This window comes from Oncorhynchus tshawytscha, linkage group LG26 (assembly GCF_018296145.1).
Source record: "Oncorhynchus tshawytscha isolate Ot180627B linkage group LG26, Otsh_v2.0, whole genome shotgun sequence".
NCBI lineage: Eukaryota > Metazoa > Chordata > Actinopteri > Salmoniformes > Salmonidae > Oncorhynchus > Oncorhynchus tshawytscha.
The window spans coordinates 13,045,157-13,189,335 of record NC_056454.1 but is presented as its reverse complement, the minus strand read 5'-3'; the positions used below and the strand labels follow the sequence as shown (position 1 = coordinate 13,189,335).

Sequence of the window (144,179 nt, the reverse complement as noted above, 5' to 3'; positions counted from 1 at the left end):
AAATAAGTATCAAGTACTCATGGCCCACCTGAAATTACAAAGTGCAGTCCAGCTCACTAAGGGCTACATGGTCAACACGAGACCTTACACTGCTGCCTTACAAGCCCTACAGGACAAGTATGGTCAGTACTGTCTATCCACTCTGGTAGGCATGCTCAGGACCCTTGAGGGGCAGAACGGCTATGAGCTCAGATGTGGATCCAACATCGACCGGCTCTTGAGCAAGATGCCACAGAGCTACCGGGATGAATTCATTGAGTACTGCTTCGATCGTGGCATCCTCAGGACTGGCACGGACCAGACGTACACCCAGCACAACTTGTCAGCCTGGTTGCAGAAGAAATCCCAGGCTAGGCGCATATTAAGCAGAGCCGCAGCCCTCTATCAATGTGATATGCTTAAGCCATTCAAGAAAGACCACCATGACCTTGATTGAGCCTGCTCAATCCAAGGAGAAATCCAAACCCAAGCCATACTGTCCCCACTGTCCCCATGAACCCTTTCTCAACTCATGTAAAGAGTTCAAGAAGCGTAACACAGGACAGATTTTCAAGTGGATAAAGAATGGAGGAAAAAAAGCTGGACGATCCCACAAAGCTGATGCTTGCACCCTCAGACGACCTTGCAAGACATGTAAAGAGCAGCACCTAACGATCTTTCATGACACCATACAGGAAAACCAGAAAAGCAGGCTCATGGTGAGTGTCCCTAAGACCAAGGTATACTTGGACAGTCCCAACCGATCACAGAAAGTAATGCTAAAGTTCATGAAGGTCTTACTTCACAACGGAGACCGAGCCCTGGAGACATTTACTGTGCTCGATGATGTTCATCACCCGTTTCTTATGATGTGTTACAAATGACAATTTGTATGATATGTTACGAATTTGCAAACGTACAATATGTTAAGAATTTGCAAAACGTATGATATGTTACAAATTCTAGCTAGGTGGCTAACGTTAGTTAGCTTGCTAACATTAGCTAGGCTAGGGGTTTAGGAGTTAGGTTAACGAGTTAAGGTTAGGGAAGGGTTAAGGTTAGGGTTAGCTAACATGCTAAGTAGGCACAAAGTAGCTAAAAAGTAGTAAGTAGTTGAATTAGCTCAAATTCTAAAGTTGTCCATGATAAAATTTAACTCAAAACCTTTGGGTTGCTAGATGTTTGCGATATACACCCACCCATCATTTTTACTTAACCATACCAAACATTATATCATACTAAATCGAGTGTCTGAGATTTATGAATAGAATAATACGAAACGCTCTGAGACTGGGCTGGTTTGTTTTGTATTTTGATTGGTCCCTGAATCCATAGGTGGATTCACACCGGTGTTCCTCAATCGTTCCATTTATTGGAAGTTTAGTAGTCAACAGCTCGTTTTTTTTATCAATACATTGCTCTAGTGTTAGGCAATTATATGGCAGTGCTTCCTCGAGACTGCAGTGTCGTCACTTGTTTCCACAGCCACAAAGTAATAAACCTCGCCTATGGAGGGATGTACTGCTTGGAATCTTTACCTACGATAGAAATAAGCTGAAACATTTTTATGTAATTAATTTCATAATTCTTTTGGCCAAATTTCATATTCACAAGTGTAAATTTACAAACAAAAAAACACATTTTCTTACCTTACAAAAAAAAAAATCTTACCTTACAAAAAGAAATTGAACTGTATTTTAAGACAATTAAATACTCTACTAACAAAAAAACTGTTACAATTATAAGTGTATGTATGTCCCTTAAGGTGTAATGTGATATTGTACCCCCTAGCCCCGCTCCTAGCCCAATTGTCCATTGTAATATTATTCATATATACTTGTGTTCCCACATGTACTTCCTGTATTGATTTGTTGTTAATAAAAAATATATTTAAAAAATTAAATAAACCTCGCCTATTTCTACAATGTATCTTCTTAAAATGTTATTTTAAACCTAACCACACTGCGTAACTTATGCCTAACTCTAACCTTAAAATAAGACCAAATAGCTCATTTTAGTTTTCATTAATATTTTTACTTTGTGGCTGTGGTAACTGGTGGAAACCAGATTGAAGAGGGAGAAACGAAACTGAAAGTGCTTGCATTGACGGGAATAGAATCTCGATTGACTCATGTTGATTTAACTATTTGCACTGCAGTTAGCCTACTCTTCCGTGTGCTTTTCTACGTGACTCAGGACTTCGATGTGACCAGGCATTTCGTGTATATCTCTGATCAACCTGATCGATGGCCGCTGACAAAGATAACACCGCCAACATAAGTCTGATTGTGGACTTCAGGCCTAGGCTGCGGAAACTCATTGAAATCGAGTTTGTACTGGATCACCTGAACTTCTTAGACAATGACAACAAGGACTTGATCCGAACTAAGGCGAGAAAAGAGAGCAATCTAAAGGCAGTGGATCTACTTATTGATACAATCATCAGGATCCGGCCACTTCCGAAAGGTTGGTTCAGGGAGTTTGTGGATGCACTGTCAGCTGGGGGTTGTAAACATGCTGCCACCTACGTGGAGGATAGCCCTCCATGTCCTGCTCTGGAGGCAGAGAATGACAACTGCGTCAGACTAATTGAACTTCTGTCGCCAAGTCTTTTGGGGATGAAGACTACTGATGTTTGCTGGGACTGTTTTTCGAAAGGTATTCTCACCATGGAGGACCGTGAAATTGTAAGTAGTTGTATGTGCGTCATCCGGGTTTGGCCGGGGTAGGCCGTCATTGTAAATAGGAATTTGTTCATAACTGACTTGCCTGGTTAAATAAAAAAACGTTTTTTTATTTATTTTTTAACTCTTATTAAATCAGATTATTAATGATGACCTAAATGTACAAGAAGGGTGCAATTTCGGCTCGCAATCAGGGCATTCCTGCATGGCAATATTCTGGATATCCCCTGATTGTCTGTGCGATTTAAAATGTGGGTCAAAAAGGAAATAACAGTATGATCTGCGTTTTTAACTAGCTGTGAACAGAAACAGATATATAATAAATATGCTATACACGAGATAAATACACAGGCCCGAATAGATATTTGTAAAGTATGATTTGCAAAGCCAATCCGGGCCTAGAGAGACTGCATTGCTAGAGCGTGCACAGGGGTGCGACATATGGCTATTGGTCTGATTGGCTGAAGCCATGAGCTGGAGGTGATATTAATCTCTCATGTGAAGGCGAGAAAGGGTGAGGTTTGGTGGGAGTCAGTCAGCGCAGCTCCAGTCACACATAAACAACAACAAAACATGCAGGGGGATTCTGTAACAAGAGTGTTATGGGTGGGGGTGGTGGATGGACATAATCCCATGGCTCTGGTCCAAAGGTTGTTTTAATGTTTTAACCCTATCCCAACCCCATATCTTAACCATTTGGAATGAGTGCCGAAACTGAATATTTTAACCCTATCCCAGACCTTGACCCTTACCTTAACCATTCGGAATGAGTGCCTCAATTTAACCCTTAAAATTTGACATTTTGAGAAATGGAAACGATAGAGTGCAGCAGGAGCAACAATCCCATTACTCTGGATCAGAAGGTTTCGTGTTCGATCCCAGTCGTGGACACTGGTTTTAATTTTTATATTCGTGTTTTGGAATTTAAAAAAAATCTATTTGACCTTTTGGAGAAATTAAATGATACAGAGCAGCAGGAGCAAGAAAAACACTTCGAAATTTGACTTTTGGAGAATGTGGATGAATGTCTAATTCTGCAGTGAGACCTTGTTGAGCTACCGGTGTCGCCCCCACTACCCTCCTGCTGTGTACCAGAGTCCTTCTAGAGATAACTATCTAGCTAGCTAACACACAGTGTCCTTTGCTCCCGCCGGGAGGACACTGGTACACAGCTAGCTAGGACACTGATAGGCCGTGTCCTTCGCTCCCGCCGGGAGGACACTGGTACACAGCTAGCTAGGACACTGATAGGCCGTGTCCTTCGCCTCCCAAAAACTCAGAATGTATTATTTGTTTCCATTTTCACCCACATTTTAATAGCATAGACAATCAGAGAAAATCCTTTTTGAGCGTGGTATATTCGTCAGTGCAGAAAGAGAATGGCAAAAAATCGTCAAGATGACATGCGGGCCCCAAACAGGCAAATAATGGTGCAGTGTACAACGGTGTGCAGAACGGCATCTCTGAATGCACAACGCGTCGGGCCTTGTCACGGGTGGGCTATTGCAGCAGACGACCACACCGGAGTCGACTAAAAACAAGAAGCGTGGGCAGCTATCACCAACACTGGACAGTTGAGGAGTGGAAAAAGTTTGCCTGGTCCAAGGAAACCCGGTTCCTGTTGCGTCATGCTGATGGCAGTCAGGATTTAGCTAAGCAGCAGGAGTCCATGGCCCCATCCTGCCTGGTGTCAATGGTACAGACTGGTGGCGTAATGGTGTGGGGAATGTTTTCCTAGCACACGTTACATCCCTTGATGACAATTCAGCAATGTTTTACTGTCCCAAAGAATTCACGCTGTTCTGGGGGCAAAGGGGGATACATCCCGGTACTAGATGGGTGTACCTAATAAACTGTCCTCTTAGTGTATTTATGTAATATATCTCTGGACCAGATGAGGGCAGACTAATACCACTAACTGCACTGCAGCTTTGATGTGAGTACATAACGCTTACATTAGCCTATTTTTAACCCATTCTATTTCTGTTTTAGATTTTAGCTGAATGTCAAAACCGAGGAAATATGGGTGGTGCTCGTGAACTGCTCAGGAGAATCGTGAGATTCCCGCCCGGATGGTTCTCCACCTTCTTGAAGGCCTTACAGGTCACTGAACACAAGGACCTGTATAAAGAATTGACAGGGGAGTCACCTGGTGATAACTTGATAGGTAAGAATGTATAGATTGCCCATACATTGTCCTTCATGCTAGCCTAAGCCATGCTCCTTTGAACTTGAATAGTAGCTTTGAATAAGTTGTAAATATTGACTAGCCTATCCAAGTCTTTTTCTCATCATGATATAATTTATAACATGACCAATACACCAGATGAGCCAGGTGTCCTGATGGCTGTGAATGAAGCTCCAGGGAATGTGGATCCCATGGTGGAGGAGGGTCCTGTAGAAGCAGTGGGGAAATCTTTTCTCCCAGGGCAGGAGACATTGGATAGCAGTGTGACCAGCATGCATCTGGATGAACCTTCAGAGGCTGACTCAGAAATTGCAGGTGCAATATAACACAGTCATACCCTTTTACTGACCTTTACAGCATTGATCATGAGAGTCAAGGATGTAGTGCTGGGCCTTTTGTTCATAAAGCGTCTCATAGTAGGAGTGCTGATCTGGGGTCAGTTTTGCATTTTAGATTATAATTAATGGACACGGGCGACACGCCTGTTCATAGGTCAGCACTCCTCCTCTGAGACGCTTTATGAACACGGGCCCTGGTTGGATATTCAGCCTTTAAGGATAAATAAGTAGAGTGCTAGAGGAAGGTGCATTGGAGACACATTTTTGAAACACTGAAGCGGTACTAGTTCAAAGCATTAAATTCAGTTGAAGTCGGAAGTTTACATATGCTTAGGTTGGAGTCATTAAAACTCGTTTTTCAACCACTCCACACATTTCTTGTTTTACAAACTACTATTATTCTAACATTTCACATTCTTAAAATAAAGTGGTGATCCTAACTGACCTAAGACGGGGAATTTTTACTAGGATTAAGTGTCAGGAATTGTGAAAAACTGAGTTCAAATGTATTTGGCTACGGTGTGTGTAAACTTCCGACTTCAACTGTACAGTATTTATACTGAACAAAAATATAAACACAACATGCAACAATTTTACTGAGTTATAGTTCATAGAAGGAAATCAATCAATTGAAATAAATAAATTATGCCCTAATTTATGGATTTCACATGACCGGGCTAGGGTGCAGCCATGGGTGTGCCTGCAAGGGCATAGGCCCACCCACTTGGGAGCCAGGCCCAGCCAATCAGAAAGAGATTTTTCCCCACAAAAGGGCTTTATTACAGACAGAAATACTTCTCAGTTTCATCAGCTGTCCAGGTGGCTGGTCTCAGACGATACTGCAGGTGAAGAAGCCAGATGTGGCGGTCCTGGGCTGGCATGGTTACATGTGCTTGTGAGGCCAGTTGGACATACTGCCAAATTCTCTAAAATGACGTTGGAGGCGGCTTATGTTAGAGAAATTAACATTAAATTCTCTGGCAACAGCTCTGGTGGACATTCCGGCAGTCAGCATGCTCCCTCAACTTGAGACATCCGTGTCATTGTGTTGTGTGACAAAACTGCACATTTTAGAGTGGCCTTTTATTGTCCCCAGCACAAGTTGCACCTGTGTAATGATCATACTGTTTAATCAGCTTCTTGATATGCCGCATCTGTCAGGTGGATGGATTATCTTGGTAAAGGAGAAATGCTTATTAACAGGGATGTAAACCAATTTGTGAACAAAATTAGAGACAAATAAGCTTTTTGTGCGTATAGAAAATATCTGGGATCTTTTATTTCAGCTCATTAAACATGTGACCAACACTTTACATGTTGCATTTATATTTTGTGCACTACAAAATCTGTGTAAACAAATGTTAACACATTAAGCTGAAATTTTCACATTGAGATGGATGACTTTAACCTTTGAAAATTATTAACACGCCAGTTGTGTAAATAATTATTGTTTGATATTTTTAGACCTATATAGTGGCACAGAAGAACCAATGGAAAATGGGAAACCGGAAAATAGCTTGGATCTCTCAATGTCAGGTAATATTTAATTCACCCTTGTCCTGTTCTGTTTCATATGCAGGAATTTTTGGAAAATAGCTCAACCCCTAATCATTCTTTGACCAAAAGTTAGAAACTGTATCTGACATTACCTTAGAAAATAATGCAGTTGGATTACATGTTAGATTCTTTGCATAAGCTCTTTTTAAAACAGTTTGAACTATTGCGAGTCATCAGTCAATCACAAATATTGTCCTACTGTACTCCTCCACCATGTACAAAATGAACCATCAAAGTCACACTTGAAGGGCCATCCCTCACTCTAGTCTGCAGTTTTGGACTAAGTTAGCAGCACTTGTACTTTGTCCTTTAGCATTAATCTTGAAACGATAATGGTGGAATCAGTTGAACACTTTTGGGAATGAGTGATTGAATGCTGGAACTATATAGGAGAAGGAGAGGGCGCTTGCAAAGCTTGCTCAAATGAAGGCCAAATGTGCAATGAAATCCGGTCTGCTATTTCGTTCATACGTTTACCTCAAGTTCCTCACTCAGTCAAATTTCCTGAAAAGTTATTGTTGTTGTTTCTTCTCAACCTGCTGTGATGTTAGTCTTATGTTGCATCATGTCCTCGTGACATTCTCTGAAAGCTCTCTTCATTGTTTTATGGGTTTAAAACATTCCATAATATCTGTCAGGACCTCGACCAATCGCATTTCAGAACCAGGTGCTGCGCTGATGAATAATACAGATCCCTAAAAATAATTAGATTAATTTGTAATTCTAGTAAAGGTATAATAAGCATTGTTGCTTGTACTTTAGTTAACCTTTTGAATATGATAGAATGAAAGGAGCTTTCTATTGGTTTTTCCATTTGGAGGAGAATCCATAGTTTGGGTGAGAGAGAAATGGAATGAGAGACAAGTTTGAATGGAAGAGTTCCCTAGAGCCTATCCTTTTTGGCTCAGAGAGTATGTTCCATGTGTATCATGACAAGCCACACAGGTTAAAGAGGACGGAGCATAGCCAAAGCTCCCAATTGCAAACACATGCTATTTAGAGTCCATATAGGGACTAAAGGAAGAGTTGGATGTTGTTACATGGTTATGATTCAGTAATATGCCAAGAGTGCGCAAAGCTGTCATCAAGGCAAAGGGTGGCTACTTTGAAGAATCTAAAATCTAAAATATATTTTGATTTAACACTTTTTTTGGTTCCATATTTATTTCATAGTTTTGATGTCTTCACTACTATTCTACAATGTAAGAAAAAGTCAAATAAAGAAAAACCCTGGAATGAGTAGGTACTGTATGTTAGAAAGTGATGCCTTGGGTTGCCACATGTTTCACACGCTTGAAATCAATTTAAGTATGAAGGAATTTGCCCTTTTAGGGGCAACACTTTTAGTTTTCTCACCTCACATAAAAAAAGGTGACTGATTAGTTCACTTTAATAGGCTTTTTATAAATCAGCCAATTGATATTTATGCCATGATTCCGCCACAAGGGGTCTGTGACATCATGATGATGATGCGGAGTGATGAGTCATGAGTCATTCAATGTTACGTGGCAGATGAGCCAGCAGGAGGCCTCGGCCTGTTGAAGCCTAACACACCGACGCGGACAGCTCCTGTCACTCAAACCAGCCTCTGATGACACCACTGGTTGCCTGTTTGTATTGCCTTTAGTTTGAGTTACTCTCAATCTTGCTTGCATTACTCTGCTATCGAGACCGTGAGTCACCATATTCAGCCACATGTTGGAGATTTTTTATTTATTTAGCTACTCTGGAAGTTGGGCAGAATGCCTGATGTGAGCAGATCCAATACATATGGGGATCTGGTGCGTTTCCATAAACCAGTTGCATGTGTGCTCTGCGGCTTAAAGAAGACATTGGGAGTACTTCATTAAAATACAGTATATTGCATTCTGCTTTCTCCATCAGGCGGAAAAACACTCTGTGTGGGATTCAAATCTTATTGACATGGCATTAACCATGGTGGAATCTCCTCTCTAATAAGTCTGGGATTTGCTGATAAAAGACCAGGAGACCACAACGTTCACTGTCTATTTCCTGTTGAGTTTAGGACACCATATCTCTCCATTGGTTTTTGTTGCTGCCGGAGTCCAATTTAATAATGCTAGTTGAGACAAGAGACCTCTAACATACAATGTATGCGTAGAGAGATTAAAATGTTTTCCTTGTAGTTATACATGGAAGCACACCTGCTTTTCCCATAACATAGACTGACCAGGTGAATCCAGGTGAAAGCTTTGATCCCCTTTTATATGTCACTTGTTAAATCCACTTCAATCAATGTTGGTGTAGGTGAGATAAAGAAGGATTTTCAGGGTGCTGATGTGAACAACAATTTTGATCTGAACCTCGCTCCTCTGCTCTAACAGGCTGCATTGCCCCTGCTGCTGAAAGCCCCCCAAAAGCTGTCATTGTTCTTCGAGATTATCAGATGGACGTGGCCAGGCCCGCCTTGGAGGGAAAAAACATCATCATATGCCTCCCGACAGGAAGTGGTAAAACCAGAGTTGCTGTCTATATTACCAAAGAACATCTGGACAGCAGGAGGAAAGAGGGCCGACCAGGGAAAGTGGTCGTCTTGGTGAACAAGGTACTCCAGTTTCCCATACAATGTCCCATGCACACAACCTGTCTGTACTGTATGTGTGTGTATTGTAACCTACTGTAGCTAGGCCTATAGAGATCACAAAGAAAGCTGCTAGCACAGTACAGTACTGGGCATGACACAGTCTCTACTCTTCACAAATAATGACCTTTAAGAGTAATAGAATACACCACTTTACAACATTTCAGTTTGGCACAGACATTCCCATGTTCTTTTTCTATATTGGAAAGACCATTGTCATATCACATCTAGCACGGTTCACATGTCGGGTATGCTGGTACTCATTTTGGGTGCCGGTACGGTTAATATTTAAGTGCGGGAGCTTCACAATACTTTTGAGCTAATATTATATGAGGTGCATGAAGTCCAGCAGTAGAAAAATGTAGGTCCCCGTACTCAGCTCCAGTGAGCTCCTGCCCAAGTCGAGCACTGCATATAAACGACGCACACCCCTACAAGTGTGACTGTGTTATGGAGTTACTTAGTGTTCTTTTTCTCAGCATCTAAAATGTACATCCCGATCCAATTTGAGAAATTAATTCAATAAAACACACAACATGATATGCATCTTCATTTGAAGTAGAAATCACTTTTCTAGTGCTGTTTTTGGCAGGAAAGTGAGTACCTCCACAAACTCAAAAACACTGAATATGTCCTCTTGTTTGCACGCATTATTGTAACACACGTCCAATTTGTCAGTCTAAACCATTTTTAAAAATGAACTCTGTTCATAAGTTGTTGTACTTTTCAAACATAAAGAACGGTGCATATGCACCAGCTAAGTGCATACTGACAGTGAGAAATACAGTATAGCTTTCTTTTTAGAGGCAGACCCTCGCATATTGAATGTGAGTAACCTCTAGTCTTTCTAATAATGATATGTTCTCCTTCAGGTGCCCCTGGTCGAGCAGCATTACTCCACAGAGTTCTGGAAGTTCCTTAAAAACAAATACAAAGTTGAGAGGGTCAGTGGGGACTCTCAGCTCAAAATCTCCTTCACAGACATTGTCCAGAAAAACGATATTGTCATCTGTACAGCCCAGCTTCTGGAGAACTACTTGGAAAGGGCTCACAGTGGAGATGACGATGGGATTAAACTTTCAGGTTTGGCATCATTTTCTTGAATTGAGTTTCCTAATCACTAAATCTGGGATGGGAGTAATGTTAATGGGAAACGTATCTGCAGTAAGCTAGGCATGTTTATGTAAAACTTTGACCGTGGGTTTTTATCTCCGCCTTAGTCCAAAGTCAGTTTGCTGGCCACAGCTATGGACGTTAGCGAGGTTTCGAATTGGAAAGTAAACAGGACGTGTCTCCTCTGAGAATTAATTTGACAGGTTCTTGTCAGTCAGTTGCTTCCGGCTCTCCTGCTTGCTCTTGCTGGCACTCGCCAGTCCAAGGTGGAATTTCCCTCGGTGTAACATATGCTGTTTGTTGAAACGCCTGAGAGGGTTAGTTTTTTTTTCTTCTTCTGGTGCTTTCCAGGCCACACGTCTGTTCAAGCCATCAGTGTGTGGCTGATCAAATTCACATGAGAGCCTCTGTCACTGCATCAGACTGAATGTTCCACTCCAGACTCTTATGCCCTCAGGGGAAGGGAATTATAGCACTTCTGTTTTGAAGTTGTATTTGTGGATGTTCATACCTCGTCACACGTCTCCCAGTGCTGTGAAATACACATTTAAACCTTCCTGAGAAATGGACTCTAGCGACACAGCAGTCAGGCAGTGTGGTGGAAAATGCATCGGAGACTTCCTAGAAAAGTAGTGGTTAGTGTGGGAGGGCCTCAGACATAGAGCCAGACCAGGGAGGGTGTAATTTGTGAGTGTCAATAAGCCACTTAAGTATATTTACAGCACTAGCATTATGGGAGATCAAACAAAGGGAATGTTGAAATCAGGTAGTAAAGCTAGAGCCAACTATTGTTCCTAGGAGCCCTACAGCAATGTAACCAGACCCACGGCACAATGTAATGGAGGAGGAGACAAAGTGATCAGCAGACCAATCTGGCCTGGGCGGAAGCTTTTCTACAGTCTATGAGGGTCAGACTGTTTTAGATTGTTGAATGAGTAACTGCAGGAACGTTTGCAATTTGAAATGTACACCAGTTGTCTCCTATATCCATTATATGACACGTTCTTACGTTAAACCAATATGTTTCCTTTTGTCTTCCAACAATCACATTGAGTGTATTTGCTCCTTGTTTCCGTCGTGTAGATTTGTCACTGATTGTGATCGATGAGTGCCACCACACACAGAAGGGAGGAGTCTATAACCACATCATGATCCGCTACCTCAAGCAGAAGCACAAGAACGCCAAGTTAAAGAAAGAGCAGAAGGATACAGTGGCCATCCCACAGATCCTAGGCTTGACCGCCTCACCCGGTGTCGGGGGAGCCAAGAAAATTGATAAAGCAGAAGAGCACATTCTACGAGTAAATACCATACACTACTACTAGGCTACATCTCTTTTTTTCTCTCTCCCTCTTTCTCATTCTCTCTCTCTCTAGACACACACCCTCATCATTCTCATTCTTGCCCTTCCTCTTTTCATTAAGCACTTTCCTCCCTCCCTGTCAAGCCCCACCCGCCCTTTGTCCCTCCCTCATTCAGTCACTACTCTGCTAAGTGCTCACCCCTGCTCAGCCAATGTTCCACATGGCCTCCGCACTCCAGGCAGCCGTAAACCTCACCATGCCTTTTTTAACCATGCCTACGTTGGGCTCCTGAGGGGCGCAGCGGTCTAAGGCACTGCATCTCGGTGCTAGAGGCGTCACTACAGACACCCTGGTTCGAATCCAGGCTGGATCACAACCAGGCCGTGATTGGGAGTCCCATAGCGCGGTGCGCAATTGGCCCAGCGTCGTCCTCGTTTGGTCGGGGTAGGCCGTCATTGTAAATAAGAATTTGTTCTTAATGACTTGCCGAGTTAAATAAAGGTTAAATCAAACCTTTTTTCACCACACAGGAAAGAATTGGAAACAGCTTTTGGTTTTAACTCTCAATGGGTCACACTGAAGTGGTGATGCAAAGTAATGTTATTGTTATTTTATTTGAATATACTCAGTGGTGTAAAGTACTTAAGTAGTACTTTAAAGTATTTTTACTTAAGTTGTTTTTTGGGGGTGTCTGTACTTTACTATTTATATTTTTGACAACTTCTACTCCATTCTTGTGCTTTTTACTCCATACATTTTCCCTGGCAGCCAAAAGTACTCTTTATATTTTGAATGCTTAGCAGGACAGGAAAATGGTCCAATCCATTCACTTATTAAGAGACCATCCCCGGTCATCCCTACTGCCTCTGATCTGGCGGACTCACTAAACATATGTGCTTCATTTGTAAATGGTGTCTTGAGTCATTTTCTACTAAGGTATCTTTACTTTTACTTAAGTATGACAATTGAGTACTTTTTCCACCACTGAATATACTGTGTGATTGATTAATAGAACACTACTTTGGAAGTACAGTATTGCATTGCTAAGCTTTGTGACTGTATTACAGAGGACAGGTGGTTTCTAATAAAACCTCATGGAATTTGTTTTGATGTTTTTGCTCATTGGTTCAATTCATGTTCTGTCTTTTGTAGATCTGCGCAAACTTGGACGCATACAAAATAATGACGGGGAACCTTGGGGAAAACAAAAAAGAACCGCACAAAAGAATTGCCACTGCCGAAGAGAGAAAAGAGGTACTCTTTAAAAGAAAAAACATGTTTTTATTTTTATTCCCAGTAAGAGAGAGATGTGGATTTTCATGAAATAATATATATACATCATCCTGAGTTTTTGAAGTGTGTAAATGTATTTATGTGCTTACATCTGTTTAATTATCTCTTGTCAGGATCCCTTTGGCGACGTTCTCAAAGGAGTCATGAATGCCATTCACATCCATGCTGAACTGAACCCTACCTGTGACCTAGGCACCCAGAACTATGAGCAGTGGGTGGTCCAGAAAGAACAAAATGGTGAGGGAACACATTTATTTTCATGTTCTTTTGTACTGGAGGGCTACTAATAAGAGGCGTAATCGAAATATATTTCAACCGTTCTCTATACCAAGTGTCATAGTTTAATAAATAGACACCCTATTATACCCCAACAGTATACTGAACAAAAATATAAATGCAGCATGTAAAGTGTTGGTCCCATGTTTCATGAGCTGAAATAAAAGATCCCAGAAACTTTCCAGACGCACAAAAAGCGTATTTCTCTCGAATTTTGTGCACTCGTTTGTTTACATCCCTGTTAGTGAGCATTTCTCCGATGCCAAGACAGTCCTTCCACCTGACAGGTGTGGCATATCAAGAAGCAGATTAAACAGCGTGATCATTACACAGGTGCACCTTGTGCTGTGGGCAATAAAAGGTCACTTAAAATGTGCAATTTTGTCACACAACACAATGCCACAGATGTCTCAAGTTTTGAGGGAGCATACAATTGGCATGCTGACTTCAGGAATGTCCACCAGAGCATTCAATGTTAATTTCTCTACCATAAAACGTTGTTTTAGAGAATTTGTCAGTAGGTCCAACCGATCTCACAACCGCCGACCACGTGTAACTACGTCAGTCCAGGACCTCCAGAGCCGGCTTCTTTACCTGCGTCTGAAACCAGCCACCCGGAAAGCTGATGAAACTGTGAGTTTGTACAACCAAAGAATTTCTGCACAAACTGTCAGAAACCATCTCAGGGAATCTCATCTGCTGGCTCATCGTCCTCACCAGGGTCTTGACCTGACTGCAGTTCTGCGTCGTAACGAGATCCTGAGGCTCATTGTCGTGCCATTCATCTACCAATAACTCATGTTTCATCATGATAATCCACATCCCATGTCGCAAGGACACAATTCCTGGAAGCATAAAATGTTGTAGTTCTTCCATGCCCAGCATGCTCACAAGACATGTCACACATTGAGCGTGTTTGGGATGCTCTGGATCGACTTGTACGACAGTGTGTTCCCAGAATATCCAGAAACTTTGCACAGCCATTGAAGAGGAGTGGGACAACATTCCACAGGCCACAATCAAAAGCCTGATCAACTCTATGCGAAGGAGATGTGTCGCACTACATGAGGCAAAGGGTGGTCACACCAGATACTGACTAGATTTCTGATCCACAACCTTTTTTAAGGTATCTGTGACTAACAGATACATATCTGTATTCCCAGTTGTGAAATCTATAGATTAGGGCCTAATTTATTTATTTAAACTGACTGATTTGCTTATGTGAACTGTAACTCAGTAAAATATTTGAAATTGTTGCATGTTGCATTTATACACTGCTCAAAAAAATAAAGGGAACACTAAAATAACACATCCTAGATCTGAATGAATGAAATATTCTTATTAAATACTTTTTTCTCTACATAGTTGAATGTGCTGACAACAAAATCACACAAATGATCAATGGAAATCAAATGTATCAACCCATGGAGGTCTGGATTTGGAGTCACACTCAAAATTAAAGTGGAAAACCACACTACAGGCTGATCCAACATTGATGTAATATCCTTAAAACAAGTCAAAATGAGGCTCAGTAGTGTGTGTGGCCTCCACGTGCCTGTATGACCTCCCTACAACACCTGGGCATGCTCCTAATGAGGTGGCGGATGGTCTCCTGAGGGATCTCCTCCCAGATCTGGACTAAAGCATCCGCCAACTCCTGGACAGTCTGTGGTGCAACGTGGCGTTGGTGGATGGAGCGAGACATGATGTCCCAGATGTGCTCAATTGGATTCAGGTCTGGGGAACGGGCGGGCCAGTCCATAGCTTCAATGCCTTCCTCTTGCAGGAACTGCTGACATACTCCAGCCACATAAGGTCTAGCATTGTCTTGCATTAGGAGGAACCCAGGGGCCAACCGCACCAGCATATGGTCTCACAAGGGGTCTGAGGATCTCATCTCGGTACCTAATGGCAGTCAGGCTACCTCTGGCGAGCACATGCAGGGCTGTGCGGCCCCCCCCAAAGAAATGCCACCCCACACCATGACTGACCCACCGCCAAACCGGTCATGATGGAGGATGTTGCAGGCAGCAGAACGTTCTCCACGGCGTCTCCAGACTCTGTCATGTCTGTCACATGTGCTCAGTGTGAACCTGCTTTCATCTGTGAAGAGCACAGGGCGCCAGTGGCGAATTTGCCACTCTTGGTGTTCTCTGGCAAATGCCAAACATCCTGCACGGTGTTGGGCTGTAAGCACAACCCCCACCTGTGGACGTCAGGCCCTCATACCACCCTCATGTAGTATGTTTCTGACCGTTTGAGCAGACACATGCACATTTGTGGCCTGCTGGAGGTCATTTTGCAGGGCTCTGGCAGTGCTCCCCCCGCTCCTCCTTGCACAAAGGCGGAGGTAGCGGTCCTGCTGCTGGGTTGTTGCCCTCCTACGGCCTCCTCCACGTCTCCTGATGTACTGGCCTGTCTCCTGGTAGCGCCTCCATGCTCTGGACACTACGCTGACAGACACAGCAAACCTTCTTGCCACAGCTCGCATTGATGTGCCATCCTGGATGAGCTGCACTACCTGAGCCACTTGTGTGGGTTGTAGACTCCGTCTCATGCTACCACTAGAGTGAAAGCACCGCCAGCATTCAAAAGTGACCAAATCATCAGCCATGAAGCATAGGAACTGAGAAGTGGTCTGTGGTCACCACCTGCAGAACCACTCCTTTATTGGGGGTGTCTTGCTAATTGCCTATAATTTCCACCTGTTGTCTATTCCATTTGCACAACAGCATGTGAAATGTATTGTCAATCAGTGTTGCTTCCTAAGTGGACAGTTTGATTTCACAGAAGTGTGATTGACTTGGAGTTACATTGTGTTGTTTAAGTGTTCCCTTTATTTTTTTGAGCAGTGTATTTTTGTTCAGTGTACGTTCCTAAGCAACTATCGATGTTTTCCTACAGCTGCAAAAGAGGAGAATCAAAAAGTGCGAGTTTGTGCTGAGCATCTACGGCAGTACAACGAGGCCCTGTACCTAGGCAAAACCATCCGCATGTGGGATGCCTTCAGCTTCCTGGACAAATACTTTGACGAGGAGCTGAAGAAGAAAGTGGCCCCAGAGGACGAGGAGGCCATCATTAAGACTGATACAGAGCGATTCCTTTTCACACTCTTTAAAGGTAGCTTACTGTACATCTAATGTTTTTAGTACATTGTAGTGTAGCCCTACATAGATATCTGGGAGTTTATTTTTCACGTCTTTCTTCAAAATCTACTTTCTTGCAGATAGCAAAGTGAAACTGCAGGAGTTGGCTAAGCTTCCCCAGTATGAAAATAATAGCCTAGCTAAGCTGAGAACCAAAATCCTGCATGAGTTTACATCTAGAGAAAAGGCTAGAGGGATCATTTTCACGAAAACCCGTCGCAGTGCCATCGCATTAGCTCAATGGGTTCAGGAGAACTCCAAGTTCGAGGAGGTCGGAGTAAAAGCTTGCCATGTGATTGGAGGAGGAGGCCAGAGTGTCGTGAAACCAATGACCGCTGTGAGTGCACGGTTTCACATTTTACAAAGGCTGGCTGTCAGCCAAGTCTGCTTTTTATACTTAAATAGATCACCTTGAAAACATTCACTGTGAAAATGTACTTAAGTGGATGACAGTAGTATTACATCAAATTGGTTCATCTTTGTTTGACTAATTGCACACTGTCATACATCCTCTTCTGTGTAAAGTTGTGCTTAATTACATTATATTGAATAATATATTTTGCCCACGTTTGTGGTTCTCAGGCAGAACAAAGGGATGTTTTGAACAAGTTTCAGAATGCGGAGATCAACTTGCTGATTGCAACAACAGTGGCCGAAGAGGGTCTGGACATAGCAGCATGTAACTTTGTGATACGATATGAGCTTGTGACCAATGAGATCGCTATGATTCAGGTCAGTGATTTAAAGGTTAACTAGCTTTGCCAAAACCATGTCAATATCCAGTGTCATTATTAACTAAGAACTATGAACTTAGATTCTGTATCGTCTGCTAACTCTTTTGGTATGCGCCAAATAAATAGTATTCACTGGTTAGCAGACGATGTACTCACTGTATAACTCAATCCGCGTTATCATGCTGTTAGCATGACTTCAAGCGCTCACTGCCATGGTTTAATGAGAACATGTTTACTGTGTTTGTGTCTTGTAGGCCCGAGGCAGAGGCAGAGCTGAGGACAGTAGTTATACCTTAGTGGCAGGGGAGGGTTCTGGGGTCGCTGAACGAGAGAGTGTCAACGAGTACCGTGAGAAGATGATGAGCAAAGCTATCGATAAAGTCAAGAAATTAGATCAAGAGGAATATGAAAAGAGGGTAAGTCTCCTCTCAACTCTTAACTGCCAGCTTGATATTAAATGAAATATATTTTAAGATTTGATTTCTTAAACCTAGTTGAGTAACGTCAAAAAAAAAGAAATGATATACTAATTGCGTTTTAATTGTTTGTTGCAAGATTAAAGAATTCCAGATTCAGGCGATCATGGAGGAAAGAGTGCGAACAACCAAGAAGAAGCAGAAAGGAATGAAAAAGGAGAGCCCGTCCAAAGTGAAGTTCAGTTGTAGAAGCTGCAACAAACCAGTCTGCTCTGGGGAAGATGTTGAAATCATTGAAAATATGCACAGAGTCAACGTAACACCCCAATTTAAGTATGTTCTGCTGCAAACAGCTGTCCTCTTGTCAAAGTAACCCAACCTGTGCAAGTTTGTAGCCTACTATACAGTACACGGTTGTTGGTAAAGATGTGTAGTACACACGTTCTAGCATTAGAAAACTAAAAGATATACCCCAAACCCCTATGTTCACATTTTAAAATGCTTGCCTTGAGTCTGCATACAGCCCCTCAACCACAAATGTCAGTTATTATTGAAACCATGTCTGTTCTCTCTCTTTTGCAGGGAACTTTTCATTCAAAGAGAAAACACCTCACTTGTTAAAAGGCTACTGGACTACGAGACCAATGGTTTCATAGCATGCAAAGACTGTGGACAGGTAGGCCTATGCCCTGTCCTAATTCTGTAAAGAGAGAAAGACGTTGGTGTTGACCTATAATAGACAACAATTGACGTTAAAGTTTGAAAGGCACTTGCCAATCTAGCAAGTAAGGAGTTTTTTTTTTTTTTCGGTTGCCTGAAGATTTGCCTAAAAATGTACATTTGCTTTTTACATGCAGGAGAGCCACATATGGCCTACCTTACACCTACACATATGGCCTACCTTACACCTACACATATGGCCTACCTTACACCTACACATATGGCCTACCTTACACCTACACATATGGCCTACCTTACACCTACACATATGGCCTACCTTACACCTACACATATGGCCTACCGTACACCTACACATATGGCCTACCTTACACCTACACATATGGCCTACCTTACACCTACACATATGGCCTACCTTACACCTACACATATGGCCTACCTTACACCTACACATATGGCCTACCGTACACCTACACATATGGGAGGAATCAGAAAGATCAGTACTGGAATTATTGTATTTTGGTTGTTATCAGTAAAAGATTCTCAGAGCAGGCTCAACTTGTCCGACTGCCATAAAGTGTCTGTCTTTCACTTAAACAATTGGGAGAAACCCAAGTGATCAGTTTTAGGCTGCTAGAATTCTTTCTGTTTGGTTGTTTTCAGAGCAGGCTCAACTTGCGTGACTGCTTAGTTCATTTGCCCAAGGCAATAGGGCAACCCTTAATGTCAATCCCTGAATAGGTATTCAAACATTTCAATCTATATCCACTGTAAGTGCATGTTACAAAGCCAACTGTCCACTCACGTCGATTTCTTCCTGCAGAGGTGGGGTTCAATGATGCTCTACCGTGGAATCGAGTGTCCCTGTCTTCACGTCAAGAACTTCCTGGTGACGTATGATGAGAAGAGGAAGAACGTCAACAAGTGGAGCGAGCTGGGTATCCAGTTACCTGCCTTTGACTATGCTGAACACGCTCGATCTGTGGCCGAAAGCTCAGAGGATGAAGAATCAATGTAATAATATGGTTACGACAAGGATTGTTTTTTCGAAAAGTAAGAATCAAAACAAAGCCTTACATTTTCACTTGGAAGTTGCACACGTGCAAGCTTTTACAATGTGACTTTGCTCATATCTTTTTAATTGCGAAAGCCGTCATTGATGCAGTATGATACGGGGGGGGTTTCAGGTGTCTTACAAGCTGCTGCTTTTAATTGTCATGAATATATCATTGTATTATTCAATTTATTGTCAATGGCTATCAGTAAATGTTGAATCAAATGAATAATGTGCTTTTCTGATTGAAAAAAAAGATCGTGGAGAAAACATGACATTACTATGTGCCCTAGATATCTCCATGCTTAATCACTGATTGGGGAAAACGGGTTCAGCAGGAAGAGAGATTACTAGTTGAATATGGTGTGCAAACATTTTCTTTTAAAAACATTTCTAATCTGTGCTCCTAGACGAGCTGTTGTTGTGTCAGACACCGCATACATCATGAATGGGTCAAACTAAAGATGAAATTGAACTTCTCGACACACTTCCTCTCCCTTGGGATCCGCTGGTGTTTTCCCGGACCGTATGGTCCGCACCGGTCAGCACACGTTTATGTTTAGATCTAACACACTAGACAGGTGTGGGTTTTTTTTGTGTATTGTCGGTAAATTCACTTATCACTTTGCCCAATGCAACAGGTGTGACCTGTCCAGGGGTATGGTGATGTGTTGCCCTGGCTACTGTGACTTGATAGTTCAGGGAGTAATAAAAGGAAAGAATATGGGTGTCCACGTGATTACTTTTTTCTTCTTCGTTGTTTAGTTTAATCCTAAATTCATAGCTTTCAAAATATTTCCATAATACAAATGTCTGCCATGTGTGAAGTGTGAGACAATAAATTGGGCAGGCAATTTGCCTCAATGTGTGTTTGCTTTCAACCCTCTCTGTCACTTGGCACACCCCTGCATGGAATAAACTGTATATACTTTGCAGACATACAAATTAATGTTTAGTTATTCACAAAATGCCTAGAACTCCACAACTTGCGAATATATTCTATATAATTGCAAAGGTTGCCCATGTTCACTGATAATAACTGGACTACTTATGATATGTGGTGAATGGAAAAGCCACTTCGTAAATCTTGGCAAATTCAGCGCCCTTTGAAAGTTATTTGGGCTGCTGACTTCGAGGAGGCATCCCTGACTAGTATGCCTTACAATTTCCAGATTAATAAAGGATGCCAAGTGCAACTTTAATTGGAAGGAGTAACATATACTGTAAATATTTTTTTTGTGCTTAAGTTTGGATTTTTCTGCGTTTATGTTAAATATTTGACATCCAGAGAGTGTGCGATGAAGTTGACTTGTCATTCCACTAGCGGATGAATGCCTATACAGAATCGGTGCTACTACGGTCAGTAAAACCGTTAAAAATTATCTATAGGACAATAAGACAGAAATGTTACTTTTGAGAGACACGAGCAAAACGGGGTCACTTCAAAAAAACAAAACAGTTAATGTTGAGATGTGTCTGTTACTAGAACTTTGTGAAGCATTTATTTGGGTAGCAATCTGAGGTTGGTAACTCTAATTAACTTATCCTCTGCAGCAGAGGTAACTCTGTGTCTTCCTTTCCTGTGGCGGTCCTCGGGAGAGCCAGTTTCATCATAGCACTTGATGATTTTTGCGGCTGCACTTGAAGAAATCTTAAAAGTTCTTGAAATGTTCCGTATTGACTGACCTTCATGACTGTTATTTCCCTCTGCATATTTGAGCTGTTTTTGGCATAATATGGACTTGGTCTTTTACCAAATTATTTATTTATTTTTATTTAACCTTTATTTAACTAGGCAAGTAAGTTAAGAACAAATTCTTATTTACAATGACGGCCTACCAAAAGACTAAAGGCCTCCTGCAGGGACAGGGGCTAAAAGCATAAATAAAATATAAGTATAGGACAAGACACACATCCCGACAAGAGAGACAACACAACACTACATAAAGAGAGACCTATGACAATAACATAGCAAGGCAGCGACACATGACAACACAGCATGGTAGCAACACAACATGACAACAACAATGTAGCAACACAACATGGTAGCAGCACAAAACATGGTACAAACATTATTGGGCACAGATAACAGCACAAAGGGCAAGAAGGTTTAGAGATAACAATACATCACGCACAGCAGCCACAACTGTCAGTAAGAGTGTCCATGATTGATTCTTTGAATGAAGAGATTGAGATACAACTGTCCAGTTTGAGTGTTGCAGCTCATTCCAGTTGCTAGCTGCAGCGAACTCCTAACTTGTCACAATGCAACACAACTGATTGGCTCAAATGTGTTAAACGCATCAAACACATTAAGAAGGAAAGGCACACCTTTTAACAAGGCACACCGGTTAATTGAGATGCATTCCAGATGACTACCTCATGAAGCTGGTTGAGAGAATGCCAAGAGTGTGCAAAGCTGTCATCAAGGCAAAGGGTGGCTACTTTGAAGAATCTCAAATATAAAATATATTTTGTTTTGTCAAACACTTTTTTGGTTATTACATGATCACATATGTGTAATTAAGTTGATGTCTTCGCTATTATTCTACAATGTAGAAATAGTACAAATAAAATAAAAACTTGAATGACTAGGAGTGTCCAAACTTTTGACTGGTACTGTATATCTGAGAGCCATGAGAAAGATCAGGAAACTATTTAAAAATGTTTTTGCATGTATTTATCCCCTTAATTAAGGCACTAAACTATCTCCATATAGACTGGCACAGACCTTAAGCCAAACGGAGAACATCATCCTGTTAGTGAGTGTCTCATCTTTCAATAGAGGGGTCATAATAGTTTTGTTAGACCAAACCGTTCGGACGCAACAGACGTTTTTGTGAGGAGACCGATTTTCAGGATATCTCATGATCTTTCAAACACTGCTCTAGCTCTGCCACCTCTCAGGGCGATGTCAGCGGATCTGGTGGATTGAGACGCAGCCCACGCAACAACAAAAAACAACAACATATCTCTAGTTTCAACAGACGGATTTTGATGGGAATTTCTGTGTGATGTTAGTTATTCTTATTTCTTTAGGTGGTAGATCAGCTTTAATATTGCAGATAGATTGTAGCATCCATCAATGTGATTGTCTGCATCATTTCCAATCCTCCATATATTTTGGGGCAAATTTATATATATAGTGAACAACAACGCTTAGGCCTCTACTTCCAGCTTATATATACTATATACATTTAATGGACACAGTCTGTTTTACAATAGTTATATTCTGTTTGTTTTTACTCCTGTCCTTCTTCTACCCTCAACCTCCCCCATCTATTTCGGATGTCCATCCGGTTTGATGTCTATTTGCCATATATTTCAAACTGTGCTCTTTCACAAAAGTTCTTAGCCCATAAATGTTTTGTTGTTGTTTGTAACATTTGCAAAAAGCTTTGGGAACTTTGTATCTGTAGTCAACTTCATTCTGATTCTGCGGTCACAGTCAAACAGATACCTAGCCTAAACATCTTAATTCTATGTTTAGCGGAGATCTTCTGTGAATAAAGTAGTTAAAAAAGGGAAGAAGAAAAACATCTAACAATGTCATTTGGCTGCTCTATGAGTGGTCTGGATCACTCTTAGATGTGGGAAGGTGTTTAAGAGCAAAGTTACTAACGAAGGCTCTGGGAAACGAGGCCCTGATATTTCCAGCTTTTTTCCCCCCTAGAACATATATCAATATATCAAATTGTGCCAAAGGCCTGATGCCAAAGGCACATCTTATCTTTAACTTCCACCCAAACACCAGATGTGCTCTCTCTCCCATGTCAAGTATGGGCAATGGCCCTGAGCGATAAACATGCAAAAGCACAGTGGGGTTAACGCTGCACCAACCAAAATAATCTGGAATAGGAAACCACTGAAGAGGAAGTCCCAGTAGGCTGTCTCTAGTGTAAACTAAAGAGAATGGAATGCTGACATTAACTTGACTATCGGTCTCTCTGCCAGGCTTACGTCTGGAATTACAACATTTATTTGAAACCCAACACCACTGCTGGAGCCATGCAAGTCACCCATAATGGAAAAGATCATCAGATCCTTAACGGTTGCCCTGACTGGGCATATGAGGGTGAGTACTGAGTAGCATTGACACATGTTAGAGGGAATGGACAAGGTGGGTTTCATCACACACAAGGCTTTTGAGTAACGTGATATCTTCCACTTTTTTTCAGAGGAGGTTTTCTCATCCATTGAGGCAATATGGTGGTCACCAACTGGAAAGTGTCTGTCTTATGTTGATTTTAATGACACAATCAACTTCTTTTTGTATGGATATGGACAATACCTCACGGTGGTTGTCCCATACCCTAAGGTGGGATGTTGTAATATGTGCCCTTTTTAAAACATGGTATGAATGTCATAAGAATGATATATATACCAAAGACAGCAGGTAAGCAGTATACCGTGATCACACATTATGTGTGTGTTGTACATTGTACAGAGTAAATACAGTATTTGAAGTACAGTGGGGCAAAAAGTATTTAGTCAGCCACCAATTGTGCAAGTTCTCCCACTTAAAAAGATGAGAGAGGCCTGTAATTTTTATCATAGGTACACTTCAACTATGACAGACAAAATGTGGGGAAAAAATCCAGAAAATCACATTGTAGGATTTTTAATGAATTTATTTGCAAATTATGGTGGAAAATAAGTATTTGGTCAATAACAAAAGTTTATCTCAATACTTTGTTATATACCCTTTGTTGGCAATGACAGAGGTCAAACGTTTTCTGTAAATCTTCACAAGGTTTTCACACACTGTTGCTGGTATTTTGGCCCATTCCTCCATGTAGATCTCCTCTAGAGCAGTGATGTTTTGGGGCTGTTGCTGGGCAACACGGACTTTCAACTCCCTCCAAGATTTTCTATGGGGTTGAGATCTGGAGACTGGCTAGGCCACTCCAGGACCTTGAAATGCTTCTTACGAAGCCACTCCTTCGTTGCCCGGGCGGTGTGTTTGGGATCATTGTCATGCTGAAAGACCCAGCCACGTTTCATCTTCAATGCCCTTGCTGATGGAAGGAGGTTTTTACTCAAAATCTCACGATACATGGCCCCATTCATTCTTTCCTTTACACGGATCAGTCGTCCTGGTCCGTTTGCAGAAAAACAGCCCCAAAGCATGATGTTTCCACCCCCATGCTTCACAGTAGGTATGGTGTTCTTTGGATGCAACTCAGCATTCTTTGTCCTCCAAACACGAAAGTTATATTTTGGTTTTGTCTGACCATATGACATTCTCCCAATCTTCTTCTGGATCATCCAAATGCTCTCTAGCAAACTTCAGATGGGCCTGGACATGTACTGGCTGAAGCAGGGGGACACGTCTGGCACTGCAGGATTTGAGTCCTTGGCGGCGTAGTGTGTTACTGATGGTAGGCTGTGTTACGTTGGTCCCAGCTCTCTGCAGGTCATTCACTAGGTCCCCCCGTGTGGTTCTGGGATTTTTGCCCTCCGTTCTTGTAATCATTTTGACCCCACGGTGTGAGATCTTGCATGGAGCCCCAGATCGAGGGAGATTATCAGTGGTCTTGTATGTCTTCCATTTCCTAATAATTGCTCCCACAGTTGATTTCTTCAAACCAAGCTGCTTACCTATTGCAGATTCAGTCTTCCCAGCCTGATGCAGTTCTACAATTTTGTTTCTGGTGTCATTTGACAGCTCTTTGGTCTTGGCCATAGTGGAGTTTGGAGTGTGACTGTTTGAGGTTGTGGACAGGTGTCTTTTATACTGATAACAAGTTCAAACAGGAGCCATTAATACAGGTAACGAGTGGAGGACAGAGGAGCCTCTTAAAGAAGAAGTTACAGGTCTGTGAGAGACAGAAATCTTGCTTGTTTGTAGGTGACCAAATACTTATTTTCCACCATAATTTGCAAATAAATTCATAAAAAATCCTACAATGTGATTTTCTGAAGAAAAAAATTATTGTTTTGTAGGTCATAGTTGAAGTGTACCTATGATGAAAATTAAAGGCCTCTCTCATCTTTTTAAGTGGGAGAACTTACACAATTGATGGCTGACTAAATACTTTTTTGCCCCACTGTATATGTACTGTATCCTGAAAAAATGCTCATCATTTTTGTTACTCGTGTTATCTCCTGTCAAGGCTGGTTCAACAAATTCTAAGGCAAAGCTGTTTGTGGTGGACACAACAAATCCGTCAAGGCTACCTGCCAGGGGTGGTATTTGTTCAAATGTGTAGATTTTAATGATTGATTCCAGTCTACTGTAAATGTTAGCAATATCAGAATTCAATCCCTACAGTATAAAAGTGTATATCATTCCAAAGGGAAAGGCAACACCCATTACCTCAGGCAAATGGGAGGTCATCTACATTTCAAAACTCACCCAAGGCGCTATGTAAGTACAGATGCAAATCCATTTCACTTAATTAGATAACAAAATAGAGTAAACCTACTATTTATCTATCACTTTGACCACATTTGTCTTTAATGTGTTTCTCATAACCCCCCATGGATATTTCATTTCAAGTGGTTTCTCTAAATGCATGATCCTGAATACCAAATAAACCATGAAAGTATGTTCAATTGTTCATCGTTCAGACGGAGATGTTAACTTATATGAACCTGTGTTTGTTTGTTTGTGAGGGTTATGATCGGAAGGAGCCACTCTGCTCCCCAGTGCCTCACCTGCGGCCTGTATAAGGACAGGTGTCAGTACAACTCAGCCTACTTCAACTACGATGCCTCTTACTACCGCATAGACTGCTATGGTCAGTTACCCCATTCCCCATTCACACCCTGAGCACTAACCCATCCGTGATCAATGCAGAAAAATAACTGTGCTGGTCAATATCAATGAATAACACAATGAGTGTCCTAGATAACACCCTATTCCCTATGCAGTGCACTACTTTTGACCAGGGCCTATAGGCCACAGTCTCAGTTCTGACCTCTGACCTCCAGGTCAATTAGTACCTGAGGTTATGTGGTGAACAATTAGCCTACGTGATGTTTTAGTGTATTGTGTGTGCTGATTGTTTCTTATCAGGACCTGGAACACCTTTGTTCACACTCAGGGATGATAGAGGCTAAGGTGAAGGTATGCAAAAAAGTACCACTATTATGAAAATACTCTTTGTAACTGACCAATACTCAGGTTCATGAATCTTCACCACAAACGGGCCAACTTCTGATATGACTTTTAATTGATAAAGAAGTTTTGTTTTAAAGCTCCTGGTTCTTCGTGACAACAAAGATCTTGAAGACATGATAAAAATCATTCCAAATGCCGACCATGCAGTGTGGGACCCTGAGGGTAGCAGAATTTGGTGGGACTGAAGTTTTACAGACTGGCAGATCAAATCATACCATGCTAAATCAAATGTATCTCTATTGGCCTCATGTTTCACTACCTTTTTGCCAACAGATCTTTGGTATAAAATGATGTTACGCCCTAATTTCCCCCAAAAACAAAAAGTACCCTCTTCTAATTGATATGTAAGTACACAGGCCTAAGCATCTTCCAGGATTTGCAGAGAGTTGATTATCCATTCCACTTCACTTTACTGCCTCCAGATCCAGTACATTATATTACAATAATTGTAATTGGTCAAGTTATATACTGATTTCCCTTGCAGATATGGAGGCCCCTGTAGTCAGAAGGCAGATTATCGCTACAGACTGAACTGGGGGTTCGTACCTCTCCAGTACAGAGGGGATCATAGTGGCCAGTTTCGATGGATGGGGAAGCAGTTACCAAGGGGACAAAATAATGCACTCAATCTACCAACGTCTTGGAACGTTGAAGGTGGATGATTAAATAACGGCCGTGGGGTAAAATGCCATTGAACTACAGAGACTTCAGTGTGTCAAGTATAACATCTGTTTAACAGTATGTAAAAACAATTTACAAGTTCAGCAATGTATTCATTTCTGATAATTCATGCAAATTGGAATACCCCAAAGTGGGCTATCTGTTGCTCTTGAAAAAGGTCTCATTATGTAATCTGCTCTCATCGGTTTTTGATTCTGATGAGATCAACACTTGAATGACATAATACTGTAGCTAGAGCAGATCAAATAAATGTTTCGTTTTTTTGTAACTAGGAAATTCATTGACGTGGGCTATATAGACCATGAACGAATAGCCATATTGGGTTGCGTAAATTGGCTATTCTCTTAGATTATGTATATATTTCTGATAAAAAATGCTGTTGTAAATATTTGTTCAATTCAATTAACTGATGTGGTTTTGAAATAATCAGCTTTTCAGTCAAATGGTGGCTTTGTCACGTGGATGGCTTTGGGTGTGTCACGTCTAATCCTGCTCCTGCCCTCCTGCGTTCGACGTCGCCGGGAATACTAACCACCGGTCCTGGGATCCATCATTACGCACACCTGGCATCAATCATGACCTCACTTATTACCTCCCCTATATCTGGCACTCCCTTAGGTTGTTTCCCCAGTCAGTATTGTTGATGTGTTTCATGTCTACACGCTACTTGTGTTTGTTATGTTGTTCGATGTTCCGTTTATTATTATTAAACTCACCACCTAAACTTGCTTTCCGACTCGTATACACCCAGATCCCACGATCTCCTTTGTGGTGGAGGTGGACACTTCAGAGGTGGGTGTGGGGGCAGTTCTGTCTCAACGACAGGGTCCTCCACAGAAATTGTATCCGTGTGCATATAACTCTTAAGAAACTGTCCCCTGTAGAGAGGACTTACGACGTCAGTGATCGAGAACTCCTGGCAGTGAAGTTGGCATTAGAGGAGTGGAGACACTGGCTGGATGGCGCCAAGGAACCATTCGGCATCCTTACCGACCATCGGAACCTGGAGTACATATACGGACAGCGAGGAGGCTGAATCCGTGCCAAGCAAGGAGCGGATTCACAAGGTTTGACTTCACGCTGACCTATCGCCCAGATTTTTTTTAAACACCAAGGCCGATGCCCTGTTCCATCTCTACAATTCGGGAGAGGGTCCTGTCCAGAATGCACCTATAATCCCATCCTCCCGAGTCGTAGCTCCTGTGGTCTAAGTTCCCAAAGGGATAAGGGATCGGCTGCTGACCTGGGCACACACAGCTGTTGTCACTTGACATCCAGGCATTTCTCGCACTTCCCAATCCATCTCCGAGAAGTACTGGTGGCCCAACTTGTGGCCCACCTTGGACGTCACTCGTTACGTCAACTCCTGTTCCGTATGTGCCCAAACCAAATTCCCCCAGAACACTCCAGCAGGGAATCTCCTTCCCATGACTCAGCGTCCATGGTCCCATCTATTCATTGACTTTGTTACTGATCTCCCCTCCTCTGACGGTTTCACCACCATTTTGGTGGTTGTGGATAGATTTTCAAAATCCTGTTGTTTAATCCCTCTTTCTGGTCTCCCTACTACAATTCCAGCAGGTCTTCTGGAATTATGGCCTTCCCGGAGGACATTATTGATGTCACGTGTTACATTCACTTCAGTCAGTGTAGATGAAGGGGAGGAGACAGGTTAAAGAAGGATTTTTAAGCCTTGAGACAATTGAGGCATGGATTGCGTATGTGTGCCATTCAGAGGGTGAATGGACAAGACAAAAAATGGAAGTGCCTTTGAGTGATTTATGATAGTAGATGCTAGGCGCACCGGTTTGTGTCTAGAACTGCAATGCTGCTGGGTTTTTCACACGCAACAGTTTCCCCTGTATTAAGAATGGTTCACCAGTAGTGGCGACCCGTGATTCAGGTTAGGTGGGGCAGAGCTCCACCTGTTTTGAGCCCCACCTGTTCAGCAAAAAAACAACATATACAGTTCCTTCGGAAAGTATTCAGACCCCTTGACTTTTTCCACATCGATCTACACACAATGACCATAATGACAAAGCAAAAACTGTTTTTTTTAATGTTTGCAAACTTATAAAAAACGTAAAACAGAAATACCTTATTTACATATGTATTCAGACCCTTTGCAATGAGACTCGAAATTGAGGTCAGGTTTGCCTTTAAATTGTTTAACTTGGGTCAAACATTTCGGGAAGCCTTCTACAAGCTTCCCACAATAATTTGGGTGAATTTCGGCCCATTCCTCCTGACAGAGCTGGTGTAACTGAGTCAGGTTTGTAGGCTTCCTTGCTCGCACATGCTTTTTCTGTGAGGAAAATAGGCTTGAGGTCAGGGCTTTGTGATGGCGACTCCAATACCTTGACTTTGTTGTCCTTAAGCCATTTTGCCACAACTTTGGAAGTATACTTGGAGTCATTGTCCATTTGGAAGACCATTTGTGAACAAGCTTTAACTTCCTGACTGATGTCTTGAGATGTTACTTCAATATCTCCACATAATATTACCTCCTTATGATGCCATCTATTTTGTGAAGTGCACCAGTCCCTCCTGCAGCAAAACACCCCCACAACATGATGTTCCAAACAGTTCTATTTTTGTTTCATCAAACCAGAGGACATTTCTCCAAAAAGTACCATCTTTGTCCCCATGTGCAGTTGCAAACCGTAGTCTGGATTTTTTAAGACGGTTTTGGAGCAGTGGCTTCTTCCTTGCTGAGCGGCCTTTCAGGTTAGGTCGATATAGGACTTGTTTTACTGTGAATATAGATACTTTTCTACCTGTTTCCTCCAGCATCTTCACAAGGTCCTTTGCTGTTGTTCTGGGATTGATTTGCACTTTTCGCACCAAAGTACGTTCATCTCTAGGAGTCAGAACGCATCTCCTTCCTGAGTGGTATGATGGCTGAGTGGTCCCATGGTATTTATACTTGTGTACTATGAATGTGGTACCTACATTTTTAAAAATTAATTACAAATAAAAAGCTGAAATGTTTTGATTCAATAATTATTCAAACTCAAATAAGTTCAGGAGTAAGAATTTGTCTAACAAGTCACATAATAAGTTGCAAGGACTCACTCTATGTGCAAAAATAGTGTTTAACCTTATTTTTGAATGTCTTCCTCATTTCTTTACCCCACACATGCAGATAATTGTAAGGTCCCTCAGTCAAGCAGTGAATCTCAAACACAGATTCAATCACAAAGACCAGGGAGGTTTTCCAATGCCTCGCAAAAAAAAGGGCACGTATTGGTAGATGGTTGAAAAAATGAAAGCAGACATTGGATACCCCTTTGAGCATGGTGAAGTTATTAATTACACTATGGGTGGTGTATCAATGCACCCAGTCCCTACAAAGATACAGAAGTCCTTCCTAACTCAGTTGCCGGAGAGTAAGGAAACCGCTCAGGGATTTCATAATGAGGCGTATTGTGACTTTAAAACAGTTACACAGTTTAATGGCTGTGATAGGAGAAAACTGAGGATGGAACAACAACATTGTAGTTACTCCACAATACTAACCTAATTGAAAAGAAGGAAGCTTGTACAGAATAAAAATATTCCAAGACATGCATCCTGTTTGTAACAAGGACTGCCAAAAGGTAAGACTGCCAAAACCATTTGCAAAGCAATTATCTTTTTGTCCTGAATACAAAGTGTTATATTTGGGGCAAATACAAAACAACACATTACTGAGTACCACGCTCCATATTTTCAAGCATAGTGGTGGCTGCATCATGTTATGGGTATGCTTGTAATCGTTAAGGACTGAGGAGTTTTTCAGGATAAAAAATCAATGGAATGGAGCTAAGCACAGGCAAAATCCTAGAGGAAAACCTGGTTCAGTCTGCTTTCCACCACACTGGGAGATGAATTCACCTTTCAGCAGAACAATATCCAAAAACACAAGGCCAAATCTACATTGGAGTTGTTTACCAAGAAGACAGTGACTGTTTCTGAGTGGCCTAGTTACAGTTTGGACTTAAATTGACTTGAAAATCTATGGTAAGACTTGAAAATAGCTGTCTATCAACAAACAATTAGACAGAGCTTGGAGAATGTTGAAAAGAATAACGGGCAAATGTTGCACAATCCAGGTGTGGAAAGCTCTTAGAGACTTACCCAGAAAGACTGACAGCTGTAATCACTAACAAAGGTGATTTTAACATGCATTGACTTAGGGGGTTGAATACTTGTCTAATCAAGATACATTAGTGTTTTATTTTTCATGAATTTACAAATGTTAGCATTTTTCTTCAAATTGACAAAAAATGACAATTAAATCAATTTTAATTCCTCATTTTGTGGAAAAGGTCAAGGGGTGTGAACACTTTCTGAAGACACTTTATATGATTGTTTACATGGTATATGATTGTTCACATGGTATGCTATATTGCCAAAAAGTATGTGGACGCCTGCTCGTCAAACATCTCATTCCAAAATCATGGGCATTAATATGGGAAGGCTTCTGGGAAGGCTTTCCACTAGATGTTAGAACATTGCTGCAGGGACTTGCTTCCATTCAGCCACAAGAGCATTAGTGAGGTCGGGCACTGATGTTGGGTGATTAGGCCTGGCTCGTAGTCGGCATTCCAATTCATCCCAAAGGTGTTCAATGGGGTTGAGGTCAGGGATCTTTGCAGGTCAGACACATTCTTCCACACCGATCTCAACAAACCATTTCTATATGGACTTCGCTTAGTGCACAGGGTTATAGTCCTGCTGAAACAGGAAAGGGTCTTCCCCAAACTGTTGTCAAAAATTGGAAGCACAGAATCGTCTAGAATGTCATTGTATGCTGTAGCGTTAAGATTTTCCTTCACTGAAACTAAGGGGCCTAACCCAAACCATGAAAAACAGACAATTATTCCTCCACCACCAAACTTTACAGTTGGCACTATGTATTGGGGCAGGTAGTGGTCTCCTGGCATCTGCCAAACCCAGATTCGCCAGATGGTGAAGTGTGAATCATCACTCCAGAGAATGCATTTTCCATTGCGCATAGTGATTTTTAGGCTGTGTGTTGCAGATCGGCCATGGAAACCCATTTCATGAAGCTCCCGGCGACGAGTTCATGTGCTGAAGTTGCTTCCCGTTCTGTGAGCTTGCTTGGCCTACCACTTTGCGGCTGAGCTGTTGTTGCTCTGCACTTTACAATAACAACATTACAGTTGGCCGGGGCAGCTCTAGCAGTGCTGAAATTTGACGAACTGACTTATTGGAAAGGTATCATCCTATGATGGTAACACGTTAAAGTCACTGAGCTCTTCAGTACGGGCCATTCCACTGCCAACATTTGTCTTTGGAAATGTCATGGCTGTGTGCTCGATTTTATAGACCTCTCAGCAACGGGTGGAGCTGAAATAGCTGATCCACTGATTGTAATGGGTGTCCACATACTTTTGGCCATGTAGTGTATATGAGTATATACCAAGTTCACATGGTATATGATTCTTCAGTCTGGACACATTATTGATACAGACTGTATGTTTTGCATATGATCACATTAGTATTGAACAAATAAACAAATTAATATAATACTGAATTACATTGTGTTCGTTCCTTGATCACCTAAATATCTGATCAGTCTCTAAATTCCACTCAGGATAAAATGCTGGAAGGAGGTGTTTCAATGTTTGCTTAACTCCATGTTCTTACGTTCCACAAACACTGAACCTGCAGTGCAAACCAGGCTATCTGAAAACAGATGGTAGACTGTTATATAAGTATTTGGATTTGTTGGACAGGATGAAATCATGTTTGATTTCGACACCTAAGTGACAGCTTTTACCTCTGGACAGTTCCACATTTAAACAAAGATGGACTGCAAATGTATCTAGTACGTTGAGTCGAGTTCTGACTAATGGATTGAGAGTAACGAATGTGCTTGTGCGTCTGTGAGGAGGGTGCCACCTGAGCAGACAGTCACCCAGCTCAACTATATAAAGGCTGGCCAGACCAAGAAGGGGCCAAGAAGCAGCTCCAGGGAGCCAAAGAGAGAAAAAAACAGCAGAGATCTACCTACGCACAGCAGGCAGCCAGGCACAGACTCCCCCTTTCTCACCGACACTCAACAGAGGGAACAGAGGTGAGCAGCACCAAACCCCTAAAACTCATTTTCAACCGCTGATACTTCACATCAGGAAGTTTCTCTGAATTTGTTTTTAACAATTTCCTATTTCCACTGCTAATATCTAGGAGGTCAAAAGATGAAAGGCACCCACTCTTTCGCTGGACTTCTGCTCTTGATCATTGCTCAGAGCAGCTTGCAAATCCCGCAGGAGGACACAGAGGACAACTCCAGGTAGGAGCCTCAAACTCTGAGAAACTTCTGAACTCTGCACCAATCAGGTTCAGTCTCTCTCTCTCAGCATCCTGTAACTACTGACTTGTCTGTTTCTGCAGCCTATTGACAGAGGACTCTATGTTCAGCGAGCCAAGGGAGCTTTCGAACACGAAGAGACATTCAGAGGGAACATTCTCTAACGACTACAGTAAATATCTCGAGTCGAGACGAGTGCAAGACTTTGTCCAGTGGCTAATGAACTCGAAGAGAAGTGGGTGAGTGTTTCTTTCTTTTTCTCCTACTGTGTGTGTCTGTTTTCCTCATTCCATTTCAAAAAGCAGTAGATCATCTTCCAATATGTTCCAGCTTAACCTGAAACTGTATGAATGCAGTACTTAAGCGATAGGATGAATGAGCTATAATGAGCTATAAACAAAGACAAAAATGCCCTCAATTTTTATGACATACTGTAGATATTTACTACATGTTGGTGATTTTCATGGTTTTCAGTTACAGCTCAGAGAAATCTTACTTTAGCAGATTAATAATCCACAGTGAATCAATGTGTTTAACAACTGCTTATTTCCCATATATTATTAACTTTATATAGTTACTATCAACACTATAAAATCTCTCCATATTTTTTTTAGGGGTCCCATCAAACGACATGCAGAGGGTACCTACACCAGCGACGTGAGCTCCTACCTGCAGGACCAGGCAGCCAAGGAGTTTGTGTCCTGGCTGAAGAATGGCCGAGGCAGACGAGAATAGGGCTGCTCTACTCAGCCACAGATTCCCAGTGTCTTATTATTCAGTCACAGAGTCCCAGTGTCTTATTAATCAGTCACAGAGTCCCAGTGTCTTATGTCTTATGAGCCCCCAGTCAAGAGAGAATGCAACTCATCCAGAATGACCCCCCTTGTTCAATTTCCTGTATCCTCCTTCCTCTGGTCATGCTAATAAATCCCCCGACAAGAAATTGTGTTGCCTGTCAATTGCTTTTTGTTTGTTAACATAAAATGGTGACATACTGTATTAACTAAATGCTTCACTTTGTACTTCAAGGGCAAGATTTTCAGTGTTAGGAGGGGAACAAGATCGAATGGTTAAACAATAGCCTAATTAAAAATGATTGATTAAAAAAAACACTCTCCTTCTAAAAATAACAGGTTAAAAATTTGGGTAAAACTGGCCCAAAATATGTAGTCTGTACCTTGCTAATTTTGTTGGAGAAAAATGTTAATAAACCATTATTCTTGCCATACAAAATGTATTCAAATATCCAAAGATACACTCAAAAGTATGTGGACGCCCCTTCAAATTTAGTGGATTTGGCTATTTCCCGTTACTGACAGGTGTATAAAATCGAGCAAACACCCATACAATCTCAGTGATCCGTTACTTTCAACGTGGCACCGCCATAGGATGCCACGTTTCCAGTAAGTCAGTTTCATCAAACTTCTGCCCTGCTAGAGCTGCCCTGGTAAACTGTAAGTGCTGTTATTGTGAAGTGAAAATGTCTAGGAGCATCGGCTCAGCCGTGTAGTGGTAGGCCACACAAGCTCACAGAGCGGGAACACCGTGAAATGGGTTTCTATGGACGAGCAGCCGCACACAAGCCTAAGATCACCATGCTCAATGCCAAGTGTCGGCTGGAGTGGTGGCCTGCACAAAGCCCTGGCCTCAACCCCATTGAACACCTTTGGGATGAATTAGAACGCCGACTTCGAACCAGGGCTAATCGCCCAACATCAGTGCCCGACCTCACTAATGCTCTTGTGGCTGAATGGAAGCAAGTCCCCGCAGCAATGTTCCAATATCTAGTGGAAAGCCTTCACAGATGAGTTGAGGCTGTTATAACAGCAAAGGGCAGACCAACTCCATATAATACCCATGATTTTGGAATGAGTGTCCACATAATTTTGGCCATGTAGTGTATCTAAACACTAACCAGAGAGATGCCTTATCATATGAACCCATAAACACAAATATTGTGGAAATACTATATTCAGTTCAAATATAATCCTTACTTTTATAATAAATGTAATTGTATTATATATAAATATAGAACCTGTGTCAATCGATGAGTAACAATTTAAGATCATGTTCGAGTAGAGAACCTGTGATCACGGAGGTGGAACCCAAATCAATCAACCTTGAGGACAGCCATATCACCAAGGGGAAAACACACCCAGGGATTTCAATCAAGTAATGGAATGACGTGATGTGAATCAACAGCCTGGCAGGGATCAGGGATCAGGGAGCACTTCCTAGGTGTTACTGGCATGGAAATAAACTAGTCACATGTGCCAGATATATGTCATGCTTTGGGATGTGATACCTCTCTAAGCTGTCAGCTAGTGAATTGAAAACCATCTGTTGATTTAGAAAAAAAAAACGCCTGCCCACACAATTCTATTTATATTCCAAATCTCTAAGGGTCATACTGGGCATTTGCCGTAATAGAATTTGGGTCTCTTTTGTTGTTGAATAAAAAATTATATGTAATTCACTTCTGTGGACGAGGCTGTCATTGTTTTGTACAATATGTTCAAGTGAAGTCACAGTGTATAATCCAACGTATTACCTCCAGGCAAATTGAGGTCCTGCAATGAATGACTTCAGCAATTGTACTTCCTCTTTATCCAACCTTATGCTCACAAGGCAGATGTGGCTGTGAGTGAAGTGGAAGACTCAGTTCAGTTGAGGGGATTTTTGTCAAACACTTTCACCCAAAGTGTAATGTGACCTGACCTTTGACCAATCACATCCGATTTTTTTCAGAGCTGATCTGATTGGTCAAAAAAAAACAATTAGTGAAAAAATTATTCTGAATTGGACTGCCTGTCTAAACGCTGCCCTAGTGTATAAGGTTAGTCAACCTTTGAACTCAAAGTTGACCCTCCCTGCCTTTATTAACTGGAAATTGCATACTCCTTGGCTTTCTCGTAGATCAAAGCATACAGAGTAAATCTAAAAACTCTTACAAATTTAGAATTAGGGTTCTATTTAGGGCATTTGTTTTAGGTGTCAAGGCCATTTCAGATCACTAGTTGACTTACTCCAAATCAGACATTCCAAACAGCATGCAGGGACTCTGATGGCACAGCTGGCGCTGCAGTACAGCGCCCTTAACCACTGCGCCACCAGGGAGGCCCTGCATGCAGTAATATTGATGGGGAAAATAAACATGTTCAAATAAATGTATTAAGTTTGAGTTTTATACTTTCATAGTAAATGTGCATACAGTTGAAGTCAGAAGTTTACATACACTTTTAGGTTGGAGTCATTAAAACTCGTTTTTCAACCACTCCACAAATATCTTGTTCACGAACTATAGTTTTTCTACATTGCACATGACGCAAGTCATTTTTCCAACAATTGTTTACTGACAGATTATTCCACTTATAATTCACTGTATCACAATTCCAGAGGATCAGAAATGTACATACACTAAGTTGACTATGCCTTTAAACAGCTTGAAAAATTCCAGAAAATTTTGTCATGGCTTTAGAAGCTTCTGATAGGCTAATTGACATAATTTTAGTCAATTGGAGGTATACCTGTGGATGTATTTCAAGGCTTACCTTCAAACTCAGTGCCTCTTTGCTTGACATCATGGGAAAATCAAAAGAAATCAACCAAGACCTCAGAAAAAAATTGTAGACCTCTACAAGTCTGGTTAATCCTTGAGAGCAATTTCCAAATGCCTGAAGGTACCACGTTCATCTGTAAAAACAATAGTACGCAAGTATAAACACCATGGGACAACGCAGCCGTCATACCGCTCAGGAAGGAGATGCGTTCTGTGTACTAGAGATCAACGTACTTTGGTGCGAAAAGCGCAAATCAATCCCAGAACAACGGCAAAGGACCTTATGAAGATGCTGGAGGAAACAGGTACAAAAGTATCTACAGTATATCCACAGTAAAAAGAGTCCTATATCGACCTAACCTGAAAGGCCGCTCAGCAAGGAAGAAGCCACTGCTCTAAACCCTCCATTAAAAAGCCAGACTACAGTTTGCAACTGCGCATGGGGACAAAGATCGTACTTTTTAGAGAAATGTCCTCTGGTCTGATGAAACAAAAATAGAACTCTTTGGCCATAAAGACCATCGTTATGTTTGGAGGAAAAAGGGGGAGGCTTGCAAGCCGAAGAACACCATCCCAACCGTGCAGCATCATGTTGTAGGGGTGCTTTGCTACAAGAGGAACTGGTGCACTTCACAAAATAAATGGCATCATAAGGAAGTAAAATTATATGGATATATTGACGCAACATCTCAAGACATCAGTCAGGAAGTTAAAGCTTGGTCGCAAATGGGTCTTCCAAATGGACAATGACCCCAAACATACTTCCAAAGTTGTGGCAAAATGGCTTAAGAACAACAAAGTCAAGGTATTGGAGTGGCCATCACAAAGCCCTGACCTCAATCCTATAGAAAATGAGTGTGAAGAACTGTGCGAGCAATGCGTGTGCGAGCAAGGAGGCCTACAAACCTGACTCAGTTACTCCAGCTCTGTCAGGAGGAATGGGCCAAAATTCACCCAACTTATTGTGGGAAGCTTGTGGAAGGCTAGCCGAAACGTTTGACCGAAGTTAAACAATTTAAAGGTAATGCTACCAAATACTAATTGAGTGTATGTAAACTTCTGACCCACTGGGAATGTGATGAAAGAAATAAAAGCTGAAACAAATCATTCTCTCTACTATTATTCTGACATTTCACATTCTTAAAATAAAGTGGTGATCCTAACTGACCTAAGACAGGGAATTTTACTAGGATTAAATGTCAGGAATTGTGAAAAACTGAGTTGAAATGTATTTGGCTAAGGTGTATGTAAACTTCCGACTTCAACTGTATACAAGATGCATAATAAACAGTTATACTTCAGCTCTAAAGACCAGTAACAATAGGAGACAATAAACTTAATATTGTTTTGCAGTGCCAAGTTCCCTTACACTGCTTCACGGATTTCTGCCACAAACAAAACTGATTGAGTGACTTTTCAAACACATTTATTCAGAGCTAAGTACAATTAGTAACACGAGTAGTAGTAGCAGAGTAGAAATGTTCAACAAGAGATTTCAAAATATTTTGCAGATATTGATCATTTAAAATTAAGCAAAAGGTATTATAGATAAATAGGCTTAGAAAATTAGATGTGAACAAATTCGTTGTTGGTATTGTACAAAGGAAATATAGTCTAATAATCTTTATAACAATAAATATAGCTCCTATAAATGCTCCCCTTCTAGAAAAAGTGCTATTGCATTTGTTTCTATAGCCCATGTGTGTTGCCCTTTAGCAGACGCCTTCAAGTATCAGTTAAGCTTCATATTTAGTTACTAAGTGGACAATCATTCCTGGGCACACACAATGCCCCCATGACAAAAAACTCAAATAAAAGAGAACACACAAGCATAAACTTTGCAGCTTGAAAATATTGATATACTGCAATAACTGCAACTATTTCAACTTTGGCAACAAATATTATGATTTAAAATAAATGCCAGGATTTTCTTTTCTTCTTGAACATTGTTTCAATACTATCTATTGATATGCATAACAGTATTCTACAACGTAAGTCAGGCGTTTTACTAATCAAATGCTCAATGCAATGGTTGCGCTTTGACCAAGAATAAATTGCCAACAATAAATAATATAAAAATGCTATTTTCAGCTAATCTCTTTACTGGTAGTAACACAATTGGAAAATATTCTAAGCTTAAAGACTATTGCAAATAGCTAAACTCATAATGCATTGAATATTTTAAACACAGATACTGTAGATTTTTATTTGCCAATGAAAGTAGCCAATTCCTGCAGTCAAACGACCTAGTGGCCGCATGGGTGAAATGTTGTTTTTTTTTAAACGCCGGGATGCAAACTTAAAAGGTAATAAAAAATGTTTAAACCCATAACCATCTGTGTGAGGTGTATACTTTTGTGTCAAAGTAGATTTGTTTAAGACGACCAAGAAACACTCCAAGTGACCCTGATTGAGCCCACTGCAGTAAAAGGTTCATCAGATGCTGTATATTTCATAAAAGTGGATTAATTAAAGTTGCATTGCATACAGTACATTTTCACTTTGCCCTATTTTGTAGATATATGAACTCATCAATTGTATATACTGATGCACAGTACATAGTCTTTAACTGCAGTATTGTACACACTTTTTTAATCGATTGTTTATCTGGTTGGATAATTTAGCAATTTCAAAACAACTGTCATATTATGATATTGAAAAAAATACAAAAACATACAAAATACATTCAATAAATTAAAAAAACAAACTCAAGCTGAAAATAGTTTCTCAATGTGACAGATACATCCTCGATACATCCTAACATTCTGTTGCTTTCACATACAGTCAAACTTACCTCTCCTATATCACGCGGGTATTACTTGACATTTAAAAACACAAAAACAAATAAAAACAAAGAAGCAGCTTCCGACACAGAAACTATAAACACTAACGCTTTTGATACACACAAAGATTTACAAGACAAATGTAAAGGAATGGTAAACTGTGGCACACAATTTTGATTTGTTTTCAACACAGTGAAGGGGGAAACGTCATAGGCTTGTCTCCCTTGCGAAGCAGCCCTTCTGCATATTTCTCCTCTTCTTTTGTTTCCTGTTCTTGGATAAGCTGTGGGTATCAACACTGGCTGTTAGTGCCTTCAAGTATACAATTTCAGAACGTAGCTTATAACTATCAGCTGTCCGGCTCCAACAATGGAGATTCTCCATTATGAATCATTTTTTTGTCCAGGATTAGGCTTAATCTGTGTCCCCAAATGTATCATCAACTGATGTTTTAGTGGGGAGGGGCTTTAACGTGAACATTAACACCATATTGATGTGCTTTAATAAATCGCATGGTAATCCCATCCCATACAGAGTTGCACTGTATGTTCAGGCAGCTGAGAAGTATAATGGGATCAGAATCTCAGACAATGTTCATGAAAGAGCAGTTTTCACAAGAGAGATGTACTAATATAATTACACTCTCCAGCTGTTGCGTAATGGGAGCCTGCAGCTAGTACGCTGTCGTGCTCCTTGCCGAACTGCCCGTCACGGCCATTGGCTGAGGCATAGTAGATTGGGTAGAGGGATGACTGTCATGCTAGCAGAGCCTGATTGTCACAGCAGCATCATGTTGTCAGAGATGCACTTTCCTACTTTACATCCTTGCTTTCTCAGTCATGTCACTTTAGACCGAGCACATTCATTTGTCACTGCCTGTAATACGCTGGGTTTATATTCCAAGCAGTGAACAGGTAACGGATTTAGCATCCATAATATTGACCTTTGCCTAACATTGGCAGTCGTCAAAGAGTTTCAAAGAGCTGTGCTCTCCCAGTGTTCATGAACTCGAAAATGCATAACATGACAATTTGAAAGATGCAAAATAAGCAGCATATAATTTCAACCTGATGGTAAATTGAGGAATAAGACATTGTATAATCCTGCCTCATATCATGCAAAGATAAACATAATTATTTTTATTCCAAAAAGTGATGGTCACCAAATGGAGTAAGGATGCTCAAACGGGCACGGGGATCAGACTCTTACCTTTGAGGGGTTCAGCATCTTAGAGGACATAAGAGAGTTTATGACAGAGATGGAATGGGAAAATACAGTCAAGAAAATTCATCAGTTCTAAAGTGGATGACAATCTGCAATTTCGTTCATATACAATAGCCATGACATATCAATATCCTGAAAATTCTCTATGAGCATGGAACTTGGTCAATATGAGGCATTTTATAAATTCAATGGTACATTGTCATCAGTTTCCAATATAATGGTTATGACACGGTATCTATTCAGTATATTCTCAACAAACTTTTCACAAGGATTGAAGACGTGGGGAAATGTGCAAGAACGTTTGAGTTGCAGGCACATATCTTCAATTAAGACACATTTTTATGCAAACTGACAGAAGAGAAACAAAGATACGTTTTAAATGGAAAACTTCAATGTGCTGATTTTGGGGAAACGTGCTTGAGGCAATGCAATACCATTTTGAGTTGTCGGAGTTGACATTCCACGTGTTTCCAAAAGAGCCTTTGGACATTTCATCTGTGATGTTGAGTACGGATTCACTCCTAAAAAACAAGACATAATCATGCATTATAATACACAACAAACAGTCAACTATTTGACTACCAATGAAGCTTGAAGTCTTTTTACAGTTTAAAAAGGGAGATATAATGTTATCATAATGGCCTGACTTACTTTTGATATCCTTCTAATGGTAATTGCACTACTCCCTCTTCCTCTCCCAACATGCTTTGCTCCTCCTCCTGAAGAATATGATAATCAACAGGAAGTTGTTAAACTATAGTGATAGTACTATATATAATTAATTGGTTAACACATGCAGAGATAAATCATTACAACAAAAGTTACATATCTACAGTAAAAATGAACATTATTTTGAGTTATTGACATAGCCTTGTTCTGTTCAATGTTCTCTACCTATATATAGGTTCGTGCCGTGAAAAGATCTTCGTGGGCTATACGGCCTTGCTGGCCTTGTCTCAGAGTAGTAAGTTGGTGGTTGAAGAAATCCCTCTAGTGGTGTGGGGGCTGTGCTTTGGCAAAGTGGGTGGGGTTATATCCTGCCTGGTTGGCCCTGTCCGGGGGTATAGTCGGACGGGGCCACAGTGTCTCCCGACCCCTCCTGTCTCAGCCTCCAGTAATTCTACTGCAATAGTTTATGTGTCGGGGGGCTAGGGTCAGTTTGTTATATCTGGAGTATTTCTCCTGTCTTATCCGGTGTCCTGTGGGAATTTAAGTATGCTCCATCTAATTCTCTCTCTCTTCTCTCTCTTCTCTCAGAGGACCTGAGCCCTAGGACCATGCCTCAGGACTACTTGGCCTAATGACTCCTTGCTGTCCCCAGTCCAACTGGTCGTGCTGCTGCTCCAGTTTCAAATGTTCTGCCTGCGGCTACAGAACCCTGACCTGTTCACCGGACGTGCTACCTTGTCCCGGACCTACTGTTTTCGACCCTCTCGTCCTACCACACCTGCTGTCTCTAACTCTGAATGCTCGGCTATGAAAAGCCAACTGACATTTACTCCTGAGGTGCTGTTGCACCCTCTACAACCACTGTGATTATTATTTGACCCTGCTGGTCATCTATGAACATTTTAACATCTTGGCCATGTTCTGTTATAATCTCCACCCGGCACAGCCAGACGAGGGCTGGCCACTCCTCATAGCCTGGTTCCTCTCTAGGTTTCTTCCTAGATTCCTGCCTTTCTAGGGAGTTTTTCCCTAGCCACCGTGCTTCTACATCTGCATTGCTTGCTGTTTGGGGTTTTAGGCTAGATTTCTGTATAACACTTTGTGACATCAGCTGATGTAAAACGGGCTTTATAAATACATTTGATTTGATACTCTAAATAACCAAATTCATGTTGTTACTTCAAAAGAATACAAGATTTTAAAAAATCGCTGGCACCATTCAAACCAATGAGAGTTTGGAACTTTAAAGCCAATTATCTCAGAATCATCTTTTTGCAGATAGAACCTTATAGTCTCAAACTCTAGCTTTGTTATGTAGATGCTATTTTCATACCTCTTCTTCAGCATCCTTCAATTTCTTCTTACTCTCTGGCATGAGATCATCCAGCCAGCTCATCTCTCTCTTGGTGAAGAAGCAATCCATCAGCTTCCTAATAAACACCAGAGCCAACACCTGCAAGGAACACAAACACACTTACTACTTAACTTACTATTCAAGGATTGCATGTTTCGTCAAAATATATTTTTGAACGTTCGTTTTGGACGGATGCCTAACTGAGCATTCTACTTAATGCATCTACTTAATGCATCATCAAGGAGCGCTGATGAACATTTAATCAAAAGTGCATTACGGTGGCTGGGAAATAGAATGACATTCAAAATGGGAAAAGAATTAGTAGGGAAACCTTTTGTCATCATTTTGATGTCACCAAATTTACTTTAGATGCCGTATAACATTAGCTAGCTAGCTAAAATTGAGGGGGCGGCACCGGATTTTAGCTAGCTAACGTTATCATTGCTAGCTATTTATGACGAATTTTGCTAGCTAATGACAACACTGCCATCTGTCTAAAGATAATTTGACAACATGATAATGCTGGCAAAGTTGTTTCCTACAAAATATGTCTCTACTTTATCAATGTCATTCTATTTCCATGCACTATAGTGTAATTTCGAAACAGTAGTTATTCTCCGTCCAGAATGGCTGAGTTTATCACCACTTTAGAGGGCTGATAGATGGCTTGAGAACGTTCAAAAACAATGGCATAACGTGACCGAGTGACGGAGGTGCAACCTATGACACTCAGACAAAATGATCTACGTAAATAATCCTTGTCTCAGCAAGAACGGCCCATAGGGCAGGAGCCTATCTCCTGTTTCTGGTGTGGACGCATTCTAATGTAAAACGTAAGTCAATGGCTATACTGTACATCTCATAGTGGTGCTAATTGTGTTAAACTACAATGTGGCCAAATAAATCCACATGTAACCTATGACCCAGGGAGAAAGCTAGGAGAAAGGCATTTGCTAACCATCATGGGGAAGACGATGGCATAATTGGAGGTCTTGATGACCCAGAGCATGACCAAGCAGCTGAGCTGGATGATGGTGAAGAGGTGGACCTTCCTCAGGGGAACATATCTCAGGTAGATGAAGTCAGGCTGGTGCTTGGCTGGCATGCCAAACAGCTTCAGACGGTCAAAGAACTGATGAGCAATAGAACAAAGGCTTTACATGATAACCTCAGGAGCATTCAATTCAGGCCAACTGTGTGGTGATACGTCTGCATTTTCTCAAGATGGTCTCTTTGAACTTAGCTTTAGATGTTAGCCAAGTGTGTCAGAACTTAGCCTTTACAAGCCTATTTTGACTGAGAGTGTACATTAACTTTATCTGAGTGTGCTTCGTGACATCTTACCTGTATCCCTCTGAGCGAAGATGCTCCCATGTACAGGAATACTCCATACAAGACAGGCATGGGAATATACTGAAGGAGAGCAATCATATTATGGTTCAGTTATACAAGCATCAGTAAAGACAGGAAACAGTCGAATACGTGGGATTGAACCACATAAAATGATCTGTTCACTTTGAGGCACTGCAGACTTATACTCTGGGTGCAAAATAAATACAACTTGAGCAAGACAGAGATACGTATATTGCATTCGGAAAGTATTCAGACCCATTGACTTTTTCCACATTTTAATACATTCTAGCCTTATTCTAAAATGTATTCATTTTGTTTTCCTTGTCAATCTACACACAATACCCTATAACGACAAAGTGAAAATAGGTTTTTAAAAATGTTTGCAAATGATTAAAAATAAAAAACAGAAATACCTTATTTACATAAGTATTCAGACCCTTTGCTATGAGATATGAAATTGAGCTCAGGCGCATCCTGTTTCCATTGATCATCCTTGAGATGTTTCCACAACTTGATTGGAGTCCACCTGTGGTCAATTCAATTAATTGGACATGATTTGGAAAAGCACACACCTGTCTACATAAGGTCCCACAGTTGACAGTGCATGTCAAAGCAAAAACCAAGCCATGAGGTCAAAGGAATTGTCTGTAGAGCTCAGAGACAGGATTGTGTCGAGACACAAATCTGGGGAAAGGTATCAACAAATTTCTGCAGCATTGAAGGTACCCAAGAAAATAGTGGAACCACCAAGACTCTTCCTAGGGCTCGCGCCCGGTCAAACTGAGCAATCGGGGGAGAAAGGCCTTGGTCAGGGATGTGACCAAGAACCCAATGGTCACTCTGACAGAGCTCCAGAGTTCCTCTGTGAAGATAGGAGAACCTTCCAGAAGGACAACCGTCTCTGCAGCACTCCACCAATCAGGCCTTTATGGTAGAATGGCCAGACGGAAGCCACTCCTCAGTAAAAGGCACATGACAGCCCGCTTGGAGTTTGCCAAAAGGCACCTAAAGGACTCTCAGACCATGAGAAACAAGATTCTCTGGTCTGATGAAACCAAGATTGAACTCTTTTGCCTGAATGCCAAGCGTCACGTCCGGAGGAAACCTGGCACCATCCCTACGGTGAAGCATGGTGGTGTCAGCATCATGCTGTGGGTATGTTTTTCAGTGGGAGGGACTGGGAGACTAGTCAGGATCAAGAGAAAGCTGAACGGAGCAAAGTACAGAGAGATCCTTGATGAAAACGTTGTCCTGTTGGAAGGTTCACCTTCCAACAGGACAACGGCCCTAAGCACATAGCCAAGACAATGCAGGAGTGGTTTCAGTTTCTGAATGTCCTTGAGTGGCCCAGCCAGAGCCCGGACTTAAACCTAATCTCTGGAGAGACCTGAAAATAGCTGGCCATAGATTGATGAGGGGGAGAAAGGATTTAATCAATCTTAGAATAAGTCTGTAACGTAACAAAATGTGGAAACGTGAAGGAGTCTGAATACTTTCCGAATGCACTGTATATTACACTGTGATAGGAAAAGCCTTTGGACAGCCCGGAGGCTAGGGCCAAAACAATATGAGCTCAGAGAAGCTATCTGACCTTGAGCACAGAGGTCATGAAGACGGAGCAGCCCATGAGCAGGAAGATCATGAGGCCGGTGAAGCGCTGCTCCCGGATGCCCAGGAATTTGGGCTGTTCCCCGGGGGCCGAGCACTCCGACTCTAGCTTCAGACTGTTGACGTGGGAGATGGAGAGCACGGTGGCAGCCACGAACCAGGGCAGCCCCATGATGGAGCACACCCCCAGCATGATGCCCACCACAAACAGATCCAGATGATACCCACAGCCTTTCTGTGGGAATTGATAGACAATACAGCACAACTGAGAATGCACTACTCAATACTTAGGAATGGCAACACTTTCAAATGGAATGTTTCAAGAAATGATGTTTACAGAAGTGCTTCACTGTCAAAATCTTGACTACTCTGCAATGAAAAAAAAAAGAAGACTTCTGAAGGGGGCTTCTTTAATCCATGTCAACAACCAGTACCAAACAGCTAACGGTCAGGCTATGGTGTACAAAGCCTCCCAGATGATCTGAGCCTCCCCATTCCAGTAGCCTACTGCACGGTTTCCCAAACTCGGTCCTGGGCTGCACCTTTTGGTGTTTGGCCCTAGCACTACACAGCTGATTCAAATAATCAAAGCTTGATAATGAGTTTGGTTATTTGAATTAGCTGTGTGGTGCTCGGGCAAGGGCCGACTTTGGGAAGCACTGGTCTACAGTACCTTTAGTTTGTGCTCCTTCCTGTTGATGATGACCGCGGTGATCTGCTGGTCCATGAAGATGAGGATGGTGCAGAGCAGAGCAGGGATCACTGTCACTAAGGTGGTCCACCAAGGGTTTCCGCCTAACGGGCTGATCAACCAACCACGGTCATCTCTGGTCGGCTGCAAGGATTTAGGTTCTTGGTAAATATTGCATCGACATAGCATGGCGACTGTCCATAGTGTAGAGTATCTTGAGTTAAAAATGTGGAATCACATGGTAATATCTTGTTATCTACCTCACCTTAAACACACTGGGGACTTTTAGTTTTGGAGACGGGACCCCTAAGACATAGTCCACCAGGACCATGGTAAAGATGGTGATGAACACAGCAAAGTCACTGATGACGGCTCTCAACTGTGCAAGAGAGGGGTGCATGTCAACTGTCTGGTTTTAGCACGGGGGAAAAATCTATATTATTGTTCAACATCAAACTACTATGTCAATCACAGATTGCACAGGTAAATCAAACACAGAGCACCTTGGTTGTTGATTCAATTCTCACATGGGCCACACATTTGGCTTGAAGAAAAAAACGGGGGTTCTGTGCTCAGACAACAGGAGAAAAAGTGCTGCCTGAAACCACAATAGAATCCAAAGGAAGTGGTGTAGGCGGACACTTCTCCATTAGAAACTCCGACAGTACTCACATATGACCACTAGAGTGCTCCACTGCACCAGAAAACTCAGGAGCATGACAGAAACCCTGTCTGCAGTCGACAAACACATAACAGATACAAATGAGTGGGATTACAGCAGGAACTGGGTCTGCTGCCTTACCTTGGTGGGGAAGTAACGGCTGAACTTGAACTCTTTGAGGAAAGCCGACATGAAGACAGTGGAGAAGAAGAGAACGACAGACCAGAAGAGAACATCTGGAATGTAGGGTCCATGAGGGCCACAGGCGGTGCCCACAAACTCCCCTCGCCTCTTTATGCAGTCCTGCAATAACAGGTGGTCATTCAAAACATCCTGTATTACAGGGTTGGGGTCAATTCCATTTCAAATCAGTCAATTTACACAGACAAGGGGACTGAGTGTACAGGGAATGTTGTTCCAAATGTGACTATTAAAACCTACCCAAACCAGAAACCATGGATAGATGGCAGCATTCCCGCGAAAAACTGAAAGCACGAACCATTCTATTTATTCATGGCAAGGTGACTGGGAATATGGTTGAATACAAACAGTGTAGATATTCCCTCTGTTAGGCAATCAAACAGGCAAAACATCAGTTCAGAGACAAAGTGGAGTCGCAATTCAATGGCTCAGACATGAGACATATGTGGCAGGGTCTACAGAGAATCACGGATTACAAAGGGAAAACCAGCCAAGTCACGGACACCGCCGTCTTGCTCCCAGACAAGCTAACCACCTTCTTTGCCCGCTTTGAGGATAACACAGTGTCACCGATGCAGATCGCTCCCAAGGACTGTGGGCTCTCGTTCTCCGTGACCGAAGTGATAGACATTTAAGCGTGTTAACCCGGCCCAGACGGCATCCCCAGCCACGTCCTCAGGGCATGCGCAAACCAGCTGGTTGGAGTGTTTATGGACATATTCAAAAAATCACCGGGGGCACACTTCCTGCCCTCCGGGACATCGACAGCACCAGTTGTCACAGGAAGGCCAAAAAGATAATCAAGGACACCAACCACCCGAGCCATGGCCTGTTCGTCCCGCTATCATCCAGAAGGCGAGGTCATTACACGTGCATCAAAGCTGGGACCGAGAGAGTGAAAAACAGCTTCTATGCCAAGGCCTTTAGACTGGTAAATAACCATCACTAGCCGGCTACCACCCGACTACTCAACCCTGCACCTTAGAGGCTGCTGCCCTTATATACAATTGAAGTCGGAAGTTTACATACACTTAGGTTGGAGTCATTAAAACTTGTTTTTCAAACACTCAACAAATTTCTTGTAAACAAACTATAGTTTTGGCAAGTCGGTTAGGACATCAACTTTGTGCATGACAAGTAATTTTTCCAACAATTGTTTACATACAGATTATTTCACTTATAATTCACTGTATCACAATTCCAGTGGGTCAGAAGTTGACGTACACTAAGTTGACTGTGCCTTTAAACAGCTTGGAAAACTCCAGAAAATTATGTCATGGCTTTAGAAGCTTCTGATAGGCTAATTGACATCATTTGAGTCAATTGGAGCTGTACCTGTGGATGTATTTCAAGGCCTTCCTTCAAACTCTGTGCCTCTTTGCTTGACATCATGGGACAATCAAAAGAAATCAGCCAAGACCGAAGAAAAATAAATGTAGACCTCCACAAGTCTGGTTCATCTTTGGGAGCATTTCCCAAATGCCTGAAGGCACCATATTCATCTGTACAAACAATAGTATGCAAGTATAAACACCATGGGACCACGCAGCCATCATACTGCTCAGGAAGGAGATGCGTTCTGTGTCCTAGAGATGAACGTACTTTGCTACGAAATGTGTAAATCAATCCCAGAATAACAGCAAAGAACCTTGTGAAGATGCTGGACGAAACAGGTACAAAGGTATCTATATCCACAGTAAAACGAGTCTTATATCGACATAACCTGAAAGGCCGCTCAGCAAGGAAGAAGCCACTGCTCCAAACCCACCATTCAAAAGCCAGATTACGGTTTGCAACTGCACATGGGGACAAAGATTGTACTTTTTGGAGAAATGTCATCTGGTCTGATGAAACAAAAATATAACTCTTTGGCCATAAAGACCATTGTTATGTTTGGAGGAAAAAGGGGGAGGATTGCAAGCCGAAGAACACCATCCCAACTGTGAAGCACGGGGTGGCAGCATCATGTTGTGGGGGTACTTTGCTACAGGAGGGACTGGTGCACTTCACAAAATAGATGGCATCATGAGGTAGAAAAATGATGTGGATATATTAAAGCCACATCTCAAGACATCAGTCAGGAAGGTAAAGCTTTGTCGCAAATGGCAAAATGGCTTAAGGACAACAAAGTCAAGGTATTGGAGTGGCCATCACAAAGCCCTGACCTCAATCCTATAGAAAATTTGTGCGCAGAACTGAAAAAGCATGTGCGAGCAATGAGACCTACAAACCTGACTCAGTTACACCAGCTCTGTCAGGAGGAATGGACCAAAATTCACCCAATTTATTGTGGGAAACTTGTGGAAGGCTACCCGAAATGTTTGACCCAAGTTAAACAATTTAAAGGCAATGCTACCAAATAATAATTGAGTGTATGTGAACGTCTGACCCACTGGGAATGTAATGAAAGAAATAAAAGCTGAAATAAATCATTCTCTCTACTATTATTCTGACATTTCACATTCTTAAAATAAAGTGTTTATCCTAACTGACCTAAAACATGGGAATTTTTACTAGGATTAAATTACAGGAATTGTGAAAAACTGAGTTTAAATGTATTTGGCTAAGGTGTATGTAAACTTCCAATTTCAACTGTACATGGACATGGAATAACTGGCCACTTTAATAATGGAACCCTCGTCCCTTTAGTAATGTTTTCATACTGCTTTACTCATCTCATATGTATATACTGTATTCTATTCTACTGTATTTTAGTCAATGCCACTCCGACATTCCGACAATTTCATGTTATTAAAATAACATGAAATTGATTAGAAATACAGTGTAGACATTGTTAATGTAGTAAATGACTATTGTAGCTGGAAACGGCAGATTTTTTATGGAATATCTACATAAGCGTATAGAGTCCCATTATCAGCAACCATCACTCCTGTGTTCCAATGGCACGTTGTGTTAGCTAATCCAAGTTTATCATTTTAAAGGCTTATTGATCATTAGAAAACCCTTTTGCAATTATGGTAGCACAGCTGAAAACTGTTGTTCTAATTAAAGAAGCAATAAAACTGGCCTTTAGACTTTAGAGTATCTGGAGCATCAGCATTTGTGGGTTAGATTACAGGCTCAAAATGGCTAGAAACATAACTTTCTTCTGAAACGCATCAGTCTATTCCATGCGAGAAATTGCCCAGAAACTGAAGATCTCATACAACGCTGTGTACTACCCCTTCACAGAACAGCACAAACTGGCCCTAACCAGAATAGAAAGAGGAGTGGGAGGCCCTGGGGCACAACTGAGCAAGAGGACAAGTACATTAGAGAGTCTAGTTTGAGAAACAGATGCCTCAACTGGCAGCATCATTAAATAGCACCCGCAAATTAACACCAGTCTCAACGTCAACAGTGAAGAGGCGACTCCGGGATGCTGGCCTTCTAGGCAGTTGCAAAGAAAAAGACACATCTCAGACTGGCCAATAAAATGAAAAGATTAAGATGGGCAAAAGAACACAGACACTGGACAGAGGAACTCTGCCTAGAAGGCCAGCATCCAGGAGTCGCCTCTTCACTGTTGACGTTGAGACTGGTGTTTTGCAGGTACTATTTAATGAAGCTGCCGTAGAGGACTTGTGAGGCGTCTGTTTCTCAAACTAGACACCCTAATGTACTTGTCCTCTTGCTCAGTTGTGCACCAGGGAGCACTGTTGGAGCTAGGAACACAAGCATTTCGCTATATCCGCATTAACATCTGCTAAATATGTGTATGTGACCAATACAATTTGATTTGAATGAACTGAAATTACAATTTAAAAAAATTCTCAGGGCATTTAAGGGAATTGGAATTGAAACATCCTACATTTAAATGGAATTGACCCCGGGGTCCTGCTGGGATAAGAGCATGCTTGTCCACAAAAAAGTTAAATTAATACTAAAAATGTGTTTTCATGATTTGTCATGGGGTAATCCAGAGTAATCCAGCCCACATGTCCTTAATCTCCTGCACTGGGCCAGCTCCATCTGAGAGAGCCTGCCACTTTGTGTGGAACAACCTAAATGTGCTCTTTTTTGGTATCTACCATCATGCTGGGGGTGTGCTGCTTAATCAAAAATACAATACAACATTTCCTTTTGTGTGTAGAGTAAAACATTTATCCTCAACATGTGACAAAACCTGGAAAAACCACAAGACTAACCATGGGTTCTATTTACAGTATCCATCATCTTCCTAATTTTGCTTGATCCTATCAACAAATTATGCCACACCCTCCCATACACTACCTTGACCTCAAGTGCCTCCCAATAGATCTCCGAAGCAGTAATGTTGTTCTGCTCCCAGTACCGTAGGGTGGCATTACTGGGATCCGGAGGTTCAACACATGAACACCTATGGAAACAATAGAACACTTCACCATCAAATCCCTTACCGATCACGATCATCTCAAATGCTATGCAGGACTTTTTTCAAACACAAATTAAGATGTTGCTGTCATTCTGAACTCTAAGGGATAATCTTGCTTGACACAGATTATGCCTAGTTCTGGATTAAGATGCAGTTTAAGAGGCCAAGAAGATGATCAAGGACCTCAGCGAACCGAGACGGTCTGTTCACTCTACCTTCTAGCAGAAAGAGATGGTACAGATGCATCAAAGAGAGACTGAATAACCACAATAACAGCTTCTACCTTCAGGCCATGCCTAGCCACCTGGGAATCTGCCCTGCAGTTTGAGACTAATGTGCCATGTACTGTATATAGAGAGTCATTGAACGCTGGTCACCTAATATTCTGTTTATATACTGTTGTTTACTATAACACCTGCAAATCTGTGTACGCAATCAATACATGTGATCAATAAATGTTGATTTGATTCAATGGAGTGAGTGCACACTTACGAGTATCGTGTGAGTTTGTCCAGGTTGTTGTTCATGTTGATGGGGTAGTGTTCCCCCAGGTGGATGAGCTTCTCCAAGGCCTCGTAGATGAAGATGATGCAGATGAGCGAGGCGAAGGCCTCCTCTGTGAATCGTGTGATGTAACAGACCAGGGAGCTGGCATCTGTGGCCACCAGGAGCAGACAGAGGAATGCTGTCCACAGCCCTATACAGGTTCTCAGTGAGAGGTAGGATAATCCATACTCCCTGAGGACAGAGTGCAAAACATCCCTTTTATTTTATATTTGTAAATGTAATCTTATTTATTCAGGAAGTCCCAAAAAGGGCAGCTCAATTAAAAAACACATAGATCCTTCACAGTACAGTGCATGCACAGCACCGGAAGAAAAATCACTGACACTGCAGCACTAACATTTCGTAAATTATTTTGACAACATCTGAGGTTTTAACCTCCTCTCTGATCTATCTGCAGGATATGGGATCTGAGGTTGTCATTACCACAATGGTATTTTGATACTACTTAAAGCCGTATAGAACATTAAAACAAATGATCAATGTACTGTGGCAGTACTGTATATGACATCCAGTCAACCTCCATCAGTATGTGACCTTAACTATTGTTATAGGGACGGATGTTCATCATGCAATCAAATCGCACATTATCAGATGTGGTGGCAGAATTTGGGGTGAGCTGTTGTAGTAACTTCTCACGGGATATGTTCTGTGTTGGACTGTGATGTCATGCCTTTCACAGACTCCTGGTATGTCTCCACCCTAACACAAAGCCATTGTGTTCCAGGACTGTTGCTTGTATTGAAAGAGGTGTTGGGTAACAATATGATTGTATTATCACCTCCCACTATATAAGGGGCATGTAACCATTTATTATTTGAGTTCTTCCCTGTGAAATCAGAGGTGGATCTCCCCTCCAGCTCCTTGTATTAATTAATGTTTCTATTATATCATTATATTATATTATATCTCTGCCTTAATCTTTGGATCGAATTTTCCACAACACAGAGATGTGATTACAGAAATGGCCTGAGCGACCCAACGTTTACGACAGATATTCCAGGAAACCACTGAGGAAGACACATGTGAAGGGTTATACACAACGCAGGAAGGAAGGAGCAACCAGGCGCTAAGGGATATATTTGAAGCTCCATCCGAGGAGGGAACCTGGAAGGGATTCTCCTCGGTCACCCCTGATGGGGATGTGGAACATCCTCCCCATCCCTCTACCGAGGTAGAGGCCTGCTATCGACAATACATAGAGATTATTAATCATGTGGGCCCATAGCGTTATACTACTGTATATGTAATTATAACTATATATAACAATACAACTATACTGTTGTCAACAAACTTACTTGCAGAATTTGTACAATATCTTCTCAAACACCAGCACAGGCCCTGTGCTGCCCAATATGGTGAGTGGCTGGCCAGCAAAGAGGGAATAGGCTATTCCTGTCATTGAGGCGCCAAACAGTGATTCAATTGCACTCTGAGGGACACAAAGAAACATACACTGTAAACCCCAAGGCATTTTTAACTCAAATACTTCTAGTAAGTTGTACTCAAACTCAACGAAGTCAGTATTACTTAAAATGTTAATGTGGTACTGACTCAAATCTAAATGAGAAGTCACACCAACTACATTTAAAAAAAAACGTATGATATCATTTAAAAAAAAATCCCAGCATGCGCTTTTGCAGGTTGATTTTATGCAATTGTTTTTAACATCTGCATTTTTGCATGTACCTTGTTTGATTGATTGATTAAATGTTTAGCTACACAAATATTTTTTGGAAATTTATCCGATCATTGAATTTTTACATCCCGTTTACTGAAATGGTTGTTCCAGTTTAAATTGCTTTAGATAGTTTCCCCACCACAGTTCTTGACCCTGGCAGTCATTCTGAATGCTGTTTACGGGTGAATACAAATGTAAACCGTTGGATAGCCTAATGCTGGCTAGGTTCCAATAGGAATTACACATCACTTTGCAAGCCAACAGAATGTGATTTACAGTGAGGGTTGCAAAATTCTGGTAAATGTCCCAGGGTTTTCCAGAACACCTGGTTGAAAGATACCTGGGAAAATACTTGGGAAAGCTTGTGGAATTTTGCAACCCTACTTGCAGGACTGATGTGCCCATGTGGGGGCGTTGAATTTAAGTATACCTTACAACAATAAACAAAAAATGCATTTGTGTTACTTATATGGAGGTAGTACTGCTCACTTCAGCTATTTAATCTTCTTAACTCATTTTCTTTTCTTCGGTAATTGGTTTCCTCAAAATGTTTGAGCAGACAGAATTGGTTTTACAGCGTAGATAACATTTATGAGCAAGAGAAATCTCTCAATAAATGTCAAAGCCGTTTATTATTCTATTACTGTGTACTTGATCGGGATGGGTTGCATCCTAAATGGAATGCTATTCCCTGTTTAGTGCATTACTTTTTACCAGGTCACAAAAGTAGTGCACTATGTAAGGAATAGAGGGAGCCATTTGGGATGAAACCCATGGTGTCTTACTATGCGTCCTTCTGTTGCCTCTCCCAGTAAACCGCCGAATGTGATGACAGGTGACATGCAAGCACAGTACAGGAAGAGGAAGGAGGCCAAGCACTGCAGGCTGAGACCGTCTGTGTAGTCGGACAGGTAGTGGGGCGCCTTGCGTTTGATGTCCATCAAGAGACCACCAAATAATCTGTAAACATAAAGATAACATAAGCCATTTAGCAGACGCTTTTATCCAAAATGACTAATATTATTGTGTGCGTACACATTTAGGTGGCTCCAGCAGGAGTCGAAACCCACCATCCTGGTTTTGCAAGCTCCATGCTCTATCAACTAAGACACAGAACACCTACTGTATATCTAATACCAGCACAGGTAAAATGATTTTATTTTATATAATGGTCATTCATTTAACCTCTTGTGACGCTCACATTGAAACTAACCTCCTTACAACTGCCTGCATTTCAAATCCACATCCAACCGCATAGGTAATCTGCTGTCTCGGGGTGAAGTGTGGATTTTGCAGTTGGAGCCTTTTTATACAATTTTTTAAAAACTTGATGTACTCCTCACACTCCTTAATGAGCATGAAATACTGTAGAGAGAGTAATGAGGATGACTTAGCATGAGCTCATGCGGAAGAATATAGACCAGGCATTTGGGAACCCATCAATAGGTTGCTACACGCTGAGGTTGCAAATTGTACTTAAATTGGTACAAACGCTTGTCACTATAGTTGTACACTATAAGGTACATCAATTGTACTATTAGTTATAGGTACATAATTGTACCCTTATAGGCCATGCTCAAACTTGAATTAACAGACTACAGGCACATTTTCCCCTCACGGGTGGCAAAAATAACTAACTGAAAGCCACTCCCCCACTAAGCCACACCTCCAATAATTATACCTTTCTATTCAAAATGTTGTGTACACAAATGTACCATTATACTAGATTGTCTTCACATATACCCTTAAAGGTACCGGACAGTACCATGTGAGATCATATGTGTACCTCTGTAAGTACATTATGTGTATTTTGATCTTTTGTACCCCATGGAACAACACTGTACCCTAATCGTACCTTTATTCTGAGAGCGTATGGCAACATTTGCATGACTTTCGTTCACACCTAAAATGAACGGCATGCAATGGCATCCTGTCCTCTGTCCAAGGATCCGTAGATGTTTTTCAAAAAAATAGGTGAAAAACCTGGTTACTTTGAATCTATCGTTATTTCTTAATACACAACCACGACCACATACACTCACACTCACACTCTCTGAGCACCAGGCTGCCCCGCCTCACCTACCGTCCTGTCCGCTGCAGCTCCGGACCACCATGTCCCTCGTGCTCCTCTTCATCACCTAGGTCTGTGCCGGTCTGTGCTGCAATCCTCCTCTTCTCCTGTTATTCAAAGAACACCTATCTGTTATTTCTTTCATTTTTTTTGTTGAATGAAAGAAAAATGCTGTGATTTGTATGTCTGCTGATGACAGACTTGTTAAAGAAAAGGCTTCAACTTACCTGAGACGGCACATTTTTTGGTGGCTCTATTCGTATAGAAGGATCCCACTCCCCTGGTGGCAGGACAGTAACCTGGTCCAGGAACTCATCGATTCCAGCAATCAGATCATTGCGGTCCTTCGCTTTGTAGGCAACATCATGGAAAACCTTGGAACGAAGAACAAGAATAAATTCAGTCATGAATTGACATGTTAATTCAGTCATGCCCAACAGCTATGTTCATTATCAGAGAGGCTGTCTTACCTCGTCTGTCATTAGTGTTGCGATGGATCGGCCAATCTCATGGTACTGTGGCCCTTTCCCAAGAGGCCCTAGTAGGATGAACAAGAACCTAAAAAAACAGAGCGGTGTAGAGACAGTTGAGGGTCAGCCCAAAAAGGACTAAGGAGGGCATAATGTTAGTCATAGACAGAAGACCATAGTTACAGACTTATAGAAGGTAGGGATGTGAAATTCCCGTAACTTTAAAAAAAAATCCCAGGCTTCCAGAAATCCTGGTTGGAGGATTCCCGGTTGTCCTGCTTATTTTCTCCTGATTCCAGGAATATTCCATCCGGGATTTCAAGAAATCCTGGGAATTTTGGGAGAGTTACGGAATACTGCAACGTTAATTAGGGGTCATAGTGTTACTAACCTGGTAACGATGGGGACCTCAGCCAGCCCGTTGAGCATGACTGCAGGTGAGAGACGTACAAACGCCACCACAGGCTTGTCTAGGAACTCCGCCTCACCCACCAACACATTGGACGCTTCCGCTCCCGGGGGAATCTTCTTCATGAAATGGAGGTCTATCTAGATGGACACAGGATAGAATATGCCAACGTTTAGTGGAGCATTTTACGACTGAAGTCTTAATATAGCATTTTACTGTATTAGTATCTCAACTCCTCAATTCAAAAGAAGAGTATTCATGGATGGCACGTTTCGTCACAATATTGTTTTGAATATTTGTTTTAAGACTGATGCCCAACTGAGAATTCTACTCAATGCATTGTCAGTGGGCACTGTCTAAAATGCATTACTGTGGCTTGAAAACACGATGACGTTTCAAAAGTAGGCAAACAATTAGTAGGGAAACCTTTTGTTATCATTGTAATGTCGCCAGATTGACTTTAGATGCAGTATAACTTTAGTTAGCTAGCTAGAATTGAGGGGACAGCACCGAATTTTAGCTAGTTGACATTACCATTGCTAGCTATTTTTGACAAACTTCGATAGCTAATGGCAACATTGCCATCTCTCTAAAGTAAATTTGACCACATCATAATCATGCCAACGTTGTTTCCTACTAATACTTTGCCTACTTTAGCAATGTCTTCATATATCGAGGCCACGTTAGTGTAATTTTAACGAAACAGTCATTAGTCCCTGTTATGTGTGGGCACCAGTCGCCTTAATGGTGCAGGTGTTGTAAGAATGCTCATAACAATGGCATGACGTAACCGAGTGATGACGGTGCAACCCATAATAAATAGGTAAAGAAAAGCAGAACATCTGAAATATATTCTAAAAAAAAAAATAACTCTACTGAAAATGTGTGACTAGGGATACAAGATTCTGGTAACTTTCCTCAAATTCCCTGGTTTTCTGGATTGCCTGCTAGTTTTCTCCTGATTCCTGGAATCATCCAACCAGGATTTCTGTAAAATCTAGGAATTATTGGATACTTACCAGAATTATGCAACCCTGTGTGTGATAATAGTGCATTTCCTGTTAATAGCTAGACATAGATTGTCCAACTGAATCCTATTTCATAACATAACCATCATAACATACACATGAACATGTGTTATAATAGACTATTACAGAAGAATACCATAAATCCGTCTAAAGTGCTATCTCCATTTACATAACATTTACAGAGGTTATCATCTCCTTGTTGTTACACTGTCTGCCCCCGCAGTGACACATCTATCCAGACCTGAGCCTGCCTGGCCGCCTGCAAACTGATCCTCCTGTCTCTGTTCTGCTGTGATCCTGTCTGCCTGCTATGGAGCCGCACTGCGTCAAATGGAAGTGAGGTAACTTTAAGAAGAGGCAGTAGGGGCATCGGAGTCCCAGCTATAAACTCCAGGCTCACTGCTAACAGAATAAGGAGGCCTCAAACTATATTGTAGTGAATTGGAACAGAAAAGCGCAGCCTAAAGAATGTGTAGCAAATTGAAGTAACTTAGCAATTGCATTTTATTTATGATATTATAGGACAATAAATGTGTAACATGAGCTTCTATCCCCTGACAGAAGAGTAGGGATATGAACGAGCAGCAGTTACTGGAGTTAAATATATTATTTATGTCATTTGTACTTGTTATTGATAGATACAGTGAAGAAGTGATTGAGAGGAGGGAGATAGAGGAGAGGGACATAGAATGGAAAGTGACACAGTCAGGGTTTGAACCCAATACAATGTGTGGTCTGTGAGCAGCGGCACTACCACCAGATCAACCTCTGGCACAATACTGAGGTTAATAGGGGTTGGCGCCCCCGGGTTGTGCCGAGATCTTTGTGGGCTATAGTCAGCCTTGTCTCAGGATGGTAAGTTGGTGGTTGAAGATATCCCTCTAGTGGTGTGGGGGCTGTGCTTTGGCAAAGTGGGTGGGGTTATATACTTCCTGTTTGGCCCTGTCCGGGGGTATCATCGGATGGGGCCACAGTGTCTCCTGACCCCTCCTGTCTCAGCCTCCAGTATTTATGCTGCAGTAGTTTGTGTCAGGGGGCTAGGGTCAGTTTGTTATATCTGGAGTACTTCTCCTGTCTTATCCGGTGTCCTGTGTGAATTTAAGTGTGCTCTCTCTAATTCTCTCTTTCTATTCTCTCTCTCGGAGGACCTGAGCCCTAGGACCATGCCTCAGGACTAACTGGCATGATAACTCCTTGCTGTCCCCAGTCCACCTGGCCGTGCTGCTGCTCCAGTTTCAACTGTTCTGCCTGCAGCTATGGAATCATGACCTGTTCACCGGACGTGCTACCTGTCCCAGACCTATTATTTCACTATGCTGGTCATTTATGAACATTTGAACATCTTGGCCATGTTCTGTTATAATCTCCACCCGGCACAGCCAGAAGAGGACTGGCCACCCCTCATAGCCTGGTTCCTGTCTAGGTTTCTTCCTAGGTTTTGGCCTTTCTAGGGAGTTTTTCTTAGCCACCGTGCTTCAACACCTGCATTGCTTGCTGTTTGGGGTTTAAGGCTGGGTTTCTGTGCAGCACTTTGAGATATCAGCTGATGTACGAAGGGCTATATAAATAAATTTGATTTGATTTTGATTTGAATAGAGGTGCTATTGTTAAAGTGTACAGTTCAAATACAGGCCTAAGTATGTTAAATAGGCATGTTAAATCTAGAACATCCATAGAACACTCTCTATTAAGCTTCTTTGTCCCAAAAAATATTTGGTTGCATTTTATTTATGGCTTTATTCAACCACATTAGACAGTCTTAAATACATTCTCAGAACAAGAACAAAAGGCTCTGATACTTTGGTATCAGGTCACAGACAAATGGTTACTGACAAAAGGTTAGGATTTAGAGGTAAGTGAGACTGCTGTTGTCCCAGTCTAATCTACAGTGCTAATGGCAGTGTTGGTGAGATGACTGTTTTGCTATAGAGTGGTTATAATGGTTTAAATCCTAATCCACAAAAAGAGGACTTTTGTGGATCAAAAAAGCAACAAGTACAAACAAATGAAAATGGAACAGATTATTTTTAAAGTTCATACACCCGTCAACTGCAACAGCTGGTGTGTTAAGTGCAGTATGTGGCAGTGTTGTATGTTAGTGAGTTCAAGGCCTATATTCATAAAGTGTCTCAGAGTTGGAGTGCTGATCTAGGATCAGTTTGGCCTTTTAAATCATAATGAAAGAGAGGGATGGACCTGATCCTAGATCAGCACTCTTACTCTGGGATTCTTTGAGAATACGGGCCCAGAATGTCTTACTGTACCTTACTGAAGTCCACAGCACTGTTCTCTCTGCTGACATCAGCTTTGCCGTCATTGGGGATGGGTAGAGAGGTCTGGGGAGGAATCATCTGACCTGGAACAAAAAGACAGGAAGGAGTCCAATAAGTCAACTACTGAGCCCTCTGTATCAGACCAACATCAAGGTTTCACAGCAGTGCAGGAGCCAATGGTAATAAAGCACAATGTCTCACAGAGAGAGAGAGAGAGAGAGAGAGAGAGCGCACTCTTGGGATACCAAAATGACCAACAGTGCTTTAGATATCTATAGATTTGCACTGTAATGGTGATGTAATCTGGGATTTATCAGACATGGGCAAAGTACCCTTATTTAGTGCAGATCCCAAGAGAGGACTGAAGATAAAGCCTAAGAGTGGCTGCATGGGGGAGGATGGGAGTCATGGATGGCCTTGGTGAGGATGGGTGGGCAAAGCTTGTCCATTAGGATTTCAGCATGATCATTTTAGCATTATCATTGTGTCAAGGAGACTGACTGATGAAAACAGGAAATTAGCCCACAGCTGCCAGAGTAGAGCAAAAGGATTTAAATCGGAAGGATTACTTTTTATTTGTGAGAGGGCACAGATTAATACTAATTTCAGTGTTTGATCCATTCACAAGCCAGCAGAAACTATCAGATGCATAACAAATTGAAATAATCAGAAATAAAAGCATGCCTTGCAATGATTCATTTTGACTCATAGTTCCACATGAACTCAACGAGAGAAGCCTCAAGCTATTTACCAAGCTAGCTGCCCATGAAGAAACACCACAGCCTCTTTAGCTTTAAATGGCATTTCTTGCAATGAGTAGGAGGGTGCCCTCACTAACATGGCCCTGGTTTTGTTAATTAGTCCCACACTCGCTGTTTGCCGCTCTTTAATGTAGCTTTTGCATAAACACTCTACCTAAATGAATGTGCCTGTGTCACACCACTCTGAATAAAATTACAGCAGAGAGTGACTCGCTAAAAGGGAGGGTTTTGGGTGGTCTTCGTGTATCAAAATTGCCATGTGGAATGCTGGCAAACTTGCTTCTCGAAACATTCCTGTAAAAGGTGATGGACATTCTGAATAAGGTCATTCCTTGTTATCGGTGAACCCTGCTGCTCAGGGTCTTTTCTCTTCTGAATGTTTCCCTGTCCACATCTTCTACACTGATCACACCTTATCTCTATATTTTCAATTCTGATATTAAAAACATATAACTCAATGTATAGCCGATGTTAATGTTCATGATAAGTACAGCGACTTGATAAATATGCCTAATAACTGTCACTGATGTCTCATTGTGATCAATGGCATACATTTACAATGTACGGCTCATATGATATGAGTTGTTGTCTACACTATACACTAACTGACTCTTGGTTAAATGACCTGAAGCACAAAGCACAACCTCTAACTGTTATTGACAGAAACAGCTTTGAAATTAGCAACCTTCACAAGTTATGTTTTAGGATGTGCTAGCAGTAGAGAAAGGCCTGTCAAGGGTTAAGAGTGGCCTGGGTCTGGGTCATCCTCCTTGTCCACGGGCTGGATATCAGACTGGGGTCTGGGGCCCTGTTTCTGGGGCCTGGGGCCTGTGTGTGGAGTGGCTGGAGGGTGGCGGGTGGTGGATGAGGTCAGGAGTGGAGAGGAGATGGAGGAGGAGACACACTGGGGACAACACAGTGGCCGTGGGGTGCAGGAGACCTGCCTTTCACTGCAAGACCCCGCTGCCATAAATGAGCACCAGAAGGAGGACTTAAGGGTAGAACAGAGTGATGGACCACCTGCCAGACACACATACACACATTCATCCACATATACAGATACACACAAGGAAACAAGAGAAGAGAGACACACTGAACACTGAACAGAAGGTAAAATATGGACAATGTAATGTAGAATGACAAAGTTATCCACATGGGATGATTGAAACCACTACTTACAAGACTATTTCCAATTTTAAAGTTGCTGTGACCAGAGGTAAAAAGTGAGGAGAACTGAAACACTTCTGAATGCACCAGGGCCCAGGTTTCACCAAACATTTTTGAAGAAAAAAAATCGAGGATTTTTCTTAAAAGAAAAATAAGAAGTTCATAAGATAGTTCTTAGGTGCAATTCCTAAGAACTATCCTTAAATCCCACGCTATCTTCTGCAATATTTTAGTGCTTCCATACCCTCTTAAACATTGTGTTTGAGCTAAAGACTTCTGTAGTTCATTGTTGGCATCAGATTTGTCTATTTCTTCTGCATCCACTGATGCCAACCATTAGTCTGTGCGATTGAAGGGGGCTGAACTAGAGGTTTGCGAGACTTGCGGGACTCGAAAACGCTTCATATTCAATTATTGCATTGCGATCTTGCCTAATGTTTTCTCAAGCTTTCCTATATCTCTCAGATGTATTTCAGACACTCATCTTGTGGATATTAACGTTTATTTCCCTCATTTCAAGTTCAAGGACAAATTCCGCCCAGGACATAGATTATATAATATTGTAATAACCTCACATCGTTTCTGTCACAAACTCCGAACTCCACACACTCACTGACTGGTTGGATATTCATTTCCAATTTCTGTACTATCAGGTTTTTGCTTGACAGACCTTATTTTTTTTATTGACATTTGTCAATAAAACTCAAGAATGCAACTTCTTATGTCAATTTTGTGTTCTTCTTGTAGCCCTGGTTGTCCTGAGAAAACACTTCAATGTGAGGCTAAATATGAGGACATAAAAGATAAGATCAAATGAAAAGAGTGATTTTTCACTGGCTGGATTAAATTAGATAAGAACTTTTCAAATATCTTCTTTAGATGATTGTTGCTACTTACTTGAGCAGAGAGCTGCCTGCTACTCACCGTTCTTGTCCATGGACTGGGGCTCGGACTGCTTCTTGTCAGCGAAGGACCGTACAATGGGGATGCGGTTGGCCAGCTTCTTCTGGTTCTGGTGGTGGTGCTGCTTGAGGAGGGACTCTCTCACCTTCCTCCTCACCTCGTCCCCCAGAGGACCCACGGTCTCCTGCTGGTCCAACACCATGTCTGACAAACAGGACCACACAGTCAACAGTTCGACAGCAATTAGGAAACCATCTATAACATTCTGATTACAATGCTTACAATTAAAGATTGAAATGAAGATCATAGAACAGGGTAATTTTCACTAGGAACAAAACGTTATGTTGCAAAATGTTTCTCTACGGTATGCACTAATGAATACAATGCAGGCGTATGCAGTAGTTCCAGATGTCACTCAGCACCACAGCAGTGATTTTCAACCTGTGGTCCGCAGACATTACTTTTCACAATGCAAATTGTTTAACAAACATCCATCTGTAATAATCTGCCTTTAATCTGTTACATTCCCTGATCAAATTGACTCTACATTTTAACGCTAAGACATTGTGTGTTAAGACATTCCGTGACACCAGTTCATGGTGGTCATCCAGAAATGTTGACTGTGACTTGATGGTCCCCTGAAAGGAAAAGGTTGGGAACCGCTGCTCTACTGTACAATACCTGCTACCTCCTCCACGGAGCTGGCCCTCATGTCTAGCAACACGATGCCAGTGAGGATGCAGCTGCGCAACTCGAACAGGCTGTGCAGGGACAGCGTGGCCACGTAGGGCTTACTCCAGCGCTCTCCTCCATCCTCCACGTCCTCTTCAAACTTCAGCCACCTGTATGAGGGACAGAGGCCCAGTTTCAGTCAAACTGTTCCAGGGGACTAGGGGATAGATGACAGCCAGCTGTCCAGCCATCTGGAAGCCCTGTACTGATAGAGCTCAGCTTACACAGACGGGGACACCAAGAACGTACTGATGCTGTGCCGGAGTCTGGTCGAGCGATAATGCACTCGACTCCGGACCATGCCCCTCAGTGATGGGGTTCGAACCTTGGTCCGGCTGCTGCAGTCTGTGCCCTCCCTACCAGTCATTCCTCCTTAATTGTCTGCCCCCTGTCCTGTCTAAAAACCAATATGAAAGGATGTTTGGATCTCCGATTTGCTTTAAAAACACAAAAGGAATATGTCTATGCTGTGGAAGAGACTGACTGCCTGACAATCCATGTAAAGGTGTATCAGTCAATATCAACGTGACAGAAAGTATTGTAGTGTAGTATGCACAACAGGATATTTATCCCGTCCAGACCTTATGCTTGTTGATTACAAGTAGAGGTACAGACATTTTTACTACAAGTAGACAAGGGTTCGTTTCCCTTTAAATCTGGGCTCCCTCGTACTCATGCACCAGACTTTATAATCAGAGCTTTACTTAGCCCATCCGTCCCCAAGGTCTACAATCCCTCCTTATGTCTCTTTCAGGTAACAGTTTTGGGCATTAGGATATTATCACAGAGAATAAAATGATAAATAAATAAATCATATCATATATATATATATATATATATATATATATATATATATATATATATATCTCAATTCCATCACTTTGCATGATTAAAAATGCCCATGGACCAACATGGAATCCCTAGGATGTGTCATTGGAATTCGATGAAAAGCTTTCAGTAGTGACAAGGGGGGTGTCATGTGACTCCCTACCTGGCGGTTTCCCTCCACTCGGCGTCCTCTCCGTCTTTCAGGCAGATCTCGTCCAGCTCAGTGAAGAGGTCATGGGGGATGTGCTCCTCGTCGTCATCCTCTGTGCCCAGCAGGAACTGCACTCTCTGGGATGGCGTGTCTGGAGCGCAGGGTCGGGTAAGGGCATCACTTACAGTAGTCTGCCATACAGACTCCCTGACTAAGGAGCTCTGCAGCAGGTTATGCCCATAGTGTGGACAGCATCCCCTCTTTTGAAATGCACTATGCCACCATGTAGACATAACATATCGTATAGCTCATAAGACGATAGAAATATAATCCGGCTGCTGCTTTTTACATGGGCCAGCCAGACAGTGGCAATACTTACAGTATGTGGGAGACTCTCTTCCATTGTCCACTCCAGAGTCCAGCTCCCTGCTTCTCTTCCTGTGTCGGTGTCCGTGATGCCGATGTCTCCGGTGGCTCTTCTTCCCAATGGGGACATGTACCCCAATGTAGAGTGTCCTGTGACCTAGATGCAGCCACAGGGATATAAATATGATGAGATAAGATGATTTTTATTTTATTTCACCTTTATTTAACCAGGTAGGCCAGTTGAGAACAAGTTCTCATTTGCAACTGCGACCTGGCCAAGATAAAGCATAGCAGTGTGAGCAGACAACACAGAGTTACACATGGAATAAACAATTAACAAGTCAATAACACAGTAGAAAACAAAGGGGGGAGTCTATATACAATGTGTGCAAAAGGCATGAGGAGGTAGGCGAATAATTACAATTTTGCAGATTAACACTGGAGTGATAAATGATCAGATGGTCATGTACAGGTAGAGATATTGGTGTGCAAAAGAGCAAGTAAATAAATAAAAACAGTATGGGGATGAGGTAGGTGAAAATGGGTGGGCTATTTACCAATAGACTATGTACAGCAGCAGCGATCGGTTAGCTGCTCAGATAGCTGATGTTTGAAGTTGGTGAGGGAGATAAAAGTCTCCAACTTCAGCGATTTTTGCAATTCGTTCCAGTCACAGGCAGCAGAGTACTGGAACGAAAGGCGGCCAAATGAGGTGTTGGCTTTAGGGATGATCAGTGAGATACACCTGCTGGAGCGCGTGCTATGGATGGGTGTTGCCATCGTGACCAGTGAACTGAGATAAGGCGGAGCTTTACCTAGCATGGACTTGCAGATGACCTGGAGCCAGTGGGTCTGGCGACGAATATGTAACGAGGGCCAGCCAACCAGAGCATACAGGTCGCAGTGGTGGGTGGTATAAGGTGCTTTAGTGACAAAACGGATGGCACTGTGATAGACTGCATCCAGTTTGCTGAGTAGAGTGTTGGAAGCCATTTTGTAGATGACATCGCCGAAGTCGAGGATCGGAAGGATAGTCAGTTTTACTAGGGTAAGCTTGGCGGCGTGAGTGAAGGAGGCTTTGTTGTGGAATAGAAAGCCGACTCTTGATTTGATTTTCGATTGGAGATGTTTGATATGAGTCTGGAAGGAGAGTTTGCAGTCTAGCCAGACACCTAGGTACTTATAGATGTCCACATATTCAAGGTCGGAACCATCCAGGGTGGTGATGCTAGTCGGGCATGCGGGTGCAGGCAGCGATCGGTTGAAAAGCATGCATTTGGTTTTACTAGCGTTTAAGAGCAGTTGGAGGCCACGGAAGGAGTGTTGTATGGCATTGAAGCTTGTTTGGAGGTTAGATAGCACAGTGTCCAATGACGGGCCGAAAGTATATAGAATGGTGTCGTCTGCGTAGAGGTGGATCAGGGAATCGCCCGCAGCAAGAGCAACATCATTGATATATACAGAGAAAAGAGTCGGCCCGAGAATTGAACCCTGTGGCACCCCCATAGAGACTGCCAGAGGACCGGACAGCATGCCCTCCGATTTGACACACTGAACTCTGTCTGCAAAGTAATTGGTGAACCAGGCAAGGCAGTCATCCGAAAAACCGAGGCTACTGAGTCTGCCGATAAGAATATGGTGATTGACAGAGTCGAAAGCCTTGGCAAGGTCAATGAAGACGGCTGCACAGTACTGTCTTTTATCGATGGCGGTTATGATATCGTTTAGTACCTTGAGTGTTGCGGAGGTGCACCCGTGACCGGCTCGGAAACCAGATTGCACAGCGGAGAAGGTACGGTGGGATTCGAGATGGTCAGTGACCTGTTTGTTGACTTGGCTTTCGAAGACCTTAGATAGGCAGGGCAGGATGGATATAGGTCTGTAACAGTTTGGGTCCAGGGTGTCTCCCCCTTTGAAGAGGGGGATGACTGCGGCAGCTTTCCAATCCTTGGGGATCTCAGACGATATGAAAGAGAGGTTGAACAGGCTGGTAATAGGGGTTGCGACAATGGCGGCGGAAAGTTTCAGAAATAGGGGGTCCAGATTGTCAAGCCCAGCTGATTTGTACGGGTCCAGGTTTTGCAGCTCTTTCAGAACATCTGCTATCTGGATTTGGGTAAAGGAGAGAACCTGGAGAGGCTTGGGCGAGGAGCTGCATAACATAAGATAATAGGTTGAGAGGTGTCACGTTGTATAAAGGATTGGAGACAGGCGCAGGAATGCGTAATAGGGGGTTTTAATACTCCGCCCAAAAATACAACATACCATGAATAACCGACCCTAAATGGAGACAGCGGGAATGGCCCGTCTGACGCCGCCGCAACTTCGGCAGCTGCAACTGGCCCTGATCGACCCGCACCGCATTCATGTGGTCATCCTCGAGGCCGGTGTCGTCCGTCAGGGGATGGGTACGGCGCAGAAGAGAAGCGGTGCTGGGCTCCTGCGGGGGACATCCTAGATGCTTCACTCATCAGGGATTTTCACCATTGGCTGCCCTTCCGTGCACCAGTTCCGCAGGTCTACGTCACCGGCCTCTAGGCGGCACTGTCTCATTATGCACACCTGTTTCCAATTCCCCTGATTAGTAATTGTATATATGTGCGCTTTGTTCACCATTGTCTTGTCGGTTATTGTTCCCATGTCCGTTGGTCTGTGAGTACCTGTGCTTTGATATTTCGGCTTCTGTGCTGCGTGTATTGTGCACTTGTTATTATGGGTCTCGTCCCGTGTATTGTTGTGCATTTGTTGTTACGGGTCTCGCGTCGTGTATTGTTATTACGGGTCTCGTCCCATGTATTTATTCAAGGTTTTACCTCGCTCTTTTGTTTGGGTTTACATACCAGCGTTTTTGCACATGTGTTTGTTTTGGGCTTCGTCCCCGTGCCTTTCATGGCATGTTGTATTTTTGAGTGGAGTATTAAAACCCCCTATTATGTATTCTTGCGCCTGTCTCCAAATCATTTATACAACGTGACAAGAGATAGAGAAATCATTTTATTCAAAGAGGTCACTGATTAAGGCTGCCGTTTCTGTTTGTATTTACGGGTCAATATCAACAGAGATATACCCACAACAAAGACAAACATTGTGGTTTACACTTTACTTTCTAAACCAGCTATAAGTAAATACCAGCTTAGATACCGGCATTAAAATAAAGCAAGACACAAATTGCATAAATATATCTTAGAATAATCTGGTTTTCTACTTCTGAGGTCCAGCCACTGATTTTTCATTGAGCGATACAATAACCTACCACAAATCTCTCTGACATTAAACAACTGTACACAACCTTTTTATTGACATCATTGTTTTGTATCAGTGGAGGTCTAAAAATACATCTCTAGGAATGTGTTATCTTCAACATCTGCCATAGAAGTACTATACAGGCCTCTTAAAATCCCCCTAGTGCATCATCTGGTACGATAAATAAAAAAGACGTCACCTTTTATTACATGAATTGCAGTAAAAAGGCTGTGAGAGTTTGAAATATGGCTGCGTCTGTTAGAATAACATGCAATATTGAGTCAAATACAGATGAATATTATGAAATTGATGAGTAATTCACCCTAGTCTCATATAGAAACTAAACCATTTGCAGTTGACCGGGATCTGTGCAACCAGACAACTGCAGAATGGGGAGGATGATGAGACAGCAAGGAGTTTAGATGGGATATGCAGCAGGGGTGGGGACCGTCACCTTGCTGATATCAGTGAGACTAAATTGATGTGCTGCTGTGACAGTATAAGGGTAATCCGCCCTGACTCCAGGCCCGCTCTTGCCTCAGGGAGAAACACAGCTTTGTGACAGCTCCTTCAGGCCTGGGGCTTTAAGAAGGCAGCTAGCAGCCTCTGCTGTTCAAACCAATTCCAGTTATCTCACAAACACTAGCGTATCATTGCTAATCACTTCCTCTATTTACACAAGTACTGGGAACTTCAGTGCGATAAATGCATAGCTGGAAATTAAAATTAAATTATTTGGAAGTAACATCCTTGAAAGCTCAGCATAAATAAATATGTGCATTCATGCATGCGTGTGTGTGTGTGTGTGTGTGTGTGTGTGTGAGAGAGAGTTTGTGCCAGTGGAGGCTCCTCAGAGGAGGAAGGGGAGGAACATTTTCAGAATTTCAGAAAAATGTCAATAGTGAAACATTAAAAAAGTTACAACTATACTAAATATACTTACGTCACCAAATAATTAATTAAAACACACTATTTTGCAATGAATGTCTACAGTAGCCTCAACAGCGCTCTGTAAGGTAGAACCATGGTGTAGCCAGAGGACAGCTAGTTTCCATCCTACTCTGGGTACATTGACTTCAATACAAAACCTAGGGAGCTCAGGGTTCTCACCCCTTCCATAGACTTACACAGTAATTATGACAACTTCAGGAAGATGTCCTCCAACCTATCAGAACTCTTGCAGCATGAACTGACATATCCTCCATCAAAGGATCATAGAATGAATCTAGGACCAAAAGCATAAGCTACAGTTAGCTAGCACTGCAGTGCATACAGTGTTGTGAGTAGTTGACTTAAAAAGAGAGAAAGACAATAGTTGAACAAATTAATTTATAAAAAATGGAAGGAAAAGCAAGAGCGAGAGAGCGAGAGGGATAGCGAGAGAGAGATATATTTCATTGCAGTTTCTTTACTTACTTAGCTAGCCAATGCAGCTAGCTAGTTTAGCCTACAGAAACACCCAGCTCAAACAGAGAGGGATGCTATGTTAGCTAGCTGGCTATGGCTATGCAACACTGGAACTCTTCCAAGTCAAGGTAAGCGTTTGGTTTTATTAATTTGCTGACTGTACACTGTCCTGCATGATTGTAACGGGTTGTCTAACGCTTTAGTTCTAGTAGCTATGTTGACTATGACGTTAGGTAATATGGTGACAACAATGTAGGCTGTGTGTAGCGGTTAGCAGTTATGATGTGTTTTTTTCGACTGGTCAGAGACAGCTGTTTTGTGTTGTGCACTGAAGTCCACAAGCGAATGGAAAAGGTGAGAGGAGAGTACGTAGATGTGAGAAGGAATAATTCAATGAGCAAAGTGATCATGCTGTTTGTATGTGGGTGCTATGAAAGTGTTTGCAGGTAATCAAGGGTGTAATCATTCCGCCGATTCTTTTGAAAAATGTTTCTTAAACGGAAGCAAACGGAACGAAACGGTGATAAACATACCTGAATGTGTCCAATATAAACTCTAGTTTGCAACTGTTGCACTAATGTTTACACCCTAGATCAGATAGATGCAGGCAAGAGTGTGCAAGGTGTATTGCAAGTGTATTGAATGTCTCACTGTCTGTCACCTTGATTACACACATTTTTCTCTCGGCCTGTGCACTTACGTTGTAAACTTTCAATAATAGCCTAGGTTATAGCAACTTCATGATAGGTATAGGGAAAATGTGAGTATCATATTGTAGCCTAAACCTATCAATGTTACATTGAACTGGGTGAAGGGAATATGAATGACAGTTATCCAATATGCTGTAATAGAAATAAGGCCATGCTCATAACATTTTTTATTTGTCCTCCCTCATCTTAAACGGCACAGACCGCCACTGGTGTGTTCTCAGACTGTGTTGTTCAGATACTGTGATTCTGGCCTGGGGGCTTGTGAGTGACTTCACATGGAAGAGACCTGAGCACACACTGTTGGCGTGAGCTGAATCCTAGTCACAACACACAACACAGAGTCACCAGCCACTGTGCATTAGAGCAACTTAAGAACCAGGCAAATCAAACTTCACAATGTGTTACTATGTGCTAAAATGAGCAGGTCTTCTCTTTGGTCATCAGGTTTTTACAATTCAGATACAAAGATAGATCGCTGAAAATCACCTACACACTATTGAAATCATGAGTCACGACTAACCGACCAATCAGAGCACTGCAGCTCAAGCAGCTCTCGTTACCACCCTCTCTAGTCTCACGGGTACAGTGTCCATATTAGGACAGCCTCAGTCTTGATAACAACAGCCTTCTCTCAATTGGCCCTGTGGGTTGGTTGCCTTCTAACCTTCTTTTCAGGCTTCCACACAATTAACTTAAGGTATTGTACTACATAATGTCAATGTACCTTCGAGTTCCTCCTTCTCAAAATTGGTTTTCACCATGGACCGGTATCCACCTCTGTCCACCACAGCCTCTTCATCATTTCTCTGTGAAGGAGAGACAAAAACTGAAATGATTGAAATGACATAATTGGAATGTTGAATCCATATAGTCATTATGTACATGTAGTCATTATCTTCCCCAAGAGAATATTATTACTTTCTAAAAGACTGGATAACAGCCAGGAGTCTCATTTGGCATGGTTGCTTTGAGGTACACTGAATCACACTGATCACACTTAGCTAGCAGATTATAAAGGGCTAATGTAACGCGCCATTAACCAATACAGGTTAAGTACTGTTTGGCGTAGCACAGATTATTTTTTTCACCAACCTTAATTTGGCGATACTTCCCTCAATTCCCGACTTGGAAGACAACCAATGTCCGTTATGAAATAAAAATAAATGTTTTGCTCCATGAAGTAATCCAACAATGTGTACGACGCCATCTTGTCTCTTTCAAATCGTCTCTCTCATTGACTGAGACAGGTGGGTGTCCACCCCAAAGTGCTGCAGGTCACGATGACACTCAGCTGTCTCGATCAATGAGAGAAGATTTGAAATAGACAAGATGGCAGTACCTATCTAATAACCCCTATCAACCAGCTGGAACAGAGTAATGGTCGGACTAGGGAATATTTTCAGTAGCAATATCACACTTTGGTTCATCAGAATAGCACGTTATGCTTGTTGACTTAGCTGCATGCTCATGGGAGCCAGGTCACCTAAGCATTTCAATGTTCCAGCTCAAACAATAATCTAGTCGAGGGTCAACAAAAAAAGTACTCAAAGTATAGTTTATTCCTGACAAATAACGTTGACAGACTTACATATTATCAAGAATTATAAACTGGCACGTTAGCTACAATAAGCATTGGGGCTATAGAAGTGAGCGAGGTTGTAACATCAAAACAGAAAGGGTATATAAGACCTTTGTGAGAAGTAAGTTGACCTCAGAAAAGGTCATTAAATGGTGACAAAAAGACAGCTGGATAGTGTAGATTTACACACTGCGTTTCCTGTTTGGCAAAGCCCCAGTCTGACTAAAAGAGCCTCTTCTAAAAACCCTTATCAGAACGAACAACCACTCAGTCCTATTGCGAATGAACAGTGATGCAGTTACTTAACACATTTTAACACATATGGCACCTTACACCACACAATCATTGTGCAACGAATCCTCTGCTCTTCAAAACAATAGAAGGAGGAAGAAGTGTCTAAATGAAGTGTGAACGTGTCAGATGTGTGGTGCTGATGAGAGGGAGACGTGGGGGTATTAGTGGTGAGTGCTGCTGATTTGATGACCTCACATGTCCACCTATGTAAGGCGGCAGGGAGGATGATGAGAGAGAGAGAGAAACAGTGTGTGAGAGCGAGAGAGAGAGAGAGAGAGAGAGACAGAAGGGACAGATGGGTGTCACGACACAGCAAGACGCTCACAAATCTAATTTAAAGGGATTTCCCCTTCGAAACCCTAGGAATTACAACCTCCAACTGAGCGGTCTTTGTCCGGATGTGACGTGTTATCAATGTAGATTTACAATCCCACAATTATGCTTTGCCATTGTTATGACTTGGGCTATGGTCTCAGGGTGGCTGTCATATTGCGAAGTCCAAATGTTATGTTGCTGCTGCAAACAATAAGAATGTACAAATAACAGAGATGGCATGGAAATCCAACAACCCAACAACTTCAAGATGTCTTACCCCTGCTTCAGTTGAACACAAACCCTGCATGGTGTGCTGTCTAAATGCAAGTACTTCTGCTGTTCTGTTAGCAGATCTTGGCCAGCTCTATCACGACCTGCTGCTTCCCCAGACACACAGCCAGCCGGACAAGGGCACTGAATTATCATCTCAACTCTGTTCAAGCCTTCGCAGTAGTTCACAGCTCTATATTTTAACATGCCTTATTGAGAGCCTTCGCAGTAGTTCACAGCTCTGTATTTTAACATGCCTTATTGAGTGCCTTCGATTCACTTAATATGCTAATGCTAATGTGTGCAGGTGGCAGCTCGGAGGTCATATGACCAGAACTCCCAGGAGATGGGGGGGTCTGGTACTGCAGGATGGAGCAGAAGAGTGCATGTCACCAGCCCACTCAGTGATTTCTGCAAGAGGTACATACACTGCCTGTGAGGGAGCCTTTGAGGAGAGATAAGAGAGAGAGCTGCACACAGCAGAGAGAGAAGCATGGCCAGATGAAGATATACTCCCTCTAACACCTTGGCCTTTCCACACAGGGGCATGGAGTAGCAGGCAGAGCAAGTGAATTGTGGGAAGGCTCTAGTAAGCTAAGTGCAGCACTTCAATGACACTGCCCCCAACAAAGAGTCCTTGAATGTTTTTGTCAATCCTGCTCAACAGATCTACTCTTTGATTGGTTTATCAGTATGAACTGTCAGAAACATACTGCAACATTGGACAGGCCTGCATACATTAACCGGAAAGTTGCTAACGTTTGATGAATGCGCGGAGATATATGTGAAAGATCCGGTAGTTTGTTGTACCATGTGCTCTATATATGAGTCGCTCTCTATATGAGTCACCACACACACAGACACACACATAGACACACACGCATACATAGGCTCACAGACATGAGAGCACTTAATCCAAAAGATAAGCATTTTATGTGCTAAAAAATGTGACATTTAGTTTGTATAAGACATGATCCAGATCCCTCTTCTCCTGACATAAATACTGTCATTACAATGTCAGCATGTCTATGGAAATGTGTGACCCAAATAGCTGTCTTCTCCCTAACCGCCGAAGCCTACGGAGTGTTCCGGAGAACTAGCAGTAATAACCTCATTACTGACAACGAGTTAGGTGTCGAAAGCGTTCCACAGGGATGCTGGCCCATGTTGACTCTAATGCTTCCCACGGGTGTGTCAAGTTGGCTGGATGTCCTTTGAGTGGCGTCCCATTCTTGATGCACATGGGAAACTTTGTGAAAAGTGTGTGAAAAACCTAGCACTCTTGCAGTTCTTGACTGGCACTTGCTACCATACCTCGTTCAAAGGCACTTCAATCTTTCGTCTTGCCCATCTCACCCCAGGAATGGCAGACATACACAAACAAGGTCTCAATTGTCTCAAGGCTTCAAAATCCTTCTTTTAACCTGACTCCTCCCCTTCATCTACACTGATTGAAGTGGATTTAACAGGTGACATCATTAAGGGATCATCGCTTTCACCTGGATTCACCTGGCCAGTCTATGTCATGGAAAGAGCAGGTGTTCCTAATGTTTTGTGCACTCAGTGTATATCAGTATTATAGCGCAGCAGTAAATCAATAAGAAGGTCTGGCCTGTCAATAGTGCTATGTATACAATTAGCACACCCTGAACACAATCAATAAACAAACAGGGTCCCATGTCTCACTGCTTCACTGGGGCAACTTGGACAGGGCATCATGACATGGATATCACACAACATTTTTCCACGGGTAGTTGTTACGAGCCGTTACGAGTGAACTGAAGCCAATTGAACAAATTATGCTATATTCTTCAAACACAGTTAGTGCACCATGTTCATACCAAGCACAAGAAATGTGAAACATTGACAAAGTCGGTATGTTGTACATCTGTGCGCACTAAGAATGACAGAATCAGTTTTGTTTGGATGGGTTCTCTAAGATGGTCAGAAACTGACAAATGAAATCTACTTAGTAACCAAAATAAGTCGATTTTTTAAATTACTAAAAGCTTCTAAAGTGTAAACCAAACGAAGTGCGTGAAAACCATGCTGGATGTGGCAAAAAGCTAAATGAAACTTTGAAGACAGCTGCTCTGATTCTTCAGCCAGGCCTGTCATGTGCGTGAACATGTTGTGGGGGAGGGGGATTCTCGGATTCAGAAAGCATCAAAAACAGAGACAATACATCGCGCACTAGCGACTCCTGTGGCGGGCCTGGTTGCTAGGTGCACAGGGTTTCCTCCGACACATTGGTGCGGCTGGCTTCCGGGTTGGATGCACGCTGTGTTAAGAAGTAGTGCGGCTCGGTTGGGTTGTGTTTCGGGGGAGGCATGGCTCTCGATCTTCGTCTCTCCCGAGCCCGTGCGGGAGATGTAGCGATGAGACAAGATAGTAACTACTAACAATTGGATACCACAAAATTGGGGAGAAAAAGGGGGGAAAATGTTTAAATAAAAAAAACTAAAAAAACAGAGACAATTAAAGACAAAAAGTTCAGGGGTCAAAGATCAAGTTTTCGAAAGCATTGGTGATATCTCTCCATGGCCGCGTCTCAAATGTCACCCTATTCCCTATTCGGCGTACTACTTTTGACCAGTGCCCATTGGGATGCAACCAATCTATTGTAGAATAATGTACTAATGGTCAGATCTCATCAAGTGCAGTAAGAGTACATCCAAGCTGTAACTACAGCGCAGCAGCATTTCTGTGTCCGAGCAAACATCTGGACTCGGGAGCATTACAGTACACATCACACACTACTGTAGTGCTTCAATGACGCAGTAGCACGCTCTGCTATCAGACCTGTCACTCCCACAACACAGACACGAGCATAGAGGTTCATCTACAAATGACATCTACAGTACAACTGAAGTATGGGTGAAGTGTGTTATCATTGATTACATGTGCTGTATAGATCTAGCATTTCTGGTTTGCCTTGGCTCATGTTTCTCTGAAACCTGTCTTGGACATCAAATCAAAATCAAATGAAACGTTATTGGTCACATACACTTATTTAGCAGTTGTTATTGCGGGCGTAGCGAAATACTTGTGTTCCTAGTTCCAACAGAAGCTCTGGCCCTGGACCAGCGCAAGGACATAAGGGCCCATTTGGATTCTGAAGGACACTGCTGTCCTTCCACATCTGCTGTCAGGCTCCGTGGCCAGGACCCAGGTTGGTAATCTGCATGCTGATACACAGGAGGGATCAAAGTCTGTACAGTGCTTCAGGATTAAAGTGCACCCCGCGCATTTTGTTTAGCGATATATTAACAGAACATTTACTTACTTAGTCCTCTTTGTCCCGGCTGCACAGGACATTAGCTTCCATTGAAATGTGTTCTCACTGTATTCAGTTTTGTCTGTGTGCATCCGGAAGTGTTCATGTTTGTCGTGGGTAGCGTTCTACGCTGTCTGTACAATATAGCAGGCCAAGGCGTGTATTGTTGCGCGTGTAAAGTGTTCATGTAGTGTGTTTTAGGAAGCAATGGCTTGTGACCTATTTTACCCCCAAACTACAACACCTCTCTATGTGGGGTTTCTGGCTAACCTGGTGTGACATCCAACACTACATGTGTGCTTCTACACCTGCATTGCTAGGCTGTTTTGGGGGGTTTTAGGCTGGGTTTCAGTACCGCACATTGAGATATCAGCTGATGTACGAAGGGCTTTATAAATGCATTTGATTTGATTTGATAGTGACTACATCCAACACTCCCAATGAGAATGACATTGAGCATACAGCAGCAGCATGACATACTGTAGGAATGAATGACAAGAGAGAGAAAAAAGATGACCAGAGATCAGCAGGCTACAATACATGAACAGCGGTGATGAAAATAGAAAGGGTGGTGATGTGGAATAGTGTTGGACTAACTCGCACTGTGGAAGCGCTGTGCACTCAAAGGCAAAAGGCATATTTAAGAGCAGAGGACTGTGGGGGATTAGTGGGGGCAGCCCAAGTGATTTAATTGGATGAGGCAGACATAATTTGGGGTCTGATCCGTGCAGATGGCAATGTTCACTCTGGCAGCAATAGCACCAGCAGCCTCGTAATGACAACAACACCGTGCTCAGATGGCTCCGGGGTGAAGTTTCCCATAGGTACAGATCTAGGTTCAGCTTCCCTTCCCCCAATCCTAACCTTAACCATTAGTGGGTGGGAAATGCTAAACTGACCCAAGATTGGCATCTACTGCTCAGATGAGCTCAGCTTTGCATAGAACACAAAGTACATAATACAATGAATACAGTCCTTCAACCTCCATTCACTTTTCCCGCAACAAAGTTGGCACCTCTATAAGAATCACAAAGGACATCCAAAAACATATCATCCCTACAGGCTCTGTAATACAAAATGGCAAGCAGGCTTTGCCTTTGCTGGTGCAGAATTAATATGGGTGCACTCATCTCCTCTCCTGTATCCCAAGGATCAATGGCTGACATCAGCAGGACAGGCTATCTTTCCTATCTCTCCCACCTCGGCCCCCTGGCTGCCCTCTATCTCTCCTCTATCTTCTCCTATCTCTGAGAGGTGTACTTACTGTACCCTTCGATACAGTGCTCACTCCGCTATTAACGTTACACCGTTCAAATAGTATACTTCGCTGTGTTAACTTTGCCCTGATGTCATTAAAGCACAGGATACTGCAAGCATGATAAAGTGAAGCGGTTTGACACTGAGTTGTACAGATATATATAAAAGGCTTTTAGCATTAACAGGAAACATCAGCATCACACACACACACACACACTTTAACCTTAGATAGCCTTAAGAACATCTGGCGAAGAACATCCTCCAAAACACAGAGCAGAACAGAGAGCAGAGCATAGTCACACCATTACAGAGTAAACAGAGCACAGTTATACCTTTAAAGAATAAAAACGACTTTTAGGACCCAAGCCTCCAGCAGAATGCATGAACATATCCTTAATGGTGTCCTCTTGTACTTAGGAGTGCTGCTGAGCCGAGGTCAGGAGGCTGAGCTGAGCTCCGTAGTACCTGTGTGCCTCTGCTGCCGGGACAGGCACACACTCTGCAAGGCAGTCTACCTTCTCACGATGACAGGAACAGCCTTACAAATGCACACTCACTCCCTCTGTTGACTTTAACAACTGAGCAACCATTTATCCACCAATCCTGCATGAGATTACAACAATGACATCACTGGTGTCCAGACTCTTCTCTAAGAGGGAGATAGCTGGTGCTAAGCCATTGTTTCCCTCTTTTTGTATGGCTTTCAGAGTAAAGCCCCTGTTGTAGCAGCTTGCCATCGCTGCACCACTCCGCACCGCCTTGACCTGTTAGCCTAGCCACTCTGGCCTGACCTTGTTCTCTCTCTCTCTCTCTCTTTCTGCAGACTGGAGCTCAGGTAAACCATGAGGCAATACAAAAGATGGGGAGCTATCACCCCAACGCACTCAACTAAAACCCTTCTATACAGTGTAAGTTCATTATTTTAAAGGCCCAGTGCAGTCAAAAACGTATGTTTTATATTTCTACACTATGAGGTTGGAATAATATGATAATGCCTTTTTAGTGTAAGAGCTGTTTGAAAAGACCGCCTGAAACTTCCGCCAGTTTTGGTGGGAGGGAGTTGTGTTCCAAACCTCTGCCAATAACAGCAAATGTTCCGTTTTTCTCCTCCCACTCAAACCACTCCCAGACAGCCCTAGCTAAATTCTTGCTTGAGAAATGTCTCTTTGCTAAGAAGCTATTTTTGTTTATTTTTGACCATTTCAATTGAAAACAATCATAGTAAGCTACTTCATTGTTACCCAGAAATAATTTGATATTGAGATAAAAACAGCTGCATTGGACCTTTACGTGATGCATTGCCTACCAGTACCAGCATTTACATATTGAACAATGTTTGTTTGTGTATCAATGCCAGTTTGAACAAACACAACAATGTCACTGACACTGAGATAATTCAATTGTTTAGCATTGATTTTATGAATCTATTTTAGAGACACATAAGGATGTACTTTGATAGAGAGACCAGTGAACAGAAATAAAAATTATTTTTCAAGCACATAAAAAATGCTTCTGAGAACTAACTTGTGTCCAGGTGTTGACACCTGAATGAACAGTATTGTCATTATAAGCATTTTTTAGGCAAGCAAGTCCATGGCAGTTCATGAAACATAACAATTACAAAAGCAGAAATGGTAAACTGTGTAGGGCAGAACATGTGCTGCTCATCAGTATTTTTTCATTTTTAAATTTTTAATTTAACCTTCATTTAACTAGGCAAGTGAGTTAAGAACAAATTCTCATTTACAATGACGGTCTACCAAAAGGCAAAAGGCCTCCTGCGGGGACGGGGCATGGGATTAAAAATACAAATAAGTTAAATGAAAATATACGAAAAAAACACACATCACATCAAGAGAGACAACACAACACTACATAAAGAGAGACCTAAAGACAACAAAATAGCAACATGACAACACAGCATAGTAGCAACACAACATGGCAGCAGCACAACGTGGTAGCAGCACAAAACAGGAAACAAACATTATTGGGCACAGACAACAGCACAAGAAGGTAGAGACAACAATACATCAGGCGAAGCAGCCACAACTGTCAGTAAGAGTGTCCATGATTGAGTCTTTGAATGAAGAGATGGAGATAAAACTGTCCAGTTTCAGTGTTTGGTTGCAGCTCGTTCCAATAGCTAGCTGCTGCAAACTGAAAAGACAAGCGACCCAGGGATGCGTGTGCTTTGGGGACCTTTAACAGAATGTGACTGGCAGAACGGGTGTTGAAAGAGGGTTTTATAAATAAGCATCAACCAGTGGGTCTTGCGACGGACATACAGAGATGGCCAGTTTACAGAAGAGTATAGAGTGCAGATTATAGGGATATAATCTCTACATAATACACTACTTTTGATCAAAAGTAGTATAAAGGGAATTGGGTGCCATTTGGGACGCAGATGGAGTGAGCCTTTTGGAGAGCAAAGGCCTCCACATGTCTAGTGGGGCGCATTACTGGCATGATACTGTTCTATGCCATATGGTTCATCAATCACATCTGTTTGAGCCACCAGTACTTCTCAACGGGGTTGAGATGACAGGTTTTTAGGCCAACTACTTCTCAGGGGGAAGCCAACATATACAGTGCATTAGGAAAGTATTCAGACCCTTTGACTTTTTTCACATTTTGTTATGTTACAGCTTTATTCTAAAATGTATTTTAAAAATGTTTTCCTTCGTCAATCTACACACAATATTGTTATTTTTATTTTTCACCTTTATTTAACCAGGTAGGCCAGTTGAGAACAAGTTCTCCTTTTCAACTGAGACCTAGCCAAGATAAAGCAAAGCAGTGCGACAAAATCAAACACAGAGCTACACATAAACAAACGTACAGTCAATAACACAATAGAAAAATCTATGTACAGTGTGTGCAAACGTAGAAGAGTAGGGAGGTAGGCAATAAATAGGCCATAGATGCGAAATACTTACAATTTAGCATTAACACTGGAGTAATGGATGTACAGATGATGATGTGCAAGTAGAGATACTGGAGTGCAAGAGGGTAAGTAGTTGGTTGTGCGATTTACAGATGGGCTGTGTACAGATACAGTAATTGGTAAGCTGCTATGGTAGCTGATGCTTAAAGTTAGAGAGGGAGATATAAGACTCCAGCTTCAGTGATTTTTGCAATTTATTCCGGTCATTGGCAGCAGAGAACTGGAAGGCAAGGCAGCCAAAGGAAGTGTTGGCTTTGGGGATGACCAGTGAAATATATCTGCTGGAGCGTGTGCTACGGGTGGGTGTTGCTATGGTGACCAGTGAGCTGAGATAAGGCTGGGCATTACCTAGCATAAACTTATAGATGACCTAGAGCCAGTGGGTTTGGCGACGAATATGCAGTGAGGGCCAGCCAACGAGAGTGTACAGGTCGCAGTGGTGGGTAGTATAGGGGCTTTAGTAACAAAACAGATGGCACTGTGATAGACTACATCCAGTTTGTTGAGGAGGGTGTTGGAGGCTATTTTGTAAATAACATCGCCGAAGTCAAGGATCGGTAGGATGGTCAGTTTTACGAGGGTATGAGTGAAGGAGGCTTTGTTTGCGAAATAGGAAGCCGATTCTAGATTTAATTTTGGATAGGAGATGCTTAATGTGAGTCTGGAAGGAGAGTTTACAGTCTAACCAGACACCTATGTATTTGTAGTTGTCCACATATTCTAAGTCAGAGCCGTCCAGAGTAGTGATGCTAGTCGGGCAGGAGGGTGCTGGCAGCAATTGGTTGAAGAGCATGCATTTAGTTTTACTTGCATTTAAAAGCAGTTGGAGGCCTCGGAAGGAGTGTTGTATGGCGTTGATGCTCGTTTGGAGGTTTGGGTTAGGGTGTCCAAAGAAGGGCCAGATGTATACAGAATGGTGTCGTCTGTGTAGAGGTGGATCAGATAATCACCAGCAGCAAGAGCGACATCATTGATATATACAGAGAAAAGAGTCGGCCCGAGAATTGAACCCTGTGGCACCCCCATAGAGACTGCCAGAGGTCCGGCCAACAGGCCCTCCCATTTGACACACTGACGGAGAAGTAGTTGGTGAACCAGGCGAGGCAGTCACTTGAGATGCCAAGGCTATTGAGTCTGGCGATAAGAGTGCGGTGATTGACAGAGTCGAAAGCCTTGGCCAGGTCGATGAAGACGGCTGCACAGTACTGGCTTTCATCAATGACGGCTATGATATCGTTTAGGACCTTGAGCGTGGCTGAGGTGCACCCATGACCAGCTCGGAAACCAGATTGCATAGTGGAGAAGGTACGGTGGGATTAGAAGTGGTCTGTGATCGGTTTGTTAACTTGACTTTCAAAGATTTTAGAAAGGCTGGGTAGGATGGATATAGGTCTATGACAGTTTGGCTCTAGAGTGTCACCCCCTTTGAAGAGGGGGATGACCGCGGCAGCTTTCTAATCTTTGGGGATCTCAGACGATATGAAAGAGAGATTGAACAGGCTAGTAATAGGGGTTGCAACAATTTTGGCAGATCATTTTAGAAAGAGAGGGTCCAGATTGTCTAGCCCAGCTGATTTGTAGGGGTCCATATTTTTTTAGCTCTTTCAGATCAGCTGTCTGGATTTGGGTGAAGGAGAAGCGGGGGTGCTTGGGCAAGTTGCTACAGGGGGTGCTGAGATTGGCCGGGGTAGGGGTAGCCAAGTGGAAAGCATGGCCAGCCGTAGAAAAATGCTTATTGAAATGATCAATTATTGTAGATTTATCGATGGTGACAATGTTTCCTATCCTCAGTGCAGTGGGCAGCTGGGAGGAGGTGCTCTTATTCTCCATGGACTTTAGTGTCCCAAAACTAATTTGGGAATTAGTCCTACAGGATGCAAATTTGTGTTTGAAAAAGCTAGCCTTAGCTTTCCTAACTGACTGAGTATATTGGTTCCTGACTTCCCTGAAAAGTTACATATCGCGGGGGTTATTCGATGCTAATGCAGACCACCACAGGCAGTCAAGTCTGGGGTGAACCAAGGGCTATATCTGTTCTTAGTTCTACATTTTTTGAATGGGGAATACTTATTTAAGATGGAGAAGAAAGCCCTTTTAAAGAGCAACCAGGCATCCTCTACTAACGGGATGAGGTCAATATCCTTCCGGGATAACCGGGCCAGGTCGATTAGAAATGCCTGCTCGTGTTTTAGGGAGCGTTTGACAGTGATGAGGGGTGGTCGTTTCACTGTGGACCCATTACGCGCGCAGGCAATGAGGCAATGATCGCTGAGATCCAGGTTGAAGACAGCAGAGGTGTATTTAGAGGGCAAGTTGGTCAGGATGATATCTAAGAGAGTGCCCATGGTTATGGATTTGGGGTTGTACTTGGTAGGTTCCTTGATAATTTGTGAGAGATTGAGGGCATCTAGTTTAGATTGTAGGGCGGCCGGAGTGTTAAGCATGTCCCAGTAGATTGCAACTCTGCCCCCTTTGGCAGTTCTATCTTATCGGCAAATGTTATAGTTAGGGATGGACATTTCAGGATTTTTGGTGGCCTTCCTAAGCCAGGACTCAGACATGGCTAGGACATTCGGGTTGGCAGAGTGTGCTAAAGCAGTGAATAAAACAAATTTAGGGAGGAGGCTTCTAATGTTAACATGCATGAAACCAAGACTTTTACAGTTACAGAAGTTAACAAATGAGAGCGTCTGGGGAATGGGAGTGAAGCTACCATAATACATTTTAATGACAAAGCAAAAGCAGGTTAATAGACATTTTTGCTCTTTATTGAAAAGAAAAAACTGAAATATTACATTTACATACATAAGTATTCAGATGCTTTACTCAGTACTTTGTTGAAGCACCTTTGATCAAATCAAATCAAATGTTATTTGTCACATACACATGGTTAGCAGATGTTAATGCGAGTGTAGCGAAATGCTTGTGCTTCTAGTTCCGACAATACAGTAATAACCAACGAGTAATCTAACTAACAATTCCAAAAGAAAAAAAACTACTGTCTTATACACAGTGTAAGGGGATAAAGAATATGTACATAAAGATTTATGAATGAGTGATGGTACAGAGCAGCTTAGGCAAGATACAGTAGATGGTATCGAGTACAGTATATACATATGAGATGAGTATGTAAACAAAGTGGCATAGTTAAAGTGGCTAGGGATACATGTATTACATAAGGATGCAGTAGATGATATAGAGTACAGTATATACGTATACATATGAGATGAATAATGTAGGGTATGTAAACATTATATTAGGTAGCATTGTTTAAAGTGGCTAGTGATATATTTTACATCATTTCCCATCAATTCCCATTATTAAAGTTGCTGGAGTTGAGTCAGTGTGTTTGCAGCAGCCACTCAATGTTAGTGGTGGCTGTTTAACAGTCTGATGGCCTTGAGATAGAAGCTGTTTTTCAGTCTCTCGGTCCCAGCTTTGATGCACCTGTACTGACCTCGCCTTCTGGATGATAGCGGGGTGAACAGGCAGTGGCTCGGGTGGTTGTTGTCCTTGATGATCTTTATGGCCTTCCTGTAACATCGGGTGGTGTAGGTGTCCTGGAGGGCAGGTAGTTTGCCCCCGGTGATGCGTTGTGCAGACCTCACTACCCTCTGGAGAGCCTTACGGTTGTGGGCAGAGCAGTTGCCGTACCAGGCGGTGATACAGCCCGCCAGGATGCTCTCGATTGTGCATCTGTAGAAGTTTGTGAGTGCTTTTGGTGACAAGCCGAATTTCTTCAGCCTCCTGAGGTTGAAGAGGCGCTGCTGCGCCTTCTTCACGATGCTCTCTGTGTGAGTGGACCAATTCAGTTTGTCTGTGATGTGTATGCCGAGGAACTTAAAACTTGCTACCCTCTCCACTACTGTTCCATCGATGTGGATAGGGGGGTGTTCCCTCTGCTGTTTCCTGAAGTCCACAATCATCTCCTTAGTTTTGTTGACGTTGAGTGTGAGGTTATTTTCCTGACACCACACTCCGAGGGCCCTCACCTCCTCCCTGTAGGCCGTCTCGTCGTTGTTGGTAATCTAGCCTACCACTGTTGTGTCGTCCGCAAACTTGACGATTGAGTTGGAGGCGTGCGTGGCCACGCAGTCGTGGGTGAACAGGGAGTACAGGGGAGGGCTCAGAACGCACCCTTTTGGGGCCCCAGTGTTGAGGATCAGCGGGGTGGAGATGTTGTTGCCTACCCTCACCACCTGGGGGCGGCCCGTCAGGAAGTCCAGTACCCAGTTGCACAGGGCGGGGTCGAGACCCAGGGTCTCGAGCTTGATGATGAGCTTGGAGGGTACTATGGTGTTGAATGCCGAGCTGTAGTCGATGAACAGCATTCTCACATAGGTATTCCTCTTGTCCAGATGGGTTAGGGCAGTGTGCAGTGTGGTTGAGATTGCATCGTCTGTGGACCAATTTGGGCGGTAAGCAAATTGGAGTGGGTCTAGGGTGTCAGGTAGGGTGGAGGTGATATGGTCCTTGACTAGTCTCTCAAAGCACTTCATGATGAAGGAAGTGAGTGCTACGGGGCGGTAGTCGTTTAGCTCAGTTACCTTAGCTTTCTTGGGAACAGGAACAATGGTGGCCCTCTTGAAGCATGTGGGAACAGCAGACTGGTATAGGGATTGATTGAATATGTCCGTGAACACACCGGCCAGCTGGTCTGCGCATGCTCTGAGGGCGCGGCTGGGGATGCCGTCTGGGCCTGCAGCCTTGCGAGGGTTAACACGTTTAAATGTTTTACTCACCTCGGCTGCAGTGAAGGAGAGTTCGCATGTTTTCGTTGCAGGCCGTGTCAGTGGCACTGTATTGTCCTCAAAGCGGGCAAAAAGTTATTTAGTCTGCCTGGGAGCAAGACATCCTGGTCCGTGACTGGGCTGGTTTTCTTCTTGTAGTCCGTGATTGACTGTAGACCCTGCCACATACCTCTTGTGTCTGAGCCGTTGAATTGAGATTCTACTTTGTCTCTATACTGACGCTTAGCTTGTTTGATAGCCTTGCGGAGGGAATAGCTGCACTGTTTGTATTCGGTCATGTTACCAGTCACCTTGCCCTGATTAAAAGCAGTGGTTTGCGCTTTCAGTTTCATGCGAATGCTGCCATCAATCCACGGTTTCTGGTTAGGGAATGTTTTAATCGTTGCTATGGGAACGACATCTTCAACGCACGTTCTAATGAACTCGCACACCGAATCAGCGTATTCGTCAATGTTGTTATCTGACGCAATACGAAACATATCCCAGTCCACGTGATGGAAGCAGTCTTGGAGTGTGGAATCAGCTTGGTCGGACCAGCGTTGGACAGACCTCAGCGTGGGAGCTTCTTGTTTTAGTTTCTGTCTGTAGGCAGGGATCAGCAAAATGGAGTCGTGGTCAGCTTTTCCGAAAGGAGGGTGGGGCAGGGCCTTATATGCGTCGCGGAAGTTAGAGTAACAATGATCCAAGGTTTTTTCAGCCCTAGTTGCGCAATCAATATGCTGATACAATTGAGGGAGTCTTGTTTTCAGATTAGCCTTGTTAAAATCCCCAGCTACAATGAATGCACCCTCAGGATGTAGAGATTCCAGTTTGCAAAGAGTCAAATAAAGTTCGTTCAGAGCCATCGATGTGTCTGCTTGGGGGGGAATATATACGGCTGTGATTATAATCGAAGAGAATTCTCTTGGTAGATAATGCGGTCGACATTTGATTGTGAGGAATGGCTGCACCAGCGGGTTTCTGGCAGCAATTACAGCATCAACTCTGCTTCGATATGACTCTACAAGCTTGGCACACCTGTATTTGGGGAGTTTATCCCATTCTTCTATTTTCAGGCCTCTCCAGAGATGCTGGATCGTGTTTAAGTCCGGGCTCTGGCTGGGCCACTCAAGGACATTCAGAGATTTGTCCCTTAAAAGCCACTCCTGCGTTGTCTTGGCTGTGTGCTTAGGGTCATTGTCCTGCTAGAAGGTGAATCTTCTCCCCAGTCTGAGGTCCAGAGTGCTCTGGAGCAGGTTGCCATCAAGGAACTCTCTGTACTTTCCTCCGTTCATCTTTGCCTTGATCCTGACTAGTCTAAGAGTCCCTGCTGCTGAAAAACATCCCCACAGCATGATGCTGCCACCACCCTACTTCACCGTAGGGATGGAGCCAGGTTTCCTCCAGATGTGATGCTTGGCATTCAGGCTAAAGAGTTTAATCTTGGTTTCATCAGACAAAATAATCTTGTTTGTAATGGTCTGAGAGGCTTTATGTGCCTAGCAGTCTGTCATGTGCCTTTTACTGAGGAGTAGCTTCTGTCTGGCCACTCTACCATAAAGGCCTGATTGGTGGAGTTCTGCTGAGATGGTTGTCCTTCTCGAAGTTTCTCCCATCTCCACACAGGAATTCTAGAGTTGTCAGAGTGACCATTGGGTTCTTGGTCACCTCCCTGACCAAGGTCCTTCTCCCCCAATTGCTCAGTTTGGCTGGGTGGACAGTTCTAGGAAGAGTCTTGGTGGTTCCAAACTTCTTCCATTTAAGAATGATGGAGGCCACTTTGTTCTTGGGGACCTTCAGTGCTGCAGAAATATTTTGGTACTCTTCCCCGAAACTGTGCCTCTACACAATCCTGTCTCGGAGCTCTACGGGTAATTCCTTCGACCTCATGGCTTGGTTTATGATTGGACATGAACTGTCAACTGTGGGACCTTGGTGGACAATCAAGTTGTAGAAACATCTAAAGGATGATTAATGGAAACAGGATGTGCCTGAGCTCAATTTCGAGTTTCATAGCAAAGCATCTGAATACTTATGTAAATAAGATATTTCTGTTATTTATTTTTAATACATTTGCAAAAAAAAGAATTTAAAACTAATTAATCCATTTTAGAATAAGGCTGTAACATAACAAAATGTGGAAAAAAATCAAGGGGCCTGAATACTTTCCAAAGGCACTGTGTACTATATAGCTTTCAGCAACTACTGGACTAGAATATAATGAAAGAATATCCAATATTTATGATGATGATGCCTCTGAATATGAGTCTGATATATGAATGCAGTGAATACAGCAAAGCCATGTGGGCAATACATGAAGTCATATCCTTCTGGGCAGAAACTGGCTGAATCAATGTTGTTTCCACGACATTTCAACAAGACAATTCAATGTGATGACGTTGAATCAATGTGGAAAACTGATTGGATTTGCAAAAAGTCATTATCGTAAGGGAATTTAGACTTTTTTTCACCTGACTTTTAACCTAAATCCAATGGCGTGGTGAAAGGTTTTGTTGATTTCACGTTGAATTCACCCTAGTTGACAACTCAACCAAATGTAAATCAAAACTAGACGTTGTGTGCCTCATGGGATGTCACATAAAATAAGTTGTCATCTTCATGAATTCTTTGTATGTATCTTTTAAATCTTTATATCTCATCTTTTTGTTGTGGATTTTTAACACGGGGCATTTTCTGCACGTAAATTACATTTCTGTAAACAACAGGCAAGGAAGTAAATCTGATCTAAATCAAATTGCTGATGAAGTGTGAGGTCTGATTGGATAATGAGCACATCAACATTTTGTGCACAGAGAATAGAGTCAGGAATACAGTATAGTGCTGTAAGCAGAGATTACTGTACTCATCATTCCACATGGCTCAAAACAACCTAAAGAGCATTCAAATGTTGGATCCTGACCTAAACCTCCATCTGCATGTTAAGAGGGTTGTCCAGTCCTGCTTTTATCATCTAAAAAATATAGGTAAAGTCAAGTCTTTTATTTCAGTCACTGATCTAGAGAAAGTTATACATTATTTTATTTCCCCACACCTAAATGACTGAAATTGGTACGCATTACACACAGGAACAGAACAGAACAGCCTCGTCCACCAGTCGTCCTCCTGTCAGTCATCACACCAGTCAATGCAGTCTATGAAGAGGATTGTATTTTGGGGGTTATATAAAAAGCTGCTTTACTGTCAACAGCAAATGGATAATGAAAACAAATCTCTTCGGAAGTGATTAGAGCAGCAGAGATGCCGGAAGTGCATCAAAATTCTATTTTTAATTTCATCTGGACTAGTTCAAAAAATGTTAATTGCATCCTTCCTTCCAGAAGCACTCAGAGACATGCTAAACTGAGGTTGACATCAGCGGCCTGTGCAGTTGCTGGATATGCTCTTAGGAAGCCCATCATCCAGTGCCATTTCGAGGCATAAGCGACATAAGCAGCTTAAGACCACTATGAAGTCAGTCTGGGTCTAAACTTACTGTTAGTTTGGATAGTAGAATAGGCTACACAACGCGCAATTTCGAGATTTGGTAGTGCATGAGCAGCCTTCCTTTTGTTATGTCAGTCACTGAAAGTCATTTAATTAACCCATGTCAGCTAACATTTAATAGATTGCTAGGTAAGTTAGTCTAGCCAGCTATCTACACCTTGTAGTAATCATGGCTGAATTGGGGCCCTGACTTCATATGAACATGGCATAAGTCATAGCAAAATGTGATGAACTGCAGGAAATCTGCTTTAAAACTGCAAAGTTTTCTCTCTGTCCCATAGGGGGAAAAAAAGAGTAGAATTGCAGAAAATCTGCTTTAAAACTGCAACATTTCAAATCAAATTAAAATCAAATTGTATTGGTGACATACACATATTTAGCAGATGTTATTGCGGGTGTAGAGAAATGTTTGTGTTCCAACAGTGCAGTAGTATCTAAAAAAGATTTACAACAATACAAACAAATCTAAAAGTAAAATAACGGAATTAAGAAATATATAAATATTCGATTGAGCAATGTCAGAGTGGCATTGACTAAAATACAGTAGAATAGAATACAGTATATACATACGAGATGAGTAAAGCAGTATGTAAACATTATTTAAACATTATTAAAGTGACTAGTGTTCCATTATTAAGGTGGCCAGTGATTCCAAGTCCATGTATACAGGGCAGAAGCCTCTAAGGTGTAGGGTTACGTAACCGGGTTAGCGATGGCTATTTACCAGTCTGATGGTCTTAAGATAGAAGCTGTTTTTCAGTCTCTCTGTCCCAGCTTTGATGCTGTCAGCGATTGGGTGCAGAGATGTAGCGGAGTCAGGCGCAGGACACAGGTTTTGAGCAACACAACTGAGTTTACTCAAAAAGTCAAGCAAAATTCCAAATAGGAACATACATACACACTAGCACAATCAACAACCACTAAAGACACCAACGATCACGGAGAGAACAGACATTTATGCCAGAGGGTTAAATAAGGAACATTATATGGGAATTGAAACCAGGTGTGTGTAATACAGACAAGACAAAACAAAACTGAAACATGGATCGGTGGTGACTAGAAAGCCGGTGACGTCGACCGCCGAACACCACCCGAACAAGGAGAAGGGCCGACTTCGGCGGAAGTCGTGACAGATGCACCTGTACTGACCTCGCCTTCTGGATGTTAACGGTGTGAACAGTCTGCGGCTCGGTGGTTTTCTGTACGGCTGAAGGCCAAAATGTGTAGAATTGCAGGATATTATATTTAAAGCTGTAAAAGTTTCTCGCCACTCCTCTAAAATGTTTTACCCGTGAGGTGGCGGGGATCCCCAACCAAATCTCACTTAGGGCCCCCAAAAAGCTAGAAATGGCCATTCCATCACCCACCAATGCAGCCAACCAAAATACTTTAACAGTTATGTGCAGCGCAAGATACGTTAACTTTGTCCACAGGCAAATGTCGAATATAGTTTTATTCCTGGTTACAGACACCCTTGGCCTAAAGTGCACTCGAAGGGATGGATGACTGTCTATAACCACTGGAATCAAACTGTTTGAATCAACGTTGTTTTAGTGTAATTTGTCGACGTATTGTGACGTGGAATCTACATGGAAAATATATTGTCATCAAAAAGTCATCGAACGTAAAAAAAGTTGTTTTTTTTAAAAACCTGTTTGAAAAACGTCATCAACAAAAACGTTTGTTTTGAGGGTGGAATTTCAACCACAGGATCATGTCATCATTGTAACCTATTTTCAACATAGACAAACGCGGTATAAAATATGTTGAATTTGTACCTTTTAAACTAAGTCAGATTTTCAGCCTTATGCCCACTATCAGAAAAAAATATATAGGCTGGGCAGCACCTCCTATGGAGTGTTGCTCTATCTACAGCTATTCAGTTGTTCTCCCACCAAAGGTTTCAACCAAGCCCTGCCCGTTTATATTTGTCACTGTGTACGGTTACAGGCACACAATAAAGAGATTATTGTGGATAGTCAGATTAATGTAATATATAGATTAAAATGCTTACATGCTTTACAAAAAGATTGATGTCCCTAATAATCCTGTTTACACGGACACATCTGAAATCAGGCTACCTGATGGCAATCCGATAAATGCAGAAAATCGCTAATCAGAATAAACTCTCTACTACACCACTTTTTTTGGGAAACTACTTATAAGACATAGATTCAGTTGTTCCGAACTCACTTCGCGTGCGCTAAAGAGGGAGGCTCGCTCGGCTGGTGCTAGCACATCCGCAGATCAAATACACCGCTGGAATGCCGATAAGGTGTCCTAATAATTTGAGATTTCGCAGAAAACCGGATGTGTTTACATGACTACTGTGTAATCTGCCTACTGCCAAAATCAGTATAATATCTAATTATTACTGTGCATGTAAACGTACTCACTTACTACTACCAATGTGTTATCTTGAGAGTGATTATTGAGAGATGTCTTAAGACCTAAATGTATTCGAAGTCATTCCAAAGGGTAGGTATAACTGTAACCATACTTTATAAGTCAAATTTCATCAATGACACTATTTAGGCCTATATAGTATAGCATTTACAAAGTCATCAACAGCTTCCATTTCAATTCAACCCAGGGTTCAACTAAAAATAGACAATACATAAATGTATACGCCTAAGGTTTCAAGCTTTGGTTGAATTAAAATGTTAGTCATTAATATGTTGGATTCACGTCTCCATCTCAACCAAAAATCTAAGTTAAAGAATAGGACTAAATCAAATCAAAGTGCAATTCATTTGATTTGATTTGATTTGATTTAGTCATATTCTTTAACTTAGATGTTTGGTTGAGATGGAGACATGTGCCACTGACTTAGTCTGGCTTTAATTCCAGTTTGCCTACAAATGAATAAATGATATGTTGGATGTACGTCTCCATCTCAACAAACAATCAAAGTAAAGAACAAGACTAAATCAAATCAAACATTAAATGCACTTTACATAAAGGTTTATTTGATTTAGTCCTATTCTTTACTTTGATTCTTGGTTCAGATGGAGGCATGAATCCAACATATCAATTATTCATTTGTAGACAAACTGGAATTAAAGCCAGACTAAGTCAGTGGCACAGATGGAACTGCGTTGACAACCAATGGCACAAAAGATATATCTCCTTCAAATGTTGATATTTGGTTGCATTGACAACCAAACACAATTCAATATCCATTTAGCAATAGAGTGAATAACATATTAACTTGTTAACATAATGTGTTATCTGTCAACAAGTTAATCGGCTATTTACTTTATTGCAAAAGTGGCCATGGATGTGTTACAAAGGTAATATTGGATTGTGTTTGTTTGACAATGCAATCAATTAACAACATTTAAAAGATATTTAATTATATGTTGGATTCCAACTAAACCAAAAATAAAAGTGAAAGAATAGGATTAAGCCAGTGGCTAAGATGAAACCTTCCAAGCATTAGATATCCTTTAAATGTTGATATTTTGTTAAGCTGTCAACCAAACACAATTCAAAATTATTTTTTAAAAATACAGTAAATAGCCTATCTTACAAACTAAAGTAACCATATTTATTCAACCTTAAAATAAATAACACATCCATGGCCACATGGATTTTTGAGGTTAGCCTACAGTAACTATAAATGTTTTCTTGTGTAATCATGGAAAGTGTGCATGTTCAAGATAGCATGTTAACAAAACAAAGGAGCTGATTGTGGACTTCAGGAAACAGCAGAGGGAGCACGCTCCTATCCACATGGACGGGACCGCAGTGGAGAAGGTGGACAGCTTCAAGTTCCTTGGCGTACACATCACTGACAATCTGAGATGGTCCACCCACACAGACAGTGTGGAGAAGAAGGCGCAACAGCGCCTCTTCAACCTCAGGAGGCTGAAGAAAATTGGCTTGGCACCTAAAACCCACACAAACTTTTACAGATGCTCAATTGAGAGCATCCTGTCAGGCTGTATCACCGCCTGGTACTGCACCTGCACCGCCCGCAACCACGGAGCTCTCCAGAGGGTGGCGCGGTCTGCCCAACGCATCACCAGGGACAAACTACCTGCCCTCCAGGACAGCTACAGCACCAAATGTCCCAGGAAGGCCAAAAGATCATCAAGGACATCAACCACCCGAGCCACTGCCTGTTCACCCCGCTATCATCCAGAAGGTGAGGTCAGTACAGGTGCATCAAAGCTGGGCCCGAGAGGCTGAAAACAGCTTCTGTCTCAAGGCCGTCCGACTGTTAAATAGCCATCACTAGACGGCTTACACCCAGTTACGTAACCCTGTTCCTTGGAGGCTGCTGCCCCGTATACATAGACTTGAAATCACTGGCCACTTAAATAATGGAACACTAGTTACTCTAATAATGTTTACATGTTTTTGCTTTACTCATCTCACATGTATATACTGTATTCTAATTCTATTGCATTTTAGTCTATGCCACTTTATATATAAAAGTAAAATAATGGATATATATATATATATATATACCTTAATTCCATTATTTTACTTTTAGGTTGTGTGTATTGTTGTGAATTTTTTAGATATGACTGGACTGTTGGAGCTAGAAACACAACCAATTCGCTACACCAGCAATAACATCTGCTAAACATGTGTAAACATGTGTATGTGACAAATACAATTTGATTTGATTCGATGCAAAGGTTGCAGGTCTGAGGAGATATTCACAATTGTTATAATAATCTGCACAGAATCTTGTACAGCATTGATCACTTGCACTATGTCCTTTTAATGTGATCTCAACTGCAATCTAGGTCATTTGGTTGTGCTATTAGATAAGCACAGTGATAACACATTAAGTTGTATAAATACATACATACATATATCTGACATTGTATTCCCATTTGAACTTTGTTGCAATGTAAATGGTTGAAAGCACAGTGATAACACATTTAGATGACAACTAAACCAAAAATCTGACGTTGTTTTTCCATTGGAATTTGGTTGAGCTTTCATATGGTTGAATGCATAGTGATAACACACTGGGAAATCAAAAAACTTCTGTCTGTCTTTTTGAGTCGGTGAATTAAGGTTAAAATCTCATTGATCAACGTCTCAACCAAATATTACCCACATTTCCACGTTGAAATGACATGGTTTGCCCAATGGGTTGTCTCTATAGGTGGGACAACATATTTGTTACAAATGGCAGCCTATTCCGTAGTGCACTACTTTTGACGGGAGCCCTATGAGCCCTGGTCAAAAGTAGTGTACTGAAAGGAATAGGCTGCCATTGGAACGCATACAATTTGTCTGATCACTTATCTCATTTGTATTAAGAAGGCTCTCTCTGATCTTTAGCAGGGCACTTGGCAGGCACCCTGAGACGATCCCCTAGCATCAGGCTTATGAGTTCATAGGTTGCACTCATGAGTCTGTGATTCAGTGAATGTCAGTGTAAACATACTGTACAATCTATTTCCCTGGGTTCATATACTGTATAATCTCAGCGCATGAGGTCACCACTGGTTTTACCAAATGTAAAATTAAATGGCATCTGCCATAGGAGAAGCAATTACAACTATGTGTACAGGCCTACAATGCTAAGCTACACTCTTCACTGAAAATGGTAGCCTGTTGTTGAAAGTCAGCTTTTTTTCTACAGATTCACATATGTATTCATTATCAATATGTTTATATTAATATTTTAGAACCCGGTGGTATAATTTGTCCTTGTGCAAGGAATTTACTCTTAGAAGAAAATAAAGAACTCTTTTATATTCTATTCGAGATGACATGAGTATGGAAGCTCGTTCCTGCCACCCAATAAAATCTATGAGATGATAAATAATAACTTTATTTGATAATCAGCTGAGGAATGGGACAGGATAAATCTAACCACTTTCAAATACATAGACGAAAGGACTCTCCTATACAGTACATTCAGAAAGTATTCAGAACCCTTCTCTTTTTCCACATTTTATTACATTACAGTTTTATTCTAAAATGGATTAAATACAAATGTTTCCTCAATCTACACACAATGCCCCACAATGACAAAGTGAAAACAGAAATACCTTATCTACATAAGTATTCAGACCATTTGCTATGAGACTCAAAATTAAGCTCAGGTGCATTCTGTTTCCATTGATCATAACTGAGATGTTTCTAAACTTGATTGGAGTCCACCTGTGGTAAATTGATAATTGATTGTCTATATAAGGTCCCACAGTTGACAGTGCATGTCCAAGCAAAAAGCAAGCCATGAGGTCAAAGGAATTATGGCCTCCATCATTCTTAAATGGAAGAAGTTTGTAACCACCAAGACTCTTCCTAGAGCTGGCTGCCAATGGTCACTCTGACAGAGCTCCAACGTTCCTCTGTGAAAATGGGAGAACCTTCCAGGTCAACCATAACTGCAGCACTCCACCAATCAGGCCTTTATGGTGGAGTAGCCAGACAGAAGCCACTCATCAGTAAAATGCACATGACAGCCCGCTTGGAGTTTGATAAAAAGCACATAAAGGACTCTCAGACCATGAGAAACAAGATTCTCTGGTCCGATGAAACTAAGATTGAAATCTTTGGCCTGAATGCCAAGTGTCACGTCTGGAGGAAACGAGGCACCACTCATCACCTGGCCAATACCATCCCTACAGTGAAGAATGGTGGTGGCAGCATCATGCTATGGGGATGTTTTTCAGAGGCAGTGACTGGGAGACTAGTCAGGATCGAGGAAAAGATGAACAGAGAAAAGTACAGAGAAATCCTTGATGAAAACCTGCTCCAGAGCGCTCTGGACCTCAGACTGGGGCAAAGGTTCATCGTCCAACAGGAAGCACACAGCCAAGACAACGCATGAGTGGCTTCGGGTCAAGTCTCTGAATGTCCTTGAGTGGCGCAACCAGAGCCCGGACTTGAACCCGATCTAACATCTCTGGAGAGACCTGAAAATAGCTGTGCAGTGATGCTCCCCATCCAACCTGACAGAGCTTGAGAGGATCTGCATAAACTAATGGGAGAAACTCCCCAAATACAGGTGTGCCAAACTTGTAGCGTCATACCCAAGAAAATTTGAGGTTGTAATCGCTGCCAAAGGTGCATCAACAAAGTACTGAGTAAAGGGTCTGAATACCTTTAGAAATGTGATATTTCAGGTTTTATTTTTAATACATTTACTAAAATGTTGAAAAAACTGTGTTTGCTTTGTCATTGTGGGGTAATGTGTGTAGATTGAGGAGGATGCTTTCCCCAATCCATTCTAGAATAATTACATTGTTTACGAACAATGGAGTTAAACAAGTTTATATTTTGGGTTCTGATGGTGTAAGACTGTTTGCTCATGAGGCATTTCTAAGTTAAATTCTTCAATAATAATTTAAAAGTCCAAAAATGGATGTACCAGTCCCTGATTTTCAAACAGGCACCAACTCACGTCAACAAAACTCTCCAACCCCTTATTAATATAGAACAATATCACCACAAACTAACTCTCTCTCTATCTCTCTCTCACACACACATATACACCCTATCTTACTACTTACTAGTACTTTCATATGACTAACTTACATAGTACACACTTACAACTTACTATAATATTATGACTTACATATCTCAAAAGAATGACTTGTTATCTCAAAATAATGGCATACTATCTCATAATTATGACTTACACTCTCATAATAACAACTTACTATCTCATAATTATTACTTACTATATCATTATACTGACATATCTCATAATTATGACCAACTCTCTCATAACAACGACTTACTATCTCATAATTATGACTTACTATCTCACAATAATGTCTTCCTCTCATAATTATGAATTACTATGTCATAATTTGTAGTTTTTTGCGTGGCAGGAACGAGCATCCATACATGAGTCTATAAAGCCTATTGAGGAGAAGATAAATATATCGAGTTTCACTGATGTTATTATTTTACATTTATGAGAAGCCTATAATAGAATGGCTGCTTAATGGAACGTCATTCAACGTTGTCAAAAATAAATCAAATTGCATTTCACATGAAATTACAAAAGTCATTCGTGAATAGGTTGAAACTGTCTGATGTGTGAAAAGAATATGGCATGTGTTATGCTAGGTATTAGCGTCATTGTAAATAATAATTTGTTCTTAACTTACTTGCCTAGTTAAATAAAGGTTAAATAAAAATAAAATAAAATATTTAAAAAACTGCAGGTGGTTGATCTAATTAGTTCGATATCGCTGATTTTGATATCGTCTAGAATATGACACTGTAGTACATTGAACATGATACTTGTCAAATATTACTTTCACCCTCAAATATTTGGATCTTAAAGATGAGTGCCCCACAAAGAAGATAACGTCTGCCTAATCAGTGTATTGCAATGGGAAAGAGTATCTTCTTACCGTTGGCAGTAGCGCCTCCATTTGAGCGCCTTGGTCCTTAATGTCCATGTTCGATAGTCTAATTCTCGGAGTATGGAATGGTGGTGTTATTTTTACTATTCCCAGTGTTAGATCTGAAAAGTGCAGTACGGAAAACCACGAACTGGCACGCTATGGTCACATGTTTAGCAGAAGTCGTGAAGCCTTGGCAGATATCATTATTCCTCACATGGGCGCAGTTTATATTTTATCAATACACACAAACCATAAGCATCCTTCTTGCTTTGTGACGCCGCAGAATAGATTGTTGGGAGCACATTTATTATCGAGAGAGTTTCTCATAAATGTAGAATTTTGGTAGGCTACCGTATATCGCTGATGTTTATTACGATAAAAGTATCATTCTAAAAGACACCCGAGACAAACTTTGCACAACTCACTGACTCAAACTGCATTAGAACAGAGAGCATATACATGGACGTAACTACATATAAGCACACCTGAAAAAAATATATGTATATTATAATAAATAAATCAATTTTGTACACAATAAATAAAATAAATGATGGGTCAATATCTAAATGTTGCCCCTTGAGTTTATCAAAGCTCAGAACGCTTATTATATTATTGGTCTGACCATTCTAATCGCAAATGCCTTTTTGCGAACGAGTGGAATCATCAACAGTGGTTTGTTCGTTATGTTCTCCTGCATCCCCAGCACTTGACTTCCGGGTGTGCCCTTTTACCAGCACATTCACCACGCTCTCGTAAACGGCCAACCCGCCTTCTCGCGGCACAGACCGAGGTCCTGAGACGTGAAACGAACAAGCCTACCCCGGCACGAAGTCGGCTCAAGTAGTCAAATAGAGACGCTGCTGGCAGAGTTTGCGAAATGCCGGACAAAAGGTCTTTTTAAAACCACCCTGCGATTCCTGCCGCGTCTACAGACATCCCGCAAACAACCAAAAACCTACTCTCGGAGAATGATTGCACAAATGGTAAATAGTCGCTTTGTTATAGATAAAATATATATATATATGGAAAGGTGGCTGCTGGCAGAGACTTATATTGCAGTAACGTTGAAGGTCTCTGGCTAGCCTACTTAGCCAGCTAGAAGAATGGAGTAAGGAGCTAACATTAAACGGAGCCTACTTTTACATGAGCAAAAAATAGGCTACTAAGTTCTCATAATAACTTTGCTTTACAGAGAGTAGGCTACTGAGACAGACAGTGATGTGGCGCTCAGTGAGTGGTGAGGCTGAGGCAGGCTGCAATGCATGCAATTGAGCAGAGGAGACAGAGGGAAGTTAGTACAGTCAGTATTGGAGGCTGCTGAGGGGAGGACGGCTTATAATAATGGCTGGAACGGAGTCAATGCAATGGCATCAAACATATGGAAACCATGTGTTTGATGTATTTGATACCATTCCACTGATTCTGCTCCAGCCATTACCAAGAGCCTGTCCTCCCCCAGTTAAGGTGCCACCAACCTCCTGTGTTATAGTGGTTCACAAACTTGCTGTCGGAGCCCCATGTGGGGTCCACTGAGAAAATCTGTAGTAATCTTATCAAACTAGTTCGATTTTTTTTTTAAAAATAATTAGATAAAGATATGTTTCATTATGAACATCTCCACATGGCCTATCTTCCCTATAGGCCTAGATTAAATGGCAAACAATATAGTTGTACAAATGTCATTTATATCGGTGGTTGTTTGTCTTATCTCGATCACCTACTGGAGTTTATAGTTTTCCCATTACCCACCTTTTTCTTACCGCTACGTCACTGATATTAATACAGAATCATAAGTAATATTCTAATAATTCATGTGAATGTGATCATACGATCCTCTGTGTGCTCTATTGACGTCTTTTTGTGCAGAGCTTGATTAGTAATGCCTAGGAATACAAATGTGAACACTATGTCATTTTAGAAAAGAGATATCTATGTAAAGAGTTGATGATTTTATGCAATTCATCATTACAATGGACTGAAGAGTCGCTGATGCTACATGTCAGTGCGAATTATTCAGCTTTCAGGGGTATAACATTAGATTTGTATGGCTATATGTGTTTGTACATCGACTGTGGTGAATGAAACTACAGCATCCAAGGCAATAATGGCAGGGTTCATTTTTGGTTGTTTTTGCTGTTCACCAAATAGTATTTTTTTTTTTTTAATTGTATAGAAATGCAGTAAATGAGCTTCAACTTCACCAAAAAAATACTATAAGAAACAGGGGCAATGTTTTGTCGTTTATTATCATAATTGATTAAAATTACATGGACAGAGGGAATCCGATCATAGATCAGCACTCCTAATCTGAGACCCCCTTTTATGAAGACAGGCCCTGAAGGTTACCAAGCTAGGACATCACATGACTCAGACTGGCCACACCCACTCACTACTGGGCCATGCTCCCTCCATCCAAATTCCGTGTCCAACTTGGCCATGGTTCAAAAGCCATGGCAGCAGCTCTCCCTTGGCTCTCAGCATCAAAGAGCATCAAAGGGGAAGCCCACATTGCCCTCCCTTAGGTGTCACTGTGCTCCCACTCTACGCAACACGTAATTTATGCTCTGTACCAATCCCATGTCCTCCTCAGAAAGAGTTTACCGTCCACCACAAATGCCATCACTCCTTGCTTGGCACAATGCCTGCTGCTTGGCATGATATAACATATATCAATACAATCATTCAGTCAACTTGCGAAGTTGATGCTGTTTTGACTGATACACCTCAACCATTCTCATATTTGGAAAAGTACTTGATGCCCTCTGGTGTATATGAATGGAACAGCATCAATAAGATACACTGAGATAGTGTTGCGTAATTTAGACAAGAATATTGGTCAACAGTCATTGTGAAAAGTGACACTATTTGAGAATGCCTCGCATAGCGAAATAATCCTCATATAACTCAATTATGACTTGTGTTTGTATTGTCTACCTAAAAATATACTGAATAAGTACACGATTGAACATGCAATGCATTGTGATCGCCACAAGGTGGCAGTGGTAAAGATGCAGTATGCAGGCCTACATGTCCTGAGTAACAGAGACGGTTTGTATTGTCCCTGCATCATTTTTTATGTAAGCGTATTAATGTAATGGACTATTTTACATCAAAACCAGTATCCAAAGGTTTACCAAAGTTTTCCAGGGTAATACAATTGTGGATGTGCTTTGGATGTGCACAGTTTACTGTGGAGATAAAGAATGCTTTCTCCAAGTGATGAAAAGGGGTTATTAGCCTTTTCTGTGAACACTTGAATGGGGCCCTTGAATGGTGCCCTTGGCCCACCTCACCATCAGTGACTTAAAATAATACCTGCATAGTCTAGCCCCATAATAATCTTCATGATCTGTGAGTGTAACTTATCTCTCTCTCTCTCTGAAATTGCACACTATTCCCTTTATATTGCACGGGGACTAACTTTGTGTTGCATATTGGGGGTGGGGGTTCAAGGTCAATGGGTTCCAGTGTCAACACTCCTCTAGGGGGGGTCCGTGGTCATGAAGGGAAAATACATCCAAAAATGACCTGATAATTTGGTCAATATACCCCAATCACAACTGAAATTCCAACATTTATCTATAAACTGTGTTCTTACTTTTAACAAGGGTTTTTTCTGCCATTGTACTCCTTGGACAGCCGGCGGGCTACCTAAGCGTTTTTCAGGCCACCTAAGTTCAAACAGTCTAAATAAAATAAAGAACAATTTAAATGTTTTTTGGGGAAAGATAAACTATGTAGAAAAGTAATCGAGCTATACATTTTGTAATAATATAATCTTTGAGAACTAACAGTCACCAAACAAATAAGCTAGACCATCAAGGAGAATTGAAAATTCTAAAAACAATGAATTTAGCAGTATTGATTTTGTTATCATGTTTGGGCAGGGATGGAATTGAATAATTTTTGGCTCTGGCCAGCATGGCTAGTAGACTGCATGTTTTCTCAGCACTGGTCCATAATCTGTAACATGCAATATTTGAAATGACAAAGGATTTTGGGCACAGGCCAGCCGGGCTAGTAGACTGCAATTTTTAAGCTAGCGGGCTTTCCATCCCTGTGTTTGAGCATGAGAAATCAGTATTAGCCATGGAAAGGTGAGACTCCCATGAACATGTCACTTGTTTTGTTCTAGGATGCCCACAAGCCTTACAAGTCTCGTCTGAAGATAGCCTGGTACCAGTTGAAAGAATGTATAGAAGTACACAGTGCATTCAGAAAGTATTTACACCCCTTGACTTTTTCCACATTTTGTTGTGTTACAGCCTGAATTGTTGTGTTACAGCATGAGTTTTGTCACTGGCCTACCCACAATAAATACCCCATAATGTCAAAGTGAATAATATTTTTTCAAAATTAATAAAAAATGAAATGTCTTTAGTCAATAAGTAGTCAGCCCCTTTGTTATGGCAAGCCTAAATAAGTTCAGGAGTAAAAATATGCTTAACAAGTCACATAAGTTGCATGGATTCACTCTGTGTGCAATAATAGTGTTTAACATGATGTTTGAATGACTACCTCATTTCTGTCCTCCATACAAACTCAGCAAAAAAAGAAATGTTCTCTCACTGTCAACTGCGTTTATTTTCTGCAAACTTAACATGTGTAAATATTAACAAGATTCAACAACTGAGATATAAACTAAACAAGTTCCACACACATGTGACTAACAGAAATGGAATAATGTGTCCCTGAACAAAGGAGGGGAGTCAAAATTAAAAGTAACAGTCAGTACCTGGTGTGGCCACCAGTTGCATTAAGTACTGCAGTGCATCTCCTCCTCATGGACTGCACCAGATTTGCCAGTTCTTGCTGTGAGATGTTACCCCACTCTTCCACCAAGGCACCTGCAAGTTCCCGGACATTTCTGGGGGGGAATGGCCCTAGCCCTCACCGTCCGATCCAACAGGTCCCAGACGTGCTCAATGGGATTGAGATCCGGGCTATTCATAGGCCAAGGCAGAACACTGACATTCCTGTCTTGCAGGAAATCATGCAAGAGCAAGCAGTATGGCTGGTGGCATTGTCATGCTGGGGGATCATGTCAGGATGAGCCTGCAGGAAGGGTACCACATGAGGGAGGAGGATGTCTTCCCTGTAACGCACAGCGTTGAGATTGCCTGCAATGACAACAAGCTCAGTCCGATGATGCTGTGACACACCGCCCCAGACCATGACGGACCCTTCACCTCCAAATCGATCCCGCTCCAGAGTACAGGCCTCGTGTAACACTCATTCCTCCAACGATAAACGCGAATCCGACCATCAACCCTGATGAGACAAAACTACGACTCGTCAGTGAAGAGCACTTTTTGCCAGTCCTGTCTGGTCCAGTGATGGTGGGTTTGTGCCCATAGGTGACGTTGTTGCCGGTGATGTCTGGTGAGGACCTGCCTTACAACAGGCCTACAAACCCTCAGTCCAGCCTTTCTCAGCCTATTGCGGAAAGTCTGAGCACTGATGGAGGGGTTGTGCATTCCTGGTGTAACTTGGGCAGTGGTTGTTGCCATCCTGTACCTGTCCCGCAGTTGTGATGTTCGGATGTACCGATCCTGTGCAGGTGTTGTTACACGTGGTCTGCCACTGCAAGGACTATCAGCTGTCCGTACTGTCTCCCTGTAGCGCTGTCTTTAGGCATCTCACAGTACGGACATTGCAATTTATTGCCCTGGCCATATCTGCAGTCCTCATGCCACCTACAGTGCCTTGCGAAAGTATTCGGCCCCCTTGAACTTTGCGACCTTTTGCCACATTTCAGGCTTCAAACATAAAGATATAAAACTGTATTTTTTTGTGAAGAATCAACAACGAGTGGGACACAATCATGAAGTGGAACGACATTTATTGGATATTTCAAACTTTTTTAACAAATCAAAAACTGAAAAATTGGGCGTGCAAAATTATTCAGCCCCTTTACTTTCAGTGCAGCAAACTCTCTCCAGAAGTTCAGTGAGGATCTCTGAATGATCCAATGTTGACCTAAATGACTAATGATGATAAATACAATCCACCTGTGTGTAATCAAGTCTCCGTATAAATGCACCTGCACTGTGATAGTCTCAGAGGTCCGTTAAAAGCGCAGAGAGCATCATGAAGAACAAGGAACACACCAGGCAGGTCCGAGATACTGTTGTGCAGAAGTTTAAAGCCGGATTTGGATACAAAAAGATTTTCCAAGCTTTAAACATCCCAAGGAGCACTGTGCAAGCGATAATATTGAAATGGAAGGAGTATCAGACCACTGCAAATCTACCAAGACCTGGCCGTCCCTCTAAACTTTCAGCTCATACAAGGAGAAGACTGATCAGAGATGCAGCCAAGAGGCCCATGATCACTCTGGATGAACTGCAGAGATCTACAGCTGAGGTGGGAGACTCTGTCCATAGGACAACAATCAGTCGTATATTGCACAAATCTGGCCTTTATGGAAGAGTGGCAAGAAGAAAGCCATTTCTTAAAGATATCCATAAAAAGTGTTGTTTAAAGTTTGCCACAAGCCACTTGGGAGACACACCAAACATGTGGAAGAAGGTGCTCTGGTCAGATGAAACCAAAATTGAACTTTTGGCAACAATGCAAAATGTTATGTTTGGCGTAAAAGCAACACAGCTCATCACCCTGACCACACCAACCCCACTGTCAAACATGGTGGTGGCAGCATCATGGTTTGGGCCTGCTTTTCTTAAGCAGGGACAGGGAAGATGGTTAAAATTGATGGGAAGATGGATGGAGCCAAATACAGGACCATTCTGGAAGAAAACCTGATGGAGTCTGCAAAAGACCTGAGACTGGGACGGAGATTTGTCTTCCAACAAGACAATGATCCGAAACATAAAGCAAAATCTACAATGGAATGGTTCAAAAATAAACATATCCAGGTGTTAGAATGGCCAAGTCAAAGTCCAGACCTGAATCCAATCGAGAATCTGTGGAAAGAACTGAAAACTGCTGTTCACAAATGCTCTCCATCCAACCTCACTGAGCTCGAGCTGTTTTGCAAGGAGGAATGGGCAAAAATTTCAGTCTCTCGATGTGCAAAACTGATAGAGACATACCCCAAGCGACTTACAGTTGTAATCGCAGCAAAAGGTGGCGCTACAAAGTATTAACTTAAGGGGGCTGAATAATTTTGCACGCCCAATTTTTCAGTTTTTGATTTGTTAAAAAAGTTTGAAATATCCAATAAATGTCGTTCCACTTCATAATTGTGTCCCACTTGTTGTTGATTCTTCACAAAAAATACAGTTTTATATCTTTATGTTTGAAGCCTGAAATGTGGCAAAAGGTCGCAAAGTTCAAGGGGGCCGAATACTTTCGCAAGGCACTGTAGCAGCATGCCTAAGGCACGTTCACGCAGATGAGCAGGGACCCTGGGCATCTTTCTTTTGGTGTTTTTCAGAGTCAGTACAAAGGCCTCTAGTGTCCTAAGTTTTCATAACTGTGACCTTAATTGCCTACCGTCTGTAAGCTGTTTGTGTCTTAACGACCATTCCGCTGGTGCATGTTCATTAATTGCTTATGGTTCATTGAACAAGCATGGGAAACATTGTTTAAACCCTTTACAATGAAGATCTGTGAAGTTAAATGGATTTTTACAAATTATCTTTGAAAGACAGGGTCCTGAAAAAGAGATCCTTCTTTTTTTGCTGAGTTTACAATTATCTGTAAGGTCCCTCAATCGAGCAGTGAATTTCAAACACAGAGTCAACCACAAAGACCAGGGAGGTTTTCCAATGTCTCGCAAAGAAGGGCACCTATTGGTAAATGGGTAAAAAAAGGAAACATTGAATATCCCTTTAAGCATGGTGAAGTTATTAATTACACTTAGGATGGGGTATCAATGCACCCAGTCACTACAAAGATAAAGGCGTCCTTCCTAACTCAGTTGCCGGAGAGGAAGGAAACCCATCAGGGATTTCACCATGATGCCAATGGTGACTTTAAAACAGTTACAGAGTTTAATGTCTGTGATAGGGGAAAATCGGTACCGTGTACCCACAGTGACTATTAACACCTTCCCCAACCAGAAACAGCGCGAACCACTGCTTTTAATCATGGCAAGGCGACCGGAAACATGACCAAATACAAACAGTGTAGCTATTCCCTCCGCAAGGCAATCAAATAAGCTAAGCGTCGCAATTCAACGGCTCAGACACGAGACGTATGTGGCAGGGTCTACAGGCAATCACGGATGACAAAAAGAAAACCAGCCCCATCGTGGACACCCACGTCTTGCTCCCAGACAAACTTAATAACTACTTTGCTCGCTTTGAGGACAATACAGTGCCACTAACATGGCCCACTACCAAAACCTGCGGGCTCCACTTCACCGCAGCCAACATGAGTAAAACATTTAAACGTGTTAACCCTCGCAAGGCTGCCGGCCTAGACAGCATCCATAGCCGCGTCCTCAGAGCATGCGCAGACCAGCTGGCTGGTGTGTTTACGGGACATATTCAATCAATCCCAGTCTGTTGTCCCCACATGCTTCAAGAGGGCCACCATTATTCCTGTACCCAAGAAGGCAAAGGTAACTGAGCTAAACGACTATCGCCCCGTAGCACTCACTTCCGTCATCATGAAGTGCTTTGAGAGACTAGTCAAGGATCATATCACCTCCACCCTATCTGACACCCTAGACCACTCGAATTTGCTTACCGCCACAATAGGTCCACAGACAACGCAATCACACTGCACACTGCCCTAACCCATCTTGATAAGAGGAATACATATGTAAGAATGCTGTTCATCAATTACAGTTCAGCATTTAACACCAAAAGTACCCTCCAGACTCGTCATTAAGCTGGAGACCCTGGGTCTCGACCCTGACCTATGCAACTGGGTCCTGGACTTTCTGACGGGCCGCCCCCAGGTGGTAAGGGTAGGAAACAACATCTCCACCCCGATGATCCTCAACACTGGGGCTCCACAAGGGTGCTTGCTTAGCCCTCTCCTGTACTCCCTGTTCACCCATGACTGTGTGGCCATGCATGCTTCCAACTCAATCATCAAGTTTAGCAGACGACTACTACAGTGGTAGGCTTGATTACCAACAACGACGAGATGGCCTACAGGGAGGAGGTGAGGGCCCTCAGAGTGTAGTGTCAGGAAAATAACCTCACACTCAATGTCAACCAAACAAAGGAGATGATCGTGGACTTCAGGAAACAGCAGAGGGAGCACTCCCCTATCCACATTGATGGGACAGTAGTGGAGTAGGTGGAAAGTGTTAAGTTCCTCGGCATACACATCACGGACAAAATTAAATGGTCCACCCACACAGACAGCGTGTTGAAGAAGGCGCAACAGCACCTCTTCAACCACAATCACACCTGCCTGTTCACCCCACTACCATCCAGGATGCGAGGACAGTACAGGTGCATCAAACCTGGGAACAAGAGACTGAAAAACAGCTTCTATCTCAAGGCCATCAGACAGTTAAACAGCCATCACTAACATTGAGTGGCTGCCGCCAGCATACTGACTCAAATCTCTAGCCACTTTAATAATTAAAAATTGGATGTAATAAATGTATCACTAGTCACTTTAAACAATGCCATTTTATATAATGTCTACATACCCTACATTACTCATCTCATATGTATATACTGTACTCTATACCATATACTGCATCTTGCCTATGCCGTTCGGCCATCGCTCATCTATATTTTTATATGTACATATTCTTATTCATTCCTTTACACTTGTGTGTGTATAAGGTAGTTGTTGTGAAATTGTTAGATTACTTGTTAGATATTAATGCACGGTTGGAACTAGAAGCACAAGCATTTCGCTACACTCGCATTAACATCTGCTAACAATGTGTATGTGACCAATACAATTTGATTTGAGAAGGGCCTTGGTCAAATCAAATGTTGTTTTTCACATGCGACGTACACAACAGGTGTAGACCTTAACGTCTTACCGTGATATGCTTACTTACAAGCCCTTAAGTTCAAGAAATAGAGTTAATAACATATTTACTAAATAAACTAAAGTTTAAAAAATCTGATTACTCACAAGTTAACACAAGAAATGTGCATAACTATAACAAGGCTATATACAGGGGGTACCAGTACGGAGTCAATGTGAGGGGGCACAGGTTAATCAAGGTCGTTTGTAAAGTGACTATGCAAAGATAATAAACAGCTAGCAGCAGTGTAAAAACAAAAGTAAATGTAAATAGTCTGGCTGGCTTGATTAGTTTAGCAGTCTTATGGCTTGGGGGTAGAAGCTGTTAAGGAGCATTTTGGTCCTAGACTGGGCCGTATGCACTACCCTCTGTAATAATGCCTAACAGTCAGATGCTGAGCCGTTACCATACCAGGCGGAAATGCAACTGGTTAGGAAGCTCTCAATGGTGCAGCTGTAGAACTTTTTGAGGATCTGGGGACCCATGCCATGAGGTTTTCAGTCTCCTAAGGGGGAAAAGGTGTGTTGTCGTGTCTTCTTCACAACTGTGTGTGTTTGGAACATGATAGTTTGTTGGTGATGTGGACACCAAGGAACTTAACTCTCAACCGGCTCCACTTCAGTCCTGTCAATGTTAATGGGGTCCTGTTCGGCCCTCCTTTTCCTATAATCCACGATCAGCTCCTTTGTCTTGCTCACATTGAGGGAGAGGTTGTTGTCCTGGCACCACACTGCCAGCTCTCTGACCTCCTCCCTATAGGCTGCCTCATCATTGTCGATGATCTGTCCCCTGTTGAGTCGTCTGCAAACTTAATGATGGTGTTGTAGTCGTGCTTTTACATTTTTTTTACATTTATTTATTTCACCTGAGAACAAGTTCTCATTTGCAACTGCGACCTGGCCAAGATAAAGTGTAGCAATTCGACACATTCAACAACACAGAGTTACACATGGAAGAAACAAAACATACAGTCAATAATACAATAGAACAAAAGAAAACAAAAAGTCTATATACAGTGAGTGCAAATGAGGTAAGTTAAGGAAATAAATAGGCCATGGTGGCGAAGTAATTACAATATAGGAATTAAACACTGGAGTGGTAGATTGGCAGAAGATGAATGTGCAGGTAGAGATACTGGGGTGCAAAGGAGCAAAATAAATAAATAAATACCAGTATGGGGATGAGGTAGGTAGATAGATGGGCTGTTTACTGATAGGCTAAGTACAGGTGCAGTGATCTGTAAACTGCTCTGACAGCTGGTGCTTGAAGCTAGTGAGGGAGATGTGAGTCTCCAGCTTCAGAGATTTTTGCAATTCGTTCCAGTCCTGGGCAGCAGAGAACTGGAAGGAAAGACGACCAAAGGAGGAATTGGCTTTGGGGGTGACCAGTGAGATATACCTGCTGGAGCGCGTGCTACGAGTGGATGCTGCTATGGTGACCAGTGAGCTGAGATAAGGCGGGGCTTTACCTAGCAGAGGCTTGTAGATAACCTGTGGGTTTGGCGACGAGTATGAAGCGAGGGCCAACCAACGAGAGCGTACAGTTCACAATGGTGGGTAGTGTATGGGGCTTTGGTGACAAAACTGTGATAGACTGCATCCAGTTTGTTGAGTAGAGTGTTGGAGGCTATTTTGGAGGCTATCACTGAAGTCGAGGAAGCCGATTCTAGATTTAATTTTGGATTGGAGATGCTTAATGTGAGCCTGGAAGGAGAGTTTACAGTCTAACCAGACACCCAGGTATTTGTAGTTGTCCACGTATGTCAGGGCCGTCCAGAGTAGTGATGCTGGACGGGCGAGCAGGTGCGGACAGCGATCGATTGAAAAGCATGCATTTAGTTTTACTTGCGTTTAAGAGCAGTTGGAGGCCACGGAAGGAGAGTTGTATGGCATTGAAGCTCGTCTGGAGGTTAGTTAACACAGTGTCCAAGGAGGGGCCAGAAGTATACAGAATGGTGTCGTCTGCGTAGAGGTGGATCAGAGAATCACCAGCAGCAAGAGCAACATCATTGATGTATACAGAAAAGAGAGTCGGCCCGAGAATTGAACCCTGTGGCACACCCATAGAGACTGTCAGAGGTCCAAACAACAGGCCCTCCGATTTGACACACTGAACTCTTATCAGAAAAGTAGTTGGTAAACCAGGCGAGGCAATCATTTGAGAAACCAAGGCTGTAGAGTCTGCCAATAAGAATGTTGTGATTGACAGAGTCAAAAGCCTTGGCCATGTCGATGAATACGGCTGTACAGTAATGTCTCTTATCGATGGCGGTTATGATGTCGTTTAGAACCTTGAGCGTGGCTGAGGTGCACCCATGACACAGGTGCACCCATGCATAGCGGAGAAGGTATGGTGGGTTTCGAAATGGTCAGTAATCTGTTTGTTAACTTGGCTTTCGAAGACCTTAGAAAGACAGGGTAGTATAGATATAGGTCTGTAGCAGTTTGGATCTAGAGTGTCAACCCCTTTGAAGAGGGGGATGACCGTGGCATCTTTCCAATCTTTGGGAATCTCAGACGATACGAAAGAGAGGTTGAACAGGCTAGTAATAGGGGTTGCAACAATTTCAGCAGATAATTTTAGAAAGAGGGGGTCCAGATTGTCATTTCCGGCTGATTTGTAGGGGTCCAGATTTTGCAGCTCTTTCAGAACATCGGCTATCTGGATTTGGGTAAAGGAGAAATGGTGGGGGCTTTGGCGGGTTGCTGTGAAGGGTGCCGGGCAGTTGACCAGGGTAGGGGTAGCCATGTGGAAAGCATGGCCAGCCGTAGAGAAATGCTTATTGAAATTCTCAATTATAGTGGATTTATCTGTGGTGACAATGTTTCCTAGCCTCAGAGCAGTGGGAAGCTGGGAGGAGGTGCTCTTATTCTCCGTGGACTTTACAGTGTCCCAGAACTTTTCTGAGTTAGTACTACAGGATGCAAATTTCTATTTGTAAAAGCTTGCCTTAGCTTTTCTAACTGCCTGTGTATATTTGTTCCTAACTTCCCTGAAAAGTAGCATATCCCGGGGGCTATTTGATGCTAATGCAGAACGCCACAGGATGTTTTTGTGCTGGTCAAGGGCAGACAGGTCTGGCGTGAACCAAGGACTATATCTATTCCTAGTTCTACATTTTTTGAGAGGGGCATGCTTATTTAAGATGTTGAGGAAGGCACTTTTAAAGAATAGCCAGGCATCATCTACTGACGGGATGAGGTCAATGTCATTCCAGGATACCCCGGCCAGGTCGATTAGAAAGGCCTGCTCGCAGAAGTGTTTCAGGGAGCGTTTGACAGTGATGAGAGGTAGTCGTTTGGTCGCAGACCCATTACGGATGCAGGCAATGAGGCAGTGATCGCTGAGATCTTGATTGAAAACAGCAGAGGTGTATTTGGAGGGCGAATTAGTTAGGATGACATCTATGAGGGTGCCCGTGTTTACTGATTTGGGGTTGTACCTGGTAGATTCATTGATAATTTGTGTGAGATTGAGGGCATCAAGCTTAGTTTGTAGAATGGCCGGGGTGTTTGGCCACGCAGTCGTGGGAGAACAGGGACTTCAGGAGGGGACTAAGCATGCACCCCTGATGGGCCCCCCCGTGTTGAGTATCAGAATTGCAGATGTGTTGTCGCCTACCCTTACCCCCTGGGTGCGGCAGTTGCAGAGGGAGGTGTTTAGTCCCAGGGTCCTTAGCTTAGTGATGAGCTTTGTGGGCAACTATGGTGTTGAATGCTGAGCGGTAGTCAATGAACAGCATTCTCACATACAGTGGAGAGAACAAGTATTTGATACACTGCCGATTTTGCAGGTTTTCCTACTTACAAAGCATGTAGAGGTCTGTAATTTTTATCATAGGTACACTTCAACTGTGAGAGACGGAATCTAAAACAAAAATCCAGAAAATCACATTGTATGATTTTTAAGTAAGTAATTAGCATTTTATTGCATGACATAAGTATTTGATAACCTACCAACCAGTAAGAATTCCAGCTCTCACAGACCTGTTAGTTTTTCTTTAAGAAGCCCTCCTGTGGGGGAACACGTGACCCTTGAACGAGATGGCCGCATGTACTAAGAGCTCCGCACAAGTAGTTTCCAATTCCTAATCTTACCTCCACTCCAAATTCAAACTCATTTAGCTTTAGTAAAAAAAAGTCATGGCGGCTACAAAAGCCAACACTACAGGTGACATTTTTACCCGGACTCGAGCATTAGCGACGGAAAAAGCCTCCAAGAAGAAGCTAGCTTCAGAAAGCCGCGCCCAATCACCATACGTTTCCTGAGATTCACCGACAAGGAACGAGTCCTACAGGCGGCGAAAAACAACACCATCACAGGGGGAAACGCCAAACTCACTTTACACCAGGACCTGTCAGCTGGAATATGCCGAAAGCGCCGAGAGTTTGACGAAGTGAAGAAATACTCAATTGACCGAGGCATCTTCAGGGGATTCAAATACCCAAATGAGCTCAGGATTCTTCACCAAGGAGCCTTGCGACACTTCAAAACTCCCGAAGAAGCAAAACGTTTTTTGAAAGACAATCCTGGTCAATGAGAAATGGACCAATGACTAAACGCGATTAATGCTATTACTAAAGGAGGTAAGACAACATATAGCCGATATCCAAAGATCAACCCGCTAAATGTCATTATAGCCGTCCAATTTATATTTATTTTCCTTTAGCTGAGAGGGATAGGCTCAATATAACCTAGGCCTACTAATGTTTCAGCCTACTTTTATTTCCCTGTTTATTTTTGTTGCTATTATTACTTGGGGTTCCCTATGTCCCTTGGGGGAGGTATATGTAGGCTGGGCTATTGATTTTATTTTTCTCCCTCTTTTAGTGTGGTCTGGACAGGGGCTACTGTGTCATTTACTCAATGCGGGGTGGAGAGGATGAGGCATTTCTTTGGTGGGGAGAGGGAGACGTTGTGCGTTGCTAACTGTTCCCGTTTTTTTGTTTTTTTCGGAACACAGAATTGAGACTGAGCGGGGGGGATAATAGATCCAACGGGATGTGTCGAGTTGTTTGGGAACTCGGCTGGGGTGTTCAGAGATTATTATTTTATGTACACCATTTATTTTCCTTTTATGTGAACGCAGCTGTAATTACTATCCACTTTTACCCAGAGATGACTTGCACTAAAGCTCGATTACTGTTCGATGACGATGACTAGTACCTTAAATCTATTGACATGGAACTGCCATGGTCTAGGTCATGCAATAAAACGGAAAAAGCAGACATCGCGCTATTATAAGAGACACACCTCTGTGATGCCGAACATGCCAAACTCCGCAGAGCTTGGGTGGGACAGGTGTATTTCTCATCTTTCAAATCAAACAGTAGAGGCACAGCCATACTTATCCATAAAAATGTTCCATTCATAATTGACAAAAACATATCTGATCCGGAGGGGAGATATATTTTGATAACTGGGTCACTATATGGTCAACCAGTTACTATCTTAAACATATGCGCCCTAATACAGATACTCCTGCATTCATGTCAAAAATGATAACCCTGTTCAATGAGCATTGTGTTTCCTTTGCCGTGGTGGCCGGAGATTTTAATTGTACCCTTAACCCAAGCCTAGACAAATCATCTCAAGTCCCCACCACAAATCCTAGATCTGCAAAGATGTTGAACTCTCTTACTAAAGAGATGGGACTGATAGATATCTGGAGAGAGACTAATAGCTCATCTATGGACTATACATACTACTCTAATGTCCATAACACCTACTCCCATATAGATTACATTTTTATCCCAAAGAGTTTCATAAATTCAGCCACATGTACAACCGGACCCATAGCACTTTCAGATCACGCCTTTGTCCACCTCCGCTTTGACCTCTGCAAAAGCATCCCGAGGTCAAAGAGCTGGAAATTCAACACCTCCATGCTATCAAACGAAGCGTTCCATACATTGGTAACTACATGGATAGACAACTACACACAATTATCCTGTCCCCACAATTTGGGACACTGCTAAAGCCACATTAAGAGGTAATATAATTGCATATGCTTCCTCTAAGAAAAAAGCAATGGAAGCACACAGGCTAAATCTTGAGAGGGAGCTGGAATGCTGTGAAAAAATACATAAACATTCCCTAGACAGCACCTCCTGGAGTCAACTTAAAGCAGCCAAAGCCAAACTGAATTTGGACTACACTTGGGAGATAAAAAAAAGAAGTTTTCTTTACTAAACAGAAATACCATGAGTATAGCAATAGGCCCAGTAGATTGCTTGCTTACCAATTAAAAAAGGAGCAGTCAGAGCGTACAATCATGGCTATCTGAACAGCAGAGGACGAGGTCACATATGACCCAAAAAAGATCAAATTAACTTTTCATGATTTTTACTGCAAACTATATACCTCTGAGAGAAAACACACGGAGGCAGAACTCCACTCTTTCCTAGAGGGAATCTCGCTACCTCAACTATCAGAGACCGACCAAGAAAATCTCAACTCCCCCTTCACTCCTGAGGAGATCCTGGAGGCAATTACCTCCATGCCACCTAATAAGTCCCCAGGCCCAGATGGATTCCCCAGAGAGTTCTACAAAGCTTTTTGGCCCCAGCTCAGCCCTATCTTCATGCCAATGTTGGAGGATTTTTGCAAAAACAGAGTTCTCCCAGAATCAATACACACAGCTCGCATTACAGTGTTGCTAAAAAAGGACAAGGACCCCCTATCCTGCTCGTCCTTCCGGTCCATAGGCTTGTTGGATTTCGACTATAAAATAATTACCAAATCGCTCGCCAAAAGACTAAACACTCCTCTTCCCAAAATAATAAAAGCGGACCAAACTGGATTTTTTTAGAGACAGATACTCTTCTGATAACATTCGCCGTCTTTTTGATATTATTGATCAAGTAAATGCACAGAAGACCCCTGTCCTGCTGGCTTCACTGGATGCTGAGAAGGCATTTGACAGGATGGAGTGGAGCTTTCTGTTTTCAGTCTTAGAAAAGTTCAATATGGGCCCAAATTTTATTAAATGGATCAAATCACTATACTCTCATCCAAATGCCATGGTGACTACTAATGGACTGAACTCTGACAGATTCCCTCTGGAACGGGGCACAAGACAAGGGTGCTCGCTGTCCCCCCTGCTCTACTTGTTGGGGGCGGAGCCTCTGGCAGAGCTGATAAGGAGCAATCCAAGTATTATGGGTGTTTCTGCAGGTGGCCTGCAGCACAAGATTTCGCTTTATGCGGATGATGTCTTGCTTTGCATATCCAACCCTGAGAAATCCCTCCCTCTCATTTTAGACACAATTGCTCAGTATATCAAATTTTCAGGTTATAAGATCAATTTGAACAAATCCACTGTCTGCCCTCTCAATATTACACTCACCAGCTCTATGAAGACACTATGTCCTTTCCAATGGAAAACACAGGGGTTTCAATACCTCGGGATCTTCATAACACCAGATCTGAATAGCTTTTTCAAGGGAAATTATCTTCCACTCCTGGATCGAATCAAGAACGATCTTCAAACCTGGATCTCCCTACCAATTAGCTTAGTAGGAAGAATTAATGTCATCCGTATGAACGTCCTCCCTAGACTGAACTACTATTTTCAGATGCTCCCATGCTATCTCCCAGTTTCCTTTTTCAAAACAACTAACCAAAGCATCACCAAATTTATATGGGGCAATAAAAAACCTAGGATCAAGTTTTCCACTCTATCGAAACCTGAATCTATGGGTGGTCTTGCCCTTCCCTCCCTTCAATTGTACTACTGGTCTGCCCAAATCCGCAACATGCTAACATGGATCACAAACAGACAAGAGTCAACGTGGATTCAGATAGAAGCCCAATCCTGTGGTTCATTGCCCTTAAGCTCAATTATATTCATTAATAACTTTAGTGAAGTGGGCAACATAGCCAAAACTTTTGTGATTTACAGCACCCTACTAGCGTGGAGGGACTGTAAGAAATACCTGTGCATTTCCTCCCAAATATGTTCTCACTCGCCTATAGTAGGCAACCAATACTTGCCAAAAGCCCTGAGGGATGCCAACTTTAATCTTTGGCATACTCTAGGAATCTGGACCTTTTCAGACCTATTTCATCAGAAAACCTGTCACGTTCTGATCTTTATTTCCTTTGTTTTGTATTTATTTAGTATGGTCAGTGCGTGAGTTGGGTGGGCAGTCTATGTTTGTTTTTCTATGATTTGGGTATTTCTATGTTTCGGCCTAGTATGGTTCTCAATCAGAGGCAGGTGTCATTAGTTGTCTCTGATTGAGAATCATACTTAGGTAGCCTGGGTTGCACTGTTTGTTTGTGGGTGATTGTCTATGTTGATGGCTTGTTTCAGCGCAGCTCGCAGTAGCTTCACGGTTGTTATTTTGTTTACTGTTTTTGTATAGTGTTCAGTGTTTTCTTTATTAAAATTCATGATGAACACATATCACGCCGCATTTTGGTCCTCCGATCCTTCTCGCCTCTCCTCTTCAGATGAAGAGGAGGACGACCGTGACAAAACCACTACACTGAAATCATTTCAAGAGCTCTGCAGTGAGTTCGATGTGACATGATCCCATTTTTTAAAATATCTTCAAATTAGACATGTAATTTCCTCATTTACCTCCAAGAGGAGGTTTTAGAACTCAGCTGAATGAAGTTGAAACCCTTCTTGTCACAGCACAATCCATTGAAGGCAAAATATCTTACATCTATAGACTCCTTTTTGAGAAAGGAAGCTCCTCCTTTACTCCTTTGAAAATAATTTGGGAAAAGGACCTTGGTCTGACTATCAGTGATGAGTTATGGGCGGAGGTTTGCAACAGGGTATACTGCACCTCTACTAATGTAAAAATGAAAGAATCTAATTACAAAGTTTTGTACAAATTTTATTATGCTCCTTTGAGACTCCATAGAATGAAAACAGATATGTCTCCTAACTGTAAAAGATGTACCTCTGAAAGTGGAACCTATATGCATGTATTTTGGAGCTGTAGAGAGCTTTCCAGAATCTGGCAATCTATACATACTGCTGCACAGAAAATACTAGAGGTACAGTTTGATATGACCCGGTGTATCTATCTTCTTAATGCCCAGCAGGACTTTGTTCTTGATCCTGACAGAGAAAATTTGCTCATGACTATTACATACTTTGCTAGGAAATGTATTCTTCTATTGTGGGCCTCTAATACCCCTCCTACATTTAACATGTGGATTGACCAGATTGTTGACTTTCTTCCTCTTGAAAAGTTCACTTATGACCTCCACAAGAGACAGCCCAAGTTTGATAGACTCTGGTCTCCACTACTCAACTATATTTCAAACTGGACAGAGTGAACGGGGTGACTAGGGAAATGTGCAGATACATGTTGTGTAAGGTGCTGTAAAACCTAAAAACGAATTATTGGCTCGTCTCAGCGAAGGCTAGAAATAGCTAATAAGAACTGTGAATCAAATCAAATCAAATTTTATTTGTCACATACACATGGGTAGCAGATGTTAATGCGAGTGTAGCGAAGTGCTTGTGCTTCTAGTTCCGACAATGCAGTAATAACCAACAAGTAATCTAACTAACAATTCCAAAACTACTGTCTTATACACAGTGTAAGGGGATAAAGAATATGTACATAAGGATATATGAATGAGTGATGGTACAGAGCAGCATAGGCAAGATACAGTAGCTGATATCGAGTACAGTATATACATATGAGATGAGTATGTAAACAAAGTGGCATAGTTAAAGTGGCTAGTGCTGCTGCAAGTGTTATGTTTTTTGTGTTTTTTTTTATGTATGTATGTACGTATTTATATATATGTATATGTGGGTATGTATATATATATGTATGTATGTATATATATATATATATATATATATATATATATATATATATATATATATATATATATGCACCAAGGAAGGGAAAAAACCTTTTATTTTTCTTCATCTTTTATTTTAATTGTATTTTTTTCAAATGTATTATTTTATTTTTAAAAAACGTTTAAAAAAATTGTTTAAGCCTGTCACATCTGGGAATGTGGAATGTGTTTTGTTGGTTGATTGAAAAACTAAAACTTTAAATTTAAAAAAGAAGCCCTCCTGTTCTCCACTCTTTACCTGTATTAACTGCACCTGTTTGAACTCGTTACCTGTATAAAAGACACCTGTCCACACACTCAATCAAACAGACTCCAACCTCTCCACAATGGCCAAGACCAGAGAGCTGTGTAAGGACATCAGGGAATGGAAAATGGAAGAAGTTGGAAGAAGTTCAAGATGACGGTCAATCATCCTCGGTCTAGGGCTCCGTGCAAGATCTCACCTCGTGGGGCATCAATGATCATGAGGAAGGTGAGGGATCAACCCAGAACTACACGGCAGGACCTGGTCAATGACCTGAAGAGAGCTGGGACCACAGTCTCAAAGATAACCATTAGTAACACACTACGCCGTCATGGATTAAAATCCTGCAGCGCACGCAAGGTCCCCCTGCTCAAGCCAGCGCATGTCCAGCCCCTTCTGAAGTTTGCCAATGACCATCTGGATGATCCAGAGGAGGAATGGGAGAAGGTCATGTGGTCTGATGAGACAAAAATACAGCTTTTTGGTCAAAACTCCACATGCCGTGTTTGGTGGAAGATGAAGGACAACCCCAAGAACACCATCCCAACCGTGAAGCATGGAGGTGGAAACATCATTCTTTGGGGATGCTGTTCTGCAAAGGAGACAGGACGACTGCACCGTATTGAGGGGAGGATGGATGGGGCCATGTATCGCGAGATCTTGGCCAACAACCTCCTTCCCTCAGTAAGAGCATTGAAGATGGGTCGTGGCTGGGTCTTTCAGCATGACAACGACCCGAAACTCAAAGCCAGGGCAACTAAGGAGTAGCTCCGTAAGAAGCATCTCAAGGTCCTGGAGTGGCCTAGCCAGTCTCCAGACCTGAACCCAATAGAAAATCTTTGGAGGGAGCTGAAAGTCCATATTGCCCAGCGACAGCCCCGAAACCTGAAGCTTCTGGAGAAGGTCTGTATGGAGGAGTGGGCCGAAATCCCTGCTGCAGTGTGTGCAAACCTGGTCAAGAACTGGAAATGTATGATCTCTGTAATTGCAAACAAAGGTTTCTGTACCAAATATTAAGTTATGTTTTTCTGATGTATCAAATACTTATGTCCTGCAATAAAATGCAAATGAATTACTTAAAAATGTGATTTTCTGGATTTCTGTTGTAGATTCCGTCTCTCACAGTTGAAGTGTACCTATGATAGAAATGACAGACCTCTACATGCTTTGTAAGTAGGAAACCTGCAAAATCAGCAGTGTATCAAATACTTGTTCTCCCCACTGTAGGTGTTCCTTTTGTCAGGATGGGAAGGGCAGTGTGGAGTGCGATTGAGATTGCGTCATCTGTTGGGGTGGTATGCAAATTGGAGTGAGTCTAGGATTTCTGGCATGATGGTGTTGATGTGAGCCATGACCTTTCAAAGCCTTTCTAAGCACTTCATGTGGTTACCGACGTGAGTGCTACGGGCGGTAATCATTTAGGCAGTTTACCCTCGCTTCCTTGGGCACAGGGACTATGGTGGTCTGTTTGAAGCATATAGTTATTACAGACTCTGCAAGGGAGAAGTTGAAAATGTCTGTGAAGACATTTGTCAGTTGGTCCGTGCATGCCTTGAGTACAAGTCCTGGTAATCCGTCTGGCCCCGTGGCTTTGTGAATGTTGACCTGTTTAAAGGTCTTGCCACATCGGCTACGGAGAACGTGATCACACAGTCGTCCGGAACAGCTGGCGCTCTCATGTATGCTACAGTGTTTCTTGCCTCAAAGCGAGCATAAAAGGCATTTAGCTTGTCTGGTAGGCTTGCGTCACTGGGCAGCTCGCAGCTGAGTTTCCCTTTGTAGTCTGTAATACCTTTCAAGCCCTGTCACAGCAGACGAGCGTCAGAGCCGGTGTACTAAGATTCAAGGAGGTGACCAAGTATCTGATGGTCACTCTGACAGAGCTCCAGAGTTCTGCTATGGAGATGGGAGAACCTTCCAGAAGGACAACCATCTCTGCAGCACTCCACCAAACAGGCCTTTATGGTGGAGTGGCCAGACAGAAGCCACTCCTCAGTAAAAGGCACACGACAGCTCGGTTGGAGTTTGCCAAAAGGCACCTAAAGGACTCTCAGACCATTGCAAACAAGATTCTCTGGTCTGACGAAACCAAGATTGCATTATTTGTCCTGAATGCCAAGAGCCACGTCTGGAGGAAACCTGGCACCAACCCACTGTGAAGCATGGTGGTGGCAGCATCATGCTGTGAGAATGTTTTTCAGAGGCAGAGATTGAAAGACTAGTCAGGATCTAGGTAAATATGAATGGAGAAAAGTAAAGAAGATCCTTGATGAAAACCTGCTCCAGAGCATTCAGGACCTCAGACTGGGGGGTCACCTTCCAACAGGACAATGACCCTAAACACACAGCCAAGACAACGCAGGAGTGGCTTCAGGACAAGTCTCTGAATGTTCTTGAGTGGCCCATTCAGAGCCCGGATCGAACATCTCTGGAGAGACCTGAAAATAGCTGTGCAACAACGCTCCCCATCCAACCTGACAAAGCTTGAGAGGATCTGCAGAGAAGAATGGGAGAAACTCCTCAAAAACAGATGTGTCAAGCTTTTAGCATCATACCCAAGAAGACTTGAGACTGTAATTGCTGCCAAAGGGGCTTCAACAAAGTACTGAGTAAAGGGTCTGAATAGTTATGGAAATGTGGTATTTCAGTAGTTCTTTTTTTAAATAAATTTGCAAAAATCTATAGACACTTGTTTTTGCTTTGTCATTGTGGGGTATTGTGTGTAGATTGATGAGGGGAAAAAATATTTCATCTATTTTTAACAAGGCTGTAACATTACAAAATGTGTAAAAAGTCAAGAGGTCTGAATGCTTTCCAAATGCACTGTATATATAAAGTTGAAGTCGGAAGTTTACATACACCTTAGCCAAATATATTTAAACTCAGTTTTTCACAATTCCTCACATTTAAGCCTAGTAAAAATCCCCTGTCATAGGTCAGTTAGGATCACCACTTTATTTTAAGAATGTGAAATGTCAGAATAATGGTAGAGACAATTATTTATTTCAGCTTTTATTTCTTTCATCACATTCCTAGTGGTTCAGAAGTTTACATACACTCAATTAGTATTTGGTAGCATTGCCTTTAAATTGTTTAACTTCAACGTTTCAAACGTTTCGGGTCAAACGTTTCGGGTAGCCATCCACAAGCTTCCCTCAATAAGTTGGGTGAATTTTGACCCATTCCTCCTGACAGAGCTGGTGTAACTGAGTCAGGTTTGTAGGCCTTCTTGCTCGCACATGCTTTTTCAGTTCTGCCCACACATTTTCTAATGGATTGAGGTCAGGGGTTTGGGATGGCCACTCCAATACCTTGACTTTGTTGTCCTTAAGCCATTTTACCACAGCTTTGGAAGTATGCTTGGAGTCATTGTCTATTTGGAAGACTAATTTGCAACCAAGCTTTAACTGATGTCTTGAGATGTTGCTTCAATATATACACATAATTTTCCATCCTCATGATGCCATCTATTATGTTAAGTGCACCAGTCCCTCCTGCAGCAAAGCACCCCCACAACATGATGCTACCACCCCCGTGCTTCACGGTTGGGATGGTGTTCTTCGGCTTGCAAGCCTCCCCCTTTTTCCTCCAAACATAACAATGGTCATTATGGCCAAACAGTTCTATTTTTGTTTCATTAGACCACAGGACATTTCTCCAAAAGGTACAACTTTTGTCCCCATGTGCAGTTGCAAACCGTAGTCTGGCTTTTTTATGACGGTTTTGGAGCAGTGGCTTCTTCCTTGCTGCGTGGCCTTTCAGGTTATGTCGATATAAGACTTGTTTTACTGTGGATACAGATACTTTTGTACCTGTTTCCTCCAGCATCTTCACAAGGTCCTTTGCTGTTGTTCTGGGATTGATTTGCACTTTTCGCACCAAAGTAAGTTTATTTCTAGGAGACAGATCGCGTGAAATATGCCATGAAATAAGCCATGAAATAATTTTCTATATTTTTCGAAGCTGTTTCAAGACACATACAACTTAGTTTATGTAAACGTCTAACTCACTGGAATTGTGAACTAATCTGTCTGTAAACAATTGTTGGAAAAATTACTTGTGTCATGCACAAAGTGAATGTCCTAACTGACTTGCCAAAACTATAGTTTGTTAACAAGAAATTTGTGGAGAGGTGAAAAACTAGTTTTAAAGACTCCAACCTAAGTGTATGTAAACTTACGACTTCAACTGTATATAGTCTGGACACACCTACTCATTCAAGGGGTTTTCTTTAGTTGCACTATTTTCTACATTGTAGTATTATAGCGAAGACATCAAAACTATGAAATAACACATATGGAAACATGTAGTAACCAAAAATGTTAAGCAAATCAAAATAGATTTTAGATTCTTCAAAGTAGCCAAACTTTTCCTTGATGACAGCTTTGCACACTCTTGGTATTCTCTCAACCAACTTCACCTGGAATACTTTTCCAACAGTCTTGAAGTATTTCCCACATATGCTGAGCACTTTTCCTTCACCCTGCGGTCCAACTGATTCCATTTCATCTCAATTGGGTTGAAGTTGGGTGATTGTGGAGGCCAGGTCATCTGATGCAGCACTCCATCACTCTCCTTCTTGGTCAAATAGCCCTTACACAGCCTGAAGGCGTGTTGGGTCAATGTCCTGTTGAAAAACAAATGATAGTCCCACTAACCGCAAACTCCTCTGAAGAGTTGATGATGAGATGTGTCTGTTACTTGAAATCTTTGAAGCATTTATTTGGGCTGCAATTTCTGAGGTAAAGTTAACTCTAATTAACTTTTCCTCAGCAGCAGAGGTAACTCTGGGTCTTCCTTTCCTGTGGCGGTCCTCATGAGAGCCAGTTTCATCATTGTGCTTGATGGTTTTTGCAACTGCACTTGAAGAAACTTTCAAAGTTCTTGACATTTTCCGGATTGACTGATCTTTGTGTCTTGAAGTAATTATGGACTGTCAAAAGGTGGCTACATTGAAGAATCTCAAATATAAAATATATTTTGATTTGTTTAACACTTTTTTGGTTACTTTATGATTCCATGTGTTACAGTGGGGCAAAAAAGTATTTAGTCAGCCACCAATTGTGCAAGTTCTCCCACTTAAAAAGATGAGAGAGGCCTGTAATTTTCATCATAGGTACACTTCAACTATGACAGACAAAATGAGAAAAAGTCCTGAAAATCACATTGTAGGAATTTTAATGAATTTATTTGCAAATTATGGTGGAAAATAACTATTTGGTCACCTACAAACAAGCAGGATTTCTGGCTCTCACAGACCTGTAACTTCTTCTTTAAGAGGCTCCTCTGTCCTCCACTCGTTACCTGTGTTAATGGCACCTGTTTGAACTTGTTATCAGTATAAGGGACACCTGTCCACAACCTCAAACAGTCACACTCCAAACTCCACTATGGCCAAGACCAAAGAGCTGTCAAAGGACACCAGAAAAAAAAATTGTAGACCTGCACCAGGCTGGGAAGACTGAATCTGCAATAGGTAAGCAGCTTGGTTTGAAGAAATCAACTGTGGGAGCAATTATTAGGAAATGGAAGACATACAAGACCACTGATAATCTCTCTCGATCTGGGGCTCCATGCAAGATCTAACCCTGTGTGATCAAAATGATCACAAGAACAGTGAGCAAAAATCCCAGAACCACACGGGGGGACCATGTGAATGACCTGCAGAGAGCTGGGGCCAAAGTAACAAAGCCTACCATCAGTAACACACTATGCCGCCAGGGACTCAAATCCTGCAGTGCCAGACGTGCCCCCCTGCTTAAGCCAGTACATGTCCAGGCCCGTCTGAAGTTTGCTAGAGAGCATTTGGATGATCCAGAAGAAGATTGGGAGAATGTCATATGGTCAGATGAAACCAAAATATAACTTTTTGGTAAAAACTCAACTCGTCGTGTTTGGAGGACAAAGAATGCTGAGTTGCATCCAAAGAACACCATACCTACTGTGAAGCATGGGGGTGGAAACATCACGCTTTGGGGCTGTTTTTCTGCAAAGGGACCAGGACGACTGATCCTGGTTAAATTCATAAAAAATCCTACAATGTGATTTTCTGGATTTTTTTCCCTCATTTTGTCTGTCATAGTTGAAGTGTACCTATGATGAAAATTACAGGCCTCTCTCATCTTTTTAAGTGGGAGAACTTGCACAATTGGTGGCTGACTAAATACTTTTTTGCCCCACTGTATATACATTTGAGTTAAAAATACAATGAACAAAACATAGATCACATATAGCCTCTCTCTCATATGCATGCTTACCTTGCATTTCCGCATAATTTTGCACCTTTTGGGAAAGTGGTCCAGGCCCTCCACTACCCTCTGTATGAGCCTCGTTAGGCTATGGTCCCTGCTGTTTTATGCCGGTGACCTGTAGGCCAATCAATATGAACTTGAGCCACACAAATTCATTATTTCATCATTGGTACATGCATAGGCTAGTTTGGATTTAGAAAGATGATAGCTTCTTGCTCCAGGTAATTAGCTTTTATATCGTTTATTGCAATGAAGCACATTACAGCAGATACAGAAGCTTCCACATAAAACACAAGCTATAAAAAAAAAAGATGGATGGTCAGAGAAAGACTTGAAAATTACATGTTTTTTCTCTTAGTAATGTAGTAAAAATTACACTATATTAACATGTATAACGTTTATTACCACACCTATAATGAATGTCTGTCTTATTTTGAGTTTGATCAAATGGCTGTCCTCAAATGTCTAACATCTGATTGTTTTCTACGGACACTGTGATTGAACATTATGGGCAAAGAGTACTACAATGGGAACAAAAATAATTAGGCTACATGTACTCAGATCTCACTCTGTTACACAACGAAATAGCCATCATAGACTCTCTCTCCATCGTTTAAAAAAAATCACATTGTATGAGATCACTTGACTATATCATAGGCCTACGATGTGCGTTTTTAAAACACAACTAACAACGATTTCTATTCTTCAGAATCTTACAAATCAATTCAATAGTTTACAATCATTTCACAATATCACAAAATGGTTAAATAGCTTATTATGTACATCATTTTCATAATTACAATAGACAATAGCTGTTGATTAAAACTAGTTTAAATTAAATAAATAGGCATGTAGGCCTTCAGCTATTAGATAGCAAACTAATCATGTTAAATGTAAACGTCGCCTAAATTTTCCCAGTAGGCCTATGCGCTACAAGCCGACATTTTTTTAATCCTTCGTCAATATTGGTCCAAGACAGGGTGTGCATTACAACTGATCGGCCTATCAGTTGGATATTATCAGTTGCATATAAAGATAGATTAATCTAAATAGAACACATTTTCCCCCCGTTTTGTGGTTGTCTAACTGTGTGGATAGAAACTATAGTAACCAATGTCCTTAACGCAATTTTTCTCACACTCTCTTGGAGGCAAGATCTCAGATTTCAACGGGGACACTGTTTCCGAAACCGGTGTGGCAGACGGTGAAATTCTTCTCCGTTTAGCTTGCTCAAAGATACCAGAATCACTTGAATCAATCGACTTGATTGAAGACGGCGTCTCTATCCAGCTGGATTCGGATAAGTCTTTTGATTTTGCCTCGTTAGACCCTCTGATGGGTGACCTTTCTGTTGGGATGGTGTCCGCGTTATCAACCAGGTAGTTGGACGTGCCTGTTCTGCCAACAGAATTTGTTGGCCAGCAAGAGAGCACAGAGCTAGACTTACTGCAGTACTGGGGTGGTGTGTGTGTGCCCCAGCCGGAAGGGTCGGCATAGTAACCTAGAGGTCTGTTTGAGCACCCTGTAGTGGGCAGTGGAAGTGTCTTTACTCCAGCTGCTGCATAGGACAGCAGGGTGGCCGCGTTACCGGCAAAATCAGCAGCCGCGGCAGCATCGTACGGCGAGGCGGCAAAGTCCAGTCGGTTATTGGCAGGGTTGACAAACCATCGCTGCGGGGATGCAACTGTGGGCTCTTCGGTTTGTTGCGGAGATAGCAAGCTGTTACTAAGTGGGACGCTGCGGTCCGTGCCAGGTCCAGTCCCTACGCCAGGGTGAAAGCGAGATTTGGCATAACTGCTGACAAATTGGTCCTGTAGGAAAGAACCAGCCATGGCATATCTCGCACCAGGCATGATCTGAGAGCGAGGCGAGTCACCCGGTGATGGTGTTAACCGGTCAATGTCGCAACCTGTGTAGACACTGAAAAGACGAGGAAGAAACAGACAAACAAATTATGAATCACCATGGGCTAATGTTGTCACTGCCAATGTGATGTGCAAGAATGGAACAAACTTTGTTCATGACTCATTTGATAAAAATGCTGAATAAACTATGTTTTTGGAGAGGGAACATCAGCAAATAAATGTAAATAAATGTCGTGATAAAATTGTCACCATTTTATAATGTGGTAATTACATTGGATTGTATAAAGGCCTACTCCAAAATATAATGCTTACCCACTGGGTACAGACGTCAATTAAACTTCAAGTCCACGTTGGTACAACGTAATTTCGATGAAATACATGGAAACAACGTTGATTGGACGAGTGTGTGCCTAGTGGGTATGATCAAATGTGTCCCCATTGACATTCAAGAACATTTTAAATTTGATCAACGAGGACACAAAATGTTTTCCTGACAGTTAAATGTATTTACATTTCAATTGAACACGAGCAAAAAAAATATGAGGTAGCCTATGCTACACTTCATGTACATAAACTCTATAATTTGTATTGCCTCGGAGAGAAGAGGAACCAAACGAAACAAACTGTTTCATAATGAGAAGGGATCAAGAACGAATAATGAATGGCAAATAGTCTTACGTGTCATAGTTGTCCCGAAATCCTTTAGCAAATGGATTGTGGTCGATTTTTAGCTGGGTAATCTGCACACAAAAACAAGTATGAAGATTTTAGGAATAGGTGCATGTAGTTGTTTATTCCTAATTACGTTGCAAATCCGAATATGCCAAACGAATTGTGTCTTTCGATAGGCAACAATACTAGAATACTTAACGAATGGAATTATCATCAATCATATTTTCTTACATCGGTATTCTGGTAAGCTGTGACTGCGATGAACTGTGTTTCTGGGAAGGTGAACGTCTGTACTCTTCCAGGTTGGCTGGAGTCCTCGGTTCCGTCTTCGTTGACTTCCACCACATGGAGCCTGGGCTGGTACTTGTGAAGCGATTGTAGAACCACCATCTGGAGGTAGACAAGTAAGGAAGAGATTCCATGACCACTGTCAATTTCGACCTACATTTGGAGCCAATAAGCCATGATGTAGGCTAAATGACCCAAACTGAAGACATGGTATGGCTTTCGTTTTTTATGACATTTTATGAAAACTATTATTTGGACTTTTGATGGTGATGTATCATTGGAGAAAGACCTAATAAATATTGTGTAATAACTACATAAGTTGCGCGCAACAAACTCTCTCCATGCACACCGCTCAATAGTTAATTCAGCATCTTTGAAAGTCTCTGATCATTTTATTTTACGTTTATAAAACAAGGTCGTAGCTGACCTGTCCGGTGTTGTTTGAGCCTCCTTTATTGTTCGTTAATTTCAGCTTCCCAAATGAGATTTCTTGGCGCATCCAGTGCGCACCGGTGTTTGGAGAGTCAGGGTGCATGTACACCCTGTTTCCTGTGGAAAACAAAGAAATGACATAGCCTACATTGAAATGCGTTGTTTTTACAAAATATCATACACATCACAATATTGATTTTCAATACATTAATTCGATTATATCATTTTGTGATTGTATTAGCCTAATGTTGCGTGTTAGCTTGGAACGGCTGAATCAATTTAAGATGATTCTTCTTTTTATAATATGAACTACTCTTAATTATCAACCATTATCATCACTGTATTATTCACAGAGATGTAGAGGAACGTAGGCCTACCTGTGACATTGGTGTCCGCTTTGCCACATGGTACCCACTTGCCACCTTGGAATCGCCAGTGATTTGGATCAGCAAGAATAACATCCACAAATATGTTGTAGTGCGCCGTCGGATCCAGACCAGAAATGTTGAAACTCAAAAAGGGGAACATTCGTCTGCAGGTAATAATTAAAAATATGTAAAAAATATTTGGTCAAGATCGGTGTAAATGTCCTGCATAATAGACCCTGTCCAACATTTGGTGATTTACCCAATTTGAAAGTATTACTGAAACAATTCAAGAAAATATAGTCAGTTAATTTTTTAAATTTGTAATTTATAATAAAGGCAATATATTGAACGAATTACAATTGCAATGCCATTCCTTATTTAAAACAAATCGGACGCATGCGTATTACTTCACAAGCTATACCAAACTTGTGATTAAAATGAATGTAGCTGAGAATACCTACCGTCCTTGTTTGGTGATTATCATCTCTGTTTGATGTCTGTGAAACTTCAGCCACAGGGCCCTGTTGCACAGATACACCTGCGCTTTCCCAGGCAGCAGCCCAGCTTGCGCGGAGGAAAACTGGTAGAACGCCCCTCCTTGATAAGTGTGTCCATACTGTTGTGCGTATGGGTAACCCGCGGTTGGGTAGCCTTGCGGAGAGCTGTTGGTCAGAAGACTATTGTACGCTCCATTAGTGATGACTGGATGGTGGGCCAAATAACGACTCGGACTCCCGATAGAAAAAGCCGGGTGCGCTGGTCCATGTTGACTCGGATAGGGGAACATAGTACTTGGAGTTGCTGAGACTGACTGTGGTTGGCTAGATTGCGAAAGGGTATACCTTTCTCCTGTAGATCCATCGAAATTATGACGAATTTCAGAGACTCCGTGGAGATCAGGAGAGAGTTTACCTCTCTGGACGTCCCCTGATGCGTCCTTGGAGTCGGGGAAATTGTCAGCCTCTGACTGGTTCGTCATCCCCCTGGAATTTTTTTTCAGAGTTGAACTTCTCTCCAGGTTGTCACTAGCAGATATAATAGGATGGTCCTGCAAGGATAGCTCAGATCCATCGGAGCTTGGGTAGCCACTGCCCACATTCAGACATTTCTTGGAGAGCCCACTAGTGCAATTCTCGAGCTGCATAGCTCTCAACACTATTAACGCAAACTATATGGAATCGCAAGCTTTTGTTCACTCCTAAGACACGCAAAAAAATCGCCTTCCTATGTTTTCAGTCACCTTGAGTAAGAGCAAATGAGCCAATTGACACTATCCTGCAATCAGGAAGGTTTTGCTATTCATCACTCTTCATGCATTGCTAATGAAACAACTATTGCTATTGGTTAGCTCAAGACAATAATTTAATTAGACAGCTCTTAATTAGGATAATCATGAGGGCTTTGCCCATAAACCCAATTTGCTTTCAGAGACAATCAGCCAGTCCCTATTTGATAACATTTTACTTTATGTGATGTATTTGTGTAGATATCACACCAATGTTAATTGTTTATTATCTTAATGATGCATTGCCACATGCTCATATAAATATCAACAAAAATAGGCCGGAATCATAGTTACGTTTTTCCCCTGTATATTTCGACATTATTATGGGAAATATGCGTTATTTACCTATTCATCTGGTAAGAGTGGCAAAGCATGTCTACCGGAGAAACAAAAATATATTATGAACATACCAAAAGTGACAAGCAATGACAGGCAGTGCACTTCATGCTTTAAAATGTTTGTGATAGCGTGAAATGATGCCGTTCCTCTGAAATGTGTTTGAGTCTCAAGGCAGGTAAATATTTCATTATACTGGTCCAAAGTTATGAATCAGAGCACTCATAACAATGAGTGAGTGAGTGCAATGAGACATAAAATAAAAAACACCATCAAAATCAGCAAGAATTGGGAAAAAACACCAATAAAATAACGTTAATGAAAGTCATTTTGAAATTTCAGAATTTTAACAAATGTAAAAAAATATTTTTGTTCAATGATGTTATAACATAGCACTATTATTATTAAACGAGTCGACTCTTGAGTTTCATTGTTTGTTTAGCAGTTATAGGCCTAATTAATAATACACAGGGAAAAAGGGAAAATCTGATATTCCTCTAAAAATATTTCTGCATTAAAGGTCGATTTCATCTAATCATTTTGACTGTTTTTCCGTATGAGAGCTTCATTGATGTGCATGGGCAGTGTGACAGCGTCATTGGATAAAATCCAACCTGAACGTTGTGGTCCAGACTGAGCCAAGACGATGCTGTGTCTTGCTTTACAAGGCTGGCAAACCTCCAACTACTTACTTATTGACTGAAATACATTATAGGTTATCCAAATGTGAGATGTAGACCAATATTTTGTATTTAAATGTCCCTTTGGAAACTCAGGCGATTAATCATTTTTTGAAGAGGATAAATAAATAAAAAACGTTAAAGCTCCATATCAACACTGATATTTGTTTGCTGTTTGGCTGACACAATTTCCTCCTCAACAGCTAGATTTAGGGAACTCAACTCAGTAACCATCATGTGCAGTGTTCACAGTTGTGTATTAATCTTAAACATGAAGTTATCTATTTAGGAGATTTTGAGCGGTTCTGGCCCGTTTCCGACTGACATTTTTGTGTACAGAGCACTCGGTGAGTGACGCAACATCAATTGCCGTGCACTCCGTGAAAGCTCTGGTTGTCCCGCTTCGCATGACGCTCTCTGCTCTCGTCTGAGATACAGTATGTGAAATCTCACACCATGATAAATATTTGCATAGAGAGCGACATGTCACATTTTCTGGCCTATCCAGACAAAGGATCGACTTCCTCTGGCGGTGACCCTTGCAGCTCCGTTTACAATAAGGCATATGAGGGATTTGAAATGGAGAGCCTGGCAATTGCAGAAAAAGCAGCATCATCTAGCTTAGATATAGTCAATTGGATTTAGAGCTCTAAATATACAAAACTACAACATCATTTTGTAGAATTGAAACAATTCCACTTTCTCTTCGTCGACAGAGGGATGAAATCACATAGTGCTTAAAGCTGAAGTTATAATGAGTTAGCAGGCATTTGAATGCTGGAGCGGCTGGTAGTTTAGTGGTTAGAGCGTTGGGCTAGTAACCAAAAGGTCGCTGGATCATAATTCCCGAGATTACAAGGTAAACAAAACCTGTCGTTCTTCCCCTGAACAAGACAGTTAACCGACTGTTCCCCGGTAGGCCGTCATTGTAAATAAGAATTTGTTCTTAACTGACTTGCCTAGCTAGTTAAAATTTGATTTTAAAAAAAATGGCGTCTGGGGTTGCTGGACAGAACATTTTATGTCATCAATTAAATTAAATGGGGACAATTTTGAACAGTCACTAAGTATGAACATATTTATTTTACTGTTATAAGAAAGATGAAATAAGTCGTTTATAATTTGATTGATACTATATTTTCAAACCACTTAATTCATTTCAAGCCCACTTTTGTTGAAAATGTGTTTTCATATTTTCATCATATTTTTTATACTGTGATTTAAGCTTTTGGCCTCAAAAGTGAGCAATATAACTATTTTTACTAGAAAGGTGCAATTTTAATATTTCTGGCAGTATAAGCATTACATTTAAGTCATTTAGCAGACACTCTTATCCAGGGCAACTTGCAGGAGCTTTGCTCAAGGGCACATCAACAGATTTACAGTTGAAGTCGGAAGTTTACATGGTTACAGGTTTACACACCTTAGCCAAATACATTTAAACTCTTTTAAAACATTTTTTTTTACAATTCCTGACATTTAATCCTAGTAAACATTCCCTCTTTTAGGTCAGTTAGGATCACCACTTTATTTTAAGAATGTGAAATGTCAAAATAAGAGTAGAGAATGATTTATTTCAGCTTTTATGTATTTCATCACATTCCCAGTGGGTCAGAAGTTTACATACACTCAAATAGTATTTGGTAGCATTGCCTTTAAATTGTTTAACTTTTTGGGTAGCCTTCCACAAGCTTCCCACAATAAGTTAGGTGAATTTTGGCCCAATCCTCCTGACAGAGCTGGTGTAACTGAGTCTTTGTAGGCCTCCTTGCTCGCACATGCTTTTTCTGCTCTGCCCACAATTTTTCTATGGGATTGAGGTCAGGGCTTTGTGATGGCCACTCCAATACCTTGACTTTGTTGTCCTTAAGCCATTTTGCCAGAACTTTGGAAGTATGCTTGGGGCCATTGTCCATTTGGAAGTTCCATTTGCGACCAAGCTTTAACTTCCTGACTGATGTCTTGAAGTGCAGCAAAGCACCTAAACAACATGATGCTGCCACCCCCGTGCTTCACGGTTGGGATGGTGTTCTTCGACTTGCAAGCCTCCCCCTTTTTCCTCCTAACATAACGATGGTCATTATGGCCAAACAGTTCTATTTTTGTTTCATCAGACCAGAGGACATTTCTCCAAAAAGTACGATCTTTGTCCCCATGAGCAGTTGCAAACCATGGTCTGTCTTTTTTATGGCGGTTTTGGAGCAGTGGCTTCTTCCTTGCTGAGCGGCCTTTCAGGTTATGTCGATATAGGACTTGTTTTACTGGATAAAGATACTTTTGTACCCCCTTCCTCCAGCATCTTCACAAGGTCCTTTGCTGTTGTTCTGTGATTGATTTGCATTTCTCAATTCTCCACAGGTACACCTCCAATTGACTCAAATTATGTCAATTAGCCTATCAGAAGCTTCTAAAGCCATGACAGTATTTTCTATAATTTTCTAAGCTGTTTAAAATGCACAGTCAACTTAGTGTATGTAAACTTCTGACCCACTGGAATTGTGATACAGTGAATTATAAATTAAATTATAAATGAAATAATCCGTCTGTAAACAATTGTTGGAAAAATTACTTGTGTCATGCACAAAGTAGTTGTCCTAACCGACTTGCCAAAACTATAGTTTGTTAACAAGAAATTTGTGGAGTGGTTGAAAAACAATCTAAGTGAATGTAAACTTCCGACTTCAACTGTATCACCTAGTCGGCTCAGCTACGGGCCCAACATTCCCAACCTCTTGGCTACCTGCCGCCCATAACTAGGTATTGTTTATGGCCCATGATAAATAATTACTTTTGGGTATGTCTATTTAGGTGGAAATGTACATTTTGACATTACATTTAACTCAAAGGGATCAGCACAACCAACTGATAACATTTTTTTAGTGCTGGGTGATCCCAGCGTCTCTATCACGATGGTACAGTTTAGCTTTTGGTAGGTCCTTAGTAGTCTTGAAGTTCTAGCAAGTTCAGCAAATGCATTTCTCTTCACTCTTACATGATAGGTGGGGAAACACAATGTGAACAATCAGAAGGAGTGCTGTGGAGCTGCATGGTTCAATACCATTGCTACAGGCCAAGGCAGTTGACTAGTGATAGTGAGAGGATGAGCTACTAATAACTGAAATGGCGTATTGGCGGCAATCAATACAGTTTGACTGAAGTAAATTAAACAGAATACTTTTGATGTATACAACTTCCCTGTTTTCTTCAGTCATCAACATTATATTTCAGGGGGAAAACAGCCAAGCTTGAAATAAAGCATAAAGCATAAAGCATCAGTATACTGAACACACATAAATGTTGTATTCTGTTTCAATAAAGTTGCATAAAGTGTGTGTTAGAACCTTAAACAAGCCAAATTGAATGGTGCAGAAGAAGCCCCCATCTCTGATAGTGGGGTTTCCAGTAGAGGCTAGAGGCTTTGTATTCTAATGAAGAGCTGCGCATCTATGAAGCTAACAAGAGAGGTCATTACAGCAGGGCAATAGGGTCCAGGATCCTATTCCTGTGAAACGTACAAGCATGGGCTTGCCCGTGCCTCTAACCAGGAACTGGCGCAGGTCTTCTCTTCCTCATTACAGGATTATGGTTAACTTCCATCACTGATCTTTAAAGGACAATTCCACCCCAAAATATTTTGGTATTTGTTTCATTCATCCATTGTTGACATAGTCCCAAAATGTTTTGCTTGTCAACAATCAAGTTTTCAAGATATGTAACTTTCAAAATACAGAAATCATCCCTGTATGATGCATTTTGCATCATGTGATGCAAAACACAGCATTATATGATCCAAAATGCATCATAAGGGGATGCATAGAAAAAATGGTGCCGGAGGAGATGGCTGCTGTTTTACGGGCTCCTAACCAATTGTGCTATTTTGTGGGGTTTTTTGCGTTGTTTGTAACTTATTTTGTACATAATGGTTCTGACACCGTCTCTTATGACCGAAAAGAGCTTCTGGATATCAGAACATCGATTACTCACCTCGAACTGGACAAAGATTTTTTTCTTTAACAAGTTGGACACGAACGATTTACTCCAGATACCCGACCAGGCCCAAATCCCCACCATTCACATGAAGAGAAGACGCCGATACAGGAATTCACCAATACGAGAATTCTGTCGGCGAGTGGGTAACCCGCCTCTACCATCCATCCTATTGGCCAACATGCAATCATTGGAGAATAAACTGGATGAGCTCCATTAAAGACTATCCTACCAACGGGGCCTTAGAAACTGTAATATCTTATGTTTCACCGAGTCGTGGCTGAAAGACGACATGGATAATATACAGTTGGCTATTTTTTCCATGCATCGGCAAGACAGAACAGCTGCATCTGGTAAGACAAGGGGTGGCGGTCTATGTCGATTTGTCAATAACAACTGGTGTGCAAAATCAAATATTAAGGAAGTCTTGAAGTTGTGCTCGCCTGAGGTAGAGTATCTCATGATAAGCTGTAAACCACACTATTTACCAAGATAGTTTTCATCTATATTTTTCATAGCTGTCTATTTACCCACCACAAACCGATGCTGGCACTAAGACCGCACTCAACGAGCTGTATAAAGCCATAAGCAAACAAGAAAATGCTCATCCAGAGGAGGCGCTCCTGACCATAATTCTATCCTCCTGATTCCTGTTTACAAGCAAAAACTAAAGCAGGAAGTACCAGTGACTCGCTCAATACAGAAGTTGTCAGATGACACAGATGTTGAGCTGGCATCGAGGAGTATGCCACATCAGTCATCGGCTTCAGCAATAAGTGCATCAATGACGTTGTCCCCACAGTGACCATACATACATAAGCCATGGATTACAGGCAACATCCACACTGATCTAAAGGGTAGATCTGCCGCTTTCAAGAAGCGAGACTCTAACTCGGATGCTTATAAGAAATCCCGCTGTGCCCTGAGACAAACCATCAAACAGGCAAAGCGTAAATACATGACTAAGATTGAATCCTACTACACCGGTCAGCGGATGTGGCAGAGCTTGCAAACTATTACAAACTACAAAGGGAAGCCCAGCCGAGTGTTCCCCAGTGACACAAGCCTACCAGACGTGCTAAATGACTTCTATGCACGCTTTAAGGCGAGCAACACTGAAGAATGCATACGATCACCAGCTATTCTGGACGACTGTGTGATCATGCTCGCCGTAGCCAATGTGAATAAGACCTTTAAACAGGTGTCAGAAAATAAATGACAAGATTATGTTATAATACTATTATTGCATCAAATGGTTGTTTATGCAACAGAATAGATGGTTCTTATAACTCTATTGTTTCTGTGTGAACGGAAAGTGGGCCTCTGGGAGATGTAACACTGACTGTAGATTTACGATGGATTGGTGATAAAGACAACATTCCATAGCATTTGATGCTTTTTGCTGTGAATTATTAGTATCTTCCATACGAATCTTAACTTTGTGACCCATTCCATACATCTGTTGTTTGTCATGAAAATCCAGGAAGATGAACTTTGCTATAAAATGCTGTGGCTCAAATCCGCTCTTTGGGCTTCTCAACTAATCACCTACGGGTGGGTTGTCGACAAGCTTCATTATTTCAATAATTAATCAATGTTATTAATACGTTTTGAATTAAGTAATATCCTGATTGGTGATTGACGTTGTCTCTCCTCATTATTGATTAGAATTTCCATGACACAGGTCAACATTCACAAGGCCACAAGGCCAGACGGAATACCAGGACGTGTACTCCGAGCATGCGCTAACCAACTGTCAAGTATCTCAACTGACATTTTCAACCTGTCCCTGGCCGAGTCTGTAATACCTACATGTTTTAAGCAGACCACCATAGTCCCTGTGCCGAAGAACACCAAGCCCCCATATGGTAAGGGCAGGCAACAACACATCTGCCACGCTGATCCTCAACACGGGGACCCCTCAGGGGTGCATGCTTAGTCCCCTCCTGTACTCCCTGATTACCCATGTCTGTGTAGTCAAGCACGACTCCCAACATCACCATTAAGTTTACCAACGACACAATGATGGTAGGCCTGATCACCGACAATGTTGTAACAGCCCATAGGGAGGAGGTCAGATACCTGGAAGTGTGGTGCCAGGACAACAACCTCTCTCTCAATGTGATCAAGACAAAGGAGATGATCGTGGACTACAGGAAAAGGAGGGCCGAGCACGCCCACATTCTATTCGACAGGGCTGTAGTGGAGCAGGTTAAGAGCTTCAAGTTCCTTGGTGTCCATATCACCAACAAACTATCATGGTCCAAACACAGCAGGATAGTCGTGAAGAGGGCACGACAACACCTATTCCCCCTCAGGAGACTAAAAATATTTGACATGGGTCCCCAGATCCTCAAAAAGTTATACAGCTGCACCTTCGACAGCATCCTGCCTGACTGGTTGCATCACCGCCTAGTATGGCAACTACTAGGCCTCTATCCGCAAGGCGCTACAGAGGGTAGTGCGTATGGCCCAGTACATCACTGGGGCCAAGCTTCCTGCCATCCAGGACCTCTATACCAGGTGGTATCAGAGGAAGGCCCTACAAATTGCCAAAGACTCCAGTCACCCTAGTCATAGACTTTTCTCTCTGCTACCGCACGGCAAGAGGTACAGGAGTGCCAAGTCTAGGTCCAAAAGACTTCTTAATAGCTTCTAACCCCAAGCCATAAAACTGCTGACCAGCTAATCGAATGCAACCCCCTTTTTTTTACGCTGCTGCTACTGGCTGTTTATTATGCATTATTTATGCATAGTCACTTTACACCTACCTACATGTACATATTACCTAAATTTCCTCGACTAACCTGTACCAATGCGGTACCGGTACTCCCTGTATATAGCCTCGTTATTGTTATTTTATTGTTGCTCTTATTTTTTACTTGAATTTATTTAGTAAATATTTTTCTTAACTAAAATTGCATTGTTGGTTGAGGGCTTGTAAGTAAGCATTTCACGGTAACCTGTTGTTTTCGGCGCATGATTTGATTCGATTTCTGTATTTTGAGAGATCGTATTTGGGTGGAGTTTTCCTTTAATAATCAAACTGGGCTTGCTTTTTTAGATTCAGACAATTGTTGAGTCATCCATGATGCAGCAGCACCGTAGTTTGTCTTCTCCCCATGCTCTATTCCCATTTGTTTGTTATTAGCCTCAGTACTTTGCTCTTATTAGCCCAGCTAGTGACCATAACCACAGAGAGACCAGGCTGATTATCCATGCCACGGCCAGACAGTCCCTCAGGAGGTCATTGTGCAGGTTTGCGAGGGACTATACCTTATGCTTGGCACACACCAGCCACTGACCAGACTATATGAAAACAATATGACGTAATGAAAATGTAATCCATTATAACCATAAGCATTCTTGATATGGATTATAATGGAAGATATAAAATAACAATAGTGCCTATTTGATAAAAAACTATTTTTTATATTTTGTAAGAAACTTTACCTGTAGGAATATGGACAGCACATTCAACTATGGTTCATGTCCAAAAAACATCATGTTGGCATCAATGTAAGGATAAAAACAAACTAAATGTTATTTACAGTCGGAGTCCACCGCACCAACAGATCTGCTTATGGCTGATAGTCAGGTTTCTTTATAATGGTCTCATTCAAACAGCTATAAAGATTAAAATACATAATGCTAACATCTTTCTAACATTTTACTCTGAATGTTTAGTCAAATTTATGATTTCTTTAAGAAAGGTATCATTCTCCTTTTCCATGTTGTCCCAAGGAACTATGTTTGCCACCTGGGTCTAATCTAATCTATGTGGATGACAAGGAGAGAAAAAGCCTGAAAGTGAGCACCAGCTCAGGGACTTTACCTAATGCCCGGCACTGTCACATCAATGATGTGATCATAGCACACAAAATGTCAAAAAAAATTATAGCCAGCAAGGATATGGAGACAGAGTGTGCTGCCCCAGTCAGATACAATTGCTTTTTTGTGACTATGAAATGGCATCTCTCTTGTCGGATGGGTAAACATTTCCCTGTCAGGCCAGTAATAAGGAATGAAACTCACTGAGCTGAACTAAGAAGATAGAGCCAAGGTTATTTGTGATTCATGACAGGTAGTGGCTTATATTACAGTGACACTAAACATTTTATGGGAATGCATTTAAGATGCCCTTTAAGTTATTTATATGTTGTTTGCCAGACTTCACATTGGAATTTCCATCAATAAATCAAGTTAAAATATTTATCTTTTTCTCTTCCATTTGAATAAAAAAGAGGAAGCAAATAAATTCCCCCTAAACTTGAATTAGTCTGACTAATTTGTCTTAAGCCTTTGTTTGTTTGATGCTAACATAACTGTTGGCCCCTGTGGTCTCCTGCAACCACAGATCTCCCACTGTCAGAAAGAATCAGGGTGCACTTTGGGTAAAAGACAGCAGGTGGTCTGCTAAGGGGCCAGGTGGACAGTTGTGGCTTTTAAACCCTTATTAGCCATCCTCCCTCTCCCAGAGACACAGTGAGACACTCGGCCATGTCATCCCCAGAAGTGCACTCCTATAGCCATCATTATTGATGCCCTTTTATGTCCTCGAGTCAGAGATCCCTCCGATTCTTGACCACAAACCTTAAACCTGGCTGTCAGTGAGTTTGATAAAAGGGTAGATGAAATAAGGTGTTTCTTTGAATACTTTGGACTCCAAACTAAAATGAAACTCTGGTCGCCAAGCTGTAATTACAAGCTTGCAAACCCTTGCGCCTGGAATCTTGAAGCTAAATAAGAGACTTGACGGTTTCAGTGGATTGTCAAAGGCAAAGATGGTATGAGATCATCCTTTTACACTTTCTTATTTATGTGGCACAAAAGACAGTGGTCAAGTGGAATTAAGTCCAGTTGTTTGTTTCTATAACCCTCTCAAATGTCTTGAGACCTTGACTGCATTACAATTACCACATTTTAGCACTTCGTCATTGTATCAGTATGTTGTGATCAGCAGGTAAAGCTGTGCATGTGTGCAAAAATGTTAAATTAGTATTTTTCGCCGCAGAAAATTAATCAAGTATTAATAAATAAAGCTGCAGAATTTTTCCTTTCGGTTGTGGAAAATAAACAGGCTCTGAGCGTCCGGATCGCCAGATGTCCCCGTGTTTGAACTCAAGCTCTAGGACTGGAGCACAAATTAACAGCTGTGGAATTACTGACACATATGAACTCAGGAAAATCAGCAATGTTGTAAAAAAATGAATAAATATGTCCTTACCAAAGAGCACTATAGTAAGCTAGTACGATATACATTTCAACGCTATAGGATTTTCTACAAGTGCTTTGCCAAGCGAAATCAGTAATGTGTATTATAAAGGATTACCAGGCTAGGGGGAGATAATGCCAGAAGTCACAAATTGTAGAAATGGGCTAATGTTCCAACTAAAATGTATTTTATCACCTGCTAGTGACCTGTTATCAACTGTTCAGTTCATTGCTAGTCTCTTAAAAAAATGTACTGGACTGTGTGACCCTGTGAGTGCAGCTGGGGTTTGTGACCATTTTGTTATTTCTGCTGCCATGCACGGTCAGTCATCTACAAGTGAAGAACATTGGCTACTGTCCCTAGTGGCATAAAAAATTCAGGCTAACTCTACTTTTTAAGCCATTTCTGATGAAAAGCATAAGGAAATTAAACTGACTTATGCCAAATGAATATCACTGAATCGCTGAGATTGTGGGGCTGATGTTTGTAACGTTGAAATTATTTATAAAACATCAATTTCATGTTAAGAGTACCCATGCCATGAAGTGTGCAAATTTCCCTTCAGCCTCCCCAGAGAGTTTCTATGCACTGGGCCTAAATCAAATGATGGAGAAAAACCTCCAGTATCCTCAGCATTGTCCTTCTAATAGATCAAGTAGTAGAAGCGACACTGCTACAATCCCAATATCTGCAAAGAGACTGTGGATAACACATAGCTAAAATCATATTGTAATAACATTTGCTTTGTGATAGTGAAACCAGAAGTATTTCGTGAAACAATTATTTTTCTATTTTTCAACTGAATGTTGTGATTTTGTTTTCTCCTGAAAATGACAATCATATTTATATATTTTGTGACAAAAACAATCATATTCACAGCAAATGAGTGGATATTGCGTAACACCGAGATATATATTACGTGTACAACCAGAAAATACACAATTCTCAGGCAAAGTGCAGAAGAGATGATGTCTTTGAAAATGGGAGCAAACAGCGCGATTGTCGTCTTAATTAAAGAGGCAAGCAACAACAGCTGGCCAACACACGGCTCATTGGGAATGCAGTGTGAAAAGAGAGGCCCACAGATTATCGCTTTAGCTCATGTTGAATTCATCCCGGAGCAATACAGTCCGGGGTCTCTCTCTGTCAAAGGAAAAGTGACTGATAAAAGCTGGAATCCAACTCCAAAAAGCATAACACAGCCACACAGTCACCGCACAAAATGGCTGAGTGAACGCTCGAGAGTCAAGCATTGGAGACGTCGTCAATATGTTTCGCACGCCGTATCACCCCTTTATGGCCATTAATACTTCAGGACCCCATCTCTAAGTGAAGTTAACAACGAGGTGTTCGCGCAACAACCAAACATGATATGCTTAACCCTTGGAGTAATTCCAAACTTCAGGAGGAATATCTGCGCCAGCACTTTAGGCCTACACACAGTACATTTGATCATAGTATTAAAAAAGAAAGAAGCAAAGCAATAGAAGCAGACAAAATAGTGTCCTTGCCATTCAACTGTGAGAGGTAGCCCTCGGCCAATTTCTGTGTGCTGTACGGTGCACCTGACTCTTTCCTCCTCCCCATGGCAAAGTGAAATGGAATTGCCTCTCACATTCACAGACAGCTCTGTGAAGGTGACAATGGAGCTATACTCCCTGCTGTCTGCAGACAGGAAACAGGAAAGTGGCATATGGGGCCAGGAACTAAGTAGAAAGGAGAGGCAACCAGGCGAGGGAGGAACTAAAGGGAAGGTTAATGATCATTTCTGAATTGTACAAGGGAGAAACTACGCTCTAAGTTGAGAGCAAAGAAATGTGACATGATTGGCAGACTGACGCACATCTCTTCCCTATGACAAACAGCCACAGGTGAAAAACACAGTAATATCTTCATCTTCTTCGGGTGCCGCTTTAAAAACCAAACTATGACAGTAATGTAGGCTGATGAAATGTCAAATTGTTTTGACATTGAATCAACTCGTTGTCCTGAAACTGAAGGATCAACATAGCATTGGGTTTCTCTCAAGTAAAAATCACTATGTTTAAGTTATATGTTACAATGTTACAAATGTCACATTGCCTCTCATGTGGACATGAGAGACACAAGGGCGAAGGTGAGGAATAGAAGCATACCTGGTAGATCTACTGTATACTCTGGAAAGGCTCCACCATCACCATGGCACCACCTGCATGCTCCGACAAGAACCTCTGCTAGCTGTTAGTATGGTCTCCAGACAGCCTGCAGTTACAACCACAATGGCTTTGATAGCCAGTCACCAGCACCATCTCAGGCCTGCAGCACAAGAAGGACTTACGAGGAGCTGTGCCAATCCGTAAATGACCCGGCACCTGCAGCAATATTTTATCAATTGAGCAGGTGGGTATGATGAAAAATGTAGAGTGGGAAAAAAAACTAACAAAGGACATTTAGAGATGTTTCTTAGAACATGCCTGGCGGAAAACATGAGAATGAGAGCTGCGAGTGGATTACAGAAGGTGTGCGTACATTAAGCGGGATGTACATTAGCAGTGGAAGAACTTGCTTTCAATTTTTCACACTGTTACCACACCATGGCTGAGACAGTTTGTAGCCTTTCAGCACCCGAGACTGGATATCCACCCTTTAAGGATCAATTAAATCAGCAGTGGGACTAAGGAATCCATCATCAAGCAATTTGCACTGTGTTGCTCTGCCGCTGAGCCTTTGTTCACATTCATTTTTTATGTTGTTTTTTTCTCTTTCTACATCAAAGGTATTCGAAGAAGCTGTTGAAGGGAACAAAATGGACAATTATTGTAACTGAAATAGATTGAACTGATCCTCATAAGATGTGCTTACTATCCTTCTCTAAAACATGACAATACAATGCAATAAAATACAATGCAATACAATGCAACGCAATACACAGATACAGACAAAAACACACTTATTATACCTATTCACAATTATACAAAACTATGCTGATGTATACTATTCTATAATGATGCACTGCAGTAACAGATGACAACAGATGTCTCCGTGACGTCCTGAATCTGACAGGGAGATCATTGGAACCTGACAAGATAACACTTAAACACAGAGGTGACATGACAGTGTCTTCTGAGCCAGATGGATCGATGCTTAGCTTAGCTCAGCGAGCATCTGAGCAGTTATACGGCAACGTTTAGCCGCTTCAATATTAAGTCCTACCTGATTCGGCAGCTCTACATTATTTGTATTTTTTTTTGAGTAATAATGATGAGGTTCCTTAATCTTCAAACTATAGAATGCCTAGTAAAGGTTCCCTCTCAGAAATGCTTATGGTCTTTTCAAATGTTGACCTCTCAATTACTGCAAGTGAGGTGATGTGACTTGCGTGGCAGTGTTCCTCAGTGGGGCATATGTAGGAAGACTTACACAAGTGAGTGTGAGATAGCCAGAACTATAGAAATCAAAAAACATCTGTAAAGCTGCACATTCCTGAGAAATGTAACGATGTCACTGAACAGCATTCGATGTCCCAAAGGGTGAATAATAACATCTTACTGTATTATCTCTGGTAGCCTAGTGTCACACCTGTTTTTTATACATCTAAATCTATGTCCTTAAATCAAAAATCCAATATTTCCTTCAAATATTCAACAGTCGCTTTTTCCCATCTGAGAACTAGGGAGTGTGGTTTAATACTGCAGCTACACAGGGATCTACCAGTGCAGGTCTCTACAGACATGGCAGAGTAGCTCTGGTCTGTTGTGGCGCTATAATGTTTCTGGACAAGATCATCACACACACGGGGACATTGAGATCGTCCCATAGATCAGGGAGTAGTATCAAAACTTGAAATTGCTCCAAATCCAAGCAGTTCTATGCTACACATATTTAGATCAATCTATCGGCCATCTGTTGATCTAAAATCATGGTTCGACTGCCAGTTCTATATGGAACATGATCAGCATGCTTGTATTGTGTAAAACAGTAGCTAGCACATTTGTTTGAAGAAGGCTGGCCTATAAGACACCCACATATTGTTCGATCTTATGTAATCCTATGGGTTGTGTAAATGCAAAAACCACAGAGACGAGGGAAGAAGAAAACAAAAACATATCTCTTCTCGATGCAATGACAGAACAGAGTCCCTAACTTACAGATCGGGGCACTGGGAGCACTTTGCAGGTTGTTGTCTCAGGTATGACGGGAGATAATTGCGCTTGCTCTCCCCAGATAGAGAAAGGTGTGAAAAAAATATGCAGCCAATTTGTCTTGCGCTGATTTAAAATAGAGGAAAATATAACCTGCATATATTCTGGATCATCTAAAACGATCAAGACATAGATTGGCTATGACTCAAATTCCAACTACTACTAAACATAAGATCAACCATGAAAGAGATTTTTTAAAAGCAAGAAATATATAAATATCCAATGATGTTCAATCTAATCACACAGACAAAGAGAGAGTGTGAACATTGGCACAAGAACCACTGATCCATGGGGAATTGGCAGGGATAACAGCAAGCAGGAGCATTACATATGGGTTGCCATTTTCACAACTTTGACAAAGAGAACGCAAAAAGTGCTATCTCTCACCGTCCAACTGTTAAAACAATAAACAAGATTACCACCGTAACAAAGACTCCAGGTGAATTAACTAAGCATACTTTGTCAAAAAAACAAATACTGAAGCGAGAGATGGATGTTCCACAGGGATGCAATAATGTTCAGACCAGTCTGAGTGGCAGAGCAAAGAGACTGGGCATTAATGAAGCCATCATCCTCCCACTAATTCAATGAGGTGTCAGTAAGGGAGGTGGCCTGCCAGAATGACTCAGTTCTACCCAAGCCAGATGGTTTCTTAACACCGAATAAATAAATGGATTCATGTGTAGACCTCTATCGCAGGGTTCGTGTACTTAAAATACAGGACAACAGGATGGTCATCAGAAGGAGAAGAAAGTTCTGATCCAATAACCTAGTTAGCATGTGTTCCCAAGGAAAGGTTTCAGCTGCCATTGATGTTGATTCACGTTTCCATGGCGTTTCAAGCCGTTATGTTGACAAAGTGTTAGGACAGGCCTTTGTCAACGTAACTGTACACAGCTCACACCTAAAAGTGCTCTCCACCAAGTCCTTCTCCACTTCACATTGTTAACATCGTTACATAGACCCCCCCCCCCACCCACCTTTCCTTATGGTGTGAACTGGTATCAATTATTTAGCTGTCTTTTAATTATTACATATCGTTCAAATACCTGCTAATGAATTGTGAAACCAAGTGTTATGGTGTGATTGTGGCGGCTCAACTAGAATGATTCACTACATTTACAGCGGTACGCAAGCACCTTTTTCAATTACAGTCCATCTTTAGGGGTTTTCATTCATTAGGCCAGTAGCTGGTGTGAGGATGTCCACCTTACACATAGACAAAGGTGTTTCTGTTTTTTTTTTTTTTTGCCGCCATCATTACAGGCTGAAAGCAGAGGGCCCTCTACCTGCAGAGGGACTCGGAGGAAAACAAAGGAGTGCCCACTGTGATTTTCACCAGGGGCTTGGAAATTCACACCTCTACGAGTGTTGTTTGTAAGGCTGATAAACGTGTGAAACGTA

The 144,179-nt window shown here is 41.9% G+C and overlaps 4 protein-coding genes across 8 annotated transcripts; 2 read left to right on the top strand and 2 right to left on the bottom strand.

Annotated features, from left to right (window-relative positions):
- Positions 1-2,041: 2,041 nt before the first annotated feature.
- On the top strand, positions 2,042-20,230 carry ifih1 (interferon induced with helicase C domain 1). Its single transcript, XM_024388909.2, has 16 exons — positions 2,042-2,666; positions 4,656-4,830; positions 4,990-5,166; positions 6,654-6,725; positions 9,092-9,312; positions 10,221-10,431; positions 11,545-11,762; positions 12,918-13,019; positions 13,172-13,295; positions 16,239-16,454; positions 16,561-16,817; positions 17,063-17,212; positions 17,469-17,630; positions 17,770-17,963; positions 18,213-18,306; positions 19,132-20,230. The coding sequence occupies exons 1-16, from the start codon at positions 2,226-2,228 to the stop codon at positions 19,324-19,326; spliced, it is 3,009 nt and encodes a 1,002-aa protein (XP_024244677.1). The 5' UTR covers positions 2,042-2,225; the 3' UTR covers positions 19,327-20,230.
- A 12,671-nt stretch (positions 20,231-32,901) lies between these two features.
- Positions 32,902-34,431, top strand: LOC112224913 (glucagon-1). The gene is made up of 4 exons (XM_024388512.2): positions 32,902-33,254; positions 33,365-33,470; positions 33,572-33,727; positions 34,103-34,431. Exons 2-4 carry the CDS (start codon positions 33,376-33,378, stop codon positions 34,221-34,223), a joined length of 372 nt encoding a protein of 123 aa, XP_024244280.1. The 5' UTR covers positions 32,902-33,254; positions 33,365-33,375; the 3' UTR covers positions 34,224-34,431.
- Positions 34,432-38,456: 4,025 nt separating this feature from the next.
- On the bottom strand, positions 38,457-97,653 carry LOC112225191 (sodium-driven chloride bicarbonate exchanger). 5 transcript variants are annotated; one of them, XM_024388908.2, is made up of 26 exons: positions 78,034-78,252; positions 71,434-71,515; positions 65,363-65,506; positions 64,996-65,134; positions 63,954-64,114; positions 63,294-63,476; positions 60,433-60,524; positions 57,123-57,280; positions 56,732-56,819; positions 56,489-56,635; positions 56,274-56,368; positions 54,976-55,150; positions 53,808-53,941; positions 52,438-52,683; positions 51,825-51,930; positions 47,532-47,693; positions 46,995-47,108; positions 46,712-46,873; positions 46,022-46,273; positions 44,422-44,490; positions 44,036-44,209; positions 43,057-43,176; positions 41,706-41,773; positions 41,489-41,575; positions 41,040-41,057; positions 38,457-40,113 (listed from the first exon to the last, which is right to left on the bottom strand). In XM_024388908.2, coding segments are annotated over exons 1-25 (3,216 nt in total). In that variant the 5' UTR covers positions 78,091-78,252; the 3' UTR covers positions 38,457-40,113; positions 41,040-41,056. The 5 variants fall into 5 exon arrangements, 4 of the variants coding, with proteins under 4 accessions (XP_024244676.1, XP_042162467.1, XP_024244675.1 ...); XR_002949544.1 differs by having other exon boundaries at positions 41,040-41,575; positions 78,034-78,253; XM_042306533.1 differs by having other exon boundaries at positions 38,457-41,057; positions 78,034-78,253.
- A 26,038-nt stretch (positions 97,654-123,691) lies between these two features.
- Positions 123,692-128,483, bottom strand: LOC112225190 (T-box brain protein 1-like). The gene is made up of 6 exons (XM_024388905.2): positions 127,553-128,483; positions 127,101-127,255; positions 126,719-126,840; positions 126,235-126,393; positions 126,010-126,071; positions 123,692-125,386 (listed from the first exon to the last, which is right to left on the bottom strand). The coding sequence occupies exons 1-6, from the start codon at positions 128,233-128,235 to the stop codon at positions 124,549-124,551; spliced, it is 2,019 nt and encodes a 672-aa protein (XP_024244673.1). The 5' UTR covers positions 128,236-128,483; the 3' UTR covers positions 123,692-124,548.
- Positions 128,484-144,179: the final 15,696 nt, after the last annotated feature.

Bases quoted from the DNA above. Each gene is read 5' to 3' on its own strand.
- LOC112225190 (XM_024388905.2), bottom strand. From the start codon at position 128,235: ATGCAGCTCGAGAATTGCACTAGTGGGCTCTCCAAGAAATGTCTGAAT. The intron at 127,256-127,552 runs GTAGGTATTCTC...TATTACCTGCAG, and splicing joins ATAATCACCAAACAAGGACG to ACGAATGTTCCCCTTTTTGA. The intron at 126,072-126,234 runs GTAAGAAAATAT...TTTTGTGTGCAG, and splicing joins CAGCTTACCAGAATACCGAT to ATTACCCAGCTAAAAATCGA.
- LOC112224913 (XM_024388512.2), top strand. From the start codon at position 33,376: ATGAAAGGCACCCACTCTTTCGCTGGACTTCTGCTCTTGATCATTGCT. The intron at 33,471-33,571 runs GTAGGAGCCTCA...CTGTTTCTGCAG, and splicing joins GACACAGAGGACAACTCCAG to CCTATTGACAGAGGACTCTA. The intron at 33,728-34,102 runs GTGAGTGTTTCT...TATTTTTTTTAG, and splicing joins ATGAACTCGAAGAGAAGTGG to GGGTCCCATCAAACGACATG.
- LOC112225191 (XM_024388906.1), bottom strand. From the start codon at position 78,090: ATGTTCATGCATTCTGCTGGAGGCTTGGGTCCTAAAAGTCGTTTTTAT. The intron at 53,942-54,975 runs GTAAGACACCAT...TGTGTCCCTCAG, and splicing joins AGGCAACAGAAGGACGCATA to AGTGCAATTGAATCACTGTT. The intron at 44,491-46,021 runs GTCAGATAGCTT...GCTCTCCTTCAG, and splicing joins TCATGACCTCTGTGCTCAAG to TATATTCCCATGCCTGTCTT.
- ifih1 (XM_024388909.2), top strand. From the start codon at position 2,226: ATGGCCGCTGACAAAGATAACACCGCCAACATAAGTCTGATTGTGGAC. The intron at 11,763-12,917 runs GTAAATACCATA...TGTCTTTTGTAG, and splicing joins CAGAAGAGCACATTCTACGA to ATCTGCGCAAACTTGGACGC. The intron at 17,964-18,212 runs GTATGTTCTGCT...TCTCTTTTGCAG, and splicing joins AACGTAACACCCCAATTTAA to GGAACTTTTCATTCAAAGAG.